Here is a 144,179-nt window from a genome sequence, read left to right as displayed (position 1 = left end):
TTTTGAATCTTGTGCAAACTAATATTATTACTAAGCAGAACATATTTAGAGAATAAAACTCACACAAAAGATATGATGTTCACATTGTATTTGTCTTTCCCTAGAAAATGGCTTTTTCTGTGGTCGGAAGAAAGGCCTCAAATCTAGCTTGAAGTATTAAACCATGGTGTGAGAAAGGGAGAGTGCTTAATAAGTTTTCCGTGTGTCTTCGGTGATGGCCAAGGTCATGGAGGAAACAATGAGCCTCTGAAAAGTGAGGTCCACTGGAAGCGGACATGCGGACAGAAAAGTTACAAAAACCGTGAACGAAATGTGAACATGCAGTGGAAGAGAAAGATACATAAGCCTGAAAATGACGTACTGAGTTTGGATAATAGTGTTTTTGAAAAACAGAACTTGCTTGGAGTGGTGTGACCAAGACACCCCTTGTTTTAGCTAATTAGAATCTTTAGTTAGGTGGGTTGGATAAAGTAGGGGCTGGATTAGTGTGAATTTGGGGTATAATTATATCTAGTAAGTAGGTAGGGTTGGGCGGCGTATTCCTGACTTTTTGAGAGGAGAGAGGTGTATCGCTGTTTCCTATTCTTGTTGGCTGGCTGATGATCTGTTCCTGACTCTTAAACTTTGCATTTCAAATTCTTCTTTGAAGTGCTCTGCTTACTCTCATGGCCAGAAAGTAGCATTTCAGATATTCAATCAATCAATCAATAAACTTTATTCGGATACAAATACATATCCATAAAAGTGCAGACAAACAGCAGCATATTCAACGAAAAATATCAGCATCAAAAGAACAGTTAAAAAAAATCCAGTTGAAATTAAAATTAGTCCTCCATTAGTACAGTACACAAGATAGAAAGTGCAAAATCCATTAAAATGACATATAACTTAAAAGTGAAAATATCAAGGTACAATACAAAGGATTCAGCAGGGGCACATAGAGTTACTAGTCGGTACCGCCGCCTTCAAGAAGAAGCAAACCCGAAAGGTTAGCTCATCATTTTTTAAAGCAAGGACCTTCCCATATGCAGCCTTATAGTCAGTCTCCAGTGAGGGTTTAAAATACGGAAGTAAAAACCTTTTAGTGAGTATTGAATAATAGCAGCAGAAAAATAAAAAGTGCAACATCGATTGTTTCTGTTGGCTATTACATGGACATGGCAATAGATCAAGGTTATAGGTAAACCCAGCGGGAAAAGAGAGCATACATTTCATGGTGTCAGTCCTCAGCCGGAAGAGTAGCCCCCTTTCCCAGCTACTAACTGGTTTTAATAAATAGCTAGAAGGTGTACGTGAAACATTCTCAATACACATATATCTAGCGACTGACACTTTCTTGTGCTCTTTATCCAATCTGGCATCCCTATAGAATGCATAGAGAGCCATCTGAAGGGATTTACTGCTAATAGTGCCGAGGTCTAAAGGATTTGAAAATAAGTGTTTGCAATTCACACTGGATAAACTTTTGTGTACCGCTGCCAACCAAGGTATGTTCATTCCCTTATCACATTTCAAACAGTCTGATATTATCTCTCTGGTTAGTTGGGCCGCGGGATTTCTCCAAACTCTCAGCCAAAATAATGCTGGGCGAGCCTTAATGTAATCTTCAATATATGGCAGGTTAAGTTCACAGTGACAGGCATATTTAGAGGAAGAAATAGGTGCACCCAGGATTTTACGACAGAATCTATTCTCCTCATCCTGGATGGTGCCACTATTAGTATGTCCCCAAACTTCAGCGCCATAAGTGGCAATAGGTTTACATTGGAGTCTAAAAATTTTAACAGTGGCAGATACCACCTCTGTATTTTTCGGCTTTGATAACCCGAGTATCGTGTTAGTAGAGTTTGTGAACTTCCTCCTGCAATAAGCCACATGGTCAGCCCATAATCCATTTGAGGCAAATACTAGACCAAGATTTCTGATATTAAACTTGAATGATAGGTAATTATATTCATCTCTGATTTGCATTATTATTTGCAAATGTTTTTCTCTACTTTTATCTCTCTATCTATCCACTCTCTTATTGTGCTGCTCATGTGATGTATACTGAACTGATAGAAATTGAATGTACTTTTGTTTGAATTACTTTAATTTGTGCTGTATTTGTACTCGATGAGCATCACATTATTTTAGATAAAGATTATTTTTATTAACAGAAAAGTGTTGGTTGTTATTTTGGTATGGTATAGAATCACAATATAAGTATTAATTATTAACTACCAAATCCCTGCCCTCTTAAAAAGATTTATCATTTGGAGATAATACAAGTTGGTAAGTTTGGACTAAACGCATACAGTGTGGAAGGAACTAGAAATTTGGGCTTAGTCAATGAATGGTATATCTAAGATTCTGAAATGCTGCATCAGTTTTTGGTAGCAGAGGATGGTTTAAAGGGTTAAATTTGGTGAATTAATTGGTCTGATTTAATGATTTTGGTGATTAACAGTTTAACAGGTCATACCATAAGTTGTATTTGTATGTAGTGGTCCGTCTTTGACATTAAACTCTGGTACGGAGTTGCCTAAGATCCCGGGATGTTAATAACCTAATGGGCAAAGGAATTAGTGTGGTATACACTACAGAGGTGTTTTGTATGCTGGTTTGATATTAGTCAATGAAGGAGGTTGTTAATATTGTATACAGAACTCTGAAGTTTGTATAGTGGAGATTTATTTGGGTACCTTTAGAAAGCGCAGGTGGAATAATGCTGGTCAATATTCTGCTAGTAGCAAAATAAATCTTTGTGTGTTTGTATCTATCTTTCTGGTTTTGTGAGGCAGACAAAGTGGGATAGTTTATGTTATTTCTAACATTTGTTTCTTTTTAAAAGAGTTTGAAAACATTACCGTAAAATGTTCGTAAAGGGAGGGTCAGTTGTAGGAGTGATACTGACGTCTCTGTGTGCTGTGCTGGCATTGGTCAGCTAGAGTGAAGTGTTACAGTATCTCGCGCTGGCATTGGCCAGATAATGTGAACTGTTACCTTGTGCCGTGCTGGCATTGGTCAGCTGCTGTGAAGCGTCACCTTGTGCCGTGCTGGCATTGGTCATGTAGAGTGAAACGTCACAGTGTGAGTTGCGTAACTATTGGTTGACAGGTGCGAGGTACGCTGGTATTGGTTGTAGTACAGAAATAACATCTGAGAATTTACAAAAAAAAATTGTGTTTGTTTATTTTGAATTAGTATAGTGAGTGGAAAGAAATTAAATTGTTAAAAATGATGAGGACATTATTCAGAAAGGATGAACCGATTGAAATTTGAACAGGAGTCCCGGTACCAAAAGATGGTACGCCAGCTGCTTTCATGACATTGGAATGTGGTTATTATACGTGCACATGATTAGAGAACTGTTTGAAATATACAGAAGAAGATGGTGATTTGGCTTTTCCAGAGAATGGTACTTGTAATGTGAGAATTGTAGAAACTCTAAGGTATCAAATGAACAGGATGAGACCTAATCCTAGGCCAATGCAGTATAAGGTGCTTGAGGCATGGGAACATGAAGCATATCAAAGAGAGAGAAACAGGACAGAGAATAGATACAGAAATACAATGAATAAATATTCTGAAGCAAAATGGGATGCACAAATGAAGAGATGGAGGAGAGATGTTAGAGAAAGTGAAGGTTTATATCCAGTTATGGTAGCGGAAGATCATACAACAGGAAAATGTAAAGAGGAAACGAAGAATGTAGAAAGTGGAGAATCAAATCCCAATAAAATTGTTGGTGAGTGTTTGGATGAGCTTCTATTAAATAGACCTCCTTCAAATCAGGAAGAACAAGAGAGGGTTACAACTTACAGTTCACCATTAATTGAAGTTGAAGTTTCTCATTCCTCTCAAATAAGAAATGTTGATAACTCAAAACAGGTCAAAAACGATTTGGCACAAAAGATGATTCAATTAAATTTGAACCAGTGTCAATTTGTCCCATAGTCCCATTGTTCAGTGAAGGTAAAAAGATATCTTAAGTTCACGCATTGATGATGACAGTTAATGATAGCAGAACTTGTAGAAGTACTGGAGTGAGTGTAGTGGAACCTTTGATTGATATTGCAGAGAAACTTGTGGAAACTTCAAAGTGGTATTCGCAGTCCGAACCAAGGAGATTGTTACAAAATTTGGGAGAAGCAACACCAACGTCGGAGAGTTCAATAGGACAATCTCCAGAAGAGTTAGATGAATGGATTAGAGAAATGGCGTCAAACAGATTGAATGTTAGTGTGGATGTAGGTAGATTAAAAGCGGATTTGGAAGAAATTATTCTAGGTACGATAAGTCCAGAAAGATCGAGTAAACATCAGGAAGAAGAGTCGGTATTTTTGTGTAAGAAATTTGCTGAAGTAGCAGAAACTTAGGGAGTGGATATTGAAAAGTCAAAGGCTTTAAAAAAGACATATCGATTGGACATTAGTGATATAGATTTCGAGAGTTTGAATGCTTCTGGCAATCGATGACAAATTAAGGAGCTAATTAATACATTAAAGCACTGGGGTGAGTTAGAACGATGCAAGGGCAGATGGGTTAAAAAGAAAGAAGAGATGCTTGCAAATGCAGGAGTAACATCATCAATGTATCCAGTGAAGGAAACAGATAAAGAGACAGTGACGACTGAAATGATATTTCCAGTGAGAGAAGTACCAGGTGGTGGATATGTTCATATGCCTTGGAATAGACAGGATATTTTGTCTTTTACAAATGACTTTCCAAAATTGAGGTAAAAACCTGTTGAATGGTATAAACAAGTGGAAAGATTTGGATGGCTTGTTTGATATTGTGGTTCCAGCAGATTAATGGGTTGAGTGTAAGATTGCAACAGATTGGCCTAAAGGAAGAATACCCTAGAGATCCAAAGTCAGGAGCACCATCAGATGAAGTAATGAAAAATTATAATCAGGTCATTACATATTTGAATGGAAAAATCTCACCAAAAGAGACAGATTGGGTTGAAATAGACAGGACAACTCATGAGTCAAAAGAAGCAGTGCATGCATATTATGAGATGCTTTTACAGGTGTTTAAACTAGGGGTGGGCGGAATTCGCGTAATCGCGTTACGCAAATCTCCGCGAAACGGTAAAAAATCTCCGCGAACACGCAGAAATTCCGCGAACATGCGGAATTGCTTGTTCGCGATACTTTTTTCCTGTTCGCGATCGCTGTTTGCGTGCTCGGGGTGAAATATCTCGCGAACACGCATATTGAGAACGCGAACAAGCAAAAAATTTCGCGAAGTCGCGGAACGCAGATTTTTGGGCAATTTCGCGTTCTCCGCGGAACGCGAAATTACGCAAATTACGCAAATTCCGCGAACGGAACGGAATTTACCGCCCAGGCCTAGTTTAAACAATATAATGGTATGGAAAATATCACTGATAAAGAGAGGGGACATTTTCTGTATAGGCTTGTTTTTGGATTGAAACCAGAAATTAGCAATATGATTCAGCAGCATTTGAGATGTTAGCAAAGTAAAGGCATAAATGAGATACTTCGCAATGCAAAATATTGTAGTGATTACATTGACTCAAAGCACAAGAAATTAAAGGAGAAACTAATGTGAGCACAAATAAAAGCATCACAGAAAGGTGGGAATTTTGTAGATGGTTCTCAGGCAGGTTTTCAGGGAAAAGTTCCGAATCAGAATACTCAAAATGCATTGCTTTCTACCATGGGAGGTGTTGTGCTGAATGGAGGTGTTCAAATACAGGTGAAAGGCAGAGGTAGAGGTAATAAGGAAGATTTGAAAAAAAGAAATATCCTTGTCATTCATGTGGTAAGTTCAGGCATTGGAGGCGCGAGTGTAGGCTTATTCTGGAAAATTTGTGAATTGATCAGAAATTCAATCAGCAGCTGCAAGGTGTAATGAATAAAAATGAACAGAAACAACAAAAACAACAGCAAGTAGTGACACAGGCACAGATACCACAAGCCCCGATGCCAGGTAATGTGAATGCTCAAGTACAAAAAAACTGTGCAAACGTGGATTTTCATTCAGGAAGACAGAATGGAAATAATCAAAATGTACAAATGTCTCCACAGTATTAGCTGCAGTGTCAGGAGAGTGATTCATATACATCTCAATGACGGTGCCTGAGAGGGGAGGAAGAGTGCGTACTTGGCACATCTCTTCAGGGAAATCAGTGTGGTCCCTTTGTGGATAGAGAAGCAGAAGGTAATGCAGTAACGTTCCTTGTAGACACTGGTGCTACCTGTTCACCAGTGAGAACTGAAGAAATTCCAAACCTACCCCTCTCTGGAGAAACAATCCAGGTTGTTGGTGTATCAAATCAGCTGAATAAAACTCCAGTGACAAAACCAATGAAGCTACACTTTGGAGATTTTCGAGACTCGCCTTGTTTTGTGGTGTGTGATTCGAGTCAGGTAAATTTGTTAGGAACAGACTTGCTTTGCAAAATGAATTGTTCCATCTATTGTACTCCAGATGGAATAGCATTTCAGATACCTGATGAAGATTTTGTTTTTAAATTAATGTTGGCAAGACAAGAGTCAGAAATTAATGATGAATTCCCTTTGTTTACTGTTAAAGATTTGCCAATTGAATTGAGAGACAGAGTTATGATGGATGTGTGGTATTTCACTGGACAGGGTATTGGGCTGATGACGGGAGTTGACCCAATTCGAATTTTAGTGAAACAGGGAGCAGAATTTTCAAAAATCCCGCAATACAAAATGAGTCCTGAGACAATTGAAAGAGTAACACCAGTAATTGACCAAATGATTGAACAAGGCATTTTAAAAGAAATAATGGGAAGTCCTTGTAATTCACTTTTTATGGGTATTAAAAAACTGAGCGGAAAATAAAGGATTGTAAAAGATTTGAGGCCGGTGAACAAGATAGTGATACCTTGTTGTCCAATTGTACCAAATCCGGCAGTGATACTTTATCAAATACCATGCGATGCAAAATGGTTCACAGTGATTGATTTATGTCAGGCATGTTTTTCGATACCTTACATCCGGATATTCAATATTTGTTTGCTTCTTGTTCGGAGCCCGTGTTTTGGCATGGTGCCAAGTTCCTCAAGGGTATACAGATTCCTTCAATTTTCAATCAGATATTGAAAAACATGTTTTGAGTCATTGGTAATGCCAGAAAAATCGGTACTGTTGCAATATATAGATGATTTGGTTGTTGCATCAAAAACGAAGGCAGCTGGTGTGACAGATACCATTGCTTTACTGAACTATTTGGCAGTAGGTGGGCATAAGGTGTCACCAGCTAAATTAAAATTTTGTAAAAAATAAGTTTTGTATTTGGGATACTGTTAGACCTGGCACCTTGCCGTGGCTCTCCCTTCCACTTTTGCTATTTGCCTCTTGTGTTTTGCTGGTGATAGATGCTTTGGGCACTGTGCCTCTGCTGTCCAGTGCCACAGTACAAGGGCTCCCTATTGTAAATTGCTGTATGAATTAGTGATTCCACGATTGGTTGGTTTGGTTTACCTGTCAGACCCTAGTACAGTGCACCAGGAGTGCTGCGGGCTTGTAAATCCAAATGCTGCTGGTGGGCTTGCAGGACTGGTTGTGCCACCCACAGAAGCAGCCTGTAAAAGTGTGTCTAAGGCCTGCCATTGCAGTGGGACCCAAACCCAATAACTTTAGATCACTTTGGGAACAAGAAGAAACCTTTGCTGAGGAGTGGAACCAGAAGAAACTGAGGAGAGACTATCCCTAAGCTGAAGTGCTGCTTGGGGGATTGGCCTGCAGTGGTTGCCTGACTGCCAAAGAAAGGAGAAAGGACTGTGTGTGTATTTTCATTCAACTTGTGAAGGATGTCCAATGGCTTGGAAAAGAGCTTGCCTCCTGCTGAAGTCTCAGGGACAACAGAATTCAACCACCAGCTCCCCCAAGAGTTCTCTGGAAGTGCCTGTAGCTGTATTTGGGCCTTCTGAGGGACTGCGTGTAGCAAGGAGCTGGAAGCGCAACTCAAGAAGAAGAAGTGTGTCGCCGTCGCAGCCGCTGCCGTTGCATCACGGATGTTGCCGCTGTTGCTGTCGCATTGCACCGCATCACGAGAAGCGTCCCGTAACACCGAAGAAGCATGTCGCCGTCGCAGCCACTACCGTCGCATCACGGATGTCACTGCTGTAGCTGTCACATTGCACCGCATCACGAGAAGAGTCTCGCAACGAAGAAGAAGCTTGTCGCCCTCGCAGCCGCTGCCGTCGCATCCCGGAACAAGGGTGTTGCCGCTATAGCTGTTGCATTGCACCACAGAAGCGCTTCGCATCCACGGAGATGCGTGCCGCCGACGGTGCCGCTGTCGTCGCATCACTGAACAAGGGTGCCGCCGGTGCAGCTGTCACATCGAACGTAAGCTTCTCGCATCGTCGAAGAAAAATGTCGCCGCCAAAGCCGCTGTCGTCGCATCACGGAAGAACGCTGTTGCCGCTGCAGCTGACGCATCGATCGAGACTTCTCGCAACATCGGAGAAGCTTGCCGCATCAAGAAGAAGACAACATCTTTATTTCTTTGCACCAAACTTTAATCGCATCACCATCATTGCAACACTTTTGTTGCCCTGCGTGTCACATCTTAAGGTATATTGACTCAAAGTGTTGCATTTAAGATCTAAAGAGAACTAAGCTAAATTCTACCATTTTAAAGTAACAATATTGTGAATTTGTGTCATTTTTGGTTTTGTGATAAGTCTATATAAAGAATACTTATTTTTTATATAAAACTTGTGTGGTTTCCATCTGTAGTGTTGTCACTTAATTACTGTATGTGTTCACAAATGCTTTACACACTGCCTCTGAGATAAGCCTGTCGTACAAAGCTACCAAGGGGGTGAGCAGGGGTTATTTTAGGAGTCCACCCCTTACCCTGACTAGAGGCAAGGGTCCCTATTTGTCACAAGTAACTACATGTGCCAGCTAGAGACACCCAAATCTAACAGATACAACATTGAAAAAGGAGTCAGAAAAGTATCACAAAATCTTGCAAATGAGTCCTCCTAGAACACAGAAAGAAATGTGAATGTTTCTGGCCATGGTTGGATATTGCAGACAATTGATCAGTGGTTTCTCACTGATTGTCAAATCCTTACCATGATTGACACACAAAGATGTGATCGATCCAATTGATTTGGATGAAGAATGCATGAAGGCATTCATAGAGTTGCGAGACAGTCTTTTTCGAACACCTTTATTAGGAATGCCTGATTACAGCATGAATTTTGCATTATTCTGCTGTGTAAGAGATGGTTGTGCACTTTCAGTTTTGATGCAAACACATGAAACAATACGTCGACCAGAGGCATATTTTTCTGCCACATCTCTGGCAGCAGCATTGCCAGGTTGTCTAAAAGCAGTAGCTGCTACATGTGTGATGTGTGAGCTTGGAGCAGAGGAGTCCATTGTTATGGGCTATCCTTTGAGAGTGTATTTGCCTCATTCTGTGGAGATTTTGTAGACCAGAACCCAAACGCAGCATCTTACTAGATTCGCCTGACTAAGTTTGAGAGAGTGATATTGGGTGCGGAAAACGTAGCAGTGACAAGATGTACATATCTTAACCCAGCAACACTGTTACCGAGTTCAAGTTGTGAAGAAGTGGTGGATGAAGCAGAACATGATTGTCTGGATGTGACTGAATTGTGTACAAAACGAAGTTCAAATATTAAGGATACACCTTTATCTGAATCATATTGTGTGATGTTTGTAGATGGATCATGCATAAGAGATGAAAAAGGTTCCTTGTGTGCTGCATATGCAGTTTGTACAGTGGCAATGGTTTTAGAGGCTTCATGCTTAAAGGGAACAGTTTCAGTGCACATTTTGGAGCTTGTGGCACTAACAAGAACATGTATAATTGGAAAACATCTAAGAGTAACCATATTCACTGATAGTCAATACGGTTTTGGGGTTGTGCATGATTTTGGACAACTGTAGATGCAATGTGGATTTTTAACTTCAGTAGGCTCATCAATTACAAATAGTAACTTTGCAAAGGATTTACTGTTTGCATTACTTTTGCCCAAAGAAATTGGAGTGGTAAAATGCTGTGCAAATAAATCTAAGAATGATTACACTACGGTTGGTAATAAATATGCTGACCAGGTAGCACAATTCTGTGCAAAGAATTTGGTTTCAATAAAAAAAAAGTACCCAGAAATCTGATGCAAATTGTCATCTACTGTTTTCTTCTGTTGAGACTTGCAATGAAATTAGACTGTTGCAGGAAGAAGCTAGTGATGAAGAAAAAGAATTAAGGACCAAATCAGGTTGCACATGTAGGGAAGAAGACGAGGTGTGGGTATTCAGTGATGGATGAGAAATAATGCCAGATAGCTTGTTGTCACATGTGGCAAGAATATATCATGGCATAACACACATAGGTAGGGATGCTGTGATCATACTTTTTAAACAGACATGGTTTAATCCCAAATTCAGGGTAATTGCAGAGAGTCTTTGCCACAGGTGTGTGACGTGTCAACAACAAAATGCAGGAAGAAAAACAGTTATCAGTAGGGGACGAATTGGAAAAGCATCAGGTCCATTTACCAGATTACAGGCTGACTTCATTGAACTACCATCTTGTAATGCACTAAAATATGTGTTGTGGTAGTTTGTCTGTTCTCTCATTGGGTGGAGGCTTACCCAACAAGAAGAAATGATAGTCTAACAGTGGCTAAATTACTAATGATAGAGATAATACCTAGATTTAGATTTCCATTCTCTTTGGAAACAAATAGAGGGACTCACTTTAATAATGAATAATTTGAATGATTTGTGCAGCTTTTCAAATTGAACAAAAATTATATTGTGCCTATCGACCAGAAGCCTCAGGTGTGTTTGAACAAAATAACGGCACTATCAAATCCAGATTGGCAAAATTATTTGCATCCACGGCACTTAAGTGGCCAGATGCTTTGCGCCTAGTTCAGATGAGTCAGAGAAATATTCCTGATAAGAAAACTGAATTGTCCCCTCATGAAGTGCTTATGAGGAGAGCAATGAGACATCCAATAGTTCCAGCGAATCTACTAATGACAATAACTGATGATCTAATGCTTGATTATCGCAAAGGACTGGCTGATGTGGTACGTTCTGTGTTTCATCAGGTTGGAGAAGTTGCAACCACAACACAGCAAGAACAAGCACATGACCTAAGTCCAGGTGAGTGGAGCCTGGTGAAGAAACATGTGAGAAAGTCATATTTGGAACCATGTAGGCATGGACCATATCAAGTGATACTGGTGACAAGAACAGCAGTCCCAAGTTCACTAGAAACAGATGGAAGACATCAAGAACAGGCTGAAAATAACGGAGAGTCTGAAAGTGATTGAATGGAGTGGGCAACAGCTACTGGGTCCCAAGCAGCTGTTGAGACTGTTGTCAAAGAAGGAGAGCTAATTTCAGTAATTCAGAAATAGAGGGCCCAAATTCAATAATAGAAGTATTGAGTCAAACAGATCAAAGTGATTCTGAAGACGAGACAGTTTGGAGAACAAAGTGAATACAATTACCGAATAAAAAGTGCAAAGCACCTGAATGGACATGTCTGGTGACTGAAAAGATCAAGCAAAAGTATCAAGGCAAAGAAGAAGTAGTAAGTTCAAGTTGTGAGCATTCTTATGAGCCACCCTAGATGAACTGTAAAACAAACTAAGGGTGCAGAAGATTGAAAAGAACACTCTAAAAGGGTGTAGAAAATTGAACTGGAGCTGAAGTCAAGAGCTGTGAAATAAAAAAAGGGGGGTGAAGTGTCAGACTTAAGTAGTGCTTGGATACACTATATTTTCAAAAATGATAAATACTTGATTTTTAGTTTCGTTTTTTTGTTTTTACATTTTTTCAAAAATGGCAGAAATAAAATATGAGACTGGATATCAAAATCAGGGTTGTAGATGCAGATGTGTAAAGTGTTATTTCATAAGTATCTTACTACTAATGTTTGTCTGGTTAAAACTAATTGTTGTAGTGCCTTATTTTATGTATCCTACTAAAGGTAATATTACTAATAATGGAATGAATGAAAATATTTTTGTGGGAAATCTTAAAGCAGAAGAACCACAAATTAGCATAGAGAAACTAACAGATGATAGCATGTATCATCATGATAAATCAATTAATGACTTTCTGTTAACTGTTTTTTCAAAATTATTGTATGAATATGTAAGCAGAATGGATGCAAGAGACTGTTATGTGTGCATACAATTACCTTCATCCGTGTCCAAGGGAGTGACGTATCATCAATTACCTCTAACGTATGGTGTCTCATGTAGTGTCTTAACGAGTCTCTTTTATGAGAAGGGTAGTTTACAGGACTATTACTCTAACTATGATTTAGCATTTTCTGAAGTGCCTATTTGAAAGAATATGAATAGAGTGAGTAGTGCAAAAGATGCAGAGTATTTTGGGGATTTCTTCCATACAACTAATACAATTGACACGGTATATGCACATAGAAATCACTTAACATATAGATTACGTCATGAAGAGATTGAATTAAGAGATTTAGTGGAATATAGAAGACAAAGCTTTAAAGAAAAAGCAGCCAACCAAAAGTCTTATATACCTTCATGGGCTTTTAGGGAAGGAAATTATAAGAAGGGCGAGGCATATGCTGCAATGACACTGGATTGGAATCAAAAGGTAAAGCTTTGTTTACTTAGACAGAAAACAGATTTTAATAATTATTTCATTGGTTCTAGTAAATGTGATCATGTTTTCTTAATAACTGGTGGATGGGGATTAAAGGGTGGTACTGACCCAGTCTTTCCAGGAATATATTATGTGTGTGGTAAAAATGCCTATTATATATTGCCTGCACATTGGTATGGGTGTTGTTACATGGCAATTGTCTTTTTAAAAGCATACCATACTGATAAAATTCATGGAACCAATGGGAAAATGGCTGGACTAACACGAAACAAAAGGGGAGCTAGTTTTACTGAAATAGTGGGTGATATATATTCGGAGCATTGATACCTTCAGTTGGTGTTATGCTTAATTCACATAAAATTAGAAAATTGTCCACAGTGGTTGATCGTTTATCAAAGGATACTGCTGGAGGATTCTTAAATGATTGATACTGAAATGGTTGCTATAAGGTCTCTGGTTTTACAAAATAGACTTGCCCTTGATGTTATATTGGCAAAAGAGGGCGGAGACTGTACTATGCTGAAAATCCAACAGTGTTTTACCTATATCCCAGAAAAAAGAATGAATCTAGAGGGATTTATTAAGAATATTACTGATTTACATAAGGATTTGGCTGAACTGAAGGTTGACTGTGCTTGGGAGAAACTTGGTAAGGGTTTCTCTTCAGTAGGTAGTTGGGTGACTAACTTCAGTAGCAGTTTGTTAAGAAAAATACTAACACCAATATTTGCAGTGGCTACAGGAATTCTAATATTGATATTGATATATAAATGTTGTAGATGCAAGAAAGGAACATTAGATATTAGACGTAGAGCTAAGAAAAAAAGAGGGAAGATATTGAACTAGAAGATAGAGAGAAAAATTACTATGAAATAGTAAAAGATATAGATGAAATAAGAATGAAACAAAAGAGAACTACAGATTTCAAATAAAATACGATGACAATCAGATTTTTGGGTTAGTTTTTGATGGCTCAAATCGCCATCAAGTGGGCGATTGATGGAGCAGGGTTTTTGCGATACAAAACCAGCTCGGATTGAACCTCTCATTTGCAAAATAAGCATTAAAAATAGTTAACTGTGTGCTATTAATCAAGTTTGAATTTAACAATGCGCATGTGTAAATATGAACACCTTTAGAGAAAATCGGGGGTAGGCCGCAATCCTGCACATGACTAATGCATAAATTAATGATTAAAGGGCTGCAAGTTAATGATCATACTAATGCTTTTTGAATTTTGTGCAAACTAATAATATTGCTAAGCAGAACATATTTAGAGAATAAAACTCATGTAAAAGATATGATTTTCACATTGTATTTGTCTTTCCCTGGAAAATAGCTTTTTCTGTGCATGGGAGAAAGGCCTCGAATCTAGCTTGAAGTATTAAACCATGGTGTGAGGAAGTTATAGTGCTTAATCAGTTTGCCGTGTGTCTTCGGTGATGGCCAAGGTTACAGAGGAAACTATGAGACTCTGAAAAGCAAGTTCCACTGGAGGCAGACATGCGGACAGAAAAGTTACAAAAAACGTGACTGAAATGTCAACATGCTGCGGAAGAGAAAGATACATTAGCCTCAAAATGGTGTTTGAGTTTGGACAATAGGGTGTTTGAAAAACTGAACTTGCTTGGAGTGATGTGACCAAGACACCCTGCGGCAGATTTACAAGACCCCTGTGCCACCAGTACGTCACTTTTTGTAACATACTGGTGGCGTATTTCACTGCTCCATATTTACAAGGACAAGAAAAGCCACCTTGTGTGGCTTTTCCTGTTCTTGTAAATATTTCCCCTTTAAACGCAGCACTTTGCGTGAAAGAGGCGTTCCATGGGTGTTGCTCTGTGTTTTCCCAAGCAACACCCATGGAACCCGACACATTTACAGATTTATGAAAAAATCGTAAATCTGGAAATGCGTCAGTATGCTACTCCACACCTAGCGAGGTGCAACAAGGAGAAATGTTTTCATTTCTCCTCCTTTTTTCCTCTTTGAATGCGTGCAGAATTCTACAGCACGCATTGAAAGAGAAAAATGCCTGTAGTTATTGTTTTTGTGCAGGAAGGTGCCCCACCCTGCATGAAAACAATCTCCCCATGCTGCAGGCATCCTTACACCATGGTGCAAGGGTGCCAGCGCCAGCGCATGACAGCTGTTTGTGTGCCAGCAAGGGGGGGAGCATAGGAATGCGACATATTATTGTAAATATGTTGTATTCCTGTGCTCTGAAAGTGACTCAGTGTGGCGCAGCCAAATGGCTTGCAGAATGTCACTTTCACGTAAATCTCCCCCCCCCCCTGTGTTTTAGCTAATTATAAACTTTAGTTAGGTGGGTTGGATAGAGTAGGGGCTGGATTAGTGTGAATTTGGGGTATAATTATACCTAGTAAGTAGGTGGGGTTGGGTGGCATATTCCTAACTTTTTTAGAGGAGAGAGCTGTATCGCTGTTTCCTATTCTTGTGGGCTGGCTGATGATCTGTTGTTTCTGACTCCTGATCTTTGCATTTCAAACTCTTCTTTGAAGTGCTCTTCTTACTCTCATGGCCAGAGGGTAGCATTTCTGATCTTAAACTTTAATGATAGGTAATTATATTAATCTCTAATTAGCATAAATATTTGCAAATGTTATTCTCTTCTTCTTCTCTCTATTCACTCTCTTATTGCACTGCTCATGTGATGTATACTGAACTGATTGAAATTGAATGTACTTTTGTTTGAATCACTGTGATTTACGCTGTACTTGTACTTGATGAGCATCACATTATTTTAGATAAAGATTATTGTTATTAACAGAAAAGTGTCTGTTGTTAATATGGTATGGTATTGAATCACGGTATAAGTACTGATTATTAATTACCAAATCCCAGACCTCTTTAAAAGATTCATCATTTGGAGATAATGCAAGTTGGTAAGTTTGGACTAAACCCACACAGTGTGGAGGTAACTAGAAATTTGGGCTCAGTCTATGAATGGTATATCTAAGTTCCTGAAATGCTGCATCAAGCTCAACGTGTCAGTGATGGCTATCCAGATATGCAAGCATGTGTCTGCGTTTACGTGGGTCTCCCAACCCTCTGACGTTCCGTGTGAGGCAGTTGATGCAGACACCAGTGTTATTATCTCATTTAGGTGTGATAGCTGGCATCCTTGAGTGAGTAGGGAAACGTCGGCAGGTCAGTCTAGATATGCAAGTAGTGTGTCGGTGTATTAAGTAATGACAAATGGATATGTGCACAAGAAAACAAAGAAAACAACCCCTGACCCATCCTACTCCCACAATGATGGCCCAATCCTGCCAGGAATATCAAACCCACCCAACTCCCACAGACCAAAATATGTTTAATAATGAAGCCATTTTTAGCAAGATATTGTGCAAGGTTACCAAACATGGTCATGTTCCTGCAACAATGACTTAATAGAAGAGAGAGAGAGAGAGAGAGAATAAAGGGCAGAAAAAGAAAAAAGAGATAGATGAAATAAACAGAGAGAAGACTATTCAGATAGAGGGAAGAGAGTTAAGTTAGGAAAACTAATCTATGATGAGTGGAACGTCGAGCTAAGAGTAGAGGGGAATTTACCCCAGCATAGCAAAGAGCAAGCAATTAGAATTAAAAAACAATAACCAATTAACTTCCAAAACCAGGGTTATCCTATAAGTGGATCACCCGGAGAGCCATGCGGTTCCACTTCGTCCAAGTGAGCGTGTCAGGAGAATGACATACTAAAACCCAAAAACCTAAGTGGAGAGAGCGCAGCCAATTCATCCAGCACAAAGTATTGTAGAGCTTAATCATATTCAATTTTCCTAATAGGATACCCTCCAACCCTGTCGGTATTAACAAAGTTCCTTGCCATGGTACAGCAGGGATCTCTCAGCAAGACCTCCATACAATTGTATTAACCCACATCTAAAAGAGGTGAGGCAGATCTAGATGACTGAAAAGAGCGAGCAGCAAGTGAGGTACGGTCCATATATTATTTCAAGTATTAACTAGCCTGCTGTGGGCTTGGGAAGAATTGGACCCTGCCCTTGTAGATATGCAGTTATGCAGGGTAGGGCATGGTGTATTGCATGTTGGCCTGCTGAAACTTCTGCTTGATGGGCATGTATTTCCTTCATGCCTCCTGACCTGTCATCATGAAGCCTGGATAGATAGCTATGGTATTTCCTTCAAATTGGAGCAACCGCTTCTCTCTAGCCAATCTTAAAGCAGTGTCCCTGTCACAATAGTTTAGTAAGCAGGCAACTATCAGCCAGACAGTGGAACCTGGTGGGGGGTGAGCCGGTAGTGCCCGGTGGGCTCTCTCAACAACAAGTACCTCTGAGAAGGAGTCCGATCTGAATAGCGTGGTGAGCAACATTTCCGCAGATTCATCCATCCGGCCTGTGCTCACAGATTCAGGGACCCCCATTATGTGCAGGTTGTTTCTTTGTGATCTTGCTTTCAAGTCCTCATTCTTTGCAGAAATTATTTTGAGGATTTTTTCCATATGCAATAAGTGATCACTCCTCTGAGAGACTGTGTCTTCCACCATGGAAATCCTCTGCTCTGCAAGGCATGAATCATATTTTTCCAATTTTTGCATGATGGAATCAATTGTGAAGCACATATTATCCATTTTAGATTCAACTGGGGTAAGGCTTTGTTGCATAGCAATCAAGATGGACTTCACGCCCACAGAGTCAGGTGTCTCTCTTATTGAGGCCTTGCCTGGATCCCTCTGATCTGTATTGCCACCAGAAGTGCAAGTGGATTTACCAACATCAAATGGCAGTTTGATTTGCTTTGTATCTTACTTTCCCATGGTGGACCTCAAGGAAATATCCTCTCACTGTAGCAATGTGTGTTTTTTTCCCACCTCAAAGGCACTGGTGACCCCTTTTGGATTTACCAGTACAAAGATAGGCAGTGGTATGACTATGTTCTACCTCAGCTTACCTCGTCTCCACTAACCAGTGGGAGGGGCACGTGCAGGCTCAACCAGCCCAATGCATCCCAAATTCTTCTCTGCCTGTTTGGTGAAGTGACTCCGTTTTGCAACATGAACCGTGGTCCCAGCACTGGCAACACATGGCCAGTCAACACCTCTTCACATGGGCCCAAAGGTGTGATTGATGTTAGAAAGTAACAATAGTTATGTTCTTGTTTCCTTTTGTTTTTAGAAGTTGCACAATGGTGCCACTCAGGCAGCAGTTTGCAGGTTTATTTAAATGGGAGCTGTAGTACAGAGGAGGAGCCCTCATCGTTTGTGTTCTGATTTGACTTTTTGACATATATTGTAGTTACGCCCTCTGGCATGTATCCCCTCTGCCCATCTGATCCCCAGGCACTCGTTGGGTCTACGGGCCAGCGCTTCTCAGGGGGAGGAATACAGCTTATTTGAAGTCCTTCGATCTTTCGCTAGGGCCACGTCATCTGACCAGGGCCGGACTGGCCGTAGGGGGCACCGGGCAATCCCCCGGTTGGCCGCACGGGTGGGGGCCGGTTTTGGGCCTTAATCGGCCCTGTAACAAAATCGGCCGAAAACCGGCCCTCGCAAAGAGCTCGTCGGCAACTCCACGCGGGGGTAGGGGGGGGAGGGTGGCGGTCCAGCACTTTGCCAGGGCCGGTCATCTAGGGAGATGCGTCAATTTGTAAAGTTCTGCGTTACATTATACCTGCATCAGGTATAATATATGCAGGGTGGGCATTCCCACGCAGGAAGGCCTTTAAAAGTGATGCAGTGAAATCTACTGCTTGAAGCAGACGTAAGGAGTGATGCAGGCCAGTATTTGTAGGCCTCAAAATACATTGCTGGAGTTGCATTGTGCTTACGACATAACTCCAGCAATGCGTGACTTTTGGGGCAACAGATGCATCAGAATTTCTGATGCATCTGTTAATCCTGGCGCCATGGAGCACTGTATTGTAAATACAGCGCATCCATGGTGGCGCAAGGACATTTGACGCTGGTGCAAGGAAACTGAGGCATCTATGCAGATTCGTCAGTTCCTTGTAAATCTGCCCTCTTGTTTCTATGAGTTAGAATCTGCTGTTTCAGGTTACAAGTCCCACAGGCCCTGGAATGGGCAGCATTATGTTCATGGCTGTAAAACTATTTGCTAATAAATGCAGTCTACGCTATTTGTACACAATGTGCTTCCGTCCTGAACAACTAATATTGCTAGTTTCACTATGCAGAAAACGCAACATAAGAAGAGGGCAGCAAAAAAGGGTTAAAGCAGTTTTTGCTGAATAAAATGAAGTAGCGATAGCACACGCATGTAATTTTCACAACGTGACACTGAGCAGTGTGGAATTATTTCTCATGGAAAATTAAATTGACAGCTATAATTATTCCACCAGCAGGAGATGTCCTTTTAATCTAGATGAATCCCACATTCTGTATCAACACAGCCTTTTTTCTTCTCGTCAATTTTGCGACTACGCACGCAGTGGACTCGAGGCACCAAATAATGCATTCTCCGCATGTATTTTACAACCGGCCATTTGAGTCGGTTTATTTATGAGTGATTTCATGCAACAAACAATTCCTTTCAATTGTCAAAGCAATTCGTTGTTTGATCTACAGCTTCTTTGATCATAAAATCACAGTATGAAAATGCAATTTACATGACAAAAATAAAAATATACTTGCTTCACACACCAACTCAAAACTTACATCCATTCCACTAAGGAGCTTATTTACAAGCCTCTTGCGCCGCCGGTACGTCACTTTTTCCCTTATTAAAAATGACGCACCGGCGGCGCAAGGGACTTGTAAATAATCCCCTGAGTCTTTTATTAGAATGTTGATTTGAGCTGCACCCACAACGCTAATCCTCTTTTTATGACAAAACCCGGAAGCAATTATTAATTGCAAGTTTAAAATCTTTCCTGGCTGGGTGGCCGTGCTATGTAACCTTTTGCAGAATGCTGTCAAACCTAGGAGTGTCAAGGCGCTAGAAGGAAGCCACACAGAACTGCTACCACAGGCTCCTAGGCTTTGCGGAGGAGCCAGATTTTCAAAGGTTTCTAGAATGTTATATGGTCTGTATTGGAAGGAACCTGGTAAACCGGTAGATTTCACAGAATAGCACCACTAATTGAGAAACGTATGCCTCCACCCTCCCTTCTGACTTAGTGATGAGAACCCAAGATAAGTTTGGCATCTTATTTAAAATGACCCGAAGGGAAGTGAGAGCATATTTTGGTAGTCCTCAGTATGAAGCATTGCCATACTTGAACTTCCAATAACAAGCCATTGTGAGGCAATTCGTATGTAAAATGCAAGGCGATACCGAGGAGGAGAAGCAGGGAGCTATGCTCTGTTCACGGTCAAATTAAAAACCTACGGGGCATATTCACAATGAAGTGACGGAGTGCGACATTAGCCTTGGTGGCTTAACGCTGTGCTCGGCCACTTCAGAAACAGAGGGCTGCACCATATTTACAAGAAAATTGTTCAGCCCTGCATTTCACCCTGCGCTGGGGCTAATTGTAGGTGCCTAGTGCAACGCATGCACTCTAGCACCATTGTGCAATGTGCCTGCATTGCAGGGAAAGATTTTTATGTACATGAAGGTGTCCCTTCCTGCATATAAACAATCACCTATGGAGTTTTGTAACTTCCAGGTGTGCTGCAGAATATCCATGTAATCCCACTAGTTCAGCTGATAGAATTTAATGGTGTTTACTATTGTATGAGCCTTTACTTCGGTCTCCTTGCCTCTGTATATTCAATGCTGCAGCATATTCACCAATTTACATTCAGAAAGAAGATGGGCTTGAAGAAATATGATCATATGTCAACTGTTCAAAAACAGCTTCACTTCCCCGAGTGAAGCAAGCAGTCTGCTTTAATACTTTATGGATCATGGTGCGCTAGGGGGCAGATTTACAAGATAGTGACGCATTTGTAGAGATGCGTCACTTTCCCTGCGCCACCATGCAAAACCCTTGCGTCACAATGGATGCAATGTATTTACAATACAAAAAGAACTATTGATGGACAGAATGCAGAACAAAGTCATACATTCACCCCAGTACAGAGATCTGGGCCTAAATCCATCATTTATTTGCTCACCATGCCATTCCAGTTTGGATCCGGCCATATGCAAATCAGTCTTGACCCTGTGCCCAATGGGAACAGTCCAGCCCGAACTGCCAGGCCAAGTCCTCCCTGGACTGGAAACAAGCATCCTAGGACTGGTTTCGGGATTTCATCCCTCTTCAGCCAGGATAGCTTGATTCCAGTGGCATGGAGAGCACGGGACTCACGTCTGAGCATACCCGTCCCACTCGGGGTGACAAATGCAAAAAGAACTATTGATGGACAGAATGCAGAACAATGTCATACATTCACCCCAGTACAGAGATCTGGGCCTAAATCCATCGTTTTTTTGCTCACCATGCCATTCCAGTTTGGACCCAGCCATATGCAAATCAGTCTTGACCCTGTGCCCAATGGGAACAGTCCAGCCCGAACTGCCAGGCCAGGTCCTCCCTGGACTGGAAACAAGCATCCTAGGACCGGTTTCTTTTGTATTTATGTTAGACCTGGCACCTTGGCGTGAGTCTCCCTTCCACTTTCTGTCGCTGTGCCTCATGTGTTTTTATGATGTTGGCCGCTCAGAGCACTGTGCCACTGCCAACCAGTGCCACAGTGCAAGTGCTCCCTATGTAAAATGTATATGTTGGTTGGATTCCATGATTGGCTTATTTGGTTTACTATCAGACCCCAGTAAAGTGCACCAGGAGTGCCAGGGTGTGTAAATGCAAATGCCGCTGGTGGGCTTGCAGCACTGGTTGTGACAGCCACAGAAGCGGCCTGGTAAAATGTGTCTAGGTCTGCCATTGCAGAACCTGCGTGCAGTCTGGTACTGACATGCTGACTGGCAAGTGCACCCACTTGCCAGTCCCTAAACCTTCCCTTAACTTCATGTTAGTCACCCCTATGGTAGGCCCAAGGGCAGGGTGCATTGTAGCATAAGGTAGGACAAGCCCTGATGTGTGTGACATGTCCTAAAAGTGAATTACAGCCATTTTCGTTTTTCACTATTGTAAGGCTACCCTGTTCTCATAGGCCAGAATGGGCTGTTAAGATTGTTACATCCTATGATCCTAACAGACCCAGGGAACATGGTAGAAAATCGAGTTTAGTATGCCTGAACTCAGAATAATAAGGTACATCTTTTAGTAAGGTTTATTTTAATATTCTGCGTTTGCAAATGCCACTTTTAGAAAGTTGGCCTTTGCTTGCCTAACCATTTCAGCCCGTCTCTGCGTGATGTGTATCTGCTGTCTGGCTTGTGTGAGTGACAGGGCTGGGGAAACCCAGATGGGCAGGGCTAGGTAGCCTGGTGGTGAATAGGAAGATTGACATATAGATGGGTGGGAGGAGTACACCTGGACTCTGAATAGGGCTGTGCTCTGCCACCACAATGCTGGCTCCGCCCCCTGTGGAGCGTCTGATAGCTCTGCCCTGCATCCTGAAAGAAGAAGCCTGCATCGCATCAACAAAGTGCTCCAGAACTGGACTGAACTAGGCAAGGGCCCCCCTGGCCTGAGAGAACAAAGGATTTGTGGTATAAATGTAGGAGCCCTGCTCCTAAGAAACTAGATCCTGTAGTAGTGTTTGATTGTGTCGCACTTCAGTAATCAGTACATCATCAGACAAGGTAATGTAACAAACTTTCTTATTTTTGTAACAGCATTTATAATGATGGTGCCACTAGGGGTTACAAATGCACCCTACTACCTTGGGTGCATATACACCTGGGCCTCGTAAACGTGGCCCTGTGATACTATGAACAATACACGTACCCCGGCACTCATATGTGATATTCTTAAATAGTAAGAAAACAGTATGATGCACAGAATTTCATTCTCATCTCGTACTAATTCAACACAGAGAGGTTTTTATGCGAAAGTATAGATATTTTTAATTTCATCAAAAAAGTTTGGTATGTGATTCTGAACAAGACGTTAAGATAATATTCCTAAGACAGAAACCAATGGAACACCTTTACATATTCAAAACATTGTTATCTTGGAATTCGTTTGTGGTTGGTGACATTGGTTCCGTAATCTTGATCTCAAGCGCACTACAGCCGACACGTGTTTCGTCACGACAGTGACTTTCTCAAGGCTGTAAGGGTAATAATATAAACTCAGATTCTATACACGTTAAAATCAGATAGTCTACCTTGTGCAATTGTTATTCAAAGTCATGCACTAAGTACACCAATTTAAAAGTATGCGTACCATGTACGAGAAGAAAAGAGAAAAAGGAAACGAGCAAAGAATGCCAACAGGAAAAAAGCAAAAGAATGATACATAAAGACACACAAATGTGCAAGTGTTGACAAGAATAGTGTCATTGTGAAAAGACGCGAAATACAAACGAACTAGTGCAAGCAAAAGAATTTTTCCAAAGCCCGGTGGGAACTTTTACTGTCCACTTAACCCATAGATATTTGAGTGGGACAGATAACCAAAAATAAGGAGAAGACAGGTTCATACTCAGAATTACTGACCTTTTATTCAAATACGAGATACCAAGCTTAAATATCAAATGTTCATCACCAGATACTCAAAGGTTAGAAATTCGGATCCATGTCCATATTACCCAAGGTCCTAGGAAATGAGAATTTCAATCAGAGATGCCATACAAAGTAACTTAATCAATCCTCTTTAGAGGCTTATGAAAATACAAGAAACGAAAAGAGAACTGCCAATCAAGATTGCTTCTAATTTATCAAAGCGGACCTTAGTGATAATCAGACCTAGGAAGTGATACGGCCTTCTCTGGAGCGAACCTAGGAACTAGTTTTTATCACCCTCCTGATTTGTGAACACGGAAGAAGAGAATACAACATCCGGGATTGTTGGGAAATTCAAGATTATTACCATGTACTTGGAGTGTATCCCCATATGACTTACTAGATAAATGTATGGAGACTTTCATTCATCATTCTCCTGGCTATGTCGTGGTTATTTCGAAAACAGACTTCGTCCCCAAGAAATCTCGCGTCTGGATGAGCCCACTCCTCAAAATGTCAAAAAAATCTGAAACATAAGCCCAATGAGTGTATTTATATTTATAGACTGGATTCACAGGTCATTTGTATTTAGACCTAATGTGACTTACTTATAATAATTGTGATGGGGATATCCAAAACTAAATGGGTCCCAAATTTTGGGCTGTGATATGCCCCTGAAAAATCAAAACAGACAAGTATAAATGATCGCCAACAAAACAAGTATCAACCAACGAATAAGCAACCTTTGTTGATCACAGATTAAAACTAGTAAGAGATATTATGTTAAAAAGAACTCGAGTCAGAAATGCATGATGCTTAAAGAGGTCTTGTAACAGTTTGTAGCCGCCCATATGAGTAGTTATTGATCTAATTCGAAAGGTGACTTCTGGACATTAGTTCAGAAAAAGTGTTTCGTCTTACCGCTACCCGCATTATCTCAATAAACCTTTTTATCCCGTTCGATCGGCTGTTGGGCATAACACGAAACGGCTATAATAACGACAAAAGTAGATTAATCTACAGGGTTCCTTTTATTGGAATAGGGCATGTTGTACCCCATTTGGATTGAAATCAATAAAAGGGGCCGGTATCACCGTACATATGCTGTATTAGTCAAGTTCGTCAAAAACCTTCTAAAGACAACTCAATGTACTAGATGCACCTCGCTAGTGCATTACAACAAAGGACATGTTAATCTTACCTAGTGAAGTTTCTCCAGGCCGTAGGGTGAAGAGCAGCCTCCTCTCGAACCAGCTACCAGTTTGTGTGTAGTTACCTTCTATTTGAATTAATCGCGTAATGCCGGTCATGCGTGGAAGCGTAGGTGGGCGGAGACTAAAGGTTCCCCGTCTTTTGTGTTTGTCTCGCAAATGTAGAGAAAGGACTAAAAATACGTGGTCCTCTACGGCGGCCATATTTAAGTAGTGACTTCTCTGTGAGATGATCTATTGAGATTGTTTTACGAGCGTGTTGGTGTCAATTTGCTTGACCACCACATAAAATATATTTTTTTCCCTTATTTCTTTAAAGGAAAGTGTATGCATGACGCGTAATGTGCACAATAAGAACTATTCTCAGTGTACGTCTGCAATCATATATCCTGAGAGTGCAATTCTAGTTCTTAATGCCAACAATCGGAACAGCAAATGCAGTGGCATCTACCCTTAGTTTTTGTGTGCATTCACACAACTTAAGATTACAATTCTAGTCCATAATGCGACCCATCGAATTGGGGCTAGAAAGTAAAAAACCCCCGAATTGTGATCTAACGGACTCAAAGGTGTTTGTAGTCCCAATTTTATAGAAAATAAGAAAAGAGAGGGAAAAAGGAGTAAAGGATGAAAACAGTCACAAGAGAGAAACAGACAGTGTCACATAAGGATGTGAGGGAGAACACATGTTCTTCATAAAAATTAACAGTGAAAAATTTTCCATGAAAACACTTCAGATTGAGATTTGTAAATCATTAGTTCTCTTATCCTAAGCACTCGTGGTGAATAGTCTGGGATTGTTAAGATGCATTTACCATTTACCATTTACCATAATCTTGTCATACATTCATATATATGTCAGTGTCATAGTTTGTATGTTTAGGCGGTGGTGCTCAAGATGTTCACAGTCAAACATTATAATTCCATACCACACCCTGCCACTGGCCATATGATACAATGTGTCTTAAAATACATCATTTCAGAAATACAAATAGTTCCTTATCAAAATTGAGCCCCTGCTCTACTGCCCTCAATTTAATAATCCATTGTGCTTCAGTTTTCCTTAGGATGAGGGTTCTATCTCCCCCTCGAGGACCGACTACTGTATGTGAGATGCCATGAAATCTTATTTTTCTGATGTTTTCAAGGGAATGATTCTGATTGAAATGAACAGCAAGAGGGTAACTACAATCGCTATTCCTGATTGCTCTCATGTGTTCTTGTATTCTTTCCCTTAGTGGACGGATGGTACTGCCTATATAAATAAGGCCACAACAACATATGATGCAGTAAACAACATAGTTGGTGTTGCAGTTGATGAAATTTTTGATCTGGTATCTAACCGTAGTATTATACTGAAAGTAAGTGATCTTATTTTCTGCAAAGTGGCAAATGCTGCACTTTGTGCACTTAAAAAAGCCCAAAGGTTTGGGCGGTAACCAAGTTGTTCTTTCTTTTGCAGGTGGCAAGTAACTAGGGCTCAGTAGTTCCCTCAGTGTGGTGCCCCTTCTATGTAAGACTGTTGGTTTTTGTGCAATGTATTTATCTATTGTTTTGTCCAATTTTAGAATGTGCCAGTGTTTTAAGAGAACATTGTAAATATGGTGACTGTGCGTATTGAAATCAGTCACCAGTGCTAGTTTGCGTTCCTTGTTGTTGTGTGATCTACACTTGTTACCTGGTTTGAGTAGACCTGATCTTGTTCTCATCTGTATTTTATTCTTGGCACCATCTAATGTTGTTCGAGAATATCCTCTGGATGTAAATCTTGTCTCTAGCTCTCTGAGTTCCTCGTGGAAAACTGTCTCTTCACTGCAAATCCTCTTAATTCTAGTCATTTCCCCATAGGGGATTGCGTTTATTTGTGACTTTGGATGTGCGCTGCTAGCATGTAACACCGAGTTACATGCTGTAGGTTTCCTGAACAGTCTAGATACTATCTTGTCTGATCTTATATACAAGATCACGTCTAGAAATTCCATTTCTGACTTACTGATCTTATGGGTAAATTTAAGATTATATGGATTGTTGTTAAGATGTTGAAATAATTCCAAAAAACACGATTCACTACCTGACCAGATGATAAAAATGTCGTCTATATATCGACCCCAATACATGATATGTTCCGTAAGTGTAGTGTCAGACATTTTCCACAAATGATGTTGTTCAAACACACCCATGTATAGGTTTGCATAGGACGGTGAAAATTTGGATCCCATGGCAACTCCTACATCTTGCCTGTACCAGGTGTCTTGATGTAAAAAGACATTATTTTCTAGGGTCACTCTTGTGAGATCTAATAACATCTGTGTGTGTTCATAAAAGGTGGCGTCCCTATGCCCCAGACATTCAGCTAAGGCCTGTATGCCTTTTTCTAAAGGTATACACGTATATAATGAGCAGACATCCATTGTCACAAAAGAGAGTTCACTTGTCCATTCCAGGTCTTCTAACTTGCTCAGGAGATCCCCAGTGTCCCTGATGTATGAGGGCAGATTGTGTACCAAGGGTTGTAAGAAGACGTCTATATATTCCGAGATGTGTTCTGTAGGAGAATCAATACCTGAAACTATTGGCCTGCCCTTCGGAAAATCGCCAGGTTTATGTATTTTGGGTAAAACATATAGACAAGGTGACCTGGGCATAGGATTATAGAGATACCTAAATTCTGCTTCTGAAATCTGACCCTTTTCACGCCAACTTGTAAGTTTAGTGTGTAACAAGGAAGTGATGTCTTTTAGGGGATTGCTCTTTAAACGGGTGTAAGATTGTTCTTCTGTTAATTGTCTCTCAATTTCTTTAACATAGTCTGTCCTTTTCATGATGACTATATTTCCTCCTTTGTCTGCTTCCTTGTACACCACCTCAGTTTGTGCCACTAAGCTCTTTAAAGCTAGATTTTCTTCTTTGGTTAAATTGAAGTTAATGTGGCCATGGTTGGTATTGAATTTATCCTCTAGTTTGTATAGATCTATAGTTGTTGCTTTGTAAAATGTGTCAATTAAATTGTCCGATGGTAATGTTGGAACGAATATAGATTTTTGCTTAAGGCCACTATCTAAATTGAGGTTTGGCATGATATCTAGATCTGTGAGGACATCAGTCATTGAAGGGGGTGTGTTAGAACAATCATCTAGAGATAACAACAAGTGTATATCCTGTATCTCTTTTATTGTTTTGTTACATGGCAGAGAGACAGCATTTTCTGGATGCAGAGACATAGGTTGATTTTCGAAAAAAAATTTCAATTTGAGATTCCGAACAAATTTGAACAAATCCACATGTATCCCCGTAAAGTCAGGTAACCTAGTAGGACAGAAACTCAACCCCTTGCTAAGTACATTTAAGTCATTTTCAGAGAGGGTAAGATCTGACAAGTTTACAACAGAGATATCTTTATCAACATTGATCATACATGGCGTTCGTTTCAATGTGTGGGAAGGTCTCAGTTCTTCAGATTCCGTGATGCTGACCGGGTGGTTGCTCCCACCTTGGTGTTTGTGTTTTGACCGCCCCCTCCTGGTCTTCTTATATTTTGTTGGCCATAGTTGTTTCGATTGCCCTTCCGATACCTTGTCAGTTCGTCTAAAAAAGACGAAGAGTTTATTTTGGATGATGGACCTGCTATGGGGGGTTCTGTATCCTCACCAATACTGATTCCACTACGTATGCTCGAAACATCCGACTCACTGCTGGATGGTATGGTCGTTGGTATGTTATCAGTTTTAGTGGGCCCAATCTGTTTCTGTTCAGTATCATCAAACTTTCTTGCGAAAGTGAAGACCCTTCCTCCCTTGTAATCATTGTCATCCCTCCGCAATTTCCTCACTTTCTTTTCTTTGATATAGAGTTGGTGTGCACTCAATATATCCTTTAGAATTTTGTAATTCTTCACTGTTGCTTCCTCTAGATTAAGGCTTTTGATTTCTGACTCTAATCTTTCTATTTCTTGTAAAAGAATTGCTCTTTTCCTGTCAGCGTGCCTGATTAAAATATCCATCATATTGAAAGAAGATGAGAATATTAGATCTTCCCATTCCTTCAAAAGGTCTGGGTCCAGATCTTCGAATGTTGGGAAAATGATAATCCGTAGGCCACGTGGGACCTGCTTTATATCTATATATCTCTTAAGTATGGTGGAATCCCACCATCGAGAAATCTCTTGTTTCCGTGCTCGTTCCAGTTTGATGAATTTCTGTTTAAGGCCTTCTTGTTCAGGGATTTGACTCTTTTTGGAAACCCTCTCTGTTGAATCAGTAAACATTTCTTGAAGTAATAAATTTCTTTCCTCATCAAGTGTCTCCATTTTTTTAGATGAAGAATGGATAATAGTCCCTTGTGTAATCCAAATGTAGTTATTTTAATCCTTAATCTGAAGAACTGAGTGCCGACCTCCACACAATTGGTACAATTGTAAAAGCGGTAGTAGTGTTTGATTGTGTCGCACTTCAGTAATCAGTACATCATCAGACAAGGTAATGTAACAAACTTTCTTATTTTTGTAACAGCATTTATAATGATGGTGCCACTAGGGGTTACAAATGCACCCTACTACCTTGGGTGCATATACACCTGGGCCTCGTAAACGTGGCCCTGTGATACTATGAACAATACACGTACCCCGGCACTCATATGTGATATTCTTAAATAGTAAGAAAACAGTATGATGCACAGAATTTCATTCTCATCTCGTACTAATTCAACACAGAGAGGTTTTTATGCGAAAGTATAGATATTTTTAATTTCATCAAAAAAGTTTGGTATGTGATTCTGAACAAGACGTTAAGATAATATTCCTAAGACAGAAACCAATGGAACACCTTTACATATTCAAAACATTGTTATCTTGGAATTCGTTTGTGGTTGGTGACATTGGTTCCGTAATCTTGATCTCAAGCGCACTACAGCCGACACGTGTTTCGTCACGACAGTGACTTTCTCAAGGCTGTAAGGGTAATAATATAAACTCAGATTCTATACACGTTAAAATCAGATAGTCTACCTTGTGCAATTGTTATTCAAAGTCATGCACTAAGTACACCAATTTAAAAGTATGCGTACCATGTACGAGAAGAAAAGAGAAAAAGGAAACGAGCAAAGAATGCCAACAGGAAAAAAGCAAAAGAATGATACATAAAGACACACAAATGTGCAAGTGTTGACAAGAATAGTGTCATTGTGAAAAGACGCGAAATACAAACGAACTAGTGCAAGCAAAAGAATTTTTCCAAAGCCCGGTGGGAACTTTTACTGTCCACTTAACCCATAGATATTTGAGTGGGACAGATAACCAAAAATAAGGAGAAGACAGGTTCATACTCAGAATTACTGACCTTTTATTCAAATACGAGATACCAAGCTTAAATATCAAATGTTCATCACCAGATACTCAAAGGTTAGAAATTCGGATCCATGTCCATATTACCCAAGGTCCTAGGAAATGAGAATTTCAATCAGAGATGCCATACAAAGTAACTTAATCAATCCTCTTTAGAGGCTTATGAAAATACAAGAAACGAAAAGAGAACTGCCAATCAAGATTGCTTCTAATTTATCAAAGCGGACCTTAGTGATAATCAGACCTAGGAAGTGATACGGCCTTCTCTGGAGCGAACCTAGGAACTAGTTTTTATCACCCTCCTGATTTGTGAACACGGAAGAAGAGAATACAACATCCGGGATTGTTGGGAAATTCAAGATTATTACCATGTACTTGGAGTGTATCCCCATATGACTTACTAGATAAATGTATGGAGACTTTCATTCATCATTCTCCTGGCTATGTCGTGGTTATTTCGAAAACAGACTTCGTCCCCAAGAAATCTCGCGTCTGGATGAGCCCACTCCTCAAAATGTCAAAAAAATCTGAAACATAAGCCCAATGAGTGTATTTATATTTATAGACTGGATTCACAGGTCATTTGTATTTAGACCTAATGTGACTTACTTATAATAATTGTGATGGGGATATCCAAAACTAAATGGGTCCCAAATTTTGGGCTGTGATATGCCCCTGAAAAATCAAAACAGACAAGTATAAATGATCGCCAACAAAACAAGTATCAACCAACGAATAAGCAACCTTTGTTGATCACAGATTAAAACTAGTAAGAGATATTATGTTAAAAAGAACTCGAGTCAGAAATGCATGATGCTTAAAGAGGTCTTGTAACAGTTTGTAGCCGCCCATATGAGTAGTTATTGATCTAATTCGAAAGGTGACTTCTGGACATTAGTTCAGAAAAAGTGTTTCGTCTTACCGCTACCCGCATTATCTCAATAAACCTTTTTATCCCGTTCGATCGGCTGTTGGGCATAACACGAAACGGCTATAATAACGACAAAAGTAGATTAATCTACAGGGTTCCTTTTATTGGAATAGGGCATGTTGTACCCCATTTGGATTGAAATCAATAAAAGGGGCCGGTATCACCGTACATATGCTGTATTAGTCAAGTTCGTCAAAAACCTTCTAAAGACAACTCAATGTACTAGATGCACCTCGCTAGTGCATTACAACAAAGGACATGTTAATCTTACCTAGTGAAGTTTCTCCAGGCCGTAGGGTGAAGAGCAGCCTCCTCTCGAACCAGCTACCAGTTTGTGTGTAGTTACCTTCTATTTGAATTAATCGCGTAATGCCGGTCATGCGTGGAAGCGTAGGTGGGCGGAGACTAAAGGTTCCCCGTCTTTTGTGTTTGTCTCGCAAATGTAGAGAAAGGACTAAAAATACGTGGTCCTCTACGGCGGCCATATTTAAGTAGTGACTTCTCTGTGAGATGATCTATTGAGATTGTTTTACGAGCGTGTTGGTGTCAATTTGCTTGACCACCACATAAAATATATTTTTTTCCCTTATTTCTTTAAAGGAAAGTGTATGCATGACGCGTAATGTGCACAATAAGAACTACGTTTACGAGGCCCAGGTGTATATGCACCCAAGGTAGTAGGGTGCATTTGTAACCCCTAGTGGCACCATCATTATAAATGCTGTTACAAAAATAAGAAAGTTTGTTACATTACCTTGTCTGATGATGTACTGATTACTGAAGTGCGACACAATCAAACACTACTACCGCTTTTACAATTGTACCAATTGTGTGGAGGTCGGCACTCAGTTCTTCAGATTAAGGATTAAAATAACTACATTTGGATTACACAAGGGACTATTATCCATTCTTCATCTAAAAAAATGGAGACACTTGATGAGGAAAGAAATTTATTACTTCAAGAAATGTTTACTGATTCAACAGAGAGGGTTTCCAAAAAGAGTCAAATCCCTGAACAAGAAGGCCTTAAACAGAAATTCATCAAACTGGAACGAGCACGGAAACAAGAGATTTCTCGATGGTGGGATTCCACCATACTTAAGAGATATATAGATATAAAGCAGGTCCCACGTGGCCTACGGATTATCATTTTCCCAACATTCGAAGATCTGGACCCAGACCTTTTGAAGGAATGGGAAGATCTAATATTCTCATCTTCTTTCAATATGATGGATATTTTAATCAGGCACGCTGACAGGAAAAGAGCAATTCTTTTACAAGAAATAGAAAGATTAGAGTCAGAAATCAAAAGCCTTAATCTAGAGGAAGCAACAGTGAAGAATTACAAAATTCTAAAGGATATATTGAGTGCACACCAACTCTATATCAAAGAAAAGAAAGTGAGGAAATTGCGGAGGGATGACAATGATTACAAGGGAGGAAGGGTCTTCACTTTCGCAAGAAAGTTTGATGATACTGAACAGAAACAGATTGGGCCCACTAAAACTGATAACATACCAACGACCATACCATCCAGCAGTGAGTCGGATGTTTCGAGCATACGTAGTGGAATCAGTATTGGTGAGGATACAGAACCCCCCATAGCAGGTCCATCATCCAAAATAAACTCTTCGTCTTTTTTAGACGAACTGACAAGGTATCGGAAGGGCAATCGAAACAACTATGGCCAACAAAATATAAGAAGACCAGGAGGGGGCGGTCAAAACACAAACACCAAGGTGGGAGCAACCACCCGGTCAGCATCACGGAATCTGAAGAACTGAGACCTTCCCACACATTGAAACGAACGCCATGTATGATCAATGTTGATAAAGATATCTCTGTTGTAAACTTGTCAGATCTTACCCTCTCTGAAAATGACTTAAATGTACTTAGCAAGGGGTTGAGTTTCTGTCCTACTAGGTTACCTGACTTTACGGGGATACATGTGGATTTGTTCAAATTTGTTCGGAATCTCAAATTGAAATTTTTTTTCGAAAATCAACCTATGTCTCTGCATCCAGAAAATGCTGTCTCTCTGCCATGTAACAAAACAATAAAAGAGATACAGGATATACACTTGTTGTTATCTCTAGATGATTGTTCTAACACACCCCCTTCAATGACTGATGTCCTCACAGATCTAGATATCATGCCAAACCTCAATTTAGATAGTGGCCTTAAGCAAAAATCTATATTCGTTCCAACATTACCATCGGACAATTTAATTGACACATTTTACAAAGCAACAACTATAGATCTATACAAACTAGAGGATAAATTCAATACCAACCATGGCCACATTAACTTCAATTTAACCAAAGAAGAAAATCTAGCTTTAAAGAGCTTAGTGGCACAAACTGAGGTGGTGTACAAGGAAGCAGACAAAGGAGGAAATATAGTCATCATGAAAAGGACAGACTATGTTAAAGAAATTGAGAGACAATTAACAGAAGAACAATCTTACACCCGTTTAAAGAGCAATCCCCTAAAAGACATCACTTCCTTGTTACACACTAAACTTACAAGTTGGCGTGAAAAGGGTCAGATTTCAGAAGCAGAATTTAGGTATCTCTATAATCCTATGCCCAGGTCACCTTGTCTATATGTTTTACCCAAAATACATAAACCTGGCGATTTTCCGAAGGGCAGGCCAATAGTTTCAGGTATTGATTCTCCTACAGAACACATCTCGGAATATATAGACGTCTTCTTACAACCCTTGGTACACAATCTGCCCTCATACATCAGGGACACTGGGGATCTCCTGAGCAAGTTAGAAGACCTGGAATGGACAAGTGAACTCTCTTTTGTGACAATGGATGTCTGCTCATTATATACGTGTATACCTTTAGAAAAAGGCATACAGGCCTTAGCTGAATGTCTGGGGCATAGGGACGCCACCTTTTATGAACACACACAGATGTTATTAGATCTCACAAGAGTGACCCTAGAAAATAATGTCTTTTTACATCAAGACACCTGGTACAGGCAAGATGTAGGAGTTGCCATGGGATCCAAATTTTCACCGTCCTATGCAAACCTATACATGGGTGTGTTTGAACAACATCATTTGTGGAAAATGTCTGACACTACACTTACGGAACATATCATGTATTGGGGTCGATATATAGACGACATTTTTATCATCTGGTCAGGTAGTGAATCGTGTTTTTTGGAATTATTTCAACATCTTAACAACAATCCATATAATCTTAAATTTACCCATAAGATCAGTAAGTCAGAAATGGAATTTCTAGACGTGATCTTGTATATAAGATCAGACAAGATAGTATCTAGACTGTTCAGGAAACCTACAGCATGTAACTCGGTGTTACATGCTAGCAGCGCACATCCAAAGTCACAAATAAACGCAATCCCCTATGGGGAAATGACTAGAATTAAGAGGATTTGCAGTGAAGAGACAGTTTTCCACGAGGAACTCAGAGAGCTAGAGACAAGATTTACATCCAGAGGATATTCTCGAACAACATTAGATGGTGCCAAGAATAAAATACAGATGAGAACAAGATCAGGTCTACTCAAACCAGGTAACAAGTGTAGATCACACAACAACAAGGAACGCAAACTAGCACTGGTGACTGATTTCAATACGCACAGTCACCATATTTACAATGTTCTCTTAAAACACTGGCACATTCTAAAATTGGACAAAACAATAGATAAATACATTGCACAAAAACCAACAGTCTTACATAGAAGGGGCACCACACTGAGGGAACTACTGAGCCCTAGTTACTTGCCACCTGCAAAAGAAAGAACAACTTGGTTACCGCCCAAACCTTTGGGCTTTTTTAAGTGCACAAAGTGCAGCATTTGCCACTTTGCAGAAAATAAGATCACTTACTTTCAGTATAATACTACGGTTAGATACCAGATCAAAAATTTCATCAACTGCAACACCAACTATGTTGTTTACTGCATCATATGTTGTTGTGGCCTTATTTATATAGGCAGTACCATCCGTCCACTAAGGGAAAGAATACAAGAACACATGAGAGCAATCAGGAATAGCGATTGTAGTTACCCTCTTGCTGTTCATTTCAATCAGAATCATTCCCTTGAAAACATCAGAAAAATAAGATTTCATGGCATCTCACATACAGTAGTCGGTCCTCGAGGGGGAGATAGAACCCTCATCCTAAGGAAAACTGAAGCACAATGGATTATTAAATTGAGGGCAGTAGAGCAGGGGCTCAATTTTGATAAGGAACTATTTGTATTTCTGAAATGATGTATTTTAAGACACATTGTATCATATGGCCAGTGGCAGGGTGTGGTATGGAATTATAATGTTTGACTGTGAACATCTTGAGCACCACCGCCTAAACATACAAACTATGACACTGACATATATATGAATGTATGACAAGATTATGGTAAATGGTAAATGGTAAATGCATCTTAACAATCCCAGACTATTCACCACGAGTGCTTAGGATAAGAGAACTAATGATTTACAAATCTCAATCTGAAGTGTTTTCATGGAAAATTTTTCACTGTTAATTTTTATGAAGAACATGTGTTCTCCCTCACATCCTTATGTGACACTGTCTGTTTCTCTCTTGTGACTGTTTTCATCCTTTACTCCTTTTTCCCTCTCTTTTCTTATTTTCTATAAAATTGGGACTACAAACACCTTTGAGTCCGTTAGATCACAATTCGGGGGTTTTTTACTTTCTAGCCCCAATTCGATGGGTCGCATTATGGACTAGAATTGTAATCTTAAGTTGTGTGAATGCACACAAAAACTAAGGGTAGATGCCACTGCATTTGCTGTTCCGATTGTTGGCATTAAGAACTAGAATTGCACTCTCAGGATATATGATTGCAGACGTACACTCAGAATAGTTCTTATTGTGCACATTACGCGTCATGCATACACTTTCCTTTAAAGAAATAAGGGAAAAAAATATATTTTATGTGGTGGTCAAGCAAATTGACACCAACACGCTCGTAAAACAATCTCAATAGATCATCTCACAGAGAAGTCACTACTTAAATATGGCCGCCGTAGAGGACCACGTATTTTTAGTCCTTTCTCTACATTTGCGAGACAAACACAAAAGACGGGGAACCTTTAGTCTCCGCCCACCTACGCTTCCACGCATGACCGGCATTACGCGATTAATTCAAATAGAAGGTAACTACACACAAACTGGTAGCTGGTTCGAGAGGAGGCTGCTCTTCACCCTACGGCCTGGAGAAACTTCACTAGGTAAGATTAACATGTCCTTTGTTGTAATGCACTAGCGAGGTGCATCTAGTACATTGAGTTGTCTTTAGAAGGTTTTTGACGAACTTGACTAATACAGCATATGTACGGTGATACCGGCCCCTTTTATTGATTTCAATCCAAATGGGGTACAACATGCCCTATTCCAATAAAAGGAACCCTGTAGATTAATCTACTTTTGTCGTTATTATAGCCGTTTCGTGTTATGCCCAACAGCCGATCGAACGGGATAAAAAGGTTTATTGAGATAATGCGGGTAGCGGTAAGACGAAACACTTTTTCTGAACTAATGTCCAGAAGTCACCTTTCGAATTAGATCAATAACTACTCATATGGGCGGCTACAAACTGTTACAAGACCTCTTTAAGCATCATGCATTTCTGACTCGAGTTCTTTTTAACATAATATCTCTTACTAGTTTTAATCTGTGATCAACAAAGGTTGCTTATTCGTTGGTTGATACTTGTTTTGTTGGCGATCATTTATACTTGTCTGTTTTGATTTTTCAGGGGCATATCACAGCCCAAAATTTGGGACCCATTTAGTTTTGGATATCCCCATCACAATTATTATAAGTAAGTCACATTAGGTCTAAATACAAATGACCTGTGAATCCAGTCTATAAATATAAATACACTCATTGGGCTTATGTTTCAGATTTTTTTGACATTTTGAGGAGTGGGCTCATCCAGACGCGAGATTTCTTGGGGACGAAGTCTGTTTTCGAAATAACCACGACATAGCCAGGAGAATGATGAATGAAAGTCTCCATACATTTATCTAGTAAGTCATATGGGGATACACTCCAAGTACATGGTAATAATCTTGAATTTCCCAACAATCCCGGATGTTGTATTCTCTTCTTCCGTGTTCACAAATCAGGAGGGTGATAAAAACTAGTTCCTAGGTTCGCTCCAGAGAAGGCCGTATCACTTCCTAGGTCTGATTATCACTAAGGTCCGCTTTGATAAATTAGAAGCAATCTTGATTGGCAGTTCTCTTTTCGTTTCTTGTATTTTCATAAGCCTCTAAAGAGGATTGATTAAGTTACTTTGTATGGCATCTCTGATTGAAATTCTCATTTCCTAGGACCTTGGGTAATATGGACATGGATCCGAATTTCTAACCTTTGAGTATCTGGTGATGAACATTTGATATTTAAGCTTGGTATCTCGTATTTGAATAAAAGGTCAGTAATTCTGAGTATGAACCTGTCTTCTCCTTATTTTTGGTTATCTGTCCCACTCAAATATCTATGGGTTAAGTGGACAGTAAAAGTTCCAACCGGGCTTTGGAAAAATTCTTTTGCTTGCACTAGTTCGTTTGTATTTCGCGTCTTTTCACAATGACACTATTCTTGTCAACACTTGCACATTTGTGTGTCTTTATGTATCATTCTTTTGCTTTTTTCCTGTTGGCATTCTTTGCTCGTTTCCTTTTTCTCTTTTCTTCTCGTACATGGTACGCATACTTTTAAATTGGTGTACTTAGTGCATGACTTTGAATAACAATTGCACAAGGTAGACTATCTGATTTTAACGTGTATAGAATCTGAGTTTATATTATTACCCTTACAGCCTTGAGAAAGTCACTGTCGTGACGAAACACGTGTCGGCTGTAGTGCGCTTGAGATCAAGATTACGGAACCAATGTCACCAACCACAAACGAATTCCAAGATAACAATGTTTTGAATATGTAAAGGTGTTCCATTGGTTTCTGTCTTAGGAATATTATCTTAACGTCTTGTTCAGAATCACATACCAAACTTTTTTGATGAAATTAAAAATATCTATACTTTCGCATAAAAACCTCTCTGTGTTGAATTAGTACGAGATGAGAATGAAATTCTGTGCATCATACTGTTTTCTTACTATTTAAGAATATCACATATGAGTGCCGGGGTACGTGTATTGTTCAAACTAGATCCTGTCCTGCCAAGAAGAAACCTCTTTCCGACCTGAAAGAACTGGAAAAGCTGCATGGAGGAGTACTGTCCCTGACCTGGGGATTGGCCTGCAGTGGTTGCCTTGCTGCTGAAGAAGAGGAATAAAAGACTCAAGGAACTTTTATTTGACTTGTGCTGAGAGATCTCCAAGGGCTTGTAAGTGAGCTTGCCCCCTGAACGAAGTCCCAGGACCAGTGGACTTCACCGCCGTGAGATCGCCTTGGAAAACGGACCATTTTCCCCGCATCTTCGACTCAAACTGCTGCGTACGTCTCGCTGATCGCAGCGTACCCCTTGAAAGCTGCTATCCCGCTGTCCGGCCCGAACAACGTGACTAAGGCCCCTCTACGAGCCGTAGTTCGCACCGCAAAGGAAGGTATCTTCCGGCCGGAGCAACGCGACTAACAGGCCCCTATGAGCCGTAGCTCGCACTGTAACGGAAGGACTGCGAACCGTACTTGCTACTATCCCCTACGAACCGTACTGCCGGCGTACGCTCCTTTCCCCTGCTTTGGAAAGGCTGCGGCATGTACGGTAGTTGCGTACGTCTCCCCTGTGCGTAGCGTACTGTTCGCTTGTATCCAGCGCTTCGAGTCAAGATTGCTGATCTCATGGTACGGCACGAACGCCACGACGAACTTTGAATGCACCGTACCTACGCACCGTCCCCTGAAGCCCTCCACGCCCAAGTCTAACTTACCGTAGTACGCATCGCACCAGGAGGACAACGCACCGTACATCGCGCTTGATGTCAGCGCAGCATCCGTGACGAACTCACCAAGTAAAGGTACAGTGCCTGGTCGCACCGTAGGGTGTACGCTTCATCCCGAAGCGCCTACAGTGCGTGTGAGACCCGTTCCCAAGCAGTTTTTACCACGTACGAAGCGTACAGACAGGAACGAAGCGCACAGACCTTTAAAAATACGCTAAAACCAAGAACTCTTTGTTTAATAAGTATTGTGGGCCGTTTTTACGTTATCTGGTCTTGTGCTAAGCCTAAACTATATATATATAAAGTATTATTTTTCTATATCCCAGTGTGGAGTCCATTTGTGGGGTTGTCACTGAGTTACTGTGTGTGTGTTCACAAATGCTTAACCTTAACGCTCTGAGATAGGCCTTGTCTGCTCGCGCCAAGCTACCTAGAGGGTGAGCAGGGGTTGTTGTTGGAGTGTACCCCCCTACCCTGAATAGAGGAAAGGTTCACTGCTTGACACAAGTACCTACCTGTGCCAACCAGAGAACCCGGATTCTAACAATTTACAATACAGTGCACCATGGCGCAAGGATTGACAGATGCGTCAGAAATTCTGACGCATCTGTTGACGGAAAAGTCACGCATTGTTGGAGTTGTTTCCCAAGCACGGCGCAACTCCAGCAATGCATGTTGCGGCCTATTCCCAATACGCTGCGTCACTCCTTATGCCTGCTTCAAGCAGGCGTAATGTTTTGACGTAGTGGCGTCCTAAAAGTCACGCAGTGAAACTTGTAGATTTCACTGTGTCACTTTTACGAGGCTTTCCTGCGTGGGAACGCCTACCCTGCATACATTATACCTGATGCAGGTATGATGTCACGCAGGGCTTTACAATGTGATGCATCTCCCTAGATGCGTCACGTTGTAAATGAGCCGCAACGTTTACGCTGCCGATGCCTCACAAAAGTGACGCAACGACAGCGCAAATGTGACGCAAGGGGCTTGTAAATCTGCCCCTTGGTCTTCTTTGACCTTATCCTGTCTCCAATTATTGAAGGGTTCTTTATGCACACAAATGTAAACTCGTCTTTACAGATCCCTACCCCTCTGACATGTTCCATGGATTAAAAACTTGTGCATACTGGATAATGGTCTTTAAGATACTTTTGGCATAAACTCTGTAATAATTGTCCTACTTTCCTTTGCATTATGCAGAATTATTCATCATTCAAGAAAGTTTGCTGATTCCCCACTCATCATCAGCTCATTTGTGCTTTCTCACTTTAGGCACAGTAAGTCCTTGTTGTTTGTTTACTGTGCACATTGAAGCAGACGTGTGATTTACAACTGATTTAAAAAAGAAATACCAATACTGTTTAGTTTTATTGCACACCAAACTCATCTACCTGTAGTGGTAGATACTGGGCGAAGAGGCCGCTAAAAGGTTATCAGAAGGTGATAAGTATCTGCCACTATGTTATAAAGTCTTACTCTGGAACTGTAAGCCTTTCCCCGTGTTTGCACTGCTGGGTCTCTTTTGTATTACAATAGGAGTGGCAGGTACTTAATCGGCCTCATTTTGATATCCATTGTGTGGCTGCATAGGTAGAACCTGCCCAATTTAATGTGGGCATTCACTCATTTGCATGGTGAAGTAACCACATGCAAATGAGGGAAAGCCTTTGCCTTTCTGCCAGCCTCATTTTATAGACACAGACGTAAAGGCAAAACAAATTAATAGGTGTGGTACTGAAAATTCTGGACCCGTGTTATAAACATCGTCGTATCATGACGATTTTGGTATCAGCAGACCGAGAATGATTAGAATACTATGCACAAGCATTTTCGCCATATTCGGGTGACGAAATCCCCCTGAAATCAGAGTTTCCGTCCTGAACCCTAGAGTTCCATTTGAACGGCAGCCATTTTGTAATTGCCCTCACATAGGCCAATGACTAAGGCCAGAAATGAGTCTGAAGGACACATACACCTTTGCTGACTCCTCTGTGACCTGGGCAAGCTGACTCCACTGCCTGGAGCCAAACCTGTTCGGCCAGTTCCTTTCCCAGTGGCCAAATGAGATTAGTATCAAGGCACAACATATCATAAAACCTTTCATCACACACAAACCATGCCTAATCTTACACACACCTGTCCCTGTTTCTTTCTTTATGACTTGCTTTACGAGGAGGAGGTGCCCGTTTTTATTGGGGGTCCGTCGATATCTGATGAAAGTACCGAGCCTTGCCGGGTAATTGATTGAGGGCTGGACAAACTGAAATATGGGCTTGCCATCATGACTTTGCTTTTTCTTTGTAGTGAAAATATGTGAATGGTCAACTGTAAAATAAGGAATGTTTGCCTAAGGCATGATATTTTGTATAAAAAGAGAAGGCTGGCTTTGTAAGGTTGAGCAGTCTCCTGAGAATATACACCGTGTTGTACTTCTAGGATACCTGTTACTGGTTGCAGCCAATAAATACGATCTTTGACTTCACAAAGAAGACTCTGTGTTTCTGAAGTCTGAAACAGGAAGAACTCGAAGTCTTAGGGTGTGTTCCCTGGCACCGCTGGGTTCTGACAAACCCAGTACTTCAGTTGGCGCCCAACGTGGGGCTATTTCAGCGTTACCGGTCCAAGCCAGAGGTCCGTGAGGAGCTTTGTGTGAAAATTCTGGAGGAAGGCCGCCACTTCATCGACCCCTGTATGTCGACGTGGTCTGAAAGTCTTTGCTGCGAGGTTCCCTGCTTCCCGACGGCTACGAAGGACTGCTGCCCTGACTATCGCCCTCTTTTGGACCCTTGATGATTGGTAGAGTGAAACGATAGACGAGTCTTCTGGTGACGTCATCGATACCTCAGTTAAGTATAAGTGGAGCTGAAGTGACCTGGTTCCATAGGATGATGTGACACAGCAGACGTAGCCAGTATATATCTATAGGTTATTTATTAAGATAGTAAAGTCCATAGTGTAGCCCCACCAGGAGCAGCCTGCTAGCTGCTCAGCCCATCCTCTCAACTGTCTCACACCACACCAACATTCCAGTCACGTCATCATTCCACATGGAACACTCACACTGGCTGAGCAGCTAGTTACAAGATACAGGAGAACAGTTAACCTTATATGAAGATACTACAATATCTCCCTTCTTTCCAATTGACAATAAAACAAGGAATACAAAAAGTACATAGCAACTAGACACAAAATATAAACAAGAGATAAATAGTCCAAATCCCAAGGGTAAAATGAATAAAATATACCACGAAAGGGAACCAGACTATAAAACGGAAGAAAAGGATAAGGAAAGGATGAAAAATAAGAATGAACTATCACCATCCTCCTCTTATATTAAGACACAAAAGAGAACATTAAACTCACACACTATCACCAACCTCCTCCTTCAATGAGACACAAAAAACAATAAACTACCAAACGGAGATTGCAAAGACACCACATAAGATAAATGTGAAGAAAAACACAGAGAAGCACAATAGAAAACTCTGAGAATGAGGGACTAACACCCCAAATGTACAGAATACAGAAATGGGACTAAAACCCACAGACTAGTGAAGCAAGCATAACAGAATTGCAGCACAGTGAGGCATCACAAAACAGATACCCACACACCCAAACAGCTAATATTTAAATGAAGGGACTAAAACCCAACACAAACATGAAAAAGGTGGAACTCACACCCCTTAACATTTAGTTAAAAGGACTAATACCCATTACTAATACATAGGAGGGACTAGGACCCCCTGTACACAGAGTAGATGGGACTAACACCCATTACCGAAAACGTAGATGGGACTACCATCCCTTACAAACTGAGTAAATGGGACTAACACCCATTAACAATGACCTAGGTGGGACTAACACCCCCTAAACACTAAGTACACGGGACTAACACCCATAAACATAAAGAATATGGGAGTAACATTGTTGGAGTTGTTTCCCAAGCATGGCGCAACTCCAGCAATGCATGTTGCGGCCTATTCCCAATACGCTGCGTCACTCCTTATGCCTGCTTCAAGCAGGCGTAATGTTTTGACGTAGTGGCGTCCTAAAAGTCACGCAGTGAAACTTGTAGATTTCACTGTGTCACTTGGTCGCGGAGACATCCACAAAAAGGCTCTGGGACACAACACCTTGAAATAGACACAGTGCTGCATTCAGGAACAACATGCAGCTCCACTCCTCACTCCACCTGGCACACAGAGGTCTGGGCGACCGGTGTTGTGGTCACTGGTGGGGCTCACCTTGCCAGATAGAATCGCCAAATGAGGATTTTCTTTTCTTTAAGTAAAATTTCTTCAAGTCACATGAGTTTAGTTACATACCAGACGTTTTAGGTTACACGCACGGTTTCTTTAGTCCAACTCGTCGCCAATTGAAGTGACCTGGTTCCATAGGATGATGTGACACAGCAGACGTAGCCAGTATATATCTTTAGGTTATTTATTAAGATAGTAAAGTCCATAGTATAGCCCCACCAGGAGCAGCCTGCTAGCTGCTCAGCCCATCCTCTCAACTGTCTCACACCACACCAACATTCCAGTCACGTCATCATTCCACATGGAACACTCACACTGGCTGAGCAGCTAGTTACAAGATACAGGAGAACAGTTAACCTTATACGAAGATACTACAGGAGCGTCTCCCAGCCCTTAGTTTGGTTCTTAGTTTGGTATCCCCTTGGGATCTTTGATTTGGAACTTGCAAGTACCAAAGCTGAGGGACTCGTGTATTCACGAGACTATCGTATTTGATAATCCTTTGAAGTTTGAAGCTAGACTAGAGAGCGAAGATGCCTGGTCTTAGCAGACTTGGAAATGTGTTTTGTCTTGGTTGTAATAGGGATTCCCGATTGGAGGACTCGTGTCCGGTTCCTCCGATTGGAACTCCAACCTATGAACTATATGTGAAACATGGCGTAGGCCCCATCACATATAATGAAGTATGGATCCGATACACCAGGTAAGATGGTGTTTTAAAATGGCCCCAATATGGTAGTTTTGACACAGAGATTCTGGATAATCTGGAGGTTAAACTTTTTAAGAAGAAAGCCCGGCCGGCGATGTTTGACTCTTTCCGCCTATGGCGTAAGGAAGCCAAACAGAAGGAAATTAAATTAGCAAAGAGAAATAAGACAGAAAAGGGTATCTCGATAATGCAAGCTGCTATGCAGTTTAAAGATAATGAAGAAGAACAGATGAGTGAGCAGTTGCACAGGCAACGTAAAATGGTGATCGATAAATGTTATCCAGTTTTGCCGCTTCTTCAGCAAGATGCAGCAAAAGAACTTGAGAAAGATCCTTTAATGTCACACTTGTTGAGTTCCCCACCCCCTTATGCGCAGAGTGCTACAGCACCTCCACAACCTTTAGTTGTGCAACCTCCGGTTATTGTGCCTCAGGTTCTTACACAGCCGCCAGCTCCTCTTCAGTTGGCTCCTACTCCTATGGCGCAGCCCCCTCAAGGGCCGTCGACTTTGCTACCTGCTCCATCTGTACTTCCTACAACTTTGTCTACAACATTGACTGCCTCTTCTGGTGTTCTTCCTGATACTGCCTCTGCGTCTGCATCTGCGTCTGCCTTGCCTCCCTCTGTTTTTCCTCCTTTTCTTTCGTCAACTTCTCCTTCTGTCCGACAGAGAATGACTGATACTGTTGCTAGCCTTATATTTCCTCTCTTTGGATCATCTGGTGTGACCCCTGATTCGGAGCGTAAGCAGTCGCGTAGTCAACTGCCTGATTCTCGAGAGAGAGAAGCGTTTGACCATATGGCGCGTAAATGGGTTACCTACCCTTTTAGATATGATGTGGAGTCTGTTATGGAAGTCTTCCGTCAATGGGAAGCACCAAAACAAAGATACATTTTTGAGAAAATGTGTGCTTTCCTTTGTGAGGAATTGGAGGATAATGATTTGGAAACAAATCCGCCTGATTTGTGCCGTGTATGGTTTGAGTTTTCAAAGGGCACGATTGTGGGTTCCGATGTTGAGAAAGCAGTTGCGACGTTGTTGTCCTTTAGGAATAAGGATCCTTCTCAGTCACTGTTTAAACATGACTCCTCTGTTAGGAAAAAAGTGCGACAGTACCCAATGAGAGAAGTCCCTCCGGTATGGAAGGACGCCGTTGCGGCTGATGCCGCTAATCAAATTGATGCTGTTCCAGCTCATTTTCAGCGTGTTTGGGTACATGTTCCTTGGAAGCGAGCTGAAGTTTTAGCCCTTAAGCAGACTTTACCTGACCCCCGTAAAAACCCTGCAGGGTATTATAAGGAGTTATCACAGACTGCAGACTCATGCATTATGAATTTAGCTGACATAGGTATGTTATTTGGGAATGTTGTTCCACAGCCTTTGTGGGGATTGATTCGCCATACAGATCATGCGCAAGAGTTAGTTGACTCATGGGCTAATATTAGTACTGCAAATAATAGACAAGTTGGTGGTGCAAAGCCTGAGCCTTTGGTAGCAGAACTTCCTGCTAGGATCATTACTTACATGAAGACTTTAATGCCAGCGATGCGTGTGATTTGGGACAAATTGTCTGCGTGTAAGCAGAAGAAAGATGAAACAATGTCTGATTTCTTCACTAGGTTTGAAGAAACGTTTATAGACCACAGTGGTCAAGATATGAGTACAGAAGGTGGTCAACGGTTGTTCGTTGACAGGTTTGTGCACAATTTGCTTCCCGAGCTGTGTAAGAAATTGAAAGATTCAGAGAGTTCTTGGGCCGTTTCCTCTTCAGCACAAATATTGGCCATTGCACAGAAATACGAAAATAGGGATAAAGATGAGAAGGATAGAGCAGACAAGAAAACGAAAGAATTAAAGACGAAGGCTCTTTTACAACAGGCGTATCCGCCACGTGGTGGTCAGAGTAACTATCAGCAACCTCAACAGTTTCAGAGAAACTCGCAAAGGTTCGAGTTTTCTCAACCACGTGTTCCTGTAGGTCCCAATCAGTGTTCATATTGTAAAGAAGAGGGTCATTTCAAGTATAGTTGTCCTATTTTGTTACAGCGTACGAATGGTGCTTCTGGCGCAAGAGGTCGAGGTGTTCAACAAGTTCCTAGAGGTAGAGGACGTGGAAGTTTACCCCAGAATGTGCGTTCCCTTCCGTCTCAGAATTCAATGAATAGTTTTGACCAGCAAAATAACGCGTCTGGTAGGACGGCTCAGTACTATGCTGACGACTACTATGCAGAAGATGAGAAAATGGAAGGTAATGATTGCTAGGACAGCCATAGACAAAGAGAGGGAGTTGTTTCAGTTCCAGTAGATCAGAGTGGACCATATGTTAAGGTGATTACATCAGGTGTGTCAGAGCCTTTTCTGTTGGATACTGGTGCTACAAAGAGTTCTATTATGCACTCAAAACTCCCTGGCGCACCTTTGTCTGGCGAAATAAATGTTTCAGTAGATTTTTCTGGCGCCCCGGTTAGGAACCCGATTTCTAGTCCTATGTCCCTTTCTGTTGGACCTTGTGAATTGGAAGCACCCCTTATTCTGACGACAGGTTGTGGTGAAAACTTTTTAGGATTGGATTTGTTGAAAAGATTGTATGCGACATTATATTGTTCTCCTTCGGGAGTACAACTTACACTGGGTAGGAAAGTGATTTCTCCAATGTATTTGTCGAAGGATAAGCTTCCGACCGAATTGTCGTTTCTTCCTGATATTCTTTGGGCTACTGGTCCTAATGATGTGGGTCTTTTGGAAATACCACCATATGTTGTGACATTGAAAGCCAATGTTAAATTACCACGCATTCCCCAATACAAGATCTCTAGTGAAGGTGAGAAGGCGTTGCTAGCGATCATTTATGATTTGATTGAAAAAGATGTAATTGAAGAGACAAGAGGCAACGTTTGTAATAGTCCTGTTCTGCCTGTTTTGAAACGTACTGTCCCTTCTCAGCCACCTGTTTACAGGTTCGTGATTGATCTTAGAGAGGTCAATAAAATAGTTGTGCCACAGTTCCCAGTTGTTCCTGATATCACTGCCCTATTGACTACGATTCCAGCTTCCGCCACCTGGTTCTCGGTGATTGACTTGAAGAATGCTTTCTTCAGCATCCCGATTGCCGAGGAGAGCGGGGATATTTTTGGCTTCAGTTTAGGAGGCCGAAGCTTCCGTTTCAAGCGCGCTCCTCAAGGCTACTGTGAAAGTCCATCAATATATAGTCAGGCTTTTACCTGATGGCGCTACCCTTATTCAGTACGTCGATGATTTGCTAATCGCTGCAGATACTGAAGAGATTTGTAAAAAAGCCACCTTGTCGTTGTTGCGTCATTTGTCTGATTTACATCACAAAGTGTCTCTTTGAAAACTGCAATATTGTCGACAAGAAGTGACCTACTTAGGTCATCTCTTATCGAAGGAGGGAAGGAAACTGACCCCAGAAAGAATTCAGGCAATTGCAAAACTGAGTGTGCCAAGGACACAGAGAGAAGTACGTGCTTTCTTGGGCATTACATCATACTGCAGACAATGGATACCGAATTTTTCTTTGCTGGCCAAACCTTTGGTAGCATTGACCTGTAAAGATACACCGAATCCCGTTCCGTGGTCTGGAGATTGTCAGAAAAGTTTTTCCGAATTGCGTAATGCATTGTGTTCGGCTCCTGTGTTGGGTACCCCCGACTACAGTAAGCCCTTTACACTGTATGTCCATGAGAAAGAGGGTTGTGCATTGTCAGTGCTGACACAGTCTTTTGGAGACAAGCAGCGTCCCTGCGCACATTTTTCGTCGACTTTGGATCCGGTAGCTAAAGCATTGCCGAGTTGCTTGAGAGCCACGGCGGCAGCAGCTGTTTCTATTCGACAGTCTGCTGGGTTAGTGATGAATAATATGTTGATTGTGATGGTTCCACATGCAGTGGACACGTTGTTAAACAGGACCAAGACACAGCACTTAACTAGTGCTCGATTGTCAGGTTACGAGTTGACACTGTTAGCGAGCCATGTGCACATAAAGAGGTGCACGACGTTGAATCCAGCCACATTATTGCCGATTTCAGTAGAGACAGATGATGTTGAACAGCATGATTGTTTTCTCAGGACAGAAGAAGAAACAAAAGGGAGAGTAGATCTTAAAGATACTCCTCTTGTAAAGTGTGATGGTACCTTATGGGTGGATGGTTCATGCTTCAAGCTTCCGAATGGTGATACGACTGCAGCATATGCTGTCACGACTTTGCATACGATTGTTGAAGCTGCACGTATACCACATAATTCAGCTCAAGCAGCAGAGTTTATTGCACTTACGAGAGCGTGTGTGTTATCGAAAGGAATGAAGGTGACCATATATACTGACAGCCAGTATGCGTTTGGTGTAGCTCATAGTTTTGGACGATTGTGGAAAGAACGTGGGTTCCTGACTTCGCATGGAGCTAAGATTCAGCATGGTCAGTTGGTGAATGAGCTTCTTGAGTCAATGACCTTGCCATTACAAGTTGCGATTGTGAAATGCAGTGCACACAAGAAGGTGACTGATGATGTTGGTCGTGGCAATGCATTTGCTGACGAAATCGCAAAAGAAACAGCAAAAGATGTGATGAATCGAATGTATGTTGCAGGCCCTGCAAGATGGGTTGGTGACGTTGGAATGTGTGAAGATACTATAGAGAGTGTGAAGTCTCTTCAAGCTGAAGCTTCAGAGAAAGAGTTGAGTGTGTGGAGAGAAAGTACGGGTAAATTGGATGAAAATGGTTGTTGGGTTGACTTGTCAGAACATCAGCGATGGTTGTTACCCGATGCGTATGTGCTTGCAGTGGTGACAATGGCTCATGGAATGGCCCATATCAGTGTGAAAGGGATTTGTAAGTTGTTGGCTCCAGTATGGCAAAATGCTGGAATTCCTAAATGTGCAGATAATGTGGTCAAGAATTGCATGGTGTGTCTGAAATACAATCCTGGTAGGGGAACCCCAACTCCAGCTGGTCATTTTGCGCCTCCAACGTATCCGTTCGAGGTTTTGCAGCTAGATTTCATCCACATGGAAAGGTGCAACAATTTGAAATACGTACTCGTTGTTGTTTGTGCCTTTTCAAGATGGGTAGAAGCATATCCCTTAAAAGACAACACTGCCTTATCCACAGCGAAAGCCCTTGCCAAAGAATTCTTCACTAGGTTTGGAATGCCGAGAATGGTCTGGAGTGATAATGGGAGTGAATTTGTGGGTCGAGTGATGAAAAAAGTATGTGAGGGGCTAGGTATCCAGCAAAAATTCCACGCTGCAAATCACCCCCAATCAGCTGGACTAGTAGAGTGCTATAATGGCACACTAAAATTGAAATTGGCAAAGATACAAGCGAGCTCTGGTCTTAAACGGCCTGACGCTCTGCCTTTAGCACTCCTATCAACAAGAATGACTGCGCATTCGCGAGTGGGACTTAGTCCCTATGAAATTGTGTTCGGCCGCCCGGCCAACATATGGGGAGTGCCAAGGCCGACAAAATTCAGTGAGATCAAACACCCTGTACTGCTTCATTATTTGTATGAATTGACAGCTAATTTGCGTGTTTTACACCAACAGGTTCATGATACTCTGCCTCAGGTCTCTGAAGCTCCAGGACATCTTATCGATCCTGGATCATGGGTGCTGGTCAAGAACTTCCAGCGGACGAAGAATGACCAGCCCCGTTGGACCGGCCCCCACCTCGTCCTTCTCTCAACAAGATCAGCTGTTCGAGTGGAAGGGAAAAATAACTGGATCCACGGCGTACACTGCAAGAGGGTCCGTTTGCCTCTACCGTACGACCGGTGGGTCCAGGAGGGGATCGCTGACTCTGAGACTGAGACCGTGCCTCGTTTTCTGCCTTTTAGCGATGCACGTGTAAAAGGAACAATTCCTGAACAGGAAAGTGACAATATTTTGCAAGAAGCTGTGCCACCGTCAATTCGATTGAACACTACAGAGCCTGAACTCTTGTTCCAGAACCAGACAGTCCCTGGAAAAAGCCGTTATAATTTGAGGCCGAGAACTATGGACAAATAAAAAATTATTTTTCTTTGCTATTTTTGAAAGTGCAGCTCTCTCATCTGAGAAACTTTCTTATTTTTATTTTTCGAACAGCCATCCGGGTTCAGCTGTAGGGTCGTGGTTGCCTAAGTCTTTGGAGTGCAGCTGAAGACGTTAGGTCGACAGTTCTGGTCGGTCTAAGGGAGTTGCCCTGGACTGACAGAAGCATTACTTAGCAGAGAACACCCTACCACCGCGAGCAGCAATTAGAGAGGATGGAGTTTTTCAAGAATGAGAGACCTGCCAAACAGATGGACTTTAAAGCCAGAATGTGTATAATGATGACAAAGAAACGATTTTTGATATTATGTATTTTCATGTTGCTTAGTGTAACGACGTTTTTAATAGGATATGTTTTATTCCCTTTTCAAGTGACATTTGCACCCACTATACAGCCCATACCTCCTTCTACTGTTTCCTCGCATTCTTTTCACCCTCTGCCTGAACACGAGTCCGCTAGAAGATTAGAATTTGTCAATAATTCATTCGTTCAGCTTCTACACCAACACCAATTAGTAGTGAACACAACTAACTGTTGGGTGTGTGGTCTTATGCCTCATACTACTGATAAAGGTATCCCTTATCTGGTCCTGCCTTTCAGCCATAATGGTTCTGTGTGGGCATATAGAACGATATTCATATACGCTCATGAAGCCAACCCCCTACGTTCTGTGAAAGATAATCCTAAGAATAGTGCTCTAGTCAAGGGTATAGTAGATATGATTAGGGAAGATATTTCCTATGAGACTATCCCGAGAGATGAGACACTAGCATATATTGGATGGAACATAACAGAATATGGAGTTACTCTGAGTGAGAACCAGCGAGCAAAGAGATCCTCCCCGATTTGGATTGTACCCCATCAGGGTCACCTATGTCTGCAAGGTAATGGCAAGAATCCCAGAGCTCAGTTAGGGAAAAGTATCTGCACTGAAACATATGTTTTTGCGTCTCAGACTTCCCCTACGTTCTTAGCAGCTAAGGGTACCTATTTCATCTGCCATAATAGAGCCTATACATGGTTGCCCCCTGACTTCTCAGGCACATGTTTTGTTTTGTTCCTGTTGCCTCCCACCTACACGGCCAAGGCAGATTACCATAAGACAAGGATAGTTAGAGGTGTCATCAGTAAAGAAGACACTACAGGACAAGAACTTGGAGATTTCGTAAAGGGTTTTCTGCCGTTTTGGGGGCCTATGGTTAACAGCAGAAACATAAGGCAATTGACAAGGGTGGTTGAATCCACGGTAGATGAAACAGTCGGTGCCCTTAGTAATTTGACTGCTGAGCTCCAGTCGGATCGCCTTATGACTCTTCAGAACAGGGTCGCATTAGACGTCATACTTGCAGACCGAGTTGGGGTATGTAAAGTGATCCAATCAAGTTGCTGTGTTTTCATTCCAGATAACGCTCCAACAGTTTACCAGGCCATTTCCAAACTGCATAGGATCTCCGAATCTATTCACGTGGATAAAGGAGATTGGTCATTGATGGGGTGGTTCTGGGAACTGATATCCGCCTGGGGATAGAAGATCCTGATAGTCATTGGGATGATCTTAGCCGTTCTTTTCCTGTCCTGTCTGTGTGTACAGTGTGCTCTTGCAATATGTGGCCTCTGTGCTACATCGTGTGTAAGGAAACCTGTGTCAAGAGACGAGCTAAGTAATAGGATGATGCTACAGCAACATCTCAACGACTTTATGAATATAGACCTGGACTCAGATTAGCGTGAGTATAGGTTATTGCCTATGTAAGGGCAAAAGGAGGGTCTGTGGTACTGAAAATTCTGGACCCGTGTTATAAACATCGTCGTATCATGACGATTTTGGTATCAGCAGACCGAGAATGATTAGAATACTATGCACAAGCATTTTCGCCATATTTGGGTGACGAAATCACCCTGAAATCAGAGTTTCCGTCCTGAACCCTAGAGTTCCATTTGAACGGCAGCCATTTTGTAATTGCCCTCACATAGGCCAATGACTAAGGCCAGAAACGAGTCTGAAGGACACATACACCTTTGCTGACTCCTCTGTGACCTGGGCAAGCTGACTCCACTGCATGAAGCCAAACCTGTTCGGCCAGTTCCTTTCCCAGTGGCCGAATGAGATTAGTATCAAGGCACAACATATCATAAAACCTTTCATCACACACAAACCATGCCTAATCTTACACACACCTGTCCCTGTTTCTATCTTTATGACTTGCTTTACGAGGAGGAGGTGCCCGTTTTTATTGGGGGTCCGTCGATATCTGATGAAAGTACCGAGCCTTGCCGGGTAATTGATTGAGGGCTGGACAAACTGAAATATGGGCTTGCCATCATGACTTTGCTTTTTCTTTGTAGTGAAAATATGTGAATGGTCAACTGTAAAATAAGGAATGTTTGCCTAAAGCATGATATTTTGTATAAAAAGAGAAGGCTGGCTTTGTAAGGTTGAGCAGTCTCCTGAGAATATACACCGTGTTGTACTTCTAGGATACCTGTTACTGGTTGCAGCCAATAAATACGATCTTTGACTTTACCAAGAAGACTCTGTGTTTCTGTAGTCTGAAACAGGAAGAACTCGAAGTCTTAGGGTGTGTTCCCTGGCACCGCTGGGTTCTGAAAAACCCAGTACTTCATAGGGCACCACCTAGGAAGAGGGTTACCCGCTGCCACAAAGGTGCCCTTTGGAAAAGAGCACAGAGGACTCCAGGAATCACCCTGACGCCACCCACAAGGGATCCAGTCAAAGGATTCTAGCCCCCACCACAGGGAGGTTGGAATTCACAAGCAGCGAAACACACGTTAAGTTCCAATGCTGTGCTCTCTCCAGCATATGGGAGCTTTTGGAAGATATCTATATTGCTCTCATAAAGTCAACCCCCTATATCTTCTATTAGGAGCCTAGGGGAATGAGCCAGATTCATACCAACTTCCATGCTGATTTTCAGGATATCCATGGCCCTGATTCTACATTTTTGACATTAAGCAGGTGCCCACTAACCTCCATCCAAGTATAATCCATGAATGTCAGGTTTTGCATTATTACCTACATGTCTCCAGTTCATTGTGTGCCTCTATCCCATTTAGTCCACCCTGCATACAATATTTATCATTTCATATTTAAGCATTTGTTTCAATCTAAGGTAGCTCGCAGCATTGCCTGCAATGCTTGCTCTCTGAAAGGCAAAGGTGTGTTTTTGCAAAGCACACTCACATCACAATTCGAGTCTTCTACAGACATGAGAGAATCATTTAGAAAAATCAGTTATACTGGTTAGCCCGCTTTATCTGATGGGTCCAGCTGTTATGCACCAACCCCAGAGCCAGGGTGCGCATTGGCTGCTGCATGTCACACTCCATCACAGTACAACAAGGGACGTCCATCCCCCCCCCCTTCTATTGTCACTCGCTCTTAATCCCTTAACCCATCATCTGCGTGCACTGGGCCAATACCGGGGGTTCCCGCTGGGAGACGATACACATTTGGTCTTGCTTTATGCAGTTGACATCCTCCTTTATCTCCGAGATATAAGGGCCATACCCCCTCTCCCCCCCCCCCACTATTGAACATCTGCTCATTGACTTTGCCGCCATCTCTGCCCTCGAGATTAACTGGACCACATTGTTCCTATTTCTTTTTAATGCACACACTCCGAACCCCATGTATAATGGGAATGACATTGAACTTGACTGGCAAACTGCTACGTTTCGCTATTTAGGGATCCGCATATACAATACACCAGAAAACCTCCTGAAAGGCAACTGGGTGAGTGCGGTCTCTGCCATACATGTGCAGAGATACCTTTTTGGCAGTCATTACTGCTGTCTGGTGGTGGGACATGTGGCTCCGATAAAAATGGTGGTTCTGCAGCCGCTGCTCTATTCCTTCACTTACCTCCCACTTTTTGTACAATGGCCATTTTCCGGCTCCCTGCAGCGCATTTGGCATAACATACATGGCAGAGTAACGCTGCTTAAACTGTGCCTCCCCACTGACAGTGGTGGTCTCAATGTTTCCAATTTTGACCACTACTACTAGGCCTTACAACTTCAATGGGTGTCCCTCTCATTTGCTGGTAGAAACCTCACTGACAGCACCTCACTTCTCCCCTCTTGGGGTGTTGTCCTTATTTCACCCACTCAACAGCCTCCATTGCCAAACATTCGTCTCCTTCACGTTGCTCACTGGTGCTATTGCAGGGCGCTTTTCATCACTCAATTGACCATACCGAATGCCCCTGCATTACCCCCAGGTCCCTCCGTCCTCGACACCGTCATGGACAAGTGAGATCTACTATCTCACTGACAGAAAAAAGAACGAAGGAATGCTGGACCTACCCTCCCCCTCCCACTGGGAGTACTTAAGGAGTACCGTCCCAGCATTCCTCCTGTTCTTTTTTCTGTCATCCTGACAGTGTGAGGACACGGCAGGAGCGTGGGCGCTCCTGCCTTCTTTCTGGATGTAGCGTTGTGGCTGCTGGGTCTTACCTGGTGCCGGCGGCCCTTCGCTGTTGGCCTCTCCCTCCCTGCTGGGCTTGGGGGGAGTGGCGCGGGCCTCTTCGTTTTCCAGACCTCGCGGCGGTGTAATACCGCGTTGGTTCTCTCCTGGCCCGATGGCCGCCTCTCCCGGCCTGCTGGGCTTGCTGGGGGGCGCGGCCGCGCTGCTCCTCTGGATTGGTTGGAGCTGATTCCCCGGCCGGATGTGGTCATGCCTGACTTCCGGTTTTTGAGCGTGGGGACGGAAGTCAGGCGCCTCGAGGTTGCCGGCTTTGGGAAAACTCGTTTAAAAACGAGCGTTTGGGGTGAGTACCGCATAGCGGTTGTTATCTCTGGTGATTTTGCTGTTGTTGGTGTGTTCTTATGATGGGAAAGCATTCCAGGAAAAGACATCACCGGGAGAGGTCTTCCTCTTCCTCCAGTGCTTCCAGGTCTCCCTCTCCTGCCAGGTCCAGGCGCCGTGATACTGGTGCTGATGCGCATATTAAGCGCTTGATCAGGGAGACTTTGACTGAGATGGGTGATGCTGGATCCCGTCGCAGGTGTCCTGCTCCTGTTTCTTCGGACTCTAGTGGCGATGAGTCTGCGGGTTTGGGAGATGAGGAGTTAAAAGGCAAATATGTGGACAAGGAGACTATGTCCGCGATTGTGCAGCATGTTAAAGAGAACATGGGGTTCCCTGACGGAGACGCGCCTAGTACCTCTAGGGGCCCTTTGTTGCGACAATTTCAGAGTGCTGCCACTGTCGATGTACCTGTCCATCCCTTCATCAGGGATGTTTTGAAGCGCGAGTGGGCTGATCCAGATCGCATCCTGATTCCGCGATTCATGACTAAACTCTATCCTCTGCAGGATATGGCTACTGAACTGCCTGATTCGATTCCTATTGACTCGTTTGTGGCTAGTTTGGTGGGGCGTACTTCCCTTGCTGAGGATGCTGTACTGAAGGATCCGGTTGACAAGAAGGCGGATGTGGCGCTCCGTAAAGTGTATTCTGGTTCCCACCTGGCCTTACGGGCAGGCATCTACGGGACTTATGTGTCGCAGTCACTGTTGTCTGACCTGAAGTCCCTCTATCAGTCTATGGATAATGCCACGGACTGTTCTGGTTTGCTGGAGCAGATTGAGCGTCAGGTGGAACTACTATCTGATGTCTCCTTTGACGTTGTGCGTGCTTCGGCTCTTTCCGGGGGAGCTTGTGTGGCTGCACGTCGCAGTCTTGTCCTTAAGGACTGCGCTTTGAGGTTGCCCTTTCAGGGTACTATGTTGTTTGGGGGGGAGTTGGAGGCGAAGTTACACAAATTGTTTAAGGAAAAGAAGCATTCCTCTTCCTTTAAGGTCTCTACTACTGCTCCTGTCCCTTCTAAACCCAAATCTTTCTTTCGCCCTGCTTCTCGTAGACAGTTTGTGAGAGGCCAGGGTAGGTTTGCTTCTGGCCGTGGTCGGGACCGTAAGGCTAAATCCCCTCCTCCTGCCAAGCCGCATTCCTGACTCTTTGGAGGTGGTTCCCGGGTTGTTGGTTGGAGGGCGGCTGCGCTTCTTCCTGGCTGCCTGGGTTCAGTCTTGTTCCGACGTCTGGGTGTTGGACATCATTCGCCAGGGTTATGTTCTGGAGTTTACGACTCCGCCTCCGGACTCGGGTGTTCGGCCGACTCCTTGGCCTTCGAGTCGCGTAAAGCGGTCTCATCTCTCTCTCGGGATTCTGGACCTTCTTCGAAAAGGTGCCATTCAGGAGGTTCCCCCGTTGGAGACGGGGTTGGGTTTCTATTCCCTGGTCTTTCTAGTTCCAAAGAACACAGGGGGTTTCCGCTTAATTTTGGATCTGCGGGTTATGAACAAATGGGTGGCCAGAATTCCTTTCCGCATGGAGACTTTACAAAGGATAATTCCGTTGGTTCTGCCGGGGCACTTCATGTGTACCCTCGACCTTCAGGATGCGTACTACCATGTCTCGATCCATCCTCGGTCCCGCAGGTTTCTGAGGTTTTGTGTTCAGGGACGTCATTTCCAGTTCATGGTCTTGCCGTTCGGTCTCCGGTCGGCGCCACGGGTGTTTACAAAGGTGGTGGCGCCTTTGGTCGCGTGGCTTCATCTCCAAGGGGTGATGGTTTACCCCTATTTAGACGACTGGTTGATCCATGCTCCATCTCGGGTCCTGTTGCTGGAGGCCAGGGAGGTGTTGTGCTCGGCATTGCGGGCCCATGGTTTCCTGATCAACTTGCCCAAGTGTCAACTGACTCCGTCTCAGGACATGGTTTTTATTGGGGCCCGATTCCGTTCGGATCTGAACCGTGTGTTCCTCCCCGAACCTCGGGTGACGACGTTGGTGTCCCTTGCTCATCGTTTCTGGTTGGGGGGAGCCTTTCCGGTGCGCCTTTGGTTGCGTCTTATGGGTCTGATGGCGGCGACTGTTTTTACAGTAGCATGGGCGTGGTTTCATCTGCGCCCCCTTTGGGTGTACCTTCTGTCTCTTTGGGATCCCCGGTCCCTCGCTTTGGAGATTCTCATTCCTGTGTCTCCAGTGGTCCTCCCGGTTCTTCTTTGGTGGTCTGTGAGGGATCATCTGTCTTTAGGTCTGCCCCTGCAGTCTTCTCCTTCTCTGGTCTTGACTTCGGATGCCAGCGCCTTGGGTTGGGGGGCGACCTTGGGGTCTCGCTCCCTTCAAGGTCGTTGGTCCCTCCTGGAGAGCCGCCGGTCATCCAACTGGAGAGAGGTCACGGCGGTGTCCCGGGCTGTGATGGGTTTCCGAGCTCTGTTGCTCGATCGGAACGTGTTGGTGCGGTCCGACAATATGGTGACGGTGGCCTATCTGAATCATCAAGGGGGGATTCGTTCGGCGTCTTTGAATGCGGTAGTGGTGCCCCTGTTTTGTTGGGCGGAGGGCCATCTGCTGTCTCTGACGGCGGTTCATCTTCGGGGAGTGGACAACTTTGTGGCGGATGCCCTGAGTCGGTGCTTTCCGGATTCTCTGGAGTTGTCTCTCACCCCGGTTGCATTTCGGCTTGTGTGCGGGAGGTTTGGGCGTCCCTTTCTGGACCTCTTTGCCTCCCGGCACAATGCTCAGCTCCCTCGGTTTTGCTCCCGGTTTCTGCAGGAGGGTTGCTGGGGGGTGGACGCTCTGTCTCTCCCGTGGCCGTCGCGTCTCCTCTATGCCTTCCCCCCCTGGCGCTGGTTCCCAGGTTTCTGGCCCGGTTGTGTCAGGAGGATCGGGAGGTGGTGGCGGTGCTACCGTTTTGGCCTCGGAGTTCTTGGTTTCCGACGGTGCGGCTTTTGGCGATGCAGGGTCCTTGGTTTCTTCCCCTGTCTCCGTCTCCTCTGCGGTCTTCCCCGTGCCTGTCTCTTCTCCGGTTGCGGTTGTCGGTATGGAGGTTGAAAGCAGGGTTGGCGAAGGCGCGGTTTTCCGGAACATTTAGCGATGGCTCTTCAGCGATCCCGACGGCCTTCTACCCTTAAGGCTTATGATCGGCATTGGGGTAATTTTGATCGCTGGTGTTCTGCGTTGGGTGTCTCCCCTTTGTTCTGTTCCGTGCCGGTTGTCCTTCAATTTTTGTGGGAAGGTTTCGAGAAGGGTTTGGCTGTTTCTACGCTGCGTGCCCAGTGGGCCGCTGTTCGGGCTTTTCGTTCCCCATGGGGGAATCTTTCGGATGTTGAAGATTTGGTTTCTCGTCTTCTTCGCAGTTTTACTGTTTCCCGGCCTGTGCCTCGCCCTTCTTTTCCCCTGTGGGACTTGCCTTTGGTCCTGCGGGTTTTGGTCGGTCCTCCTTTTGAGCCCTTGGATACGGTGGATTTAAAGTTTCTCACCCTCAAGGTGGTTTTCCTGGTGGCTGTCACCTCTGCTCGACGTCTTGGGGAGTTGGGGGCCTTGATGGCACGTGCTCCCTTTCTGTCTTTCACGGAGGGTGGGGTAGTCCTCCGCCTGGATTCTTCCTTTGTGCCGAAGGTTTCTTCGCAATTTCACAGGTGCCAGGAGTTGGTGTTTCCCTCCCTGGGCTCTGTCTTGGATTCTCCCGGTGGTCCCCGGTGGTCTTTGTTGGATGTGTGCAGGGCTCTGCGCATTTATCTTGACCGCACTGCGGGATTTCGCAAGTCGGACTCCCTTTTTGTCTCCTTTGGTGCGGCTTCTCTGGGGTGTAAGGCTTCTTCTGTGTCCATCGGCCGTTGGCTGAAGCAAGCCATTTCCTTGGCCTACTCTCTGTCTGGTTCTCCTCCTCCTTTGGGCGTTCAGGGTCGTTCTACGAGAGGGGTGGCTGCTTCTTGGGCGGAGGTTCGGGGTGTTCCTCTCTCTGAGATTTGCAGGGCTGCCACGTGGGCCTCTTCTAATACCTTCATCAGGCATTATCGACTCCTCAATCTTTTGGGGGATGATGGAGGTTTTGCATTGGGGGTGTTGAGCTCTGTTCGCTCCTAAATGTTTTTTTCTGCTTTATTTCCAATAAATCTCTGGGTTTGTTTGCTATCCTAGTGGTTTGTTGTGTTTTCTGGTATGAATGCCGGTGTTTGCTTTGGTATTTCTCACTTGGCCATGACGGTGTCGAGGACGGAGGGACCTGGGGGTAATGTCCTATTACTTACCGGTAATCTTCATTACTCCGGGTCCCGTAGTCCTCGACACCGTCATGACTTCCCTCCCTCCCTCCCTGTCTGCCAGCCTTCATTGGTGCTTGGTATTTCAGGAGGAATGCTGGGACGGTACTCCTTAAGTACTCCCAGTGGGAGGGGGAGGGTAGGTCCAGAATTCCTTCGTTCTTTTTTCTGTCAGTGAGATAGTAGATCTCACTTGTCCATGACGGTGTCGAGGACTACGGGACCCGGAGTAATGAAGATTACCGGTAAGTAATAGGACATTGCTGCTACTTGGCATGCCACGAGGCTGTGTCACTACTACCCTTAGACAAACGACATCGTGGCACGCAGGGGGCTTACACAGCCTAGGTGACCTGTACAATGGCAGATCCATTATTTCTATGTAAGAATTGACGGCTAGCACTGAACTCCCGCCTGGCAAATTCCTGCTGCATACCTCTTTTAATGACGCTCTAACTCAATCCTGAGATTAAATATAACTAGAGCCCTACAGCATTTACTTATACAATACTTACACATCTTAGGTGCCGTTAAGTATCAGATCTGGTGGCTTGCTAGCACTATACTCATACACATGGCAATGCATTTTGCGCGCTGCAAGGTTGCTGGGATACAGACATGCCTGTACGGACAGTGATTGGCAGGTAAAGATGTCACACCATTCCTTAGTGTCCCGCAACACTCGTTTTTAAATTGATTACATTTTACATTCTGCACCGAGCTTACTTGACAGTATCATCGACCTCTATTTTTATTGCACTGACGCTACCTTCCCCCTTTGTCTGGCACTGGCTTTGGGCATAGTTCACATGCTCTGGTCTTGTCCCTCCTTAGCCACATACTGGCATACTGTCACCGCACACTTAGCACACTGCATAGGGGCTGTCCTCTCTTATACTTGGGAGGTATGCATCCTAGGGCTTTACCAGTGCACCACGTGCAAGGCAGTAATGCGATTCGCTCACCCGGTCCTTCTACTGGTGAAACGCATGATCATGTGGAAATGGAAAGCGGCAAGTCCTCCCGTGGCTTCCGTGTGGCTACTGTCTATGTTGGCATGGGCTCAGTCCGAGTGTACATTACTACACAGGGATGAGGTGAAGGGTTTCAACTCAGGGACGTTGGACGCTCTCCTGGAGGACTTCCGTGAGTGGCTACCGGCCACTACACCCAACCCTTAAAGATATACATGGACTATATCCTTTCTCCTTTCCTTCCCCATTCTATTTTTCCCCTTCCTCTATTTGCCCCCACTATATCTTGCTGGCTACGTGACATTTGGGTTATGCTACCTCGACGCCATGAATGGGTGCATCAACTGTTTCAAAATTCTTTTTTTTACCTTGCTCATGTTTTATTACTGAGTTCAGTTATTGGTCAAAATTGCTTTCTCCCCCTGCCGCTGTATTGTTATATTGACTTTCAATTCACTGTACATGACCTGAAGAATGCAATGTTCCTTTCCACCCACTTTGATGCCATCATTGCTTTCATGTTCAGTTATCCATGTGTAGGTAGCCCATATGCATTGACAGCGTTATTTAGTGATGCTGTACTGGCCTTTTAATTCGATGTTCTTGAAAATATGTTTTGCATACAGATTGTACAGCGATATACCAATTACATTGGCACAAAAAAGTAGAATGTGATTGAAAAGGAATTATAAAGAAAAAAATTGTAATACTGGTTAGTTTGCACAGTCTGTATCATACCGCTTTTACGGCAGGTGTTAGTCAATGTATACTAATAGTCAATTCCACATGCATGTGTAAGGTGTTAGTACTGAGGCAGTGTGAGAAGTAGGCACTGCACCTTTTAATCCACCTGGACTTTTCACTTTTTAGACTACCTGGTTTATCGAATTCTACTGTGAGTGATTCTCACTTCCAAACTCTCACTCACTCTATGAATTGAGCATGCTTGCCACCAGTATCCACCTTTTAACCCCTTCGATGCGTATGACGGAGCGGTTCCGTCATGCGCGTCGGTCGTGCTGTGCACATGACGGAACCGCTCCGTCATGGCCCCGCCCGCGCACGGAACCTTCAGCACAGCGCGGTAATCCGCGCCGGGCTGAAGGGGTTAAAACAACGGGGCATATTTACGAGTCCCTATAGCCTCCAGAGTGTCACTTATTGTGACGCTCCGGAAGTGCAAATTACAAAATCATATCAATGACGCCATGCAAAGCCACTGTGCATGGCTTCAAATGGCCTCATATGGAGTAAGGCAAGGCAGCGGGAATCTCTGCATTGCCTTATTCTGCACACGCGAGGCGTTGCGGTGGGTTTTCCAGTGCAAGACCCATGTATTTTGACACTTCCCCAGATTTACAAGAGAATGTAAACCTTGGGAAGCGCCAAAACCTTACGCCTCCCGAGGTGAGGCCTAACAAGGAGAAATAACTTTATTTCTCCTTTTTTTCCCCCTCTTTCTCTGTGTGCTGCATTCTGCAATACACATAGAAAGGTGAACGGTGCCCATTCCTGCACCATTGTTTTAAGGTTTGTTTCTTTTTCACGGGTGTGAACTGTTAGGAGGGTCCCAGCGTTGGTTTTTCCACCTGCCATTTGTAAGTTAATGAGCACTATTGATTTGTGTGTATGTCCTAAATAACTTTTCCTTTTCATAAGAAAAAACACAGACAGGACAATGATTTATTGAGTGTTGTGTACTTGGGAAATAGGGAACTAGGCTAAACCATCTCCCCTGAGTCGGACTTGGACTGCCCTGCCTTGCTGTCCTGAGGGAATCTAGTCCTACAACGGGGTACTTGGCTGCCAGCAGATGGAAAGTTGCTCACTTATTACTTGAGGAGACCCCGCATGCCTTGCAACTAGTAACCCACTTTCTTACAGGCAGCAATTTTGTCTCCACGTCTAATGTGTGTATTAACATTCAGAAAGAAATAGTATGTGCCAGTCCTTTTTATAACCCTTCACCAGCTGAATCCCATATATTATATATTTTTGCTAATAAGCATTTTTTTCATCCAGCGAGCATAATTTACTTACATGGAATGAAGTAATATATGTGGCAAAATCTGACAGACCTACTTTACCACAGAATCTCTCTGAACCTCATCAGTCCCGCTGCACAAATGTTTCTTTCATTTCATCATGTTGAATACGCCTTTCTTGGTCTCCAGAGAATTTTTTTTCTTTTTGAAGACCAATTGAAAAACAATGTTTAACTAAGCTCTGGCACTTCCTTTGCTTGCGTGCTACTTTGTACCTTACAAGCAAGTACTTCTGTATTGCTGCTACTTCAGTTATTATCATGAGGCTTCCCTTCATAAAATCTGCAAATTTACTATGTACGCGGATTATTCTGACAGAATGGCTCTGCCCTCAACAGACTACATTAGGAACAGCTGCTCCATGAAGTAGTTTGTCCCTTCCTTTCACCATCACTTTCTTTTTCTCTTTATCCTATTATTTACTAGCTAACAATCAGTACAAACAATAGAGTCTATTGCAGCACCCTGTTGTTTCATTTTCCCATTTTCCAGGGAAGCTGTTGAACAACTGAGGATCTCAATCACAGGCCTAGAGTTGCAAACAGCACTGAAGGTTCTAGGTTTGCAGCTGCCTCCTCAAATGTTGTCTGATAGACCCCAGTGACACCCTAGGCCCCCTTTTACCTCCTTGTTCCCTGTCACACACTCAGGAGATTGTTCCTCAAAATAACCCTCATAAAAGGCTTACCCAAAGTGCTAGAAAGAAAAATCAAAGCAAATGAGCTTATATTAGTGAAAGAACTTCAAGAGATCAGATGTGGAAATAGGATTAAGGACATGTCTTTACTTAATGCCAAAAAGACTAGGGCTGAGTTTGATTTAGAGGAGCTCCTTACAGAATGCGGCTGCCCGAGGCCCCCGCAGGGGGCCACTAAAGCGGGCAGCCCTCTAGTGCCACCGGGGCACCCCAAACCCCCCTTATGGGCCGGGACTCATGGAGGAGTCCCCCCCCAGCCTTGTTGCGGTGCGCTATGCGAGCATCACTTCCTGTGCGCCAGGACAGGGGGAGGTGTATATATGCCTCCCCCACCATCTGGACGTCCTCTTTTGCTCACCAGACTGTAGTGCTTGGCCCTCAGTCACTCCGCTGGAAACGATGTCCAGCTGTGTCACAGTCGGGCCGTTTGGCCAGAGGGCTACGTCCGTGGTTTTGCGCGGTGAGGAATTTTTGGTGAATAGAGGTGAGGGTCCAGTACCCGATTGTTGGGCCGGTTGTTACCCCAGGCTTATTGCAGGCCTGGCAGGCAATTATGGGGGACAACGTGAGCGGCTGGTTCTGGGAGTTGTGAGCCAGGCAGGCTTATGCTTTGTTGTGGGGATTTCGTTCCGCCCTCTGCCGCCCCCTCTCTGGGGGGGTGGGAAGCAGATTGGTCGTTGCTGCATTTACCAGGGCACACGTGGTGCAGCTCTTATTCCAAAGTCTAGGGGACATTGCTGGGGCAGTGGCCTAACGAAACTTGAGGGGCTCCTAATGCCAAAGACTACAGAGCCTAGAGGAATGCAACAAAAGACCTGCCTATATTAGTGCCACAGTCTAAGTAATATTTCACTTTTGTGCTGCCCGATCATGGTTGCTGCGGAGGGGGGGAGCGGGTTGCTCTCTGAAGTCAGGGGCAGATAACAGGGCACACGGGTCTGCGGGAGGTCACATGTGGTGGTTGAATTTGTGTTGTTGACCGATTGGGGCGATAGGCCGGCAGAGGCCAGTGGCACACCTCCCCCAGAGGGGAATAATGTTACTTTGTTTTCCTCCCATAGGACCCGAGCAGCACCCATATGGCCAATGGCTCCTACCTCCGGGCACCGTGGGGGGGTGCCTCACCATGCGCTACGGGGGAGAAATTGAGGACGATTTTGGGCTAGTGGCGCACTATTAGATGCCATTATTAGTGTTACTGGGGCGGTCAGCGCCTGTGGCGTGTTGCATTGTGACTACCTTGACCTCGTCAGTGGAGCATTTTCATTTCCCGGGAGCAGAGGTCCCATGACGTTACCAATTGTGACATGCCACCCCCCCCTAAGGTGTGACAGAAGGTGATTGGGCGTTAGTCACACATCAAGCCTTTTCAATAAGGTCGCGGCGGAACCCATAGTCCAAAAAACTATTTCTTTTATTTAGCTACTGGAAAGACCAGTCACACAAAGTGGTGTAATTGCTAACATGGTCCATATAATGGCTATTCAATGTTATGTCAAACCAGCAATGATAAAACAGTGCGTACATCAATCCATGGGGAATTAAGTTTAATTGGTTTTGTTTTTAAAGAGTGGTATGCTTTTTCTGTTCTTGAACTGAGTTGATTTATGTTGGGGGACGTTTTGGCACTGAGACATTGGCTGCAGCCGGGTTCAAACATCCCCCGCGTTGGTCAAGCTACGCAAAAATGCTTTGTTTTTAAATGTACTCACCATAGGGCACATGTCTCCTTGCCGGGTGGCCACAGGGTTCTAGAGCGGCATGCCGACCTCGCCCAACCGGGGCCAGTGGGTAAGGCGCATTGTTTAGGCGGGAGACTCCGGGGCTTTGCACCCCCTCCCTCAGCGGAACTATTTGTGGCATGCTCCGAGGGCAGTTTAGACTTAAACCGGAGGGGGCAGGCTCAAACACGCAGCTAATGTCTGCTCAAATACCGCTAATTGCCGCTGATGGAAATGCAAAGTTTACCTTCCCCTATGTCACAGCTGGGGTGGTGGCCTCGGCTCCCCTCCCCTCTTCTACAAAAGTTAGTGGCTGCATGGCTCCAAACTCAGGTGGGCGCATAAGCTGAGCAGGGGGAGACTGAGACCGATTTGGCTTTACTTTAAAAAAAACACACAAAAAAACACCACCAGCAGCTTGTAGCGCACTGAAGCATCCCAGGTTAACTGTGGGACACAAGGGATAACAGGGATGCAAATTTCAGTTATGCAGAATAAGTCACGGCACAAACGAGTGGGGAAGGGTAGCTCGCTTGTTTTTGAGGTTGGTGCTGCGTTGCTGGCGCATATTGCATCGGAATATAGGATGAATAAGGCATGTATCACCAGCTGAGGTTTTGAGGCGACAAGGCTAACTACCAAGGGCCAGGGCGCTACACGTGGATACGAGTGGCGCGCAGAACAGCGAACGATCAGCCCATGGATTGAATTTAATTTGAAAGGGGCTCCTTGGCTTTGACAGGCGTTAACATCAACACGCTCTCACGCTACATCCAGAGGCAAGAAAAGCATAATTCGGATAAATTATATAAGTAATCACAGCATGAAGGGTGCAAAGGCTTTTTACCTGGCGTAGGTTAGCCTGCTGGCAGGCTCGAGTTACCAGGAGTAAGATCGAAAATGCATGTTTTCAGCTCAGGGCCGGCTCCAGGGCAGTGCGACCGCAGCGGGTGCTGACTGGGCAGGAGGGCGCCCGTTTTACTAGTTTATTTTGTGACTACAAGCCATGCTTCCGCATTCCTGTCCTAGAGCAATTTTCAGGAAACAATTGAAGGACAAGAAAACTCTTTTTAGTTTTAACATTTAAGCTTATTTATCAATATTCCAATGTAATACAAGGCAAGAAAACAACAAGTACATAAGATATAATACATGGGAATGATAATGAGAAGCAATAAAGACAATTCAATAAAACCGTAAAGAAGGAAAAGAAAAAGGGGGGAGGGGGACGGTAAAGAAAAGAGAGGGACAAGGGGAAGAAACACTATTATAATAAATGTAACATTATTATAAACTTCAAGAAAAATAGTTCCTGTAAATGGAAAAGACAATGTTGTTAATCAAGTTGCAATAAGAAAAATTATCAAAGGGAATATTAATAAGAATATTTGTTAAATTAGTTAAAAGACAGCAAGAGTATCATGGAGGTTTCCGAACTTCATCAGAGGTTTGAACTATTGGAGCATTTTGTGAGGCGATATAAGTTAAATAGGTAGAGATAGGTAGCCATAAAAGGTCTCTTTTGATAGATACAGAGACATGGGTATTGAAATTGGTGTCAAGTCTGTGATGGAAGCAGACTGCATTCCACCAGGCATTAAAGGTAACTTTATCTGCTTGTTTCCAGTTAGAAGTTATTAAATGAAGAGCTATCGCCAATAACAAATCTAGCAAGTTAAAATTGGAAGGTGACTGGGGGCAATGAGGTGAAATAGAGCCTAGAAAGATATTAGAGGGAGAGAAAGAAATGTTTGTTTTAAAAATTTTGTTAATTTGAGACCAAACTAATTACCAAAAACGGTTTACAGAAACGGGAGTAAATAAGAGGAGTTGATAAATAAAATAAAGGGTTTGAGATGTATTAGCAGCTCTGGACATCTTATGAATTTTGAGCCACAACTTGTCCCAAAGAGGGATTGTCCAAAATTCAAGAAGATCTTTCTCCCAAGCCAATTCAACTTTTGTTTTGCTCCTATCAGAGGAAAGAGATAGGCAATTATAGAGAGCAGAAGCTGAAGAAGAACTAGATAATAAGGGATAAAGCCTGGAGCATCTGGAGGAAGGGGAAGACGTAGTCGGTAAAGAAAAAAGATATTGGCAGAGCGAAGGATATAGACGATCATATTGAGCTTTACATGAAGGTGGTAAGGAAAATTGTGTCTGAAGCTCCGAAAAGGATAGAGGGCTGTTGTTAAGTACTAATTGTGAAATCCAAAGCAGACCCCTGGTTCTCCAAGACTTCCAGTCAAAAGTACGATTATTAATCCGTAATAGATTATTATGCCAGATGGGCTGTTGATTTAATGAGGAAAACGAGGGATAAGAGGATGGTAGTAATGGAACAAGAAGTTTACGAGTATGAGAGATGACTGGAGTTCGAAAATATGAGATATTGTTGGTAAAAGTTAGAGATTCGTTAAAATGAAAAGGTGATAAAAAGTAATTTTCTATATTCAACCAAATGGCGAAGGTGTAGTCTGATCAAGAGAAAGCCAACGGCAAGATTGCTTTAATGAAAACGCATAATGATATTGTTTGAAATCAGGGAATTTAAGACTGCCAGAAGAGTTGTCTTTCTTTAGAGAGGACAGAGCTATTCGGGGAGGTTTGTTTTTCCAAAGAAATTTCATTAGGAGAGTATCAATTTTTTTAAAGTAAAATTCAGGGATATGTACAGGAATCATGGAAATATTATATAACACTATGGGAGAGAGCATCATTTTAATGGAATCTAGTCATCCCCACCAAGAGAGAAAAAGTGATTGCCAACGATCGATAGAATCAGATAGAACTTTAATTATATGATCAAAATTTCATTTAAGTGTTTCCGGAATGTTTGAAGAAAACCACAGGCCTAGGTATTTTATCTTAGAGGTTCGCCAAGAAAAACCAGTAGAAATGAAATCTTGTTTAATGAAAATCACATTTAAAGGAAGAACTTCACATTTATCTGAGTTAAGCCGGTAGCCGGATAATTGAGAAAATATATCAACCTGTTGTAAAAAAGACAGAATGGATGTAGAAGGATTAGAACAGTATAAAAGAATATCATCCGCATACACAGACATCTTAACATGGGAGGTATCAAGCTGTAAACCGGTAATTTGAGCATCTTGCCTAATTTTAGTTAAGAAGGGTTCTAAAGCAATTATAAATAAAAGAGAAGAGAGGGGACAACCCTGACGTACTCCTCTCAAAAGGGGAAAATAGTCTGATATTTTACCGTTAACAAAAATAGAGGCTTTAGGACCCGAATACAATAACGAAATAAAGGATATTAATTTAGAAGGGAGCCCTATCCATTTAAGAGCTTGGAACATAAAATCCCATCCAATCCTGTCAAATGCTTTCTCTGCATCCAACGCTAAGGCAGCGATAGGATACTGAAGTGAAGAAGCTTTACTAAGGATGTTAAAAAAGACTCTAGAGTTATTGGAAGATAGACGACCTTTTACGAAACCTGATTGTTCAGGTCCAATTAGGTTAGGTAGGATGGGGTCAAGGGGAAGAGCAAGAATTTTTGCAAAAATGTTATAATCAAGATTGACTAGGGAAATTGGGCGGTAATTTTTACAAAGAGTAGGGTCTTTGTTATCTTTGGGAATTAAGCAGATCAAGACTTCCTGAAATGTACCAGAAGAAGCACCACTTGTAATAAAGGAATTGAAAAGTAAAAGAAGATGTGGAAGAAGTAAATTAGCAAATTGCGCATAGAATTCAATCGTAAATCCGTCTGGACCTGGAGCCTTTCCCCTTTTTAGAACTGATATTGCATGAGTAATTTCATAAAGAGCGATATCCAATTCTAAAGAGGAAAAGTCAGTATCATGAGGTGAAAGATTTTCAATAGACTCAAAATAGGCAGAAAGACTAGTTAAAGTCAGTTGTTGTTCAGGAGTATATCAATTCTTATAAAAGGAAACGAATTGGTTTAAAATGTCATCGTCCTTAAATAAGGAGGGACCAGCATTGTTCCGAATGGACTCTATTTTAGTTCGATCACGTCGTACTTTCAAATAGTTTGCCAATAACTTCCCCATTTTATTTTGACCTCCATAATAATAAGCACTGCTTTTTAAAAGATAGGAAGAAGCAGCTTCAGTGGATGATTTATTAAATTTGAATTTTGCGTCAATACGTTTTTTTAATGAAGATTCAGAGTTTGAATGATAATAATTGTATTCAAGTTGTTTAATTTCTATGAGCATTTGAGAAGTTTTAGCTTCAAAAGATTTCTTTTTGAGGGATACAAAATGTATAAGAATCCCTCTGGCCGCTGATTTAAAAGAATCCCAAATCATAACTGGGGAAGAGTTTGGAACAGAATTAAGGGAAAAGAATTCGGAAGCAAACGAGTTAAATTGGCTTGTAAAGTTAGAATCAGACAACAAAGTATTGTTGAATCGCCATCTACGTGTATGCGGAGTAGAGGGTAACAAATCAAAATCCACAAAAACTGGAGCATGATCCGAAATTAGAATGGAACCAATTTCAGAGTGAGAAACTTGTTGGGATAAGGATTTACTAAAGAAGAGGTAATCTATTCGGGAATGAGAATGATGAGCGGGGGAGTAAAAGCTGTATACTCGGGAATCAGGGTTACAAAGTCTCCAAATGTCAACCAAGGATTTGCGTCGTATGGCAGAAGTAAATTGGGAATGCATCTTAGTGTTAGAGAATCTAACAGAAGAGTGGCTATCTAATATGGGATCAAAAACCTGATTGCAATCCCCTCCAAAAATAATATATTCATCATCCACCAAGAGAAGCTTCTCAGAAATTTGAGTCCAAAAAGAATTATCAACAGTAACTGGAGCATAGGTGTTAAAAAGGACTAAAGGAATTTGATTTATGAGTAGCTTGATTATTATCCAACGACCATCCGAATCACATTCTTGATGAATAACTGAAACCTGATATTTTTTATGGCATAAATAGATACTCCATTTTTCCTCCCAAGGGCTGGAGAAGAGAGAACATTACCAACCCAACCTCGTTTCAATTTAGATGATTCAGTATCAGATAGGTGTGTCTCTTGAAGTAGAGCTATGTCAGCCTTTAACTTCGTTAAATAGGTTAATATTCATTGTCTTTTTATGGGATTATTTATTCCTTTAACATTCCATGTAACAACTCTAAATGGAACCTGATAAAATTAATTCTAACAATTGTTATGCAAACAGTAAAAAAGTCAAGCACAATGTTAAGCGACTGCTAGAAATTAGAACAAATATGCAACTGATTAGGTTCAACTCGAACAAGTATCATGTAAGCAATGAGAAAACTAAATAAAATATTGAAAAAATGATACATATTAGAGTAACAAACTGTGAAGTGGGAAATGCTGATTAGAAAAAGTGAGGAGAAAGGAAGAGAGAGACTGTCATCAAAAATGGAAAAAAGAAGAATGGGAGAAGAAACAGAGAATAGGAAGAGAAAAAGAAGAAAAAGAAAGAAAAGAAAGAGGGAGAGGAAAGAAGAGAACATGGAAGAGGAACATAAAACATATCAAACGCTATTTGGAAAAGCATAAAAATGTCAAAAAGACATACCACAGGAAGACAATGAGAGTGGGGATGGAGGAACCACATAAGGGAAAAAAACACACCGAACGGAAGACTCCAAGAGGACGCGGCAAAGGAAAAACAGCCTTCGGGCATAGGACGAAGAAGTCATACATCAAAAGGATCACAAAACCGCACCTGACAGGAGAAAGAGAAAAAACACATTAGACAATGATAGACAAACTAAAAATAATGAGACAATTCCGCTCAATTATGAATGGGAAGTGTCCATAGAACCATCTCTGCAGGAATTGAGGAAATGTTGAAGAAGTGTAGGATCTTCATAGTTCGTCGTTTTATAGTTGTAAGTCACTTTAAAGAGACAAGGGTGAAACAGTCCGTATCGTGCATTCAGGGCATGGAGAGCAGGTCTCATGTCCAAAAATTGTTTGCGACGATCCGCAGTAGCCTTAGCGTAATCTTGAACAAAAAAGAGATTGGAACCACTCCAGGAGATTTTCCCCTTTTGTTTGGCAGCTTGAATGACTTTAATCAAGTCGGTATACTCTAGGAAGTACAAAATAACACCTCTAGGTTTCGTCAAAGATGAAGAGAAATTGGTAGAACGGGAAAGTTGACCCAGACGGTGTGCTCGCTGAATATTCAATGGAGGAGAACTTGGAAGACCAAAGAGTGTTGGCAGGAAGGATTGAAAGAAGGATATAGGATTGGTACCTTCAAGACCCTCCACAAGGCCATAAATACGTAGTTTATTATGTCGATTATAATTTTCTAAATTTTCAATCTGTTGCTTAACAGATTGTATTTCCTTATGCATTCCCGGAACCTGGTCAGAGATTACCTGCACTGAGGTCATTTTCCTTTCAAGATCCGCAACTTTCTGTTCAGTATGCGACCAACTATCTTCAAGACTCTGAAGACGAGCATTTGTTTCAGCCATGTAGGGTTTAAGAGAGCGTATTTCTTCAAGAAGAAGCTCCATGGAAATGGACGAGGCTGTGGTCGTGGGAGAGGAGGATTCGTCTTTGCCCGTTTTCCTGGGGTGGAAGGTAATTTAGAGTTAGGTTTTGTGCCTGGGCGAGACGTGTTAGAAGATGAGCCTTTTATTCCAATAGAGTCATTAGTTACTTCATCCATATTATCCTGTAAAACACTGAATGGATTATTTTCCTCTAATGGCACGGAAGTGGCATTAATGTGCTGCACGCTACTACGGTTAGAACGAGCCATCATTACCAAAAATACGAGAGATGGAAATATTGGTAAATGAGCACCAAGTCCCAAAAAGGCGTCAGCAGAGAACACTGAAAAATTGTTGAGGAAAAATGAAAGGTCAGCTAATACGTGCCAGAAATAAAACCTTCATCCATATAAGCTTATGTATCAATTATGAGTGGAAATGAGCAACAATACCAAACAAGTTGTGGAAAAACATGGTAGAAATCGAATATGCAGGCAGAGGCAGCAAGCTAAAATCCAAAATGGAGTCCAGGGTTATATTGAGCTGAAGAGACATGGGAAAGCTCACCACAGAAGCCAAAAATAACCAAATTGCCAAGCGGACTAAAGGATATCATGAAGTGAGGAGAAAGATGGCAACTATAATCCTCCCAAGGCAGCAAAAGTCATGTTCAGGCAGAAAAAAACAAATGAAATTCATCGCGGGAGGCAGGGGGAGCATAAAAGCACAAAATGGCGGCCGCAACTCAGCAACGGATCGGGGCCGATAATTGAAGCCGAAAAATCATTGCGCAAGCTCACCCGGCATCTCCGCTCAGCCGCCTATGCATTTAGGAGGAGATCTGCCGCTGCCAGGAACGGTTTCCGCGGTCTTTCAGTCACGGTGTGCGTCCGGGGGAGTTCCGTCGCCTCACGCTCTCATGGAGCTTCCGAGAGCGGCGGCCATTCCCGTCGGCGCCTAAGCCACGCCCCGACAAGAAAATTCTTAACGTGCTGGCAAGAGCTGAGTCTTGTGTAGTAGGAGTTTTGACTCTGGAAAGTTCTGTTTTATTCATAGTAAGCAGTGCCGAGGGTTAATATGCCTGCTGCAAAGAACATGGACCATGCAGATCACGAAAGGAATGCACGGTCAACATGTCAGTGGTTTACCACTTTTGTCAGAGACTTCCTTTTGTTAATAGCAGTATACAGTAAGCTATGAACTGTCAAAAAACTGCGTGCAGATTTCAAGGCTTGGAGTAGAGCAGATGTTTTTTCCCCCCAGACGTTCATTGGTCTAAGGTCGCAAAAGGGTTCAGTGGGGTCCAAATCAGTTCCTGTTATGAAAGAGAGCCCCAATCCAGGGTGTTTCGGTTTAAATCCAGACCTTGTGCTGTTCCAAACCCAGTACTCTCCAACCATAATGCCTACACATATGGGTGACAGGTGAATTTCAGACCAGCTACAAAGTCACACGTGTCTGTCAGCACAGTTAGCCCATTAATTTAAATTGAGTACGTTTGGGCAACTATGCTGTGGGATGCAAGTATGTGTCACATACAGAGGGTGAAGCAGTCGGGATTGGAGGGCCCGTCATTTTCTAATTATAAAAACCGTTTCCATAATGTTGATGAAAAGACAACCAGTCCCCGGATGGTTAATAAATGCTTCAGCTGAGCGTCAGTCAGGGACACTCCTGTGAAACCAAAGACAGACAGTCAGCCACGCAGGTAAACAAGAAACAACCCCTTTTGCCAGGGTGCTTGCCTTCCTGAAAGAAATAAAAATAGGTGCAACCTGTTAACTAGCAAATGTAACGGGTGCTTGGGAGCCAGTAGTGGCTTTAATTGATGGAAGCACTTGAAGCTTTGTGATGACAAGAATTTATTCGTCTGACTGGAGCGGTAGGGCAAGGTCCTAAAACAGTTTTTTAAATACGGATGGCCTTTTGCTTAGTTTAAATGCCAGGTTTAGGGGAGTCCAGCTTAGACACTTAGCACAGAAATGTTGTGTTAATGTTTCAGGCAGCACCCACGAATAGGTCTCTTTTGGGGTCAAAACAGGGCCCCAATTATGAGAAATGAAAGGGTGTCACTGAGAGTATTTGCAGTAATAGTAGTGAACTGCTGCAGTGATTCAAGATTCAAAAACACACATAACTATCCCTGAAGATGGGTAGTAAACACATTAGAAGTTGGAGGGGTGGTTTCCCACGCACGGTTAGGGACCCAGTAGAAGGGGTCAGGAGAAAAGCGAAAATTAATTCCAAGGTATCTGCTAAGAGAAGAACAGGTGTTGCGGTAATCCAGCAGAGAAGGTCATAGGCAGAGGTGTCCAGGGACACGGTCACAAGTGTGATCAGGGGGCTTGGGAACAACAGCTGCTTTTGCACCAAACACCTGTGTTATAGGGGGAGAGTCTTGTCGCATCATCTGCTTCTCAGCACAAATCTTTCCTTGGGGAACATGCACTTTACAAATATGACTGTTAGGTTTCCTGCTACCCCGGTGGGGCCAACTCCCGATTCCATCCTTCCAAGTGAGAAATAAGTACAGTTGAGTTGGGGGGTATGTAAGAAAAATGTCCAATTTGAAAGTACCACAATGAAATGCGCAATTAATTAGTTACATTATTTTGCAACGTTGTGTTAGAGTTGGTGAACGGTGCAGTCATTGGGTCTGGTTTGCTGCGAGTGGGTCAATGGCTGCATCATGGGTTGCTAGGAAGTGTGCTCGCCTGATAGGTCACTTATTGTCACTACCAAAGTCGGTGTGTCAGTGAAGCTCTTGCAACAGGTACCAGCAGCGGAACCTATGTGTATAACTATGTTGAAGTTAAATTGCAAGGTTGGAAGGAACTTAGTAGGGCGGCAACCTGTCTTTTGAGACGGGGATGCCGCCACAACCCAACCTCCGCTAACCTGATGTTGCAGGCGGCACACTTGCTTGGTGGGCCTGCCGGTGTGCCCAGAGGGAGGCCGCTGTAACTAGAGTGCAGCGGTTTCGTACGGGGCCCCACGGTGCATGGGGCACAGAGGCCCATGAACCATTGAAGGAATAAAGAGTGCTGCAGGCAGGGCCGCAGCTGCAGCCTTCTTTGGACACGCTGTCGGGGCGGTTACCGATCTAGCGTGATTGCGGGGCACTTTCAGTACCAGAGCTCGGGCACCCGCGGTGCCCCCCCCCTCCGCAGGCTGGCTCGTTTCCTGGTAGAAGTGAGCATTGGGGTTTTAGATCGCAAATAATCCGGTGCTGAGGGGGACAAAGAGCAATTTGTTTGAAGTGTCATATATTGAGCTATCGGTCAACGGTAAGTCTTGTGCCTCTGGTGGCACATGCTCACACAGGACAAGGGTTCAGATCCTGCCAATGCTTTCCAAGCATTCTATGTGGTGAATGTTCATACAGTGCTTATGGTCATTAAAGGCAGAACCAGTATTCCAAGGAATTCTTGCTTGGGAGCCCACCATGCGTGCAGTTAAACGTAATGTGCTCGCTGGCAGTAATGGCAGCTGTCGCACATGTGATGTGATGTGTGGGGAACCGACCACGGCTTGGCGGCAACCCACGAAATGTATATGGCTTTGTGGTTTGTTTCAAAGAAACGCTGCGATAAGATGGGCGGGGCCTGTGCCCGGGCCCGCGCAGGCCTGATGTTGCGGGGCGGGGAGGGGCGCGCTGCCCCCCCTCCCACCATGTTAATTTCTGTGGAATTGGTGCGGCGCTGGGGCAGGAGGCACTGCGCTTCCCGAGGTTTGCTGACCCGAGGGGTCTTATGATTACTTAGCAACGCTCCATCCCTAGGGAATATGTTTCCCTGCAGACGGTTCTTGTGTGTGCAGAGTTGCCTACAGCCTCGTCATCATAGAAGGGCACCATTCCCACACTTTGTTAGGGTAAGGTGGAATCGACCGGACGCGAGATTGACCTGTGATTCAATTCTTACTGTGTGCGAGGAAGGGTCTCGAGGTGAGGGGTAGTGGGCACTGCGCGACGACTCTTGGTCTAGGGTGCGGCTTGGAATGTTAGAAGGCACAACTTTACACGGTGGAGGCTGTGCTCAAAGTGCGCTGTGGGGTGGCAGCCTGGGAACATTAACATGGCGCTACCCACATGCCACGTTATTTAGTATAACATCGATTGCATTGCGATGCAGTGCCTGCTGCACAAGCCATGGTAGAGCTTACTATTCATTGAAGGGAGACAATTAATGTATTGTTCAACACATAAAGGTGACAGTCCCTCCATTTTAGAATGGAGGCATTTTCAATATGCTACGCAGCGAAGCCAGAATTGTGGCTTCAGTTATCTTATACAACTAACACGCATTGTTAGCCATTGGTACTGGCGTGTTGTAGGTGTAGGTGTAGTGTGGTATTGTATTATATATCTGGAAGGCAATGTCATAAGCTGCAAAACACCTGCCAGCAGCATACTAAGCTTAGCACCAAATCAAAATCTTAGGCCTTCATGAGGAACATCTGCTGGCACCATATAGAAACAGGTCCAGACTTACACTGGGGAGGGCATTCCTCTGCAACCAGGGCAGGTTTCAAGTCGCTTCAGCTAAAACATATTTACCCGCGCTTTAGCCAGGGCATCAGGTGGGTGGTGTAGTTGTCATCTAACAAGTGTGCAGCGGTGCAAACAAGTTTGGTAAACACTACGTTGGAGCCAAATGGCGACAGGGTATTATTGACCATCTGGCATTCTCAATATTCAGGAAAGGGCAGGTATTTGCCCTGAATGTTCCCTTCTGGTTCCCACAAACTTGTCTGCCCCCTGGGTTATCGTTCTATTGGCTAGAACCGGAGACTTGAAAGGGGCATCTTCCGCTCCGGTGTCCCAAATACGTGGATAGTCAACGCTGGGGTAGATGTACCATGTAGGGCCTGATTACTACTTGGGTTTTCCTTAAGTTTTGGGGTCAAAATAGGTGGGAGCATTAAGTATTCAGTCCTTAGGAAGCATACAGCATTCCTACAACCCAAGTGAGGGCAGTGCGAAAGATGAGTATCAGCGAGTGGGTAACCGACACCGGCTCTTCAGCAACATCGTGCCCGGGGGCACGCACGTTGCACAATCACAGAGCTGCAACCACAAGGGTGCCAAGTAGCAAAAAACAGTAAATAGGTTTAAGAGGTGTCTCTGGCCTTACAGCTGTGTGAAGCCACTATCATTTAGAGGTACGCCCAGGTGAAAATTGGGTGCTTCTTAAGGTTCTCATGACCAATGCGGCTTGTGGTATCTCCCAGCGGACCCACTGGAAGTGTACTGCAGCTAGCATGAAACTAGGAACATGGGATTATGACACTTTTACCAAGCTTTGTTGGCATGCGGTCAGCCAACATAGTGTGCTGCCTTCCCAATTTCTGGGGTAACATGGTGTCAAGCACAATGGGCTACTATGTCAACAGAAAATTTGGCACGTCCAGTGTTCAACAAGAAGCTAAACTTTAATGGAGCAGGTAATGCTCACCGCTGGGGCTGCTCTGGGTTGGCAGTGAGAACCCCACCCCCCCCTATCTGGGAATATTCTAGGATGGGGTAAAGTCGGACTTAGTCAATCCTTAATGTTAGGCACCACATTGCAGACAGTGCTGGTATGCCTGGGGGTTCCACCACAGAGGGAAATGAGCGGGCAAAATTCCCATAAGGAATAAGGGATGCATGGCAAGGGCAGGAGGGCCCCCTTACTGATTGGCACACACTTTTAGTTATGAACATTCCTGTGCATCACGAGTTACCAAGCAAAGGGACTGTTCAAAGGTTAAGCATAATCCTTATCGCCATAGTAACCAAAGTAGGCAGGCGGGTTGGCGGAGTGGTCACCTAGCAAGTGGCTGCTGTCCCATAGATGGGGCACGCAGGTGTCCAGGCCCACCAGTGCTAGAAGGACGGCAGCTAGGTGAAATCAGCAATTAAGAAGGGGCATTGTGAGCCAGGTGTCTGCAACCTCCCCGCCCAGAGTTGGCACGGGGCTGAGGCATGTGATGCAGTGGAACTTTTCTGCAGGGGGTGAATAGTTCTTGGCACAACCTCACAGGCCAATGGGGCCTTTTGTTTCATCAGACACTAGCTGATCCAGGCTAACGTCAAGGGCTATTGGGATATAGATGTGGCATCTATAACCAGTAGGGATGTTCTCTTTCATCTAGATTTGCAGGAGGCTCCAGACAGGAGAGTTGCGGGTAAGACTATAGCTGTTTTGGTGGGGGCTCTGGCGGCGATGGTGGTCACCTCCAGAGCTGTGGCGGAGTTACAGGGAGATCTGGAAGCAAATTGGTACAGGAGGGTACCTCTGTGCGGCACCATAGGGGATGCCAGAGCCAAAGCCCAGGAGCCTCATGGGAAGTTCCTGGAAAACCGTGTCGGTGCCCTGTTAGTCCTTCGGGCGGTCGTGGGCCTGAACAACCGGGGGCTTGCCTTGCTACGCTCCGCCCTGAAAGGGGCGTGAGTAATAAGGGACCATGTGTCACGTGATCCGGGAAGAGGATCACCAGAAGGGGCAGCACTGCACAGATGGGGTTCGCCCCAGTGCTGCGTGGCTCATCAGACGGGCAGGCGGCCCAGATGGTTGCCTGCCCTTGGATCGCCCGTAAGATAACCCACCATATTACATAACGGTGTATGTAAAAAACCTGCAGCAGTTTTACCCAAACAAAAATGTGTGGTGTGTTTATTTATTAGCATGCATGTGGTGGGGTAGGTAGTGTTGCCAATGGTGGTGCTAAGGACTGAGAGAGTCCCTTGGGCTTGAGCAATTTTAGGGTAAGAACAGCAATAACAATGACCAATTATTGACATAGAAATAAAAGATTAGATTGCAAAAAATTGATGGAGATCTCAATATATGTATAATGTGACAAAAAAGAAAAGGTTTGTTTAATGAGAAACAGTAGATACAAGGTTAAAACTCAATTTTAACTATATATGAAATTGCATTCTACTCCAACTGATAGAGGAACAGTGGAAGGATCCAGAGACTAAAATGAATGTAGAAGATTATCAAGACAGGGCAAATCTAACTAATATGACATCAGGACCAGATGTTTTGGAGCCACATTTTACAAGCCTCTCTCTGAGAAAATGTCAATACCATTGTCCATCCTTTTTAATGCATTTTTAAATACAGGTTAACAAATCAATAATACTATTTAGGTATCTTTGACCATGTAACCCAATACTCCAAAAGACTGTGACAAGTGTAAATCATCTAAAAACCATTGCTTTACTCCTAGTCAACAATAAGATATATATCAACATCATGGTGACGAAGCTAAATGAAATTCTCCAAAATATGATCCACCCCAGGAATTTAGGATTTATATAGGGCATGATAGCCAACATTCAACAGTAAGTCTAATCCATTTCACTTGCTTCACACTGAAGAAAAGTGATTTTTTCTTGTTAAAGGTTCTTTCATTGAATCAGTCCTGTTTAAAAGTATTTTTCAACTAAATTCACTAACTTTCCACATCTCAAAACAAGAACATTAGAGTAAACTTTCTCAGTTACAGTATTGCATCTTCCCTCGCAAGGCAAAAAGACAGGGTAGTCCAGAAGCCCAATTGATATTGGCATGACAGTGGAAACTCTGAAGAAAGGATAATGTAAAAGCGTCACATTTGTAGTGGCTTAGCGGGGAAGATGAGTACAAACTATCTTTTTGCAGCCAATGTCATCCTGACATTGATCTATGCCATAACCTCATCCTTACGAGCATAAATTGAGAAAAAGGAATTTGAAAATGTATTGGTCAGAACAATGGCCTTCATAAGCAGCATTACTGATTTAGTGATCCAGTTTCAGACAGTCAAGATCCCTATCATATCTAAAATATGATATTACATTTCATCTGGTTCCAAATGCATTCAAACCCTGAGCATCAGTTTGTCCAATAAGTACTTTAATCAAGTAAAATGATAACTATCTGATTTGTCCTGCACCAGAGACTGAATTCTACTGGCTATTTCAAAGTGCTGGCTCTGGGGAAGCCATAACTAACAACACGGCCCTTAATACTTGTCACAACCAACACAGAATAAAGAAGTATATCTAGGGCACCACCCTCAATCCAATGTCATTTTTACGGAGAGGTCAAGCTTCGATAACAATTCAGAGTCAGACCCTGTGTCCAGCTGTGATACTTTTTTCAAGCCTGGTGCCAAGGGATCTACAAATCTAAAGTTCATAAATATCTATATAATATATAGGAAGTTACTCACATATGCAACCACCATTAGCCGATCGGCTGTTACTCACCAACTGGCGTGCTGTATCATTATCGGCCACCTTCCAACATTTTATTTTGGTTTTCACATTGTTTTTGCATAGCACTGATGAGCACGGGGTTAGGTTTTAGTCACAGCGTAGTAGAGAAAACTTCTAGAACTTTTTCATTATTCTGCTTTCTCCAAGAAAATTTGTTGTAGTTTAAACCAAACACGAGTTCAGTGATACAAATACTTATAGCATGATTTGGTGGTGGTTTTTTGTGTATTATTTCCATGAATCACAAGTTATATAGTATTTAATTCTAGATTTATGATCAGGGTTGTGAGATTACCATTGGTCACTGATGGGCTCTTTCCTTTATTATAGTTACCTCTGATGAAGGGTGTCATGCCTGAAATTCATTGCGTGTATCAGTACAGTTACATGAGATGAATAGTGAATTCCAACATGATGTGGATCAAAGCCTGGGTGGGTATTTTATTTGCATTTGAAGATTGGAATCAGGTTGCCTCTGTTCAAACTTTGAAAACTTTGAAGTAAAGCAGAATAAAATAATAGTTGCTATGGACTACGCAGACTACTCTGGTTCTTTAATAGGTAGTTTTGCGGCTTGGAAATTGTATGAACGTGCTCCTGGGGCAGAGCATAATCCGAGCCAGGATGCCAAATTTTGCCTTACGGCATTCTATATTATAGTCAACTATGGTTAAAACAATGGTGTGAATCCTATCATTTATGTTCAGAATAACTTCATACCTCACCAGATGATGATTAGCTTTAACTTTCTTTGATCCAAATGTAGCCCCCTATATTGATTCTCATAGGGCAGTTCAGAATCTTCATTGATATTGCCATGGAAGTGGAAACTCGAACAAAGTGTAATGGAAACGGATAACTTCTATGGTGCTTTGACAGAGGATACAAGCACAACTTTATACTATTCACTACCAATGCCATCTTAATATTTAGGACCTCATTATCAGGATTACTTTTCAAGAAAATGAATTAGAAATGGCATTATTGTTTGGGAAACAGGGTTTTTATTCAGCGACCAATAATATACCTAATATTTCAAAAATGCAGCCGAGCCTATTACACTTAAAGTCGGATATTGTATTTCAGTGGGTTCCATCCTTTATGGAATATCTGGGTGTATCTATCTCAAAGAAATAGCCCATACTGCAAAAAGATAACTATCTGAAATTTGTTTTTTCCATGCACTCTGATTCCCACTGACAGGTTAAAGTCACAGGACTTTGGGAAAAACCTACCTCAAAAATGTGGCTACTTGGTCAAGGAGGAAATGGATGGAGAGATATAAGTCTAGATTATTTGCAGTGAGCAGACTAATAGAGAAAAAGGCTGGCACTTTAAGGACCGCGGCAACTTCGAAATCTTATGGACAGATCAAATTGTGGATGTTAAATTGAAACAAGGCTTACAACGTATGTTGGGGCATGTTATCAAGCACAGCATTAAAATTATCGCCGCTTTAGCAGCAGAAAACTGCCGCTATAGTGGCGATAATGGGCTTGATAATATGCCGCAGAGAATTCCCATAGAAGACCATGTTGACACCAGTACATGGGCTTCTATTGGAATTCTCTGCTGCATATTATCAAGCCCATTATCACTGCTTTAGCGGCGGTTTTCTGCCGCTAAAGTGGCGATAATTTTAACGCCGTTTCTTGATAATATGCCCGTTGTTTTTTATGCTCCGGAGTCTCAGGCACAGATGAGATCTTTGCTAATTCGTAAGAGATGGTAACTGCATAACAGAAAATGAAAAAATTAGAGTTACTTGAAAGGTTTTATATCTGTCATGGCAGAACTGGCCATTAATCTCATTGGACATTTCACGGAAGGCTGAAGCCTTCGGAGGTCAGTTTTGATATCGCAGGGGCACCACTGGCTTCTCAGCTACATTATTGCAGATGGAACAGCAGGGTCTTAAGCAAAGAGAGAGGGGGAGAGTGGCAGGTAAAAACAGAAGATGAATAAGCAAGGAATGAATAATATAAAGCACAATGATAAAGAGAGGATGGAACGAGATCACTGAGAGCGAGGGGAGAGAAGAAGAGAGCCATAGAATGGATGGACGGAAAGAAAGAAGGTTACAGGAAGGCAGTGGAACTGGTTCAAACATTTTTGCTTTTTGATTTTTTTTTAATTACATTAGATGTACATATAGAAATCAGAAAATCTACTGACAGTGGAAGCTTCCTTGTAGAGTGGGGGGATTCCACAGAAAGCGAATGACCAACGTCTGCAAAGTCCCCACTAAAGATAGTGTCAATGGAAATTGAGGTATCTCTTGGAATGGAAGAGAGAATTGAGAATTCAGATAGGAGCCACTGATTGGAGGTCAGTTTGGAAATGTGGATCAGGTCTTCTTTATCTGTATATCATAAAGAGTCAACAAACATATTATGCTACAGACTTTATATGGCACAAGTACAATTGTGGGCTGTTTTCCCAGAAACAACAGATGTATGCTGGAGAAACTGTGGGAAGGGGAATACTGCTGAAAATAATTTGATGATTAAAATTTTCCTAAAAAGACTTTTAAGGCATTTCTTTCCTGGGTCAAACACCTAATAGGACTAAACTCTAGTAACTGCCTTACATTTCTCTTCTGAGAAAAGCAAAAAAAATAGAAAGGGAGATTTTACAGTAAGAGTCCAACAATAAATTGATTACCACCCTTCCTTTGGATGTAAGAATCACAGTCATTAAATAGTGTTAAACTCAGCTTGTCCTGAAATAGACTACTGGCTAAAGAAAATATTGTTCTGTCAGGATATGGAGAAAAGTTAAAGGAGGCAAAGAAACAAATGCCAAAGTATGTGGGGGGGAAAAGGATTTCCCAGGTCCCTGATTTCAAGGCATGCAACACCGCCCAAAATAAGGTATTCAAATTGATTATCCTGATTATCACTAAGTGTCAGAGTCAAATGTATGTAAAGCTTTGCGGCGCTGACATGATAGGTGGCTGCTGGCAGACTGGAGTATTGCCTGTGCCCTAACTTTAAATCAGAAAAGTCGAGCGGAGCCACATAATTTGGTCATACACTGCAGCAGCCTCCTCCAGATGAACTCTAAATCAGGCCCTCTAAGTTTCAATTAGGCCTGGGTAAAATTCACATAATTTTCAGATTTTCTGATATTATATAACACAACATTTGATACATTTCGCAGAGGGTAGTTTCGTTTGCACTGACAAGGCCTTACCAAGAGGCATTTTCTGATTGGTCCACTTTCTGCTGGTATACTGCAAGGCTTTTTTAAGCAAAGTGCAAACGCATGTGAAAAGAGTCACACAAAATACTTGCAAATCACATTTTGCACTAGATGTGTAATTTTGCTGAAAGTTTGTTCAATTGTGCAACATTTTTGAAAAAATCTTTGATTTCACACCCCTTGTATCTAGTGAACAAAAATCAATATTATCCAAATGGATTGAACTGGCAATTATTTAGACTCAAAGCATAAGACTTAGATAATATGATCGCAACTGTTTCAATGCAGGACACTAAAAGAGCATATGGCTTAGGTCTTGCAGTTCCAGACGTACATAAAGGATAAATATATTAATTTACTCTTAACCCTCGCAATTTTGTCATTGGTTACTTATATGATAGATAAACACTTCTCAGCATCAAGCACATTTTTCATGAGACATGATCTTGAAGTCAACACAGGAACTACTGTTTCTTTTTCATCTTAGAGGCTTCAGCAAATATTGTATTTGTGTTGGAATTGGCTTAACAACCAACATCAGAGGATAAAACTAGCACTGGTGAGAGCTAATAAAAATTCCCAATCCATTTGCCTACCATTTCTCCTTCCAACCATAGTCTTTTTTGAGTTGGCAAATGCTGCGGGAAAACTTAAAAAAGACCAGAAATGTTAAGCAGCAATGTTAACTAACTCTAAGCAAATATAATTCTTAATTATCTGTCAGTTATGGGTATGGTTTCATGGCTACAAGAGTCATTCATCTGTGTGGTGGGGAAGCGATTATGAAAAATATGGGGCCTTATTTAGATCTCGGCAGATGGAATACTCCGTCGCAAATGTTGCAATTTCCATAGATGATAATGGGACTGTAATACTGCAGACGGAATATCCGTCATGTTTGTAACAGATTATTCCCCTCAAACAAGATCTAAATCAGGCCCATAGTTTTCAGGCTGGTGCCAATATATCTGAGCTGGCATAAGAACCCATACACAAACACACAGAAAAGAACACACATATAATACATGAAAATGTGATTATGTGTATGTATGAAATTTGGGTTGTTGGTTGGCAGGGGTGTGAGCCCTGGTCAAGAGCAACTCCAATCCTTATCAGGGTGAAGGCCAAGCCATCACTAAATTAGTCTGTGCTCAATCCTCTGTTAGTGTGACACAGAGCAATCAGGCTTAATTTAGAGGCAATGTGTAAACTATTTATGCAACACTTCAGACGGTAATAAAGTGAAAAATACCACAGAAAAAGTACCACACACTAAGTAAGAAAAATTGAAGTGTCTTTAATAAATAGAAGACAAAACAACAAAAATTCCATCAGTAGATACGGAGATATGCAATTTTAAAGATTTTAGTGGAAACAGTGCCAAAAAAACACAATGTGCCAACTGTGAACATCTGGTTGCGCTGGACTAGTACAAAGTCACAATTTCAAGCTAACCATAATGGAGCATGGTCCGGCTACAGGGACACAGTTAGGCATGGTGAACAAAGTACCTTCAATGTTTGTTTGCAGAGAGTTGCAAGGCTCCACATTGACGATGCATTGCTTAGCCGAAGCTATGTGTGGGTTCTGAAATGAGGTGAGGCTACAATGCAACAGCCTGCATTGTCGTCGAGGATCTCGTTGCCAGGGCTAGCAATACAAATTCCGGTGTTGAGGATGCGGCATGCAGTTGAGGCGAGGCATCGATTTCAGAGAGCTGTGAGGCGGTGATCCTGAGTTCGGCAGTGTAGTTGAGGCTGCCGTTAACAAGGGATGCGAGGGCCTGCACCAAGGATGCATCACGCAGAGTCGGTTCCAAAGACATTGCGGGCTGCTGCAGCGATGAGGGTCTTTGAGATGGGCCAAATCCATGCAGTGGTGGAGATGTGTTAGTTCTGTTTGGGGTTGCACCACACAGCAAACGAGCTGTGATGATTCCACCGGATCCACGGAGGCTGGCGGAGGATCTTATTCCCACATTAAAAGGGTACATGACTGGGGTGGCACCACTTGGCATTGTAGACTCACAGGTGGCACAGTCCAGGTGCAAGGTCGTTGGAAGCCAGTTCTGACCCTGAGGCTTCAGATCAGGATGCCAGCCAACTATCCCTTGGAGTCACTCTGGGTTTGGGTTCAAGAGATACAGATGTAGTCCTTCTCACCAAGGCAAGAGGGCATCAGGTAGTAGGTCAACACAACAGGGCAGCAGTTCCACCAGAGCAGCAGGATAGCAGACTGGCAGTGCTTTTAACCACACAGCAGTCTTTCTTACCGGGCAGAGTATCTACAGATCTGAGAGTGTACTGAAGTGGTGGGTCTGAGGTCCAGTATATAGACACAGTTGTGCTTTTGAAGTGAGGAGAATTTCTAGAAGCATGCATTTGAAGGGCACAGGTGCCCTGCATTTCTGGCCCTGGTGCCAGACAACCTACAAGGGATATGTAGTCCTTTGTGTGGAGACAGGACACAGCCTATTCAAATGAAAGTTGGGCTGGGACCAGCTCCTCCCTTCCATCATGCCAGTGATGGCCTATCCAGTCACACCTAAGCTTCCCATTGTGTGTGGCTGTCTAGGAGGAATACACAAAGCCCAACTGTCACCCAGTCATGTGACCCAGACACAGTCTCCAGACACCCAATAGCTAAGGCAAGAAAATGCCAACTTTCTAAAATTGAATGACATTGTTCTGCATTCTGTCCATCAATTGTTCTTTTTGCATTTGTTGCCCAAAGTGGGACGGGTACGTCCAGACGTGGGTCTCGTGCTCTCCATGCCACTGGAGTCAAGCTATCCTGGCTGATGAGAGGTAAAACCCAAAAAACGGTCCTCGGATACATGTTTCCAGTCCAGGGCGGACCTGACCTGGCAGTTCGGGCTGGACTGTTCCCATTGGGTGCAGGGTCAAGACTGATTTGCATATGGCTGGGTTCAAACTGAAATGGCATGGAGAGCATAACAAACTGATGGATTTAGGCCCAGATCTCTGTAATGGGGTGAATTTATGACATTGTTCTGCATTCTGTCCATTCATCGTTCTTTTTGGAACTTTCTAAAAGTGGCATTTTCAGAATTGTGATATAAAATCTGACATTCACCATATGTTAGGGTTTTAAATTGCAAATTATAGAGATACCAAACATGAAGAGGATACCTCTTCCCATTTGGAATGTAATAAGGTAATTCAATGTTATTCTTTGGGAGAGGTAGACCTTTCACTAGTGAAAAACAAATTTGAGAGCTTTTCACTACCAGGATATGTAAAACTTAAAAGTACCTGTCCAACATTTTGAATACACTGCACCCTGCCCTTTGGGCTGTCCCGGACCTACCTTTAACTTGCCAGGTTGAAATGGAAGTATAAACTGCGCACACAAGCTCTGTAATGGCAGGCCTGAAACATGTTTTAAGGGCTACTTACGAGAGTGGAACATTCAGTGCTGCAGGCCCACTAGCAGTATTCAATTTATAGGCCCTGGATACATGTAGTGCCATTTTACTGGGGACGTACAAGTAAATAAAATTTGCTAATTGGGTATAAGCCAAGTGCACCATGTTCTAAGGAGAAAGCACATGCATTTTGCCACTGGTTAGCACTGTACTCTTCCCTTGGGGCGGTTCAAAGCCTACCTTAGGGGTGACATATATATTAAAAAGGAAGGTTGTGACCTGGGAAAAGGTTTATTTTGGCAAGTTGAAATGGCAGTTTAAAACTGCACAATACACACAGAGGCCTCGGGTCTGACGTAACAAAGTAATGTCAAAGAAGGGAAACAAACTGACTCATAGGGGGGTTTCCCTTTTAAGGACGGTTTCCCTCATACACCAAAGGTGTCATGCTTCATCATGGGGAATCCTCCTTGCATCATGAAGCCTAGTCATGATGCGGGCTACAACTCACTCTCTGCTGGGGGGAGCTCGGGGATGTTTCAAAGTATGAGGGGTATTCCTAAAACCCAATGTGAGCAAATAGGGTGATGGGAAAAGTGCAGTGCAAGTAAGTGGGTGACTAAAACTACTTACAAGTTTAGCCTGATGAGCTTTAATCTTGCTACCCTGTGCTAGGGTTAAAAACAAAGAACATAGAGTATGACTGCAGACATTAAATGTAGCCGAGGTTCCTGTCCGAGGACACACATGAGCCCACACGCCGGTGTCCCCGCGAATGTCAGCAGTAAGTCCAGGGACCTTCCTATACAGGCAGATCCCTGTACACAAATGGGTCACTTCCCAGTCTGACTTAAGTGACGTCGGACCCTAGGGCTCTGTGTGTATTGAGTTTTCAACTGGAGAGTTTGCCCTCGCTGGCCCATCTTAACTCCTTAGGCCCCCCTTTGTGTGTATATGTAATTAGAGCAGCGGCTCAGCTGCCAGCCATTTCTTCAGCCCTTAATGAAATGCCTCTGAATAATCTTGAAGCATGAGACCTTCTCTTTCTTCTCCCTTAGCAAAACACCGCTTACTCCCTTTAGCCAATTATGATTTGGCGTATTATGATGCCATGGGTTTGGACATTGTAACAACACCCAGTATACTAGACACACCATTAGTCAACACTATTGCCCAAACTGATGACTGGAGCAAACTACTTAACCTAAAATGATTACACATTTGGACCACCACACATGGAGCCATCATGAAAGAATACCTTAGAGGGAACTGTGCCCCCATGGGCTTTATTGTGACAAATGCACCGAGACTCTTTTTGGAGGATACAATTTTTTAAAACGGCTGGTCCCTTATTGCATGGTGATGCACCAGGGATTGGCTCATCCTAATTATCAGCACAGCCAAAAGAGTAGCCGATACTATCCTAATAGAGATCCAAACTCTTGAAGCACAAATAAAGACAATAGTGACTGCCACACTCTTCAAGAAAAACACGGATGAGACTGATAAGACAAAGAAAGATTACAAGGAGTCTCTACTGACTACTTAAATAAACAAGTTCAAGAAAGACATAGCGAAATTCGCCCTTAAGAAGGTATACCCTTACACCAGCGATGCCTACAAACCACCCAAATTCAATCTGAGTGGGAGGCGCTATAGTTCGAACTACTCTTCTTCAGACATAAAAGAGTGATTCAAACTCCAGCACTGTGCGTCAGGCCAGAAAACACAAAGACATGGACAAAGGAGATGGAGACCATGAGGAGGCCATGAGGAGGCCCTCCTTTGAACCAATGGTGGTCTTAAAATCCCTGCGGCTATCAACCCTTTCAACCTCTGAGCCTGGGACCAAAAGGACCAATGATGAGTTTTCAGCCACCTCCACTGCCAGGCTACAATCAGTAATTTTTAGGACAGGGCCGCCGACGATCAAGAGGGAGAAGACGACAACAAGTGCACTGGAGCCCTCCAGTATCTCAACGCAACACACGGAGCAAAACGAAGACACTGCAACAACCGGGGTGGAGCAGAGATCCAAATTAGTGGTTAACCTGAGCCAACGTGAGTTTTTGTTTTTTTTGAAAATTCTTTTTATTGGCATTTAATAATATGAGCATACATACATCACTTGTCGTGAAAATGGGTACTTTACATTAGCGGGCAAATAGACCAACATCAATATAGAGAGTACGTACGTGTCTTGTTCCGTGTGGAAGTGGTCTGTATGATTACCGAGCATTGCCTGTATAGAAAACTGGGGAGGAGAACCAAACTGGGGGATGCCATGGAGTTCTGAGTGACTAGTTCTAGGCTGTGTCCCAAGTCTGCCATTGCCCGTTCGGCTATATAGCTGCCAACCATCTAGGGGGGGGTGGGTGTGTGCACAGTCCGGGAAGAGGAGCCGTGGGGTGTATCAGGTGAGTAGAGGGGGGAACTCAGCCGGCCCGGGGGTGCTGCGGGGGGACGCTGGGGGGGATCCCCCACCACGAAGACTCGGACCGTGGGAGGCGGTGCGGCGTTGGGGGTATTCATGTCGGCTACCAGTGTTGTTGGGGTCTGGGATTGTCTGAATTGGTGTAGTAGGAGCGCCCACTCTAAAGAGATTGGGGTTTTACGGGTACTCTTAGCCTCCTCCTCTCGTATTGCGTCCTCCTCCTCCGCAGCTCATTTAAGAACCGCCCCTATCCAAGCTGCAAGCGGGGGACCAGTAGGGGACCGCCAGTGCATTGCTATACAGCGTTTAGCCAATAGGTGGGCCAGGAAGACGAAGCGCATCGATACCTTGTGTCGTTTTCTCCGCCCTAGGATACCCAGCGCGCATCCCTCCCAGGTAGTCAAATGGGTCAGCCCAGTGAGGTCTCTGAGTGTTGAGTGGATAGAGGTCCAATAGTTCTGGATGCCCGGACAGGTCCAGAACATGTGGAAGAAGGCAGCATCCTGCGCCTGACAACGAGGGCATAGAAATGTAGTGTCGGGATAAAAACGTTGAAGGCGCGCTGGCGTCAAATAGGCCCTATGGAGAATGTGAAACTGTATATTCTTAAAGCGGGCATTCCTGGATACTTTTTTAGGGAATTCGATTGCTCTGTCCCATTCACTGTCGTGAAATGGTCGTCCCGTCTCCTCCTCCCATAGGGCTCGGAGATGCACCAGCAGTGGGGGTGTTAGGTTCCCGATTGATTTATACAACCATGTAATAAGGTGTCGACCCCTTCCCAGTTGTAAGAGTGTGTGTAGGACTGGGTGTGTGGGAGGTTCCCCTTGCGTGAGGTCAGCATATGGCCGAAAGTGGCTGAGGAGTTGGTGGTGAAGCAGGAACTGGCCTGGGGGTGAATCGTATTCCTCCATGAGCTGTCGGTATGGCCTGAGCTGTCCCTCGTCAAATAGCATTTCCGCTTCGACAATGTCCCTCGCCGTCCATTCCCGAAGCATGGCGGGCGTGAAGAATCCGTTACTTCTGGGCCAGCCGACCAGTGGTAACAATGGCGTGTATGGAGGGCAGCGCGGTGCCATGCGATGGATACGTTGCACGCATTTCCAGGCAACGTCCACCTGCAGGGGGTAGGTTCGCGTGGGACGGGAACCCGGCAGAAGCAGGCGTCGCAATTCGGGCAGAGGCACAAGTCCCGTGGTAGTGCATGTCTCAAGTAGGCATCGCTCCGCCGTCCAATATGAGAGCCATTGGAGCTGCGACGCCAGGAAGTAGGCTTCGAACGAGGGCGCCCCAAGCCCCCCCTGCGTCGTGGGCAGTCTTAGCTTGGCCAACGCGATTCTGTGCCGTCCTTGCCCCCATATCAGAGAGCTGAGGAGCGTATCTAAATCTTTGAAAAAGGAGCGGGGGGGGAATCACTGGGAGATTGGTGAAGTAGTACAAAAGCCGTGGGACCAATATCATCTTTGCCAGGGCTACCCGGCCAATCGGGGCCAGCGGTAGACTCCGCCAGAACCCAATGGAGGATCGTATCCCTGCTAGTGCCCTCCGATGATTCCCCTCGAAAATGTCGATTGGGGAGTGATATAGTCGGATCCCAAGGTATCGGGGACCCTCCGTCGCCCAGTGCAGTTTCCGGTCACCGATCCAGACCTCCCAAGAGGGGGCGTCCGGGTGGAGGTTATAAACCATCGATTTGTCCCAGTTCACCCTCAACCCTGAGGCCTCCGCAAACTCCGACAGGGCGGTCGCAACGGCGGTCACATCCGCCGTCACATCCCGTATATATATATGAGAAGATCGTCCGCGTACATGGATACACAGTGTGTGACATCCGCTAGTGGGATACCCCAGGTCTGCCCATCCCCACGGAGCCGGATGGCCAAGGGTTCTACCGCGAGTGTGAATAAGAGGGGCGAGAGGGGGCACCCCTGTCGCGTGCCCCGGTGTATCGCGAATTCCGGGGAGATATAGCGACCAAGGCGGATCCGGGACGTAAGATTGGTGTAGAGTAGGCGAGTATAGGCTATGAGTGTGGGGCCGAGACCCGCTCGTCCCAGAACTGAAAAAAGGAATTGCCATGTGAGGGTGTCGAACGCCTTTTCAAGGTCCAAGATCAGACACGCCGCGTGCGGGAAACGATCCCCGATCTGATCCTGAATGTGAAAGAGGCGCCGAATGTTATGAGAGGTATTCCTCCCTGGGACAAAACCGCATTGGTCCGGGTGTACTAATGGGCATATGATTTGAGAGTATCTGTCCGCCAAGACTTTTCCCAGGATTTTACAATCAGCTGTGAGCAGCGTGATGGGGCGGTAGGAGGCGAGGAGTTGAGGGTCACGGTCGGGTTTCGGAAATGTCACGATCACCGACGCTCTCATAGAGCCGGGCAGCTCGCCAAGTCTAAGCGCCGAGTCTAATACTGCCGATAGACGAGAGGTCAACTGTGGGGCAAAAGTGGCGTAATATTCAAGTGGGAGCCCGTCAAGGCCAGGGGCTTTGCCGCGGGCCAATGCTCGTACCGCACTTGTAATCTCAGTTGTTTTTATCCGTGTGTCCAACCCCTTCCGGTCTGCAGAGGCAATTCGGGGAAGGGGAAGGGGGTCAAGGAAGTGGTCGATGGCCCTAGGATCGAGAGACGTGGGAGCGGTGTAAACTGCCGAGTAATGATGATAAAACGCCTGGAGGATCTCATCCTGAGACTGCACCAGAGTACCCTGGGGGTTTATGATTGCAGTGATAGGCCGAATTTCGGTATCTTGCTTAGCGAGCCATGCCAGGAGTGTGCCCGACCTATCACGTTCCCGATGCATTCGGTTTGCGTAGGCTCGAAAATTGTGACGACGCAAGTCCACGCACGCCACCTGGTATTCTGATTTGGCATGGGCGACCTGAGTTACTGTCGCCACTGATTGATCTGCGGCCTTAGTGGCCGCAGCCAGTTGCTGCTCCGCCCTCTCTAGGGCATGCTCCAGGGTGTGTCGCACCCCGGCTCTGTACCAGATGCATTCTCCCCTGGCCACTACCTTGAAACCATCCCACTCGATCAGGGTTGACGACGCGGTCCCCGCGTTATGTGTAAAGTAGTCTTGGATGCTACGTTGATGGTCATGTGTAAAGGTCTGGTCTGTGAGACACTCCCGTGACAGCCGCCACGTAGGAACAGGGGAGTGCGGGGGTCGCCACTGAAGGCCGAGGAGGTGCGCATCATGGTCGGAAACGACTCTACCCAGATAGTCCGAGTGACATAAGAATCGGTCAAGCCGAACTCGTAAATTATGAGGGATGGAGTGGAATGAGTAAATGCGGGTCTGGGGATGGTGCAGCCTCCATGCGTCCATGAGGGACCAGTGTGCGGCCCACGCTTTAAAGCGGTCTATTTGTCCATAGTTGGGAGAGTGTGGGAGTGGAGGGTGTGAGCGGTCCAGCACCGGGTCCAGGATACAGTTGTAGTCCCCTCCTAATAGCCAAGGCACCTGTGTGAATTGAGCCAACGAGATTGTGAGTCGGTCCCAGAATTTATCCTGGTCGACATTTGGGGCGTATATACTGCCTAAGAGGACAGCCCTCCCGTCTAAGAGACCCTCTAGCAAGACGTATCTGCCTTCGTCGTCCACCACCAGCCTTAGTTCCCGAAAGGGGATTCCCGGGCGAATCCATATCAGTGCCCCTCTGGCAAACGAGGAGCAGGTCGTGGCGCAGATAAGTCCGTGCCATTTTACTCGCAGTTTGCCGACTTCGGTTGCATTAAGGTGGGTTTCTTGTAAGCAGAGGATAGATGCCTTCTGTCGTTTCGCGTAGGCATATATCGCGTAGCGCTTACGTGGGGTATGTAGACCTCGTGTGTTGAGTGTGAGTATATTAATGTCTGCGCTAGTTGTCAATCGTGCCATAGATGGTCGGTTCTGTGTGGGGGCGGGGTGTGATGCCCCTTAGAGAGATCGCATAGTAGACCCTCAGGGACGTGCTGCGTTGGAGGGGGGCAGGCGGACTGGAAAAGGGGTGTGTTGTGGTATGAAACTCCATGGCGAAGTGCGACATAGGCAAACCGGGGTGTGACATATGGGGATGCGGGAAACTGTCCCAATACTGAGGACTCATCGTGTGGGTTACGATGTGTCCAAACTACCTCCCGTAACACTATAGGGGGAGAACTGCTTTATGTGATAGGGGGTGGCGATGTGCTAGTGCGAGGCCACACGCTGAGTGGGCATGTAGTAGGATCACAGTGTATCAGGAGCTGAGTGACTGTCTCTGTGGGTGCAATATCATGGGTGCTAGGTGTGCGTCACATAGAAGGATACCAAGAGTCCGTGTGTCTGAGTTGCCTCAGGATTGAGGAGAGGAGGCCGATCCATCCAATAGTCCATCTGCTGTTTGCGGAGTGGCGCAGGGGGGTGCCGCTCGGTCCGCCCCTGAGACGGTGCTGTCGCTGTCGTTGTCGCCATCGGATGAGAACAGGTGTGGAGGACGATCTATAGAGTCTGAAGGTTGCGTGGTGCGTAGGTCAATCACCGCTTGTAGAACTTCCCGTCTCTCACGCATAATCTGTTCGAGATCCGGCGAGTCGTGGGTGCCTTGCATTGATCGGGACTCGATGTTACGGAGCTTCTTGGGTCGCTTCCGGGCGTGGAAAGTTTTGAGAGGGGAGCTCCTCTGGGGGCGAGGATCGGATGCCCGCGAGCAGTGTTGATCTGTCCAATCCTGCGCGGCCTCCACAGATGCGAAGAAGAGGGAGGATCCTTTATAGATAATCTTGAGGCGGGCCGAGAAGAGCAACGCGTATTGGATCTTATTGTCCCGTAGCCTCCGCTTTACGTCCAGGAAGGAAGATCTCTGTTGTTGCACCGCTCGAGCATAGTCCGGGAAGACCATAATGTGGCTGTTTTCCATTCGCAACGGTGCAGCTAGTCGCGCCGCCCGAAGCACCGCATCTCTATCCCGGAAATGCAGGAACTTAGCGAGAAATGGTCGAGGAGACGTGCCCGGCGGGGGCTTTCGGGCCGGCACACGGTGAGCCCGTTCTATGGAAAAGAATGGTGAGCGGTCTGCAGGCGGGGTAAACGATTTCAGCCACGTGTCCATGTAGGCAATGGGGTCGGCGCCCTCGATTCCCTCTGGTAGCCCCAGCACTCGGATATTGCAGCGTCTTGAGCGGCCCTCCAAATCCTGCGTGTGTTCTTCCACCGCAGTTAGACGAGTAAGGACCCCCTTGAGCGTCTGTTGTTGCTCTTTTAATATGGGTCGTATTTCCGTAAGTGTCCGCTCCTCCATACGCACCCGATCCGCCAACTTCCGGTGGTCATCGCGAAGGAGATTTACATCCGTCGCCAGGGTACCAAGGCGTTCTTCCATGGACAGACGGGATAGTTCAATGGCGGCGAGGACCTTATCCAACTTGTCCGAGATCGATAAGTCTGTGGAGGCCACCGTGCTGGCGGACCACGTCGAGGTCCGAGGCATGTTCTCCGGGGCTGTCTCCGGGATCACCGGATGCTGCGCGGGTTTTGACTTCCCCATTGTGTGTCCACGTGGTCCGGGCGAGTCGGCCGGGTCGTAGTAGCCCCAGCGACGCAAGGAATCCACGGAAGGGCGGAGGACGCAGCCGCGTCGCCTCCCGGATGGAGTCGCTCAGGGAAGCCGCCGCCCGAGCCGGTCCACCAAGGTCCTCTTCGTGAACCAAGCACAGGAATCGTCCGGACCAGCCACCAGGCACCAGACTCAGGGCGCTCCTAATACCTGTCCACCCCCCACGGGGTCTCCACTGACGGATGGCGCCACCGGGGATCCTCCGTGGTCGCCCCAAGGTCAAGTGGGGGGGGAGCGTAAGCACCGACCTTGTGGCCCCCGTGCAAGCCCAAGTCCCTCCCAGGGCCTACTGTCGAGGCGAGTCCATCCACATCCCGCGGCAGGTAGGTGGCCAGCAGGTCTGGCAAGGGTACAGCAGTTCCCGCGGGTTACGCCCAGAAGGCCGTCACCCCGGCAGGTCCAAGGAGCAAGGCCTCACCGGCTGTGTTGAGAGGGATGCGATGTCCCGTAGGCGGCCATGTTAGGGTCAGGCAAGCGCTGGTCGGGTCGATTGAGTGCCTCCAGGTCCTGCCATCCGCATCCAGATCCATCTCCCTCTTAGCCCCCTGCAGCGCCAGTCATCCGGAGTACCTTGGGTGCATAGGGGCCGTCCAGGGGTCCGACTCCATGCCCTGTGCATCGATCTGCTCCCGCTGATACACTCCGTATAGCTGTCGAGAGGCGCCCAGACGCGGAGCCTCAGCAAAGCCGGACCGCCATCGTGGCTCGCTTAGCCACGCCCCCTGAGCCAACGTGAGTTGACGGAGGATGAAGAACATGTACTCAACCGTGGACTCGGTTTTGTACCCACCTTTACTGGGGACCTGTTACATCAAGAGATCCATCAATTCTTTCCCAAATTGAGGGTAAATTTGTTCATCTCTGAGAAAACTCCAAATACCACAGACATGAATCCAACCAACACCAATCTCTGCATCAAATCCACCTTTAATGCCCCCATCAGGTTATTAACCCCTTCAGTGCCCGCCCCTTTCCCCGCCCAGTGCCGGCCGTTGCATTGGCGGGCGGGGTCTATGACGAGCTGGACTCGTCATGGGCACAGCGCCACCGCGGCCCATGACGAGTCCAGCTCGTCATGGGCACTGAAGGGGTTAATATTACCTGCGGAAGTGGCCACTTTTGGGAAAGCTGTTCTCAATGACATGGGATCCAAACTTAGCACATTACCACCAGTCTACCACAACCTCCACAAGAGGGAACAACAGACATTACGAGCTCTAAGCAGCGACAAATCCATCACAATCAAGCCAGCTGATAAAGGCGGGGTGACAGTGATAATGGACACATCAACATACAGGTCCAAATATCTACGCCAGCTGGGGGCGGCTACATCCTATCCCCCATTGCAGCTAGATCCAGCCAATTGGATCATTGTTTCCATTACAACAATGGTGGCTGAAGCTTTAGACAATGAGGGGGTCCCACCCAAGGAAGCATAGTTTTTGAGCACTGAGGAAATTCGATTTTCGATCACGATCGTATTGAGCCCCCATTTTGTGCTCCGCCGCCATTTTATGTTGCCCGCTCTCAGGCAGTACGACGAACAAAGTCTTTTCTGCTTTTCCTGCAATATCGTGTCAAAATAGCCTTGTGCCTCTGTTTACAAAGCTGGTGTTAGAGACTGGTCGAGTACACTAATCCCTGTCTGGTTTTTCTAATCCCTGTCTCAACTATATGTTGGTTCACACTATTCTCTCCTGACTTTATCTTATCTTCTGGCCTTCGCTGTCCTCTGCTCGTATTCTCTCGTTTCACAACTGTCCTCCAAAACACACAAATGTATCTCGCCACCTGCAAGTCAGTTACAGACACGTTAATACCTTAACCTGTGGGAGGGGTGTCAAACACAGTTGGAAGAGAGGTTTCTTCGGGTTACTCGATACTTTTGTTTTTCAATGCTTTCTATTGGCTCTGACTTATTTTCAGACTATTCTTATTGGTTTTGCATGTATGTTTTAGGTGTGTCCTTCGTTAATGTATATGTCACCTATGTACTATAAAAGATTGTGCGGCACGGAGTGAAGTGGCAGTCTCCTGAGAACATACCGTGTGTACTTCTAGGACAACTGTACTAGCTGCAGCTAATAAAATCTGATCTTTTACGGCGACAGAGTGTCCCTGTGTCTCTGTTAGCTGAAGCAGGAGAACCCAGGAAATTAAGGCGTACCCTGTGCCGACAGGCCCATAAGGTTTCTGGTTCTTCAAATGGCACCCAACGTGGGGCGGCTTCAGAGGTAGTGGTTCTGCCTGAAGGTTGTGAGGAACCCCGCAAGAAAATTCTGGAGGAATCGCGAACCACGTCAAGCGACCCATGTATGTCGAAAGTAGTCCGAAGGTCTTTTGCAGCGTGGTTACTCCTTCCTGACGGCTACTGACGACTGCTGCCCTGACTGCCGCCCTGCCTTGGCCCTCTTTTTGGTGATGTATGGTAAAGCGAGACGATAGACGGGCCTCTGTTGGTGTAAGAAGACATCTTAGTTAAGTATTAGTGGGTCGCTCCCACATTTGGTTCTTTGGTTCTTTGGTCCTTTGGTTGTTCTTTGGTTCTTAGGTTCTTTGGGTCTTTGATTTGGGTATTGCAATAACCGAAGCCGAGGGGTAAGTACATTTGTGCTGTGTTAATTGATTTAACCCCCTTGATGTTTGTGAACAGTCCAGTGAAATAACGATGCCTGGTCTGACTAAGTTTAAGAAACTTTGTTGCTGTGGTTGTAATAGGGATTCCCGGCTGGAGGACTCTTGTCCGATTCCTTTGGTTGGAACTCCCACTTATGAGCTCTATTCTAAACATGCTGTTGGCCCCATTGCCTTTAACGAGACAAGGATCCGATATACGAAGAATGATGGTGTTTTAAAAGGGCCAGAAAATGGTAGTTTTGAGCCTGACATACTAGATAATTTGGAAACTATTTTATTTTAAAAAAAGCCCGGCCGGCAATGTTTGACTCTTTCCGCCTTTGGCGTAAGGAAGCCAAACAGAGAAAAATTAAGCAAGAAAAACGAGATAGGAAAGCACAGGGTATGACAATTATACAGGCTGCTCAGCAACTTAAAGATAATGAAGTTTATATTGCGATGGAAATTTCAGAGAGACAGCATCGTATGGTGATAGATAAATGTTATCCGATGTTGACAGCTTCCCCTTCTGATAAAAGAAAAGATTTAGAGGAAGATCCCTTGATGTCTCACCTATTGAGATTGCCTCCGCCCTATGTACAAGGTGCTAATGCACCCCCGTTGTTACAGCCTGTTCAGCCGCCAGTTGCGCCTCCGCTTGCTCCGGCTCTTCCACATTTGCCCCCTCAAGTATTGCCTTCGACTCCTTTACTTTCATCTTCTTTGCCCTCTGCTCCCCCGGTAATTGCTGATTTCTCTTTAGTTAGTTCGCCTAATACCTTGTCCCCTATCCTTATGTCCAATTCTCCGTCTATGCGTAAACGACTCACAGATACGGTCTCTGGTCTTTTATCTCCTTTCTTTGAGGCGTTAAATGTGTCTCCGGCATTTTCTCGAAGACAGTCTCGTAGTCAGTTCCCGGCTTACGAAGAACGAGAAAGGTTGGACTCTCTCGCTCGCAAATGGATTGAAAAGGGTCCTCGGTATAGTGTACCCGACATTATGCCTACCTTCTCGCAGTGGAATACGCCTACGCAGAGATATGTTTTTAATGTTATGTGTGATACTCTTGTTAAAGGTTGGGAGGATAAGGACTTGGGTTCGGTTCCTCAGGGTCTGTTAGATATGCAGGCTAATTTTGATAAGGGACTCATTGTGGGTTCTAAGGTTGAGGACGCTGTAAAGACACTTGTTACCTTTAGAACCTTATTTACCTCACAGACTTTTCTTGACTCCGATCCCTCAGTTAGGTTGACACTGAAAAATTACCCAATGAGAGAGGTTCTTCCGGTATGGAGAGAAGAGGTTGCAGCAGCAGGTGCTAATCAAGCTATTCCTGCTCACTTCCAGCGAATATGGGTACATGTCCCCTGGAAAAGATCTGAAGTTTTGGCTCTTAAACAGTCTCTACCGGATCCTCGTAAGAACCCTGCAGGTTATTATAAAGAATTGTCACAGACTGTTGATGCCTGTATTATGAATCTAGCAGATATTGATATGTTAATGGGGAAGGTAGTCCCACAAGCGTTATGGGCTAGGATTCGTAAAGAGAAATCATGCCCAAGAATTAGGTGGAGACTGGGATGCTATAATTGCCGCAGACAGAGCCCAAGTGGGTGGTGCGAAGCCGGATGCTTTGATTTCAGAACTCCCTGGTAGGATTATTACATTAATGAAAACGATGATGCCTGCCTTGAGAGTTAACTGGGATAAACTAGCCGCGTGTAAACAGAAGAAAGATGAGAGTGTCTCTGATTTCTTCACTCGTTTCGAGGAGACATTCATTGATCACAGTGGTCAGGACATGACTACGGAGGGTGGACAGCGATTATTTGTAGATACGTTTGTATTTAATTTGCTTCCCGAGCTGTCGCATAAGCTGAAAGACTCCGAAAGTTCATGGGCTGTTTCCTCTTCAGCCCAGATATTGGCTTCTGCTCAATATTATGAAAATAGAGATAAAGAAGAAAAAGATAAGCAAGAGAAAAAGACTAAAGAATTGAAAACTAAGGTTCTCTTGCAACAGGCTTATCCACCTCGTTATGCTCAGCTCCAGTTTCAACAGCCTCCACAGTTTCAGAGGGTGTATCCAAAGCCTGAGCCATATACTCCGCGACCTTTGTTAGGTCCTAATCAATGTGCCTATTGTAGGGAGGAAGGCCATTTTAAGAATAGTTGTCCGGTTTTATTACAGCATAATGGGACACTATCTGCTCCACGAGGTCGTGGTGGCCTCCAGTCAGCAAACAGAGGTAGAGGTCGAGGTATGTTGACCCAAGAACAGCGTTCCCTTCCTCCTTCTAATTCCGTGAACTACTTTGATCAGCAAAACGTTCGGTCTACACAGTATTACAATGAGGATTGTTATGTTGAAGGCGAGAATGAAAGTCTTCATGCTAACTAGGACAGCCATGGACAAAGTAAGGGAGTTGTGTCGATTCCAGTAGATCCGAATGGACCTTATGTTAATGTCAGTTAATGTCACTACAATGGGTGTTTCAGAGCCATTTCTTTGAGAAACTAGTGCGATGAGAAGTTCTATCATTCATTCAAAACTCCCTGGGGCACCTTTGTCTGGCTTAACGAATGAATCTGTAGGGTTTTCTGGCGCCCCAGTTCGTAATCCGGTTTCTTGCCCTTTGCCTATTTCAATTGGCCCTTACGATTTAGAAGTTCCGCTTCTCTTAACGAATGGTTGCGGCGAGAATCTATTGGGCTTGGATCTATTGAAAAGATTGCATGCAACGATATATTGCTCTCCTTCTGGTGTATATCTTACTTTAGGACAGAAACTGACTTCCCCAATGTATTTGTCTAAAGATCAATTCCCACCTGAATTGCTCTCTCTTACTACAACGCTTTGCGCCACGGGTCCAAATGATATTGGTTGTCTTGAAATTCCACCTTATGTTGTTACTCTCAAGCCCAATGCTGAATTGCCACGCGTTCCTCAATATAGAATTTCCACTGAAGGTGAAAGAGCGCTTTTGGAAATCATTCATGATTTGATTCAGAAGGATGTGGTTGAGGAAACGAGAGGTAACATATGTAATAGCCCTATTCTTCCTGTTCTTAAACGCACTGATCCTACTCAGCCTTCTGTTTATCGCTTTGTAATTGATCTTCGGGAGGTAAACAAAATTGTTGTACCACAGTTTCCTGATGTCCCAGATATCACTGCGTTATTGACGATGATACCTTCTACAGCGGTTTGGTTTTCTGTTATTGATCTGAAAAATGCTTTCTTTAGTATTCCCATTGCCGAAGAGAGTAGGGATATTTTTGGCTTCTCTCTTGGAGGCCGAAGCTTCCGGTTCAAGCGCGCACCTCAAGGCTATTGTGAAAGTCCCTCTATTTATAGTCAAGCTTTGAAATGTCATCTTGATGCTTTTTCCTTGCCGTCTGGTGCTGCTCTCATTCAGTACATGGACGACTTGTTAATCGCTGCTGATTCAGAGGATATATGTAAGAATGTGACGATTGCATTGTTGCGACACTTATCCAATCTTAATGATAAGGTTTCACCTTCTAAGCTACAATATGTTCACCGAGAGGTTACCTATTTGGGTCATCTCTTATCAAAGGAGGGAAGACGATTAACCCCTTCGCTGCTAGGCCTTTTCCCCTCCTGTGCTAAGCCTTTTTTGGGCTATTTGGGGTAGTGCGCGCTTAGGCCCCTGTAACTTTTTGACCACATTAGGTATCCATGCCAAATTTGCGTCCTTTTCTTCCAACATCTTGGGGATTCTAAAGGTACCCAGGGTTTGTGGATTCTCCTACAGGGTTCCCAGAAATTAGTCAAAATACAGCAAAATTTTGTTTTTTTTGTGAAAAATTGGAAAAACGGGCTGCAAATGAAAGCTTTTGGGTTTTTCTCTGCAAATGGTATCAAAAAAGGGTTTGTGGGGCTGAAATCACCATTTCTCCAGCTTTTAGGGAATTACAGAATTTTGTTAGAAAACCAAAATTTTTTACACAGTTTTGGCATTTTTCTGGGACATACCCTATTTTTGCTATTTTTTGTGCTTTCAACCTCCTTCCAGTTAACGGTAGAAATGGGTACAAAAACAATAATGGATCCTGGAAAGCTATACATTTTTGAAAGGTAGACAAAATTCTGAATTCAGCAAGGGGTCATTTGTGTAGATCCATCAAGGTTTCTTTATAGAAACTTACAGGTAAATATAGGAAAAATTAAAAATATGTTGAAAAAAGCAGCATTTTGAGTCAACGTTTTCACCTGTAACTTCTTCGAATTATGACATCTCTTTGAAAGCAATGTACCGTTACATCCGGTGGACCTTCCTGGTTGTGGGGACATATAGGACTTGTAGGTTCACCAAGAGCCCAACGAACCCAGAGTAGAAAACTGAGCAGCATTTTTTAATGTTTTTTTTTTTTTGTTCCGGGTATATAGCAAATATTGTGGGAAAATGTATACATGGAAAAATCGGTATGAAAGTCACCTATGTATTTCTGAAATGGGAACAAATTACAGAGTTTAGAAACAGTGCATATTTGCACATTTTCGAAATTCGGAATACTCATATTTGCATGACAATTATTGGTCATTTTTCAAAATGACTTTTTTTTTACACAATGTCTTTCATTTGGAAGGGAGAAATGCATCAAAAATCAATAGGTAATAACAGTTGCTTTACAAATCTGAACTACCCTAAGTCTCCCGATAAAAATGGTACCTCACTTGTGTGGGTACGCATAGTGCCCACGACAGGAAGTGGCTCAAAAGGTGAACGCACCACATTTTCACACTGAAAATTTACACTTTATTTGCGAAGAGTCTAGCTGTAGATTTTGAACCCTAGCCCTGCCGGCACCTAGGGAAACCTAGCAAACCTATACATTTTTGAAAACTAGACACCCAGGGGAATCCAGGATGGGGTGACTTGACTGCCTCCCACCATGGTCTGTTACCCAGAATCCCTTGCAAACGTAAAAAATTGACAAAAAAAACACATTTTCCCCACATTTCTGTGATGGAAAGTTCTGGAATCTGCGTGGATCCACGAATTTCCACCCACCCCGCATTTCCCAAAGTCCTACGAGAAAAATGGTACCTCACTTGTGCGGATCGGCCTAGTGCCCGCGACAGGAAATGGCGCAAAACGCAACGTGGTTTTGCAGTGAAAAATGACCCTTTTTTTGGCAAAGTGACTAGCTGTAGATTTTGAACCCTAGCCCTGCCGGCACCTAGGGAAACCTAGCAAACCTATACATTTTTGAAAACTAGACACCCAGGGGAATCCAGGATGGGGTGACTTGACTGCCTCCCACCATGGTCTGTTACTCAGAATCCCTTGCAAACGTAAAAAATTGACAAAAAAACCACATTTTCCCCACATTTCTGTGATGGAAAGTTCTGGAATCTGCGTGGATCCACAAATTTCCACCCACCCCGCGTTCCCCAAAGTCCTACGAGAAAAATGGTACCTCACTTGTGCGGGTCGGCATAGTGCCCGCGACAGGAAACGGTGCAAAACGCAACGTGGGTTTGCAGTGAAAAATGACCCTTTCTTTGGCAAAGTGACTAGCTGTAGATTTTGAACCCTAGCCCTGCCCGCACCTAGGGAAACCTAGCAAACTTATACATTTTTGAAAACTAGACACCCAGGGGAATCCAGGATGGGGTGACTTGACTGCCTCCCACCATGGTCTGTTACCCAGAATCCCTTGCAAACGTAAAAAATTGACAAAAAAAACACATTTTCCCCACATTTCTGTGATGGAAAGTTTTGGAATCTGCGTGGATCCACAAATTTCCACCCACCCCGCGTTCCCCAAAGTCCTACAAGAAAAATGGTACCTCACTTGTGCGGGTCGGCCTAGTGCCCGCGACAGGAAACGGCGCAAAACGCAACGTGGTTTTGCAGTGAAAAATGACCCTTTTTTTGGCAAAGTGACTAGCTGTAGATTTTGAACCCTAGCCCTGCCGGCACCTAGAGAAACCTAGCAAACCTATACATTTTTGAAAACTAGACACCCAGGGGAATCCAGGATGGGGTGACTTGACTGCCTCCCACCATGGTCTGTTACCCAGAATCCCTTGCAAACGTAAAAAATTGACAAAAAAAACACATTTTCTCCACATTTCTGTGATGGAAAGTTCTGGAATCTGCGTGGATCCACAAATTTCCACCCACCCCGCGTTCCCCAAAGTCCTACGAGAAAAATGGTACCTCACTTGTGCGGGTCGGCCTAGTGCCCGCGACAGGAAACGGCGCAAAACGCAACGTGGTTTTGCAGTGAAAAATGACCCTTTTTTTGGCAAAGTGACTAGCTGTAGATTTTGAACCCTAGCCCTGCCGGCACCTAGGGAAACCTAGCAAACCTATACATTTTTGAAAACTAGACACCCAGGGGAATCCAGGATGGGGTGACTTGACTGCCTCCCACCATGGTCTGTTACTCAGAATCCCTTGCAAACGTAAAAAATTGACAAAAAAAATACATTTTCCCCACATTTCTGTGATGGAAAGTTCTGGAATCTGCGTGGATCCACAAATTTCCACCCACCCCGCGTTCCCCAAAGTCCTACAAGAAAAATGGTACCTCACTTGTGCGGGTCGGCATAGTGCCCGCGACAGGAAACGGTGCAAAACGCAACGTGGGTTTGCAGTGAAAAATGACCCTTTCTTTGGCAAAGTGACTAGCTGTAGATTTTGAACCCTAGCCCTGCCCGCACCTAGGGAAACCTAGCAAACTTATACATTTTTGAAAACTAGACACCCAGGGGAATCCAGGATGGGGTGACTTGACTGCCTCCCACCATTGTCTGTTACCCAGAATCCCTTGCAAACGTAAAAAATTGACAAAAAAAACACATTTTCCCCACATTTCTGTGATGGAAAGTTTTGGAATCTGCGTGGATCCACAAATTTCCACCCACCCCGCGTTCCCCAAAGTCCTACAAGAAAAATGGTACCTCACTTGTGCGGGTCGGCCTAGTGCCCGCGACAGGAAACGGCGCAAAACGCAACGTGGTTTTGCAGTGAAAAATGACCCTTTTTTTGGCAAAGTGACTAGCTGTAGATTTTGAACCCTAGCCCTGCCGGCACCTAGAGAAACCTAGCAAACCTATACATTTTTGAAAACTAGACACCCAGGGGAATCCAGGATGGGGTGACTTGACTGCCTCCCACCATGGTCTGTTACCCAGAATCCCTTGCAAACGTAAAAAATTGACAAAAAAAACACATGTTCCCCACATTTCTGTGATGGAAAGTTCTGGAATCTGCGTGGATCCACAAATTTCCACCCACCCAGCATTCCCCAAAGTCCTACGAGAAAAATGGTACCTCACTTGTGCGGGTCGGCCTAGTGCCCGCGACAGGAAACGGCGCAAAACGCAACGTGGTTTTGCAGTGAAAAATGACCCTTTTTTTGGCAAAGTGACTAGCTGTAGATTTTGAACCCTAGCCCTGCCGGCACCTAGGGAAACCTAGCAAACCTATACGTTTTGGAAAACTAGACACCCAGGAGAATCCAGGATGGGGTGACTTGACTGCCTCCCACCATGGTCTGTTACCCAGAATCCCTTGCAAACATAAAAAATTGACAAAAAAAACACATTTTTCCCACATTTCTGTGATGGAAAGTTTTGGAATCTGCGTGGATCCACAAATTTCCACCCACCCCGCGTTCCCCAAAGTCCTACGAGAAAAATGGTACCTCACTTGTGCGGGTCGGCCTAGTGCCCGCGACAGGAAACGGCGCAAAACGCAACGTGGTTTTGCAGTGAAAAATGACCCTTTTTTGGCAAAGTGACTAGCTGTAGATTTTGAACCCTAGCCCTGCCGGCACCTAGGGAAACCTAGCAAACCTATACATTTTTGAAAACTAGACACCCAGGGGAATCCAGGATGGGGTGACTTGACTGCCTCCCACCATGGTCTGTTACCCAGAATCCCTTGCAAACATAAAAAATTGACAAAAAAAACACATTTTCCCCACATTTCTGTGATGGAAAGTTTTGGAATCTGCGTGGATCCACAAATTTCCACCCTCCCCGCGTTGCCCAACGTCCTACGAGAAAAATGGTACCTCACTTGTGCAGGTCGGCCTAGTGTCCGCGACAGGAAACGGCGCAAAACGCAACGTGGTTTTGCAGTGAAAAATGACTCTTTTTTTGGCAAAGTGACTAGCTGTAGATTTTGAACCCTAGCCCTGCCGGCACCTAGGGAAACCTAGCAAACCTATACATTTTTGAAAACTAGACACCCAGGGGAATCCAGGATGGGGTGACTTGACTGCCTCCCACCATGGTCTGTTACCCAGAATCCCTTGCAAACGTAAAAAATTGACAAAAAAAACACATTTTCCCCACATTTCTGTGATGGAAAGTTCTGGAATCTGCGTGGATCCACAAATTTCCACCCACCCCGCGTTCCCCAAAGTCCTACGAGAAAAATGGTACCTCACTTGTGCGGGTCGGCCTAGTGCCCGCGACAGGAAACGGCGCAAAACGCAACGTGGTTTTGCAGTGAAAAATGACCCTTTTTTTGGCAAAGTGACTAGCTGTAGATTTTGAACCCTAGCCCTGCCGGCACCTAGGGAAACCTAGCAAACCTATACATTTTTGAAAACTAGACACCCAGGGGAATCCAGGATGGGGTGACTTGACTGCCTCCCACCATGGTCTGTTACCCAGAATCCCTTGCAAACGTAAAAAATTGACAAAAAAAACACATTTTCCCCACATTTCTGTGATGGAAAGTTCTGGAATCTGCGTGGATCCACGAATTTCCACCCACCCCGCGTTTCCCAAAGTCCTACGAGAAAAATGGTACCTCACTTGTGCGGATCGGCCTAGTGCCCGCGACAGGAAACGGCGCAAAACGCAACGTGGTTTTGCAGTGAAAAATGACCCTTTTTTTGGCAAAGTGACTAGCTGTAGATTTTGAACCCTAGCCCTGCCGGCACCTAGGGAAACCTAGCAAACCTATACATTTTTGAAAACTAGACACCCAGGGGAATCCAGGATGGGGTGACTTGACTGCCTCCCACCATGGTCTGTTACGCAGAATCCCTTGCAAACGTAAAAAATTGACAAAAAAAACACATTTTCCCCACATTTCTGTGATGGAAAGTTCTGGAATCTGCGTGGATCCACAAATTTCCACCCACCCCGCGTTCCCCAAAGTCCTACGAGAAAAATGGTACCTCACTTGTGCGGGTCGGCATAGTGCCCGCGACAGGAAACGGTGCAAAACGCAACGTGGGTTTGCAGTGAAAAATGACCCTTTCTTTGGCAAAGTGACTAGCTGTAGATTTTGAACCCTAGCCCTGCCCGCACCTAGGGAAACCTAGCAAACTTATACATTTTTGAAAACTAGACACCCAGGGGAATCCAGGATGGGGTGACTTGACTGCCTCCCACCATGGTCTGTTACCCAGAATCCCTTGCAAACGTAAAAAATTGACAAAAAAAACACATTTTCCCCACATTTCTGTGATGGAAAGTTTTGGAATCTGCGTGGATCCACAAATTTCCACCCACCCCGCGTTCCCCAAAGTCCTACAAGAAAAATGGTACCTCACTTGTGCGGGTCGGCCTAGTGCCCGCGACAGGAAACGGCGCAAAACGCAACGTGGTTTTGCAGTGAAAAATGACCCTTTTTTTGGCAAAGTGACTAGCTGTAGATTTTGAACCCTAGCCCTGCCGGCACCTAGAGAAACCTAGCAAACCTATACATTTTTGAAAACTAGACACCCAGGGAAATCCAGGATGGGGTGACTTGACTGCCTCCCTCCATGGTCTGTTACCCAGAATCCCTTGCAAACGTAAAAAATTGACAAAAAAAACACATTTTCCCCACATTTCTGTGATGGAAAGTTCTGGAATCTGCGTGGATCCACAAATTTCCACCCACCCCGCATTCCCCAAAGTCCTACGAGAAAAATGGTACCTCACTTGTGCGGGTCGGCATAGTGCCCGCGACAGGAAACGGCGCAAAACGCAACGTGGTTTTGCAGTGAAAAATGACCCTTTTTTTGGCAAAGTGACTAGCTGTAGATTTTGAACCCTAGCCCTGCCGGCACCTAGGGAAACCTAGCAAACCTATACGTTTTGGAAAACTAGACACCCAGGGGAATCCAGGATGGGGTGACTTGACTGCCTCCCACCATGGTCTGTTACCCAGAATCCCTTGCAAACGTAAAAAATTGACAAAAAAAACACATTTTCCCCACATTTCTGTGATGGAAAGTACTGGAATCTGCGTGGATCCACAAATTTCTACCCACCCCGCGTTCCCCAAAGTCCTACGAGAAAAATGGTACCTCACTTGTGCGGGTCGGCCTAGTGCCCGCGATAGGAAACGGCGCAAAACGCAACGTGGTTTTGCAGTGAAAAATGACCCTTTTTTTGGCAAAGTGACTAGCTGTAGATTTTGAACCCTAGCCCTGCCGGCACCTAGGGAAACCTACCAAACCCACGCATTTCTGAAAACTAGACACCCGGCGGCTTCCAGGGAGGTATGGCTTGCGTGGATCCCCCAACGTTTCCTTACCCAGAATCCCCTGCAAACCTCAATTTTTGCTCAAAAAATCAGTTTTTTCACACATTTTGGGGTGGGAAAGTAGTGGCATCACCGGGCTCACACAAATTTACCACCACCCAGCGTTCCCCCAGGTCTCCCGGTAAAAATGGTGCCTCACTTGTGTGGGAGGCCCAAGTACCCGCGGCAGGCAAGGGCCCAAAACGTAGTGAGGCGACATCAAAATGGCCTATCGCTAAACCACCTGGTTTTGCAAGGGGGGTCACTTTGTTTTTTGGCCCGGTGCTCGGCAGCCATCAAGGGAAACCTACCAAACCCACGCATTTCTGAAAACTAGACACCCGGCGGCTTCCAGGGAGGTATGGCTTGCGTGGATCCCCCAACGTTTCCTTACCCAGAATCCCCTGCAAACCTCAGTTTTTGCTCAAAAAATCACTTTCTTCACACATTTTGGGGTAGGAAAGTAGTGGCATCACCGGGCTCACACAAATTTACCACCACCCAGCGTTCCCCCAGGTCTCCCGGTAAAAATGGTGCCTCACTTGTGTGGGAGGCCCAAGTACCCGCGGCAGGCAAGGGCCCAAAACGTAGTGAGGCGACATCAAAATGGCCTATCGCTAAACCACCTGGTTTTGCAAGGGGGGTCACTTTGGTTTTTGGCCCGGTGCTCGGCGGCCATCTAGGGAAACCTACCAAACCCATGCATTTCTGAAAACTAGACACCCGGTGGCTTCCAGGGAGGTATGGCTTGCGTGGATCCCCCAACGCTTCCTTACCCAGAATCCCCTGCAAACCTCAATTTTTGCTCAAAAAATCACTTTTTTCACAAATTTTGGGGTGGGAAAGTAGTGGCATCACCAGGCTCACACAAATTTACCACCACCCAGCGTTCCCCCAGGTCTCCCGGTAAAAATGGTGCCTCACTTGTGTGGGAGGCCCAAGTACCCACGGCAGGCAAGGGCCCAAAATCTAGTGAGGCGACATCAAAATGGCCTATCGCAAAACCACCTGGTTTTGCAAGGGGGGTCACTTTGGTTTTTGGCCCGGTGCTCGGAGGCCATCTAGGGAAACCTACCATACCCACGCATTTCTGAAAACTAGACACCCGGCGGCTTCCAAGGAGGTATGGCTTGTGTGGATCCCTCAACGTTTCCTTACCCAGAATCCCCTGCAAACCTCAATTTTTGCTCAAAAAATCACTTTTTTCACACATTTTGGGGTGGGAAAGTAGTGGCATCACCGGGCTCACACAAATTTACCACCACCCAGCGTTCCCCCAGGTCTCCCGGTAAAAATGGTGCCTCACTTGTGTGGGAGGCCCAAGTACCCGCGGCAGGCAAGGGCCCAAAACGTAGTGAGGCGACATCAAAATGGCCTATCGCAAAACCACCTGGTTTTGCAAGGGGGGTCACTTTGGTTTTTGGCCCGGTGCTCGGCGGCCATCTAGGGAAACCTACCAAACCCATGCATTTCTGAAAACTAGACACCCGGCGGCTTCAAGGGAGGTATGGCTTGCGTGGATCCCCCAACGTTTCCTTACCCAGAATCCCCTGCAAACCTCAGTTTTTGCTCAAAAAAACACTTTTTTCACACATTTTGGGGTGGGAAAGTAGTGGCATCACTGGGCTCACACAAATTTACCACCACCCAGCATTCCCCCAGGTCTCCCAGTAAAAATGGTGCCTCACTTGTGTGGGAGGCCCAAGTACCCGCGGCAGGCAAGGGCCCAAAACGTAGTGAGGCGACATCAAAATGGCCTATCGCAAAACCACCTGGTTTTGCAAGGGGGGTCACTTTGGTTTTTGGCCCGGTGCTCGGCGGCCATCAAGGGAAACCTACCAAAGCCATGCATTTCTGAAAACTAGACACCCGGCGGCTACCGGGAGACCTGGGGGAACGCTGGGTGTTGGTAAATTTGTGTGAGCCCGGTGATGCCACTACTTTCCCACCCCAAAATGTGTGAAAAAAGTGATTTTTTGAGCAAAAATTGAGGTTTGCAGGGGATTCTGGGTAAGGAAACGTTGGGGGATCCACGCAAGCCATACCTTCCTGGAAGCCGCCGGGTGTCTAGTTTTCAGAAATGCGTGGGTTTGGTAGGTTTCCCTAGATGGCCGCCGAGCACCGGGCCAAAAACCAAAGTGACCCCCTTGCAAAACCAGGTGGTTTTGCGATAGGCCATTTTGATGTCGCCTCACTACGTTTTGGGCCTTTGCCTGCCGCGGGTACTTGGGCCTCCCACACAAGTGAGGCACCATTTTTACCGGGAGACCTGGGGGAACGCTGGGTGGTGGTAAATTTGTGTGAGCCCGGTGATGCCACTACTTTCCCACCCCAAAATATGTGAAAAAAGTGATTTTTTGAGCAAAAATTGAGGTTTGCAGGGGATTCTGGGTAAGGAAACGTTGGGGGATCCATGCAAGCCATACCTCCCTGGAAGCCGCCGGGTGTCTAGTTTTCAGAAATGCGTGGGTTTGGTAGGTTTCCCTAGATGGCTGCCGAGCACCGGGCAAAAAACCAAAGTAACCCCCCTTGCAAAACCAGATTAACTATTGTTACTACAGCGTGAGAATTTTGGAATAATACTGCAAAGAAAATGTGGCAGACAGTTTGAGGTTTACAGGACAATGGGGATAAAAAATATTTTTCAATTCACTAGAGAGACATCACCATGAACTCCCAAGGGTTTTCGACAATATCTACAGTTGGTGGGTTATTCTTGCATGGAAAGTGTACCTTGGCAGAGAAACTAAAGACAAAGATTCCTGCACAACCATCTATTCCTCAAACACACACACATACTGGTTGGATTTGGCACGAGGGCGAGTCATGGTTCAGTGTATTAAATTATATTAACAAGAGATTTCACAAAAATGAAATGCACTGTCACTAATTAAATTCACAAAAAACCAAACCAATGACTCGCAGCTCGTGAGCTGTAAAGCCACGTCAAGGCACCAACCACTTTACAGGCCATTCACACACCTTTCATACGTGATACAAACAAGACCATTCGCACCACTAGGTACAAAAGCAACACAGTACAAAAATCACCAAAAAGGGACAAGGTACACCCTGCTTCAGAAAGACAAATATTACTGCACAGCCATCTAATCCGCAAGCACACACACATACTGGTTGGATTTGGCACGAGGGTGAGTGATGGTTCAGTAGATAAAATTGTATTAGCAAGTGATTTCACAAAACATGAAATGCACTGGTAATAATTGAAAGGGCGAGAAACTGAACCATTGACTCACAGCTCGTGAGCTGTAAAGCCACGACAAGGCACCAACCTCTTTACAGGCCATTCATACACCTTTCATACGTGTGAGACATACAAAACCATTCACACCGCCAGCCGCGGGCCCATCACATAACAAAACTCACACCAGCACACAGCGCCATTCAAGGGCCCATCACTTTCACATGCCCACAATCAAGACACAGCAACTACACAGGCTGATGGATTGCGTGGAGTGGCACTCAGCTAGCAGTGTGTGTAGTGACCAGCAGAAAGTCACTACTCACACACAGCCAGCCGAGCACCAGTCCACACACACCACTAGCCAAACGCCAGTCCACGCACACCGCTAGCCAAGCGCCAGTCCAGGCACACCGCCAGCCAATCGCCAGTCCAGGCACACCGGCAGCCAATCGCCAATCCACCTACACCGCCAGCCAAGCTCCAGTCCACGGACACCACCAGCCAAGCACCAGTCCGCACACACCACCAGTCCACGCACACCGCCAGCCAAGTACCAGTCCACGCACACCACCAGCCAAGCACCATTCCACGCACACCGCCAGCCAAGCTCCAGTCCACGCACACCACCAGCCACGCACCAGTCCACGCACACCGCCAGTCCATGCACACCGCCAGTCCACGCACACCGGCAGCCAAGCACCATTCCACGCACACCACCAACCAAGTGCCAGACCACACACGCCAACGGCCAAGCGCAAGCCTACACACACCGCCATCACATTTAGGATTTTTTTAGAAAAAAATAAAAACACAAACAAATTGCAAATAGATACAAATCTTCTAACAGAAAATCAGCAACTAAATACATTGCACTAACACCAACCTTGAAACAGAATCATATTTTCCAAAGAATACAGACCAGGCAGTTCACTTTACCACTCATGAATGTTCCCAAAAATTTTTTCGCGTGTGGTACGCTCTGAAACAAGCAGGGAGACACAGTGCAGGATGAGAGGGACAATCGGGGCAGTACATACGACTCTCCTTCCGCAAACCTCTTCGCCAACAGACTCTACATCTCCTACTGGGAAAATCTTTTGCGGGTGTGGGAGGAATGTGATCTGGAAAGTGACGTTCTTTCAATCTAGCAACATCCTCCACCACTCCAGCTCTAGGAACACTTGCCTGTTCCACTACAACAAGGCTGCCTATTACAGACTCCTGAAACTTAGCAAAAGTCATCTTTGACTCAGGGCAAGAATCCTGGAACACAACAAAAGCATTAAACATTGCCAAGTGGAAAAGATGGATAGCCAACTTCTTGTACCAAATGTAAGCCTTACGAAGAGCAGTGTAAGGTTCCAACCTCTGATCTACTCTGTCAACACCACCCATGTGCCTATTATAGTCTAAAATGCACACAGGTTTGCGCGCTTCAGCGACCTGACCCCAAACAGTCACAGGTGCAGTGCTTTCATCATGGATGGAAGTCAGCATGTAGACATCTCTCCTGTCTGTAAACTTCACAGCAAGAAGCTCCTGGCAACGTAACGCACTGCACTGTCCCCGCACAAGCTTTTGACAAACAAGTTCTTTCGGGAAACCTTTACGGTTAGAGCGGATTGTGCCACAAGCAACAGTGTCCACTTTGGCCAATTCCCTGAACAACCGCACACCAGTGTAGAAGTTATCTACATATAAATGGTGGCCTTTGTTAAAAAATCCTCTACCAAGTTCCCAAACAATTTTCTCAGTCACTCCAAAAGTGGACGGACAACCAGGGAGGTTAAACCTAGATTCCTTACCGGTGTACACCCTGAAATTAAAGACATATCCAGTCCTACTGTCACACAGCATATACAGCTTTATTCCATAGCGTGCCCTCTTACTAGGAATGTATTGCCTAAAAACCAAGCGGCCCTTGAACAACACCAAAGACTCATCCACTGCAATTTCTCTACTAGGGGCATAAATCTCAGAAAATCGATCAACAAAGTGATCAAGGACAGGCCTAATCTTAAAAAGACGGTCACAATCAGGGTGATCTCGTGGCAACGCTAAACCATTATCAACAAAGTGCATCATCCGAAGCAGAAGCAAATACCTGTCACGACTCATGACTGCCGGAAAAATAGACGTTGCCATCAAGGGACTGCTAGACCAATATGAAGACATTGAGGGCTTCCTTAGCAAGCCCATCAAAAAAGTTAAACCCAAGAACTTCTTCATCTCTTCAACATTTGTGGGAGTCCACCGGGTAGCTCTAGAGTGTGGCTTAAGACTGGCACTGTTGTCCCTCAAAAACTGTTCGGCATACAAATTAGTCTGCTCAACAATCTCTGCCAAAAACACATCGTCCATAAACAACTGAAAAAAATTTACCGGCAAAAAGTTTTCAGTATTCACTCTAGACCCTGGAACACCAGTGAACTCTGGCAATGCCGGCTGCACCATGCCAGGGTAAACCCAGAGGTCATCACTTTCAACGGGAAGCCTTGCAGCCCCAGCCTGCAGCCCAGATGCCTCTTGCCGCACTACACCAACGGGAAGCCTTGCAGCCGCAGGCTGCAGCCCAGAAGCCTCTTGCCGCACTACACCAACGGGAAGCCTTGCAGCCGCAGGCTGCAGCCCAGAAGCCTCTTGCCGCACTACACCAACGGGAAGCCTTGCAGCCGCAGGCTGCAGCCCAGATGCCTCTTGCCGCACTATCGGCACATCAGTCTCCTCCTCTAACACAGGCACTTCTTCCACACTAAGAGTATCTTCATCATCCGATGACCCCATACGGAGAAAAAACTCACTGCCAGAATCGTCCCCTGCCTCCTCTCCCTCTGATGCAGAGTCGGTCTCTGAACCATGGTCAGAGGAAGACTCAAACAGCAAACCAACAACCTGCTGAGCAGTAATCCTGCGGCTAGCCATTATACTTACTAAGATAGAAGACTGCACAAACAAGTCAACAACAACCAACAATGTGCAAACCAAGTAAGTAAAGAAATGTGTACCTTTATCACAAAGATCAATGTACTCAAAAACTATACAATCCAATTACAAGAGACAGCTGCACTCACCAGAAACAAACTCTGCAGTGACACAGCAAAAACCAACGATATCAAACTAGAAAGAAGAAAAAAAAACAAATTACTCACAAGACAACAAAATACACATCGAGCACCAATGCAAAAAGTTTTTGACACTCAAAAACCAAACATACTGCTATTATTACACCATTTGCAAAAAAAAAAAACAGGCAGAGAAATCAAACACATTTACATTGTACAAAAATAAGTCTCTTACCAAACTACACAAACAGCAGAACCACCAGTCACAAAACGGCAACGTGAAAAGAAGAAAAGCCTTCACCTAGAACAAAAAAGTAAACAAAAAAAAAACATTACAATTGGAATTCACAAAAAATATAACAATAAACATTATAACATGCTATGTCACTACCCAAATGGTCAATCGGGTTGTGTGCCAGGTGGGGCAGAAAACAAATTTCTCCCTGGAAGCGAGGGGTCACTTCTATTTTTATGTGAACTAATTCCCTGGTGTCTAGTGGGCTTTTCTGCCCCCCCTGGGAGCAGAAACGGCAAAAAAATAAAACCGATCTGCCCCCAGAGGGGGCAGAAAAGTCTACAAAAAAATTAGGGGCCCAAGGAAGCGACCCTTGCCCAAGGGGTCGCTTCCTACAACAAAAATTAGTTCCCTGGTGTCTAGTGGGCTTTTCTGCCCCCCCTGGGAGCAGAAACGGCAAAAAAATAACACCGATCTGCCCCCAGAGGGGGCAGAAAAGTCTTCCAAAAATTTAGGGGCCCAAGGAAGCGACCCTTGCCCAAGGGGTCGCTTCCTACAATAATATTTATATCCCTGGTGTCTAGTGGGCTTTTCTGCTCCCCCCCCCCCCCCGGAGCAGAAATGGCGAAAAAATAACACCGATCTGCCCCCAGAGGGGGCAGAAAAGTCTTCAAATAATTTGTGGGCCAAAGGAAGCGACCCTTGCCCAAGGGGTCGCTTCCTACAATAATAATAAGATCCCTGGTGTCTAGTGGGCTTTTCTGCCCCCCTGGGAGCAGAAACGGCAAAACAAATGACACCGATCTTCCCCCAGAGGGGGCAGAAAAGTCTTCCAACAATTTAGGGGCCCAAGGAAGCGACCCTTGCCCAAGGGGTCGCTTCCTACATAAATACTGATATCCCTGGTGTCTAGTGGGCTTTTCTGCCCCCCCTGGGAGCAGAAACGGCGAAAAAAAAAGCACCAATCTGCCCCCAGAGGGGGCAGAAAAGTCTTCAAATGATATATGGCCCCAGGAAGCGACCCTTACCCAAGGGGTCGCTTCCAAAATAAAAAAAACACACATCCCTGGTATCTAGTGGGGCATCCCTGCTCCACGATCGCGACGCTGTGCGCGATCGTGGAGCAGGAATGCCCTGTATTGAGACATCAGGGGAGAGGAAATACTCTTTCCTCTCCCCCGATGCCTCAATACACTCTAAAAGGCCCCCGCCGCCCCACCGGAGCAAACAAGACTCACCTTGCCTCTGTGGACGCCTGGAAGCAAATGGCTTCCAGGCGTCCGAGCACTTCCTGATGACGCCGGCGTGCGCTGTGCGCGCTGACGTCACCAGGAAGCGTGGGGGGGCTCGGGGGTGGCAGCGGAAACTCTTCCGCTGCCATCCCCATCTGTGGGGGCACGATCGATGCCCCAGGGGGGGAGCGCCAGCGCTTCCCCCAGGGGCTGTCCTCATGACGGAGCGGTTCCGTCATGAGCACAGCCCAACTGATGCTCATGACGGAACCGCTCCGTCATGAGCATCCAAGGGGTTAACTCCAGAACGTATCCAAGCAATTGTGCAAATGTCTGTGCCATCCACACAAAGAGAGTACGTGCCTTTCTGGGCATTACTTCCTATTGTAGGCAGTGGATCCCTAACTTCTCTCTGTTGGCCAAAACTTTGTTGGCACTCACTTTGAAAGATACGCCTCAGCCCCTTCCATGGACTGACGAATGTCAGAGGAGTTTTACTGACTTACGCGCTGCTCTGTGTTCCGCTCCTGTACTAGGTACTCCTGATTATAGTAAGCCTTTTACACTCTATGTTCATGAAAGAGAAGGTTGTGCGTTGTCAGTCTTAACACAGCGATTTGGAGATAAACAGCGACCATGTGCCTATTTTTAGGCTACGTTAGATCCAGTAGCTAAAGCATTGCCTAGTTGTCTTAAAGCAACAGCAGCAGCAGCAATTTCTATTCGACAGTCGGCTGGAGTGGTGCTAGATAATACTCTCATTGTTATGGTGCCACATGCAGTGGATACTTTGCTAAACAGAACAAAAACACAGCATCTTACGAGTGCTCGTTTGTCTGGATATGAACTGACGCTCTTGGCTAGTCACTTGCATATCAAACGATGTAATACTTTAAATCCAGCTACTTTGTTGTCTCTGCCAGAAGAGAAAGGTGTTCAAGAACAACATGATTGTTTCTTCCGTACTGAGGAAGAGACAAAAGGTAGAATTGACTTAACAGATACGCCATTAGGGAATCCGAATGGAACGCTATGGGTAGATGGGTCTTGTTTTAAGCTTCCTAATGGAGAAACAACTTTAGCCTATGCTGTTACTACCTTGCATACAGTCATGGAAACAGCACGCATCAGACATAATTCAGCTCAGGCAGCTGAACTGATAGCTTTGACCAGAGCGTGTGTGTTATCCAAAGGAATAAGAGTGAACGTGTATACCGATAGCCAGTACGCTTTTGGTGTGGCGTTCAATTTTAGACGTTTGTGGAAAGAAAGGGGATTCCTTACTTCCCACGGCACTAAGATACAACATGGTCAGTTGGTGACTGACCTTCTTGAGTCACTTGCTTTGCCTACCCAGATAGCAATTGTGAAGTGTAGCGCACATAAGAAGATTACTGACGATGTTGGTCGCTGGAATGCATTTGCGGATGAGGTAGCGAAAAAGACAGCCAGAGATGCTACAAGTCGCATGTATGTTGCGGGCCCTGCAAATTGGGTCAGAGAAAGAGGAATGTATGAGGATACAGTAGAAAGTGTGAGATCAATTCAAGAAGAGGCTACAGAGAAAGAATTAAGTAGGTGGAAAGAAAGTACAGGAATGTTAGACGAGATGGGATGTTGGGTGGAATTGTCCGAGCACCAACGTTGGCTGTTACCAGATGCCTATGTACTACCTGTAGTTACTATGGCGCATGGTCCAACCACCTAAGTGCGAAAGGAATATGCAAGCTTCTGGCTCCAGTGTGGCAAAACGAAGGAATCCCAAAGTGTGCAGACAATGTAGTGAAACATTGCATTATTTGCTTAATGTACAATCCGGGAGAGGGAACACCAACTCCAGCAGGTCATTTTGCTCCTCCGACCTATCCATTTGAGGTGTTGCAAATCGATTACATTCACATGGAACGATGCAACAATCTCAAATATGTTCTAGTGGTGGTATGTGCCTTTTCCAGATGGATAGAGGCTTACCCCCTGAAAGACAATACTGCTTTATCTACAGCCAAAGTACTTCTAAAAGAGTTTTTTCCTAGATTTGGTTTGCCGCGCATTGTCTGGAGTGACAATGGGAGCGAATTTGTGGGCCAAGTCATGCAAAAAGTTTGTGCAGGTCTTGGTATAAAACAGAAGTTCCATGCAGCAAACCATCCACAGTCAGCGGGTCTAGTGGAATGCTACAATGGAACTTTAAAGCTTAAGCTTGCGAAAGTGCAGGCTAGTACAGGCCTTAGTTGGTCCGATGCCCTACCTTTGGCTCTTCTATCCACCAGAACGGCTGTGCATTCTCGTTTGGGACTTAGCCCTTATGAGATAGTTTTTGGACGCCCAGCTAATATATGGGGAGTCCCTTGCCCTAAAAAGTATTCAGACTTGCCATATCCAATGTTGATTGATTATTTGCACGACCTCACAACTAAATTGCGTGTTCTCCATTAACAGGTTCAGAGCGCTTTGCCAGAGGCCTCCACAGACTCAGGTCATTCCATCCAACCAGGTGACTGGGTTTGAGTGAAGAATTTCCAAAGGGCGAAGAATTTGGAGCCTCGCTGGAGAGAACCTCTTCAGGTTCTCTTGACCACTCGTACAGCAGTGAAGGTTGAAGGAAAGAAGAACTGGATTCACGGCGTGCACTGCAAGAAGGTTCCTTTGCCTTTGCCCTTTGATCAGTGGGTCCGTAAGGGTATAAGTGACTCTGAAAGCGAGAAGGTTCCCCGATTTATACCTTTTAGTGATGCACGCTTGAATGGAACACTGTCAGAAAAAGAAAACGACGACATTCTCCAAGAAGCTGTACCACCACATTTTCGTCTGAATACCACAAATCCACGAACATTGTTTCAGGATCAAACTGTACCTGATAAGGCTCATTACGATTTAAGACCTAAATTGAAGAAGAAAACTTGAGACTCTCTCTTCTATGTAGTTTCTATCCCGGTTGCAGGGTCACGGTAGGAGTCTTGGTTGTGACCTGAGTAGTGGCAATAGGCCTGCAGGACTTGCAGTGTCATAGGACGGCAGACAATCGTGACCAAGTGATTAAGGAAGATTGCCGTGAGCATCCATTTAGAAGATGGAAACTACATTAGGCGAAAGAGAGAGAAAGAACAAAATAAAAGACAATTATTGTAAAATAATGTACAGTCGTTGTGGTATAACTTTATGTGTTTTTATATTATTGTGTATTTTGTTGACGTGTATAGGTTGGATTGTTCATGCTATGCAGCAAAAAGTTGTCCCTTCTTCTATTACTGTGCCTTCTTATTCTACTATCTCTCGGCATCTATTTCATACACTTCCTCAACATGAACTCGTTAGAAGAATTGAATATTACAATAATTCATTTATCCAGTTATTGCACCAACACCAATTACTAATTAATACAACCGATTGTTGGGTGTGTGGACTAATGCCTCATACCACAGAAAAAGGGATGCCATATTTAGTCCTTCCGTTCTCTTATGAAGGTTCTGCTTGGGCTTATTTTGTAATTTTCTCTAACGCCTATCAAAGCCAATTTAAATGACCTGTCAGTTCTTATATTGGTGGACCAGATTTCAGTCATAGTTCATTGATAAAAGGAATGGTAGCTATGGCTAAAATCATGGAAAATAGTAAAATTTCTGTTGATGAGAGAAAAGCATATACTAATTGGAACGTCACTCATTATATCACTAGCCTTAGTGATAAGGTTAAACAGGGAAAATCTCCACCAATTTGGACTGTACCTCATCAAGGCAATTTCTGTTTGCAAATAAATGGCCAAACTACTGACACCGAACAGAGAAAAAGCTTTTGTTCCCATACTTACATCCACTCATCTCAGAATTCGCCGCCGTTAGTGCCATCTCAGGGCACGCATTTCATCTGTCACGTTAGAGCTTATACGTGGTTGCCGACTGGTTTTTCTGGAACTTGCTATATAGCTTTTCTTCTTCCCCCTACATACACTGCTTCTTCAAATTTTCATAAAAACAGATATGGCAGAGGAATTATTGATTCCAAAGACACAGCAGGAGAAGAGGGAGGAGACTTCCTAAAAGGATTTCTTCCTTTTTGGGGTCCTATGGCAAACAGCAGGAATACGAGACAACTGGTTCATGTTGTAGAGACTACAATAGACATCACTGTAGGAGCTTTGAGTAATATTACAGCGGAACTACAGGCGGATCATCTTATGCCTTAGATGTTATTCTTGCAGATCGTGGTGGAGTCTGTAAATTGATCAAATGAAGTTGCTGTATTTATATACCTGATGATGCTCCAACAGTATACCAGGCCATCTCTAAATTACATATAATCTCTGAGTCGATTCATCAAGACGAAGGAGATTGGTCGTTATTGGGATGGTTTTGGGGACTACTGTCCAAATGGAGTTGGAAAGTGCTAACATTCTTGTTGTCTTTGTATGCACTGTGGCCCCACCATCTGCGACCTTTGTGCTACTGTGTGCATCCCAAAACCTAAGACACAAAGAACAGAGAATATTAGAATGATGTTACAGCAACAGCTCGATGACCTCATGGCTATCGACATCGACTCAGATTAACGTGAGTCTGTGTATCTTTCCTTAGTTCTGGCAAAAGGAGGGTCTGAGGAAATTCAATTTTCGATCACAATCTTTTTTAGCCTCCGTTTTGTGCTCCACCGCCATTTTGTGTTGCCCGCACTCAGGCAGTACGACGAACAAAGTCTTTTCTGCTTTTCCTGCAATATCGTGTCAAAATAGCCTTGTGCCTCTGTTTACAAAGCTGGTGTTAGAGACTGGCCGAGTACACTAATCCCTGTCTGTTTTTTCTAATCCCTGTCTCAACTATCTGTTGGTTCACACTATTCTCTCCTGACTTTATCTTATCTTCTGGCCTTCGCTGTCCTCTGCTCATATTCTCTCGTTTCACAACTGTCCTCCAAAACACACAAACGTATCTCGCCACCTGCAAGTCAGTTACAGACACGTTAATACCTTAACCTGTGGGAGGGGTGGCAAACACAGTTGAAAGAGAGGTTTCTTCGTGTTACTCAATACTTTTGTTTTCCAATTCTTTCTATTGGCTCTGACTTATTTTCAGACTATTCTTATTGGTTTTTCATGTATGTGTTAGGTGTGTCCTTCGTTAATGTATATGTCACCTATGTACTATAAAAGATTGTGCGCCACGGAGTGAAGTGGCAGTCTCCTGAGAACATACCGTGTGTACTTCTAGGACAACTGTACTAGCTGCAGCTAATAAAATCTGATCTTTTACGCCGACAGAGTGTCCCTGTGTCTCTGTTAGCTGAAGCAGGAGAACCCAGGAGATTAAGGCATACCCTGCGCCACCAGGCCCATAAGGTTTCTGGTTTTTCAGCACAGAAGAACCCATTACTCCCTACTTCTATGTACTTTCAAAAGTCCTAAAAACCAAAGACCATTACCAGGGAGACCAATCATCTCAGGGATTGGTTCTGCCCTCAAACCACTTTCCCAGTTTGTTGATTTCTTTCTGAGACCCCTGATCAAACTGATGCCGACCTATCTACAAAATACCAAGGATGCACTATGCCTACTGTGGGATACTTCCTTTAACAGCGAGACTCATTTCTTGGTGTCTTTTGATGTCGAATCACTGTATAGGTGTATTCCACAGGACCAAACCCTGACCACTGTCAAGAGCCTTCTGAACCTAAACAAACCTGATACGATCACACCGATATCTTTCATTATGAAATGTGCCACAATGGCAATGAAAGAAAAGTTCTTTCAGTTTGAAGAGCTACTGTACTTGTAAGTGTCCGGCACTTCACGCTTGGCGAATCTGTATATGCATGTTTTGAGGAAGAAAAAGTCCTTTCAGAGAACAATCCTTATCTCCCCAATCTCCTATTATGGAAGAGGTACATTGATGACATCCTGGTGGTTTGGCGTTTCAATTCTACCTCCATCACACTATTTCACCAGTGGCTCAATACTCAAAATATTCACCTACAATTCACCTGTGAATAAAGCAAGGAACACCTACCATTTCTGGACCTCTTCATTGTCCCTTGCGATGGTCATCTCAAAACGGAGTTGTATCATTAACCGATGGCACAGAATGCTCTTCTGCAATATGACAGCCACCAACCTAAATCCCTGCGTGATAACCTACCATTTGGTCAGTTCCATTGACTTAGACGGAACTGTCTCTGTTAGCTGAAGCAGGAGAACCCAGGAGATTAAGGCATACCCTGCGCCACCAGGCCCATAAGGTTTCTGGTTTTTCAGCACAGAAGAACCCATTACTCCCTACTTCTATGTACTTTCAAAAGTCCTAAAAACCAAAGACCATTACCAGGGAGACCAATCATCTCAGGGATTGGTTCTGCCCTCAAACCACTTTCCCAGTTTGTTGATTTCTTTCTGAGACCCCTGATCAAACTGATGCCGACCTATCTACAAAATACCAAGGATGCACTATGCCTACTGTGGGATACTTCCTTTAACAGCGAGACTCATTTCTTGGTGTCTTTTGATGTCGAATCACTGTATAGGTGTATTCCACAGGACCAAACCCTGACCACTGTCAAGAGCCTTCTGAACCTAAACAAACCTGATACGATCACACCGATATCTTTCATTATGAAATGTGCCACAATGGCAATGAAAGAAAAGTTCTTTCAGTTTGAAGAGCTACTGTACTTGTAAGTGTCCGGCACTTCACGCTTGGCGAATCTGTATATGCATGTTTTGAGGAAGAAAAAGTCCTTTCAGAGAACAATCCTTATCTCCCCAATCTCCTATTATGGAAGAGGTACATTGATGACATCCTGGTGGTTTGGCGTTTCAATTCTACCTCCATCACACTATTTCACCAGTGGCTCAATACTCAAAATATTCACCTACAATTCACCTGTGAATAAAGCAAGGAACACCTACCATTTCTGGACCTCTTCATTGTCCCTTGCGATGGTCATCTCAAACCGGAGTTGTATCATTAACCGATGGCACAGAATGCTCTTCTGCAATATGACAGCCACCAACCTAAATCCCTGCGTGATAACCTACCATTTGGTCAGTTCCATTGACTTAGACGGAACTGTTGCAGCATAGAGAAATACAAAGTACAGGCTACCAAACTACAAATGAGTCTCCTGGACAGACACTACCCTGCACCCCAAATATGGAAATCAGTGAAACAAGCTCTAAATAACAACAGAGATGCTTTACTTGACACCACTCTAAAGAAGGAACCCTATAAAAGACTTGTATGCATAAACACTTTCAGTACTCTATCCAAAGAAGTAAAAAAATCAATCACCAAGAACTGCCACATCCTGAATAAAGGCAAACAATCCCTTGAGGAACCCCTGTCTGCTTTTAAACAGAGTCGGAATCTAAACGACAGTTTGGTACATACCAGACCACTTCCAGCGCGGCCTACTAGGCAGAACACGCTTTGGGGCCTTCCACCTGTTCAGGGCCATTTTCCCTGCGGAACGTGCACATTCTGCGCCCAGACCACCGCAACTAAGATGATCGATATCGGCACAGACAAACCCTGGTAATTAAGACAGCACACTAATTGTAACACGGAACGTATATATCATCACTTGTCCCTGCAGACTCAGACACGTGGGAATGACCATCTGCAAAGTTAGAATCCGGATTTTGGAACACAAAAGTTCCATCAGATGTGAGAAGCAGAATACTAAGCTCACCAAACACTTCCTGGAAATTAACCACCGGGCAGATACCATGAGATGGACAGTCTTAGACAAACCCAATGTGCCCCCCACTACACCTAATGGGAAACATCCTGAACAACGACTCTGGAACAACGAGTTCTGGAGTCATGCAAGCCGAACAACGACTTGCCCGAACAACGACTCGTGCAGTGGTTAAGGCTGAGTCGGTCTAGTGTTCGGGCAGGGCGGAGTTCGGAGCAGCATTGCAGAGGAACAGGTAAGAGGGGTTAATTTTCAGGGGGTGGGGGTTTAGGATTAGATTTTAAGGGGTATGTGTGTTCGTATTTATTTTTAAGGTGGGGGAATTAGTTTATAAGGTGTTGAGATCACTTTTAGGAGGGTGGGGTGATCGAGATTTTTTATCAGGGAGGGGAAAATTAGTTTTTTGGGGTTGAGTTTGTTTATTAAGGGGTGTGGGTGATCGTGTTTGTTTTTAGGGTGGGGGAATTAGTTTAGTGTGTGGGTGATCGTGTTTATTTTTAGGGTGGGGATAATTAGTTATTAAGGGGTGGAGGCTCGGGGTACTAGTTGGAAAGCATTTTTTTAACATGCATTTCTTTACCACGAAAAAATGTGGTAAAGGAAAGCGTGGTAAAAACAATCATGGTTTAGACGAGGTCGTAGTTGCGACCTCGTTGTTAGGGAAGTTGTGGTTGGGAAAGTCGTAGTTCCAACATAAAACCACACCCAATATGACCAAGAGACTACTGAGGATTGAACAGAAATGGGTATTTAGGTTGGGTACATGGGAAAGTGGGCTTAATGATGACATACCACGGCTAGCCCTGTCCTAGAAACTCACACCAACCTCATGTAGAACGGTGCCAGCATAACACCCCTCTGAATGTCCAGGTCCAATAAATACGATGCACACAACACCAGACCCATGACTAAACCTTACCCGATTACAAGCTTGGGACTCCATGCATTTAGATACTGAAATAATATAGACGAGTACCCACATGTGCATGCTCCTGCCCAGTGGTCTCCATATTTCCCCTCTTTCATTCCCATCCTGGACAGCCTACAAGTCAACAACATCTAACTCAACCACTGAGGCGCACCATAGGTATGGTAGGGCTCTTAACACTTCTATTTTAATATATTCTCGGGAACATGAGGTGAGCACTGAATCCTTGCAATTGAACACACAGTACAGGTAATGCACATAGACTTGACCCAATACTGTTTTATGTACTACGAGTCCCATCAGCACTTGGGACTCTCATCCTGACCAGCCTGTGCTTCCGCAACCTGAGCCTGGTCGAACTACAATTCCCGGCATGTCGCGGGCTGCTTTCAGGAAGCAGTCACGAGGCTACAGCCAATGCCCCCGATATTAACATCCTTGATCTGGATCGCTTTCGCTGAGGTTCCTGTCCAAGAACACACACAATGGCGTCCCGGTGAACATCAGCGGTAAGTCCAGGGATCTCCCTATACAGGCAGCGCCCTGTACACAAATGGGTTACTTCCCAGTCTGACTTTACGCAACGGGGGTAAATTAGTATCTAGCTCGAAGGATTTTAGTTTGGGCCCACTACTTTTACCATCAGAAATTAAAATGCATCCTAGCGTGTTACCCTAGGCACATGCATTTGCCTCAAGACACCTAAATGATATTAGGACACAGCAGTTAGGATCCAGCCACAGTAGATTGCCATCAGTTAGTGGCGACAACTACGAAGTACACATATTGTACATCTTTATTGCGACTGTATTAATTAAGCACTTTCATTTTCATGTGCCTTTGAGAAGTTGCACGATCTGGGCTCAGAAATAACACTGCACTTAATAACCATGCACCGGAGGTTACATAAGCCTAGAACACTCGGAGACCACGTACATTGGTCACATGAGTTCATTCATGTAATCATCACATCATAGACAGTGCTACAGCTATCCCGCACTAACATTGTGAACCAGTGGCAGTATGGATGTATTACCATAATACCCATGCTAGACTAACTGAGAGAAATTGTCCTATTCCACCACCCACTTTTTCTCTTTTTCTCTTTTCAGCAAGCCATGTTTTCATATTTCAACTACTACCCTACTGCACAATAGAGCTTGATTCAGTGTCCACTTCTCTTTTATGCTTGTCAAACCAACAATATTGGGAAATAATTATTTTAATGCCATAGCCTTAACTCAACAGGTTGGAGGAGCGTGTGTACCTTAGGCGAACTTCCTAGAACAGATGTGTCACTTTACCTGACTTTTGCAGGTGAGTGGCATCATTCGTAGATATTCTGCTACAAGGGCATAATGTGTCTGAATACACCACACATCTTTTGTGAAATAATAGACTTGTGATTATTTCTTGAACACTTGATGTTGATGATCTGTATGTTGTTTTTGACTACTTTGGAATGTCAAATATGGGACAAATGTACAGCACTTTTTCATACTGATTTAATTGCGCTGCTTGTTTTTGTCTCACCCACAGGTCCTACAGGTTAATCTGTTGAACTGCTTGGATCACTGGTTTAGTATCTTATATCCAACGCCGATGCATTGTTATTTTTCTTGTCCTTTGACTCACTTGCACACAGCTGTAGCTATTATAATGATCCTGATGAAAGCCATGAGACTTCCCAGGTCTAAGGCTGAAACATGTTGATCACTACTCAGTAAGACTACATCTAATGTCTGCAGTCGTACTCTTTGTTCTTTGTTTTTAACCCTAGCACAGGGTAGCAAGAATAAAGCTCATGAGGCTAAACTTGTAGCTAGTTTTAGTCACCCACTTACTTGCACTGCACTTTTCCCATCACCCCATTTGCTCACATTGGGTTTTAAGAGTGCCTCTCATACTTTAAAACATCTCTGACCTCCCCCTTGCAGCGACTGGCTTGTAGCCCGCATCATGACTAGGCTTTATGATGCGATAAGGATTCCCCATGATGAAGCATGACATCTTTGGTGTATGAGGGAAACCATCCTTAAAAGGGAAACCACCCTATAAGTCAGTTTGTTTCCTCTCTTTGACATGACTTTGTTACGTCGGACCCGAGGGCTCTGTGTGTATTGAGTCTTCAACTGGGGAATTTGGCCTCGCTGGTCTATCCTAACACCTCTGGCCCCCCTTTGTGTGTATACAGAGTTTAAAACTGCACACACACAGGCTGCAATTGCAAGCCTGAGATATGTTTAAAGTGCTACCAGAGTGGGTGGCACAATCAGTGCTGAAGGCCCACTAGCAGCATTCAATTTACAGGCCCTAAACACAGGTAGTGGCACTTTACTAGGGATCTACAAGTAAATTATATATGGCAATTGGGTATAAGCCAATCTAACACGTTTTAGGGAGAAAGCACAAGCACTTTATCACTGGCTGGCAGTGGTCAAGTGCAATGAGTCCTAAGGCCAGCAAAATCAAAGTCAGCAAAAACTGGAGGTCTGAAGGCAAAAGGTTAGGGGGAAGCCATGCCAAGGATGCCAGGTCTAACAGTATATAAATAGTTATCAAGCCCTAGACAAGGGTGGCAACATAGCTATTATGGGCAGGGAAAACTACATAAGAGAGGGATTGTGACAGGTGAGTAAAAGTACATATTACGCATGAACCAACAGACAATACCTATGGAATGTAATCTCGAATTAAAAAGAGAGATTGCTTTCCTGGCATGAAACACAACTGTTGAGCTGGGATAAATTACAATTTTAAAAAAACGAGATACCAATCATCCCCACCCTATACCTACTACTACCCAAAGTCCATCAAGATGCCACTAATCCAGCAGGGTGTCCCATTGTCTCCTCAAAAAATAGTGTCTTTGTGAACACCTCCAGGTTTGTGGAATACTTCCTTGCACCTTTTGGACACAATTTAGACTCCTACATTAGAGACACTAAAGACTTTATCCAGAAAACTAACAATCTGTGCTGGGAAGAAAAATGTTAGCTCCTATGTTTAGATGTGGAAAGTTTATATATGAGCATCAGACATAAGGATGTCATGAATGCCTGTAAACATTTCCTTAGAATGAGGAGTGCTACGACCCTACTACACACACAGATGATCATGGAAATTACTGAAGCATGTCTAAAGGAGAATATCTTTCTTTTTGAGAACACACTATACAGACAGACACAGGGGACAGCCATGGGGACCTGCTTCGCCCCCAGATATGCCAATCTTCTGGTGGGCTGGTGGGAGGAGCAAGTTCTTTGGAACTATGACCACAACAAATTCATAGAACATATCAGTGTGTGGCTTAGGTATATAGGAAGGGAGCGAAGAGGACCTCAACAACTTTCTGATAGCCATCAATAGGAATGAAGTAAACCTAAAATTCACCATGAATTACAGCAGAGAAACAGTGGATTTTCTAGATCTCAAAGTAACTCTGAAAGATGGCACAATGCAAACGGAACTTTTCAGGAAGAGAACCGCAGGGAACTCTATTCTCCATGCGGATAGCTGTCATCCTCCAAGCTTTCGCTGGAGTATACCCTTCAGTGAGTTTCTAAGAGTATAAAGAAACAGTAGCACCAATGAAAGCTATAGAAGTACTAAACCTGAAATGACTGAGCTCCTCATTGCGAGGAAATATCCTAGAAAGAGTCTCAATAAAGCGAGCACAAGAGCAGATGAAAAATCAAGGGAGAATCTATTACAAGACAAACCACAGACAGAAAAAGTTCCAGAGAATACACCGATAATGTTTATTACCAAATTTACCAGTCAGGCAAACAATCTCCGTAGGATTCTGAATAGTAGGTGGGCAATTCCAACACACAACACCACATTGAAACCTAAAATAGGGAAGACACCCAACATCACCTTTCAAAGAAATCTTTCTTTAAGGGATATGAGCCATTTGACAAGTAACACCCAAACATGGCTACAACAAAGCTGGGGTTTCAGAAAGTGTGGGCCTGCAAATATAGCAGCAATATCAAGGAAGCTAACCTAGAGAGGATCAGGAAAAAACATCGCATTACCAAACTGATTACATATAAAACAGATTTTGTAGTTGATGTAATTACCTGCCCTTGCGACAGGTGGTACATAGGGTGTACCACATTCCCGGTACAGAAACTAATATTAGAGCACTGGCAAGCAATTGCGATCTCTGATTTAAGCTACAGCACAGCATGACATTTGAGGGAGAATCATGATGGAGACTGGACCAAAGTCATGTTTTTTTAACTTTACACAGTAGCAAAACATCCTAGGGGAGGTAACAGAATTGCTGCACTACGCAGAATGGAATCTAGGTACATATTAAAAGCAGGCAGCCTCTCCCCTCATGGCATGAAACTTGACGAGGAGCTGTAGCTGCACCTATAGGTTAGAAGCTCTGATTCTTTTTAAACCCATACTGTTTATGATTTTATTAAGTTTGTATGAATATGAGAAATATTTTTTCTTTTCCATAAAGAGTATAGTTGTTTTGTTGTTCCGCCTTGCGATTGTCGGACCACATATATATACCTTGGTTGCTTCCTGTATAAACATCATATATGGAAGATTGTATTATATTGTAAATAGTGTCTCCAGATGTATAGACATAGTAGTTTGCTCACCCACTCAGTATTTTATATCGAATAATTTTTGTTAATGTATAAAACTCCGTAGTAGTAGGCAGCCCTAGCCATGTTTTACTTTCGTTGGAGAATGTCTCCAGGTGTATGCCCATCCAGGGCTTGATTTACGTGCAGATTTGGATCCTTCCCCCACTCCTATCGCATTTGCGAGTGGAGTTTGTCATCCAGGCATGTGGGCTATCATATATTACAAGATGGCGCCGAGATTGGGGTAGGAATGTTGGAGACCACGGTATTGACGTTGGTCCTTCATTTGTGTTGATGTACATTTTGATGATTTAAAAACATGGCGGGCAGGCGCTTCGGTAAACATAGATGAAGGTTGTTACCGAAACGTGTCTGTTTGTTTACGTGAGAGTTTCCATTTAATAAATTTTGGAAACGGCCCCCGCGAGTGCTGTCTTTCTCTTTGGATGGTGGTTGTGAGAAGGAGAGTTGCAGCAATAATATATATATATATATATATATATATATATATATTCACTGTATAGTTAGGAATTAGCATTTAAAAAACCTTGCAAATTCACTGAAAAAACCATGGGTTTCACACACGTTATAGTTAGGAATTAGCATTTAAAAAACCTTAGAAATTCAATGAAAAAACCAAAGGTTTCACACATGTTATAGTTAGCTGGACATTTCACTCGTAAAAAACCCTTGAAATTCCCCCGTTATAGTTAGTTCAGCTAACTATAACTCGCGCGCCCGCAATGCACTACTGATGACGTCACATATTACTCATGACATGGTCACTGACATTACTCATGACATCACTGATGACATCTCAAATGACATCACTGATGACATCATCCAGTGATTGTGTGTTTTTCTGAAAATTAAATATGTTTTATATTTATGTATATCTCAAGGTCAATGGAAGAATAAATGAGTATATAAGTGTCTAAATGGATGCTTTTTTTTAAAAAAAAATTTTGTGTAACTGACTGATTAAGTGTATCATAGTGAATACATGGCTTACTGAGTAATCTTTAAATATGAAAATATCTGTATCAGTTTCTTACTTTGTGTATAAGTGGCTGCATGGGTTGGTGAGTAGCTACATGAGTGTCTATATAGGTTATTAGTTGGTTTTTTATCAGTATGAGTGTCTGAGTTTCTGTATGGTTCGGTGGGGGGTATTACTTAGTGCATAGGTGCATGAATGAGTGACTCACTGTTTGTATGTGTTGAATACAGCATGTGTGCAGGACTGTATGGGTGGATGAGTGTGTGCATGGGTGTGTTAGTGAGTGAATGACTGTCTCTATAGTGTCTTTATGAGTAACTATATATGTTTTAAACTAGTATATGTGACTATCGGTGTATATAAGTGTGTATATGTGAGAGTGAGAGATTGGAAGAGTTCCTGTATGAATAAGTATGTGTTTCTATAAGTTATTGTTTAAAAGAGTAAGTATATGTAAGTTTCTGTAGAAGTAAGTGTGGTGGTGTGTGTATAACTGTATATGCAAGTAAATGGATGTTTGATTCTTTATTAGCATGAGTGACTATGTGTGTGAGTAACTCTATGGATGAGTGGCGTTGTGTAACAGGATGTATAGGTGTATGAATACATATGATGAGTGAGTACATGTATGAGTGACTGTAGAGGACTGTTGGTGAATGACTGTATGTGTATGTGGTTCTTAGAATTACTGATTAGGTTGTTGTAACTGATATTGATATGTTCATTATTTTGAACATTTTAGTTTCTATTTTTGAATGTGTGTTTCAATGGTTATATTAGGGGACGAGGAGGTCTGCCACTCTATCACAAGGATGATGTCATCAGTGATGTCATTTGAGATGTCATCAGTGATGTCATGAGTGATGTCAGTGACCATGTCATGAGTGATGTAATATGTGACGTCATCAGTAGTGCATTGCGGGCGCGCGAGTTATAGTTAGCTGAACTAACTATAACGGGGGAATTTCAATGGTTTTTTACGAGTGAAATGTCCAGCTAACTATAACATGTGTGAAACCTTTGGTTTTTTCATTGAATTTCTAAGGTTTTTTAAATGCTAATTTCTAACTATAACGTGTGTGAAACCCATGGTTTTTTCAGTGAATTTGCAAGGTTTTTTAAATGCTAATTCCTAACTATAACGTGAGTGAAACCCATGGTTTTTTCAGTGAATTTGCAAGGTTTTTTAAATGCTAATTTTTTTTTTTTTCTTTTTTTTTTTTTACATATTTTTATTTTAATTTTCTATCCTTTTTTAAAGACTATGGTTAAATTTTAAAAATTCTACAATATGTTTTTATTTTACCATTTTTTTAAAATAAACAGGTAAAATTTATTAGTATTACATATTTTTTTTTTTTTCATTTTTTTTTTTTATTTTTTTTTTTTTAACGTGCGCGTACGGTAAGCGCACGTCTTGCTTTAATTACGTTAGATTTCTACGCTGTTTGCGTTCATTTACGCAATTTGCGTAGACGCACGTCACGCGCGCACAGCGCGTAACGCGTACGCTGCACGCGCACGTTACGCGGAAGTGAAGGGGCGTGCCTGTTTTGTGCATGCGCGCATGCGCGTGTCTTTTTTACGCGCATGCGTACTTTTGCCGTAAGCGCACCGTAAGCGTACGGTGGGTCATGTGATCATGAAACACAACTTTTGATTGGTTGAAACTACTTTCAGTTCTAGAACTCTCCTACACCACACCCATTCCCCTCATTTCTGCTTGTGATCCCTTAGGAGAAGGAGCTGGGTTGTCTTTGTGATACGATGGCAGAACAGCAGAGCCCTTCTGAGAGTGAGGCTAGCAGCACTACCTTGAGGCAGAGAACGAGGAAACAAAAGACCTCTTTCATATGGGAGTATTTTTCTTTTCCAGAGGGCCAGCAAAAGGTAAATGCACCCTTAGTGACTTGTAAGCTGTGTAAGCGTGTACTTTCAAGAGGGAATCCCAACAAGAAGTATTCCTTGGGGAATCACACCATGTTGAGACACCTTAAGGATGTACACAGAAGGACACATGCTCGACATACTGAAGGTAACCCTTCAGTAAGTCAACCAAGCACATCCACAGCAGCTCAGCCTGGACCATCATCTGCAGGGCCGAGTCCTTCTTCTGCAGGTCAGGTGAGCCCTTCATCTGTGGTGGGAGCATCTCCTTTTTCTTCTCCTCAGGAAATTAACCCTCGGTTTCTGAGGGTTGAAATACGGTGCGCCACTTGTCATGATCTAATTTGTTATAGGGAGACCAGTATTTCCCTAGTGAACAATAAAATAGATCAGCACATTTGTCGTACCTTCTAATATTCCCATTCTTTCTTTCCTCTGTCCCTGCATGAACACAACGGCTCTTTTAAGAGCCAACCTTACCTTTCATCTATTTTTTATATATGTTTTTAAAACTTTTTTTTTATTTTTTTTTTACCGTACGCGTACGGTACGCGTAATTATTATTATTTTTTTTAAAAAACACTAAAAATCAATTATCACATTACAAGGTCCTTGAGAGACTACAATGAAAAACTGAAAATGTGATTGTGGAGAAGTGGAAAAAAGGGACCATGATATTTTTGACTTACCATACCCACTCAAAAAAATATTTATTCATTTAAATTTTTTTTTAATTGCTTTAAAAATGGTTCTAGTTTTCGAAAATTTTCTATCTCAATCTGAAAAAAAAGAAAAAAGTATTAATATTTAATAAAACATTTTATAATACAGTACACATATTTACATATTTTTCAAAAAAAATGTTTGCCTTTTTTTTGCTGTTTTCAGAATATATTGCATTTCACTATAAATTGTGAAAGCAATTGCATTCATCATTTAACAGCGGGCAAAAAAAAAATTAACAATCTCAAAGATTGTTTTAAAAAAGCCCACAATCTCTTTTTGCATAAACATAACTTTATAGAAATGCATAATATTCTTAAAAAATATCATCTAATATCAATACTTATTTCTTTAAAATACCGTCTGATATTTTTGTTTCAGAAGTATAATCACAAAAATATATCTCAAATAACTCCACAATACATCTGGTTCCATTTCCTTTAGGCCAAATAGTAATTTTAAAATTCTTTTTTGATTAAATTTCCAATGGTAATCCAATAAAAATCTAAAGTTTAAATTGTACAGATCTCACCGATTCTCTGTAACATTTTGGTTTCCGAAAGATTTATTAATAATTAAATAAGTCCACAATAGAATTGTTTACCTTTCCGCATGGCCAAATAGTAATTTTAAAAATCTTTTTTGAATAAATTTCCAATGGCAATCCAATAACATTCCAAAATTTAAATTGTGCAGATGTTACCGATTTTTTCTAAATTTTTGGTTTTCCAAAGTTTCATTAAAAATTGAAAAAGTCCACATTACAATTGGTTACCTTTCCATTAGGCCAAATGGTAATTTGTAAAATCATTTTTTTTGAAAATTCCAATGGTAATCCAATAAAATGGTAAAATTGTTTTGTCCAGATGTTGCCAAATCTCTCTAAAATTTAGGTTTCAGGAACATTAGATAGGAATTTGCTAAATCAAAAGGCAAACGTTGCTTAAAAATCAATTGGGAATCATTACACAGTGTTCAGCCTTTTTCACATTTAAGATAAACTGTGTAATGACCAGAAGTTACAGTAGGTCCATCATGGAAAATTATTGCAACTGTTACAAAAGTGTTTCCTGAAATTGATAATTGCTGTCCTGTAAACTTCTTTATTAAAGTATCTAATTTTGAACCATCAGCTTTACAGCGTTGCATCATTAAAATTACATACTGTCCGTATTCCTTTAAAATTAACGTTGAAAACATGTCAGATTGACACTCACTGCATTCCATGCTATGATTAGCATCTTTAACTAATTTAGCAAAAGTGACTGTTTTACTTTCTGGCAATGTTAAATAAATAAACCTTTCAGAATCAACATTAGAGCCACATATATTATAACAGTTTTCACAACTATGTTCCCATTTATAAGAGAGACCAAATAAATTTTCAATGGGAACCCCTTCTTCTTCCAGTACCTGAAGAAAAAACATCAAGAATTCCTGTGCGTCTTGCTGTACATTTTGAGAAAACTGTGTTCGTCCTGAACATACATCTAAAAGTTTTCTAATTTCAGTAGCACTTTCTATTTGAGTTTTATCATTACTCAGCTTTTGAAAAAGGAGACTCAACTCAGAACAGAATCTTTTTCCCTGATTTACTATTATCTGCTCTTGCACACTTTCCAGATAAAATGCAACATTCAGCACTACATTAGCGTAGCAGTTGACACCAGAGCTATTTTCAAAATGACATCCTACAACCTGTTCTTCATTTTCCTTTTTCTTTTTGCTTGCAATTACATCACTCCTCTTTTTTTTCCTCCTCTCTACATCTTCATTACAGATATTCTCATTTCTCCTTTTACGAGAAACTACACGTTTCTCCAACACAGGATACTGACCTAAATGAGGAGCATAGCTTCTTCTTAATCTATTATACTCCTTTACACAATTTGCATCAGCACTAACTTTTGAGTCATCAAAGTCTATCATGAATAAACCTGATAATGTTTTCACTCGTGACAAAGCAACATATGCCATACCTTCTTTGAACACAGTTGAACCAATGTTCACAAATGCACAATCTACAGTCAATCCTTGAGACTTGTGAATAGTTACAGCATATGCTAGAGAAAACGGAAACTGCTTCCTACGTACATATAAGTCTTTCACAAGCATGAAACGAACTGAACAACAACAAATGTCTTTAACTTCTTCTATCTGATCAAATTTTATTTTTAAACATTCAATTCCATCTTTTTTCTGATAATTAATAAAACCCACAACTCTTCCCATAGCTCCATTAACTAAACCTTTTTCAACATCCAAATTTCTCCTTAAAAATACTCTACAGTTCATGCAAACATATAGATTTTTTTCTAATCCAGCTGTTTTGGAAATGTTCTTCTCTAGTGAATCCAATTTATTTTTCAGTGTGCCTGTTAATGTGACAGTAATTCTTCCATCCTCAATTTTGTCCACTGCTTCCAATTTCCTGACATCTTCCTTTTCCAATTTCAAAAGCTCCTCATTGAATATTGAGCATTCACGTAGAGTTGGCATTAAGCAGATGACACTTTTCTTTTCTGCAATGTTCTTGTATATGTTCTCTGCAACTATTTCTTCCTTTGGAAATAAATTATGTAGCAGCCGACTCTGTAATGCTTTCGTGCCAGCTTCAGTGAGTAGTCCAATTCTGATATCTTTCAGAATACTTCCATATTCTTCATCGTTTGCTTACCTCATATCAGTAGTAAGTTCCTTGTACTCAAAGAAGGACCAAATATTTGCATTACCGATGCTTCCCAATGACTTCTTCGTGTCTTCATGTGTCACAGTATTAAACACTGGTTGTCCTTTAACTGGAGTAAGTTGCAAAAGATCTCCAAAAACTATGACGTGTTTTCCTCCAAATAACACGTCATAGTCTGTCTTCAGAATTTGCTGCATTCTTAAATGCACAAAGGCAAGCATTAAGTTTGATACCATGCTCACCTCATCAATAATGAGAACTTGCATCTTCTTCAATACTCTTGAAACTTCCAAGCATGCTTCTCCAGTTAGCTTGTTGTATTGTATTTTGTTCTCATGCTCCACTGGTAACATTAGCAAACGATGTAAAGTGATTCCTTTTATGTTATATGCTGCTAACCCAGTTGGAGCAGTAACCACACAAGACAAAGTAGAATCCGTTTTTTGCTGTAGGTAGCTTCTGATGACTTTTATAAGGAAACTTTTTCCAGTTCCAGCTTGTCCGCTTACATACATCCTGATTGGATGAAATGATGTGCATGAGCACTCTTTTTTTTCATGTAGAAATCCGTGATCAATTTTGTTTCTGATCTCTTCATAAATTTGTTGCTGCTCTTCGTTCAGTTGTCTTTCCAAATTTTGTAAGTCTATAAATTCTTCTTGAGCTTGATTCATAGCCGTTTCCACTTCATTCATGGCTATTGATGCTTCATTTTCAACGATTGGTTGTCCTAGGGGATCTTGACTGAGTGTTCCTGAACTTTGGCTGTCCTGAGAACTGTCTCTAGCTATTTCTGCTGCAATTGTAGTTTCCTGTTCAATTTCTTCATTTAACATTTGCAGATAAGTTGAGAATGTACTGCATTGTACGCTGTCTTTGCAAGCATTAAAAGAATCTTCATAGCTTTGAAATTCTCCCAGTAGTTCATCCTCTGTACGCCATGGTTTAAACAGCTGTAAAAGAGCCAAGTAGTAAAATTCCTTTTTGTCAGTAGTGTCGCAACTCAGCTGCCTGTGATTTATCAAACTTCCTTTTGTTTGCTTCACCAAACATCCTTCCTCACCAATGACTTTATATTTTCCATTGTTGATGTCTTCTGTGGCTTTCCGTGAATAAATGTAGTTCTGCAGCACTTCATAGAGACACATGTTCTCCAGATGATGACTTCTCTTGGGATAATATGTGTCCAACATGTTTGATTTCAAAATATCTGTACTTTCTGGGTCATTCTCGGCCAAATATTCAATTTCTCCAACAGATTTCAGTACCCGATTTCTCATTGCTGCAAGGCCTAAACTTGCCCAAATTATTCTTCTTGATTTCGAGTAGAGACTTGCAGAAGATAACCTATCTGAACATTCGTAGGATCCAATTTCTCGATGCGATAACATCTTCAAACTGAAACTGTACAGCTTCTTACTGACAGTCTTCTCGTGAGAAATCTCTTCCCACATTTCCTTCAATTCTGTTTTTTCTGATTTCGTAATGTAAGACGTTACATATCGAGCAACAGCAATGGAATTGTCAGCTACATACTGTATATCCATGTTAGCATTCCACATGGATAAAATGACTGGGTTGTAGTCATTTATATTTTTTGATTCTTCTTTTCTTTTAAGGTTGTAGGTATTCTTAGGTGATTTTCTTGTGATAGTATGTCTCACAGATGACATAAAACTGTTTACTCTTCCATTTGAAAGAACAGGTCTAGGAAATCCAAATCGACATTTAGTGTAGTATTTATCTTTGCTCTTGTATTTCCGTCGACAGTATTTTCTACACCGATGACTTTGGAAACGTAAAACTTGCTCCTTTAACTTTTTCTCTTCTGTGTTTTTTGGTATAGCACATGTTGCATATTCTTCAATGTAAGATAACACTGCTTCATCAGCATCTGTTCCAAACTTTGGGGCATCCTTGATCCACAACAGCATATGAATATGAGGAGCACCTCTTGCCTGGTACTCTTTTCTCCAAAAGAAATCCACTACTTCTCCTAGAGGTGGATTTTTTTTATTGCAGATGAACGACATCATAGCCTCAAATCTATGATTGAAATATCTGCAAACATTAACCGGATCCAATGAGCACAGTTCTCCTGCTGTCTTGTATTCGATGTTTTTAATGTTTGAATTTGCCTCTCATAGAAAATCCAGTAAATCATCCCAAGCGTACTCAGCACAGCTTAGGGTAACGAACCATGTTGGTGTTCCTAAATTCCGTAACATGCATTTTAATTCACCATGGCGTCTGTACCAATATTCATTTGTCCCACGCTGACAAGCCATCAGATTGATCAGTTGTGTTTCCAAATGATCATCTCGGTGCTGCACTTTCTCCATAAAATCCTTAGCAGACACATTTTGTAAATGTACTCCACTTTTTAAAATGTGATTTACTGCATAAGACAGTGCAGACAAGTCGCTTTCAAATAAAAGATGGAACAAATGAGGAATACTTTGTCGAAATCTGGGATCTTCAGCATATAGTCTTGTAGTCCGATACTCAGAAGCTGGAATCTGTTCCGGACGTTCATCGTATCGTCCTCCTTTTCCTTTAGGAAACAGCTGGGGAAAACATTGAGCTTCCAAGCTCTCCTCCCATACACTCACGGGAGTTCCTTTTGCTTTCTTCATCTGAAACAGATCAATATTGTCTCCCATAACTTCTTTTGAATGAAGAGGATGTATGCTAAAATGTTCATAAATTTCTTCTTCCTTTGACTTGTCCACTTTTTCAATTTGTCCAGTTGGTGTTTCTGTGTCTTCTTGTAAATCTTCTTCTTCTTCTTCTATATAAATTGATTCATACCATTTGTTATTCCTTTTCAAATACAAATTTGCTCTTTGTACTTTCCGTACATCTACCAGCTCCTGCCAAATCTTCCTATTCTTTGTAGGTACACCATTAACCAGAATAATAATGGTTCAGTTTCCAAAGTATCCGCATCAATAGTTTCCATATTTTTTTTCAAATCCAAGGGCAAATACACCACTCTACCTTTTAAACCTCTCAGTAAATCTGAAGGAGGTAATTTACCAGTTTTGGGCTCCATACGTACTATGGTCTGGAACGGATGAACACATTGAATGAGTATAGACTCATATGTATTTAATTCAGAAAGTTCAGCAGGAATAGCATCCAATTCTAAATTATTATGTACAGCTCTGGTCGGCATTCTATTTTCTTCTAACTTATTATAACAGTATTTACAAATACGCTGAACTTCACCCAATTCAAAACAATTTTCAAGAAATATATATGTGGCAAAATCCTTCCACTTATAATCATCTTCATTTTCACTTTTTCTATAGAGATCAACATACCTGGTTTGTTTTCTATAATGAGTTCTGCGGCAACAAATACAAGTAATTTTTGGTCTTTCATTAGAGATTTTTTCAAATTTTGTTATGTGATCATTAAATGTCTTACTTACAAATGGTTGTACATTCTCTTCCACTTCTTCCTCATTTACTGTGTCTTTTTCTGCACTGTTTTGTTCAGGACCAAAGTAACAAAACTGAATTTCATCAACAACCTTCTCTACATCTGATACTGACCCACGGAACAGAGCCCTATTCAATTCATCTAACTTTATTGCTGGACTTTTAGCAAAATACAACCGTCTCACAAACTTTCTCATTTCAGTATGATGAACAGCCAGCATTCTAAAATGATGGAAAACACTAATACACACTTTTCTAGATAGACAAGCCAGAGAATGACCCTGCAAACCAGTATTCTCTCTCACTCTGCATGGATCTAGACTTTGAAGCACCTTAATCTTCTGTTTTACACTTTTTTTACTATATTCTCTTAGAAACTCACGAAATGTATCAATAGATTCCTGACGCACAGTGCAAATACTACTACAATTCCAAGTGTACACTGGGGCTTTAGGACGTCTCCCCATAGCCTCATCCGCCATCACTTGTACCTCATCTCTTGGAACCATTATCTCCTTCTCCATTATGCAACCATTTTTCACTTCGTAAGCACGACCTCTGGTGTCAACTGCATGCAGCAAACTATTACTTTGAAAATAGCTCTCTTCATTAAAAAAAGGTTCACTACTTGAACTATGCATCCATTTTCCTAAAAACACTTTACAAAAGTTTGTTCTGTTCACTACTCTTTTCCTTTTGCTTTGTGATTTCAGTACATTAACCATTTTATCTAATGTACGCATCCTATTCAAAATTAAAATGAATAGTTTCCTTTTTAATTCTAATGCCTTTGCTGCAATGGCTTCAATTTCTTTTTTTCCCTTATAAAACTTAGCCTTTTGCTTATATTTCTTCACATCCTTTATCAAATTGGACATAACTCTTCTCTGAAACATTTTTCTACGTATCTCTTTAAACGCTGTTTTTCTGTTTAAGTTAATCTTTTTAGTTGCAGAAGGTATATTTGCATTAACTAAATGCTCAATTTTTTCCTCTCCTTTTCTATTGAAAACATTCTTTCCAGTACAGACATTTTGTACATTTTTCCTTTTTTTGAATATGTTCTTTAAAAAATCTTTTGTTTGCTTACCAGAAGATTTTTTCTTTTTCCCAACATGAGCATCTCCAACTAACTAAGGTCCTCCAGTTGTCTTCAAATATAGGTTTTTTTTTTGGTCTTTCTTTACTCTGGATTTTGTAGGCATCTTAAATTTTGTTCACTGCTCTTCAGCAATACCTGAAAAAAACTAAAAAAAAATTCCGTTATTTTATTTAAATATATTACTACATTTTTTATGTTCTTTAGAAATCTTAAAATACTATAAACCCCTTTCCTATAAATGAAAATCACAATAACACCTTCACAAATTAAATTTCTAAAAATAATTCCTGTGTGCACACAAAGTCATGCTTTGAAATTAGGCAGAAAACTAAATTTCTTTGCCAATTGCAAAGCATACTTTCTACTACTTTTTAGGCAAGTGAAAAGTACTTTTACAGACTGACACATTATGAATCCACTTTTCAGATTCTGATAAAAGCACATGTCCAAACAGCTTTTTCAGACCAGCACCATGTGTAACCTGGGTGACTGACTACACTCCAGCAAGGGCAACCAGCCTTAGTGATGCTGAATGTATTTCCATTACTGACTGAAACCTCAAACCCCACTCGCTTGTGAATACTGTGCATGATTCCACAGGGTAAGCAGCTGGGTGTGTGCTAAGAGTCTGCTTCTGCACCAAAAAATGGCTCCCCCTTTCCATCTAATGCAAATGTAAAATCACCAGAGCAATACGCAATAAATCTCTGCCTGTAATTCCTATTTGCACACAGAGTCATGTTTTAACATTAGTCACAAAACGAAATTTCTTTGCCATTTTGAAAGCACACTTACTACTCTTTTTTTTGGCAAGTGATAAACACTTTTACAGTCTGTCACATTTTGAATCCACTTTTCAGATTCTTAAAAAAGCACATGTCCAAACTGCTTTTTCAGACCAGCACCATGTGTAACCTGGGTAACTGACTACACTCCAGCAAAGGCAACCAGCCTTAGTGATGCTGAATGTATTTGCATTACTGACTGAAACCTCAAACCCCACTCGCTTGTGAATACTGTGCATGATTCCACAGGGTAAGCAGCTGGGTGTGTGCTAAGAGTCTGCTTCTGCACCAAAAAATGGCTCCCCCTTTCCATCTAATGCAACTGTGAAATCACCAGAGCAATACGCAATAAATCTCTGCCTGTAATTCCTATATGCACACAGAGTCATGTTTTCACATTAGTCACAAAACGAAATTTCTTTGCCATTTTGAAAGCACACTTACTACTCTTTTTTTTGGCAAGTGATAAACACTTTTACAGTCTGTCACATTTTGAATCCACTTTTCAGATTCTTAAAAAAGCACATGTCCAAACTGCTTTTTCAGACCAGCACCATGTGTAACCTGGGTGACTGACTACACTCCAGCAAGGGCAACCAGCCTTAGTGATGCTGAATGTATTTGCATTACTGACTGAAACCTCAAACCCCACTCGCTTGTGAATACTGTGCATGATTCCACAGGGTAAGCAGCTGGGTGTGTGCTAAGAGTCTGCTTCTGCACCAAAAAATGGCTCCCCCTTTCCATCTAATGCAACTGTGAAATCACCAGAGCAATACGCAATAAATCTCTGCCTGTAATTCCTATTTGCACACAGAGTCATGTTTTCACATTAGTCACAAAACGAAATTTCTTTGCCAATTTGAAAGCACACTTACTACTCTTTTTTTTGGCAAGTGATAAACACTTTTACAGTCTGTCACATTTTGAATCCACTTTTCAGATTCTTAAAAAAGCACATGTCCAAACTGCTTTTTCAGACCAGCACCATGTGTAACCTGGGTGACTGACTACACTCCAGCAAGGGCAACCAGCCTTAGTGATGCTGAATGTATTTGCATTACTGACTGAAACCTCAAACCCCACTCGCTTGTGAATACTGTGCATGATTCCACAGGGTAAGCAGCTGGGTGTGTGCTAAGAGTCTGCTTCTGCACCAAAAAATGGCTCCCCCTTTCCATCTAATGCAACTGTGAAATCACCAGAGCAATACGCAATAAATCTCTGCCTGTAATTCCTATTTGCACACAGAGTCATGTTTTCACATTAGTCACAAAACGAAATTTCTTTGCCAATTTGAAAGCACACTTACTACTCTTTTTTTTGGCAAGTGATAAACACTTTTACAGACTGACACATTATGAATCCACTTTTCATATTCTTAAAAAAGCACATGTCCAAACTGCTTTTTCAGACCAGCACCATGTCTAACCTGGGTGACTGCCTACACTCCAGCAAGGGCAACCAGCCTTACTGATGCTGAATGTATTTGCATTACTGACTGAAACCTCAAACCCCACTCGCTTGTGAATACTGTGCATGATTCCACAGGGTAAGCAGCTGGGTGTGTGCTAAGAGTCTGCTTCTGCACCAAAAAATGGCTCCCCCTTTCCATCTAATGCAACTGTGAAATCACCAGAGCAATACGCAATAAATCTCTGCCTGTAATTCCTATATGCACACAGAGTCATGTTTTCACATTAGTCACAAAACGAAATTTCTTTGCCATTTTGAAAGCACACTTACTACTCTTTTTTTTGGCAAGTGATAAACACTTTTACAGTCTGTCACATTTTGAATCCACTTTTCAGATTCATAAAAAAGCACATGTCCAAACTGCTTTTTCAGACCAGCACCATGTGTAACCTGGGTAACTGACTACACTCCAGCAAGGGCAACCAGCCTTAGTGATGCTGAATGTATTTGCATTACTGACTGAAACCTCAAACCCCACTCGCTTGTGAATACTGTGCATTATTCCACAGGGTAAGCAGCTGGGTGTGTGCTAAGAGTCTGCTTCTGCACCAAAAAATGGCTCCCCCTTTCCATCTAATGCAACTGTGAAATCACCAGAGCAATACGCAATAAATCTCTGCCTGTAATTCCTATATGCACACAGAGTCATGTTTTCACATTAGTCACAAAACGAAATTTCTTTGCCATTTTGAAAGCACACTTACTACTCTTTTTTTTGGCAAGTGATAAACACTTTTACAGTCTGTCACATTTTGAATCCACTTTTCAGATTCTTAAAAAAGCACATGTCCAAACTGCTTTTTCAGACCAGCACCATGTGTAACCTGGGTGACTGACTACACTCCAGCAAGGGCAACCAGCCTTAGTGATGCTGAATGTATTTGCATTACTGACTGAAACCTCAAACCCCACTCGCTTGTGAATACTGTGCATGATTCCACAGGGTAAGCAGCTGGGTGTGTGCTAAGAGTCTGCTTCTGCACCAAAAAATGGCTCCCCCTTTCCATCTAATGCAACTGTGAAATCACCAGAGCAATACGCAATAAATCTCTGCCTGTAATTCCTATTTGCACACAGAGTCATATTTTCACATTAGTCACAAAACGAAATTTCTTTGCCAATTTGAAAGCACACTTACTACTCTTTTTTTGGCAAGTGATAAACACTTTTACAGACTGACACATTATGAATCCACTTTTCAGATTCTTAAAAAAGCACATGTCCAAACTGCTTTTTCAGACCAGCACCATGTGTAACCTGGGTGACTGCCTACACTCCAGCAAGGTCAACCAGCCTTACTGATGCTGTATGTATTTGCATTACTGAGTCCAACCTCAAACCCTTAAAGTATTCTTTATTTTTACCAGTACACCTTAATTTATCGTGAAAACATAGTCCATATTATTTTACATGTTCCTCACATTTAAATTTCTCCCAAAACAGAAAATAATAAACACAACTTCAACAAAAGGAATTCCATTTATATTATTCATTTCTTAATTTACCATATACATCCCCTCTCAAACTTTAAACTCACCTTTAAAATTAGTTAGCTGTGAAAGAAATGTGGCACTCAAACAGCAGATTATCAGAGCCAGGATCTCTGTTCTTTACACCTCTCTCCTCTCAGCAGAACCAGATAATGGCAAACTTTCCCTCTCTTTTTCCACACATATACATGTTAATTTCAAATCTCAGTGCTTCCCCCTTTTTTTCAAATGTAATCACACATTTCTATTGGTTGAAAACCAACCCTTTTCTAAAAGTACCATTCCCCCAACTTGACTTCTGCCTAGTACCCTTCCCCCAACTTGACTTCTGCCTGCTACCATAGCAACAGCTCATGGAACACTGCTGTGTGGAGTTAGGTCAGAAGTTCACCAAACAATGTTTCAATTCCACAGAGCAAGAGTGCTTGACTTTTCAAACCTAACAGCAAATCCATAGTACTGTTCTTTTGTAACACATTTTTCTGTACCAATACAAAACATGCTTCTATTAATTTACACATACAGCCTAGTTTTTATTCTAGAATGGTATGAAACAGCCAATCAGTTCTTATTTTTATGAAAAAAATATGTATGCCTCCATTTCCAAACTGTCTTTCATTTCTTTTTACCATTCTACTGAATTACACCTCCTGAGTGCATCCAGTTCTCCTTTGAAGATGTTCACAGTGTGGATTGTAGGCCACAGCTATGTCTTCTGGAGTGAAAAGTATGCAGAGAAAACAGATATGGTGAGAGACCTTGCTTTGCCAAATGTAGACATTAAATGGATTGGTCAGAGAGGGTTAAAGTGGCACCAATTGATGCCATTGGTGAAATCCTTCATGCAAATCCAACACCCTGACCTCATAATAGTGCACTGTGGTGGCAATGACCTAGGCACTTTGACTGGGGTAGGTCTGGAAATGCTTATGAAGGACACCTTTGCACAACTGTTTTCACTTTTCCCTAAAACTGCCTTTGTGTTTTCTAACATATGCCAAAGGCAAAAATGGAACTGGTCCAATCATTTCTGTCCGCAGATTGACAAAGCAAGAAAGCACGTCAACAAATCTGTTTCTGCTTTCCTCCGTGACTATGGTATGGGTTCCATTTACCACAACAACTTGCGTTACGACATGCAAGACATTTATAGAGGAGATGGTGTACACTTCACTGATGAAGGGAACAGAGTCTTCCTCTTGAACCTTAGACTCTGCATCGGTACTTACTTGTAGGTACCACTAAAAAAATCACTTCATAAACACAACGGCTCTTTTTAGAGCCCCCTAATATCTAAACTCTTAAATCTGCATTTCATTTCTTTTATTTTATTTTTTTTCTACCGTACGCGTACGTTGAGCTTACCGTACGCGTACCCCGCGATTTTTTTTAAAATCAATAAATGTTTTCTTTGTACTTTTCTGTCCTTCTTTGACCCCCTTACAAATGTTAGGGGGTCTGTAACTCTCCTCCTTGCCCCCTTTTCAAGATATCACTCTTTTTTTTCTGAGTGAAACACACGAAATAGCGGCCGCCGTTTCCTGGTTTCGACCGATTCGAATGTTTACTAAGATCTAAGAGCCAATCAGAATCGCGCTCGCGCACGCCAACGTACGCGTACGGTAAGCGCACCGTAAGCTGGCTCAGATATATATATTGATTTAAAGGCTATTTTCTCAGAATCTACTGAACAGATTTACACCAAACCTACAAAAGGCACTTCCTTGACCTGAGGACTACCTCTCTGCCAAATTTCTAGTAATTCTGTTCAGCCGTTCGGGCTGTAGCTGTGTCTAAAGGTCCTATGGAAAAATGTATGAGAAAAACGCGTTTTGGGACCCCCCTTTTATCTCAGCCCCCGCTTGACGAATCCCCCCGAGACTTTCAGGGTAGGAGCGGAGCGCCCCACCTATTTTGAAATATTCGCGAGGATTCGTCGACCGGCGCCAAAGTTATTCAAAATAGAATGTTGATGATTTCCTATGGAAACAGGGTCCTAACTATAACTACCTACTGGCGACCGCCAGTAGGTAATATATATATATATATATATATATTTATAAAGT

The sequence above is a fragment of the Triturus cristatus genome, chromosome 8 (assembly GCF_964204655.1).
Source record: "Triturus cristatus chromosome 8, aTriCri1.1, whole genome shotgun sequence".
Classification (NCBI taxonomy): Eukaryota; Metazoa; Chordata; class Amphibia; order Caudata; family Salamandridae; genus Triturus; species Triturus cristatus.
Note: the sequence above shows the minus strand (reverse complement) of the source record.